Source organism: Fundulus heteroclitus, chromosome 21 (genome assembly GCF_011125445.2).
Source record: "Fundulus heteroclitus isolate FHET01 chromosome 21, MU-UCD_Fhet_4.1, whole genome shotgun sequence".
In the NCBI taxonomy this organism is placed as follows: Eukaryota; Metazoa; Chordata; class Actinopteri; order Cyprinodontiformes; family Fundulidae; genus Fundulus; species Fundulus heteroclitus.
In genome coordinates this window covers 16,163,278-16,285,363 of record NC_046381.1, presented here as the reverse complement: position 1 = coordinate 16,285,363, position 122,086 = coordinate 16,163,278, and the positions used below count along the sequence as shown (strand labels likewise).

Here is a 122,086-nt window from a genome sequence, read left to right as displayed (position 1 = left end):
CAGTGACCCTCCCCGACTGATGGTGGCTGACTAATAAACAAAACGAATCACCACTTGTTTGTCAGCGGCGAAAAAGGCCCGTGATTAGGCCGGCCCCGGACACAAAGCAGCACACTCCTCTGTTTGCGTGAAGTCTCGCATGAAAACCCGGCGCCATTGTGTGCCCGGGCCTCCTGGCCCACGTCGGGGCCTTGCTGTCACTGGGGGCTAATTGCACTGCTCTCTCTGTTCTCCTTTGTGGTGCAGCACACTTTTGCTCCTTGTTGCTTTTTGGAGAGGTTGGGTTTGGGGGGGGGGGGGGGGGGGGGTTGTAGGGGGCAAGGAGGCTGAGAATAATGAAGGAGCCAGCCAGTGTGACCAACAATGAGATGGCGGGGATTACGGTGAAGACAAAGAGAGTGTTGCAGTAATTAACACCACTGCTGGTGCGTGTGTTTGAGCTCAGAGGTGTGCGTCAGGAGCAGAGGGCACTGCTCCGTTGGCAGCTGTGTCTCCAGACCTGGAGAGACGAGGAAGTGTGTGTGTGTGTGTGTGTGTGTGTGTGTGTGTGTGTGTGTGTGTGTGGTCACCGAAAAGAACTGATGAAAGGACCAAAGAGAATAAAGACACGTTACAAAAATGAAAGACTTTTAAAGGTGGTGTTATGTGCAGCACTGATCGGGATTATTTCTGTTTTCAGTGCAAAGGCATCATATCGTAGATCTTTATGCATTCTTTTGTTTTATTTTTCAAAATCGAATTAATTGAAACAACAAGAAAAGGGTAAGGCAACACATTTCCATTGTTTTATCACCTCATGTTTTTTCTTTTCTCACCAGCTCACAGTGAACGTCGACTTTCTTTTTTTAGTTTGGTTTCTTGACGTATAAAATATTCTCCTTTCGTAAAAAAAAGCTAGACTCTGCTTGCTGATTTAGAATCCAAACTAGTAAGCTGCTTTTGGACAACTTTTTTTTCCCAGAAGGACTTCTTTGATAAATTTTGCAAAAAAAAAAAAAAAAAGATTTGGCAAACCACCCCTCATTACGGCAGCTCTTTAAGTGTTTTTTTTTTTTTTTCAATTAAGGCATTTGCCTTAATTGAACATGTTCTCATGTCCTTCTCATTTTGAAGATAAGAAAAATGGGGGTTGGGGTGGCAAACAGCAACTTTTTCATTACAAATAAAAGCCTCTAAATACTCAAACTACTATACTAACTACTATACTATGGAGTAAAAATATAAAAAATGTTTCTTTGAGGTCTATTTTACAAGAATTGATAATAATGCAAATAAATGTGACACTATTGTTTTTTTTGTTAAACAATTGTTTCTTATTTTCTTCTTAATTGAATAAGTGATATTTTTCAAGTCTGACATATGTGCACATATAAGAATCTATTTTTCATGACTGTATTGTTTTTTTTTTGCAATTTTTCTATGTGGCGCTACTGTAAAATCTCAGTTTTTGTTTTTTTTTTACTATAATTTCTCATTTTTATATGTAAAAGTGGGCATCAATCAACATGTCACTCTGATGCTGCTTAATTTTCCTGTGGAGGGACAATAAAGGAGGATTATTTGCTTTACCTGTAATTTTAAAACATGCATAACCGCACATAATAAAACATACCAGTCAGTTTATCCTTAATTCAGTAAAAAAAAAAAAAAATTAGGACAGATATACAGAGATAGAGATATATAGAGAGACAGACAGATAGATAGAGATAGACACACAGATATAGATAGATAGATAGAGAGATAGAGACATACATATATAGATAGAGAGAGACATAGATATATACAGACATGAGATATAGAGATATATAGAGATAGAGATATATATATAGAGAGATAGATAGAGATATATATCTATAGATATATATATATATATATATTATACATACATATATACATATATATATATATATATATATAAGGTTGTCAGCTGTATGGAGTGCACAGATTTTATTAAGTTTATTTATCAATTTTGCTGTAACCAAGTCATTTGATAATTTGCAACCAATTAATACATTTTTGTATCTTAACTCCCAAATAGCAGGGTTGCCTTCTCTGACAGTGTGAGGGCATTTGTTTTTTTGTTGTTAAGATTTTGCTTTTAATTTCCTAATTGTTATTATTCCCCTTATGTTTTAATTAGGCCAGGTTAAAGGGTCAGTTGTTTGTAATGCCTGAGTTTATTTCTGCCATGTTGACCTCTTTTACGGGTTACAACTTAAAAATTCAGGTCTTTTTTTGTTTTATTTTATTTTTACATTCTACAATATCTTTTTTCTTGGCTGGTCTATCTGATCCCTAACATGCAACAGTAGGCTTATTTTCCCGACTGTTTCCGGGTATAAAGTGCCTACATTTAAGTGATTAGGGACAAACTTATAGAAAATGACTGCTATGTTAATCTACAATGAAACATTCAGCTTTAAAGAAACCAAGAAACTTTCTACCTGGGTGCAAAGGCTGGTGAAAAGACACTTCATCATGATAGTGTGAAAAAGTTCATATTGTGTGTAAGTCTCAATTAAAAACCGATGATTGCGGTCGAGGAAACATCCGGAGAACGCGGCGGCTTCTTTTTTTGTTCTCTATGAAAGTTTGTTATGGAGATCCACGTGTTTTTCATAGTGAAAAATTTTTCTGAAAACTGTCCAGGCTGTCAAACCAGCGAGGCTTTCAGCTGGAGCTAATCATTTCAGCTGAAAGGCTGCCCTTCCTTTCATCCCTGATCCATCCATACTTCCCTCGGCCTGATTTTGTCCTGCCTTGTTTCCATCTTAAGGCTGATTAGCAGGAGTGGTCCTTTTACAGTGTGGTGGCGGGGTAATTAGTGGGATGAGCTCAGCAGAAGGATCCTCTTCAGGGGATGAGAAGGCACACGACCCAGCACCCTCTGGCATCTGAAGACCCGTGTGTTGTCAAAGGAAACACCAAACTCTTTGTCTTTACTCCTACTGAATAAACCCGGAAAAGGCAGCCCTCTCCTCCTATATGACCCAAAAATACCTCATGCTTGGATGTTACTTCTAGCGTTGAGAGAAACTAACAGTTTTAGGCTGCAGTGTCTTCACTCTGAACAGATGCAGGGTGAGAACCACTGTGGCCTAAGGGCCTGAAAACACACACACCTTCAATTTGCAGCTTAAGTCCTCTAAAGGGCAATTATTTCATTCATATGGAGGTAATTGTCTCCCATGAATATGAAATGTTTGTCGGTCCCTCCTTTAACGCTGTGAGGGCCATGTGGATGCCGCTGAAGGAGGACAAAGCCCTGAAGCCACGGTCCATTTCCATTTGCTTCAGAGGAACTGTTTACAGTAAACTGAGGGTCTCTACTGACTCAAAGCGCTCTGCGGTGATGGACTTGATAAACAAACTGCAACAAACTATTTGTGCCTTCAGTTATAAGTTGTTGTCCGTGAAACCCAGTCTGGGATGGTGTGCTTGCATGCTTTCATCGTTTTATTAAAGGTTTAAGGGACTAAAATTAAGCTCTTTCTTGTTTCTGGGCCTGTTTTTACTGTGAAATCTTTATTCACATCTTTATGCATCTTTATACTTGGGTGCATTTGCCTTGGTTCCCTGATCTGTTTGGAACCGATTGAAAGCCGGACCACTAATTACAGGAAAACACCCATTTCACTTTGGGTGCACGTTCAAATCACACATGTTGAAACCACAAGTTTAGCTTCACGAACAACCAGGTCATTCAATTCAATTTTATTTATATAGCGCCAATTCACAACACATGTCATCTCAAGCCACTTTACAAAGTCATATTCAATCAAATCATACAGATTGGTCATAAAGTTTCCTATCTAAGGAAATCTAACAGATTGCATCGGGTCTTGACAAGCAGCATTCACTCCTCCTGAAAGAGCGTAGAGCCACGGGGACAAAATAATTGTCGATGGCTTTGCAGCAATCCCTCATACTGAGCATGCATGAAGCGACAGTGGAGAGGAAAACTCCCCTTTAACAGGAAGGAAAAACCTCCAGCAGAACCAGGCTCAGTGTGAACTGTCATTCGCCTCGACCGACTGGGGGTTAGAGAAGACAGAGCAGAGACAAAAAGCACAGAAGCACACATTGATCCAGGAATCCTTTCTATGTTTTATGGTAATAGCGGATGATCCGCTCCCCCCCCCCCCCCTTCTCGCTGCAGCTGGTCACCGAACGGCAACCAAGCCCATTCAATGGAAAAAAAGAAAGAAAAAAACAAAACATATTTTTGCTTGCTAGTTAAAAAGGTGATGTGAAATAGCAGAAACTTTTAAAAGTGCTCTGAGAGCAGGAGTTTGGTGGGCTAAAAATGGAGGGTTTGATCTTGCTCTCCTCCTTTTAGAATCGGGGGGAGCAGCTGCTAGACTTCCTCCATTGTTTAGTCACCTTTCTTTGTGCATGAAACTAGCTGCAAAAAAAAAAAAAAACACTTCTAATGTAGCTTTGTTAAGAATCAGTCCTACAACAGCAACTCCACTAACCAGTAAGGTGGATGATATGCTGGGACGTTTCTGAAATAGGAAGACACTTTCAGATTAGCCATGACATTCAGTCTCTGGGACCAACTACTCTAGATCTACACCTAATGAAGACACCAAGAAAATACTACATAATATATTAAATTCTTAAAGTTTTTCAACCTCCTTACAGGAATCTTGGACTACCCCTTTAAATTGGTTCATTAAGAGAAAAAAATCCTGGTTCCATTTTAAGTGAATGTTTTAGGCTGTGATTTTTCTGAGCTTTCAACCGTCGACATTCAAATTATTTTCAGTAAACGAATACTGATTACAATTTTTTTTCTTAAAAAACCCACACCCCGGGGGGAGAACTTTCAGCCATCGCTGTGTCATTGTCCCTCTAATCAAAGGTGTATGCTATCAGAGTGAAAGACCCCTGCAGGGAAGGGAGCTCTTAGGCTCTTTTCTTCACAAGGCCCATATTTGTTAATGTCCCCATGATTTATTAGGAAAGGGACACTGGGTCTGCCTTTGTCATGGAGACCCCTGTGCATGAGCATGCTCACTGGGTGACCTGAGGGCCCAGAGGAGAATGAAGGAAGGAAGAAGTAGGGGGGGAGTAAAGATTTTAGCATAAGCATGAGGACCAATCTGCTAAGATTGCTCTGCCCACCAAGGGGTCTTCTACAGACTTACACTCTACCAAGGGGTCTTTATTTTGGGTTCCTTGCCCTGTTTTTCCTCACAATTACTACACCACCTTTATGTCCTGATCCACTTGTTTCATTCACATGCATCAGATGCTAAGTTTACAGCTTCAAGCCCCTCTGAACGGTTAAACTAATAAGGGGTGTAGCCCCAGCTACAGACCAGGGAGGCCGCACCAGAATGTTCACTTAGGAGGGTGAGAACGGCTAATTTAAAAGGATTCCTCTCCTGTAAGCAGATTGTGAGAAACCCCCTGTCAACGAGGGATATAGCTCAAGCGCAGAGTCCTCCTATATCTCTGAGTGCTGCTGTAAAACCATTAGCTGATTTAGCCGTGCAATTATTTCCGTATTTCTGCATATTTTCGATAACGTACAACACCAAGGGACTGCTTCTCAAAAATAAAGAGCCTAGGGGGGATTGATGTCGAGGAAGGAGCATCATCAGCAGCATCACTCTGGACTTCCAGTTACAGATGCAAACACCTCGATATCTGCCATGTTTACATTTTCCCGTATTCCATACATGGGGAGGATGTGGACGGTCAAGGCTACCGAGCCTATAGCAGTGAGGCTGAGATGTGGACGATGGGGGGGGGGATGGGGCTTCACAGCATATTCACCAGCGTAAGTCTCTTTATTCCCTTCAGTGGCACAACTGGCAGACACTCAGCTTCGTTAATGATTCCCGTAATGTCGATCGGGCTATGATGGTTAACACTGACAGGAACGGAGTGGGACGGAGGGGAGGGGGGCTTCCAAGGTCGTCAGACGTGTTGAGCGGGTTGCACATAATGAAATGAGTAGACTTTTGCTGCTCTGATGACAGCTTTGTTGTTCACGTGTATTCCGTGGGTCAAATGTTTTCATGCATCTTTCCACAAGCGTCTCAGTAGTTTGCTCCGTTCCTTTGGGCCGTTCCTCTTGACGGAACCGATGTAACCGGGCCTGGTTTGTTGGCCCACTTTACTCACACACACCCTATCAGCTCTGCTCACACGTTTTCAAAGCTGAGAGCTTTGAGATGGCCACTCCAAAACATTGGATTGAAGTTTCCTCACCTGTAACAGAAGGATGTCATCATGGGATTTCTCTAAAGCTATAAGTGGCGGTCGACTAACAGCCAGTCGGACGTACAGCGTCTGTTTTAGGCGACTTTAGCTTCTTCGATTAACTCAGAATGAAAATGTTCACATCAGAAAGATACAAAGCTATGTTAGCAGATATTACCAGTTACAGTAAAGGCACAATTAAGACAAGAAAAAAAAACACTGTACAGTTATTAGTTGTTACAAATAGCATATTTAAAAATATTAAACAAGTTTGCACCTGAAAAGCAGGGATGTAAATGTGTATTTAGATTGTTGGGAGCAGTGATGGTTATAAAGTCTAACAGCTGCTGGGAGGAAGGACCTGCGATGACGCTCCTTTGTGCATTTAGGATGCAGCGGTCTGTTACTGAAGGAGTTCTCCGGCTATGAGACAAGAGGTATATTTTCCACTAAGCTTGCAGTGGTGTGACTTTCTTCTATTACAGGTAAGGGAACAAAGGAGGTAAGTAAACTTCACACGGCCTTTCTTCAGACCATCTGAACGACCCTTTAAGCCACTTTGTCTCTGATCTGCTGTTCTGCTAAGGGTCATTATCCATTCAGAGAGCCGTTTTTTTTGCCCAAAACTTTAACTTCCTGTCAGATGGCCTAAGATGTTGCCGTAACATTTTCATGCGATGTTCTTTCCTACTATTCTCTGAAGCGTGCCAGTCCTCCCTGCAGTAAAACAAGCCCACAACATCCTGCTGCAATCTCCGTTCTTCACAGTTAGTATGGTGCTGTCAGGCTAGTTTCATCAGACCCTAAGAAATGTCTCCAAAAGCTACAAGCTTGATCCTTGTGTGTCTATGCAAACTTTAATTTTGCTTTCAATTTTATTACATTTTTTGAGCAATGACTTCTTCAGTCATATTTAATTAATTAGTATATGCATTCTGATGAGACTCGTTAGTCAGATTAAAGGCACCATTTGGAAGTGAGATTAGAACAGGTAATAAAAATATTTTTCATTAAACCCAAGATCCTGTGCTATAAATGTTTTTTAAACTTGTCTGGTGTAATATTCTAATCTCCAATATCACACTTTTATTAGCTGTCAGTGAAAAATCATCACTATCAAATCAAAGATTGAAGACAGCTGTCTAATGTGTAAATCTATCTAAATAAAGTGTTTCACTTAGTAAATTGAGTTACTGATTTAACTTTCCAACAATATTCTCATTTATTGAAAAGGACATAATTGCCTTGGCTTTCCCAATTTGTTAAAGGGTGCAACGATCTTCTGAATTAAAAAAAAAGTAAAAAAATGTTTTTACTTAAAAGTCCCCTCTCATTATTTTGATATTTAACAATTAATAATAATAATAATAATAACAATTAATAATAATAATAATAATAATAATAATAATAATAATAATAATAATAATAATAATAATAATAATAATAATAATAATTAATAAACATTTAAGCAATCCCAACTGATCTGGAAATCTTTTACAGTTAAATCTTTTAACTGTAAAACATTAAATCTTTTAAAGATCATTAAATCTTTTACAGTTTAAGTGCATATCCAGTTTAAACTCTATGGATTTAAACACAGATGGTTGGTGATGAAATCACCAAAACTTTCCATTAATAAATCCCGGTAGTTTGTTTTCGTGTCCTTATCCCCATGGCGTCTATTTCAATGTTTGGCACGGAGCGCCATCTACTGGTCAACTTTAGATAACGCCGCTGCGTGGGTTTAGACGCTAGAGGGCAGTGTTGCATCAGGTCGCCAGAAAACTATGACTATATTACTGACCTTATATCACCCTGAGTGGAGCAGCAGCTCATTTTACGGTTCTGTTTCTCGCTGCTGTTTAACACTTGATCGCGCTTTAATGAAAAGCCGTAGATCACCAAACAGTAATGATAATTCCGCTTTCATATCTGGCTCTGGTAAATAAAACAAACTGTTTAACTATCTTTAAATAGTTAAACAGTTAAACAGCCAATTAGTTTTTATGTTTGTTTACTTGAGTAAAAAATTATACAGCAGTAAAAAGTTTAATGCCATTATTATAAAAAGGCTTTGAAAAAAAAAAGACATTTTTGTTCCATGTTGCACTTATCCACAACTGCTGAAAAATGTTGCTGTTGTTTGTTTGCATTGTTCCCCTCAAAAAGCGAATGCAGAATTCAGCTTGAATAGATTCTGGGAGCACATTAACCTTTAGAAAAGCTCCTCATGTCAACTGTGAGTTTTCCATTTGGTCTCTTTTCCTCTCTGGATAAGTAGCATTTAGTTCTTAGCATAAACCTGCAGCAGGATGAGGATTCAAAGGTATTGGCTCAGCCTCAAGGTGTGAATAATATTAATAAAGCAGTAAAATATGATGAAACGTATTTTTTTATAGAAATTACACTGATGAGACATGAACACAGTTTTAAACAGATGAATTTTAAGAACCCCTTCATCCATCAGCTTAATAGCAAAGGTCATCTATGATGCCACTTAGCTAGAGATCTCACCCATAATTACACATGCAACTATTTATAGGTATAACTACAAATTAGTATTAGAAACTGGATTAGAAACTCTAATGTTGGAGGGGTTTTACCTGGAATAAATATTGCCTCAATTGCACCTTCATTTCTCCATGTCTGTTGCAACACCACCACATTGGTGATGTGGTGGTGATAGCCAGAGATGACAAACTGCTGAACAACAAAAAAAGACAAAAGCCTTGAGAGGTATCCTGACGCGTTTCACTGGTTCCTCATGACTAAGTGCTAAGAGACACCAGGTGGGACGTGAAAACATGGTACAGTATTCATCCGCTGTGAAAGATTCACATTTTATCAGAACCATGCATATTTGTACTCACTACCTTTAATTGTTATATTTTGAATAAAATCCAATGCAACAATTCACCTATTAATGAGAGACGCAGCTGCATGGCTTGTAGTTTCCTGGGAAAACCTGCAGAGAGCCTCAGCTCATGTAGGAGAATCTGTTGACAGGACGATCTGTTCGTTCAAAAACCTGGCTCACACTGATTAGTGCCAAGATTAAAGCTATTGCCAAATAGTCCCTATGTAGGGGACAAATGAAACACAAGGACTAGTACGCTCTTCTGAGATAAGACCAAAACTGATCTTTCTGACCTACATGCCAAGAGTGTTATTTAAGGGGACACCAACACCGCTAACCCCGCTAAGCAGACCATCCTCAAGACCAAACATGGTAGAGGCAGGATCATGCTGTGGGATTGTTCAACAGGAGAGTTAAAAATGGATTAATACTGGAAGAAAACTTCCAGCATTAGAAGCTGCAAAGGACTTGAGGCAGGAGCAAAGATTCACCTTCCAGCAGAGCAGCGGCTCCATAAAGCCAAAGCTACAACTGAAAGCCTTAAATTGACCCATAAACATGCCCCAATCAACGTCCAGGTCCAAATCCAACTGAGAGTCGGTGGCCGGACTGGGAAACCGCTATTCACAGATGCTCTCCATCCAATCTGCTTCAGCTTTAATATTGATTTAATATTGAAACAGTAAGTGCAGCTGAAGGTAGTAAAAGTTTTTACACACCTTTGCCAATTAATGGCTTTTCCTTATTTTTAGCACTGTCAACACCGTAGACGGATAGTGAAGAAAATAAAACTACGGAGCAAAAGAATTATGAAGCAAACAAAGGAAAGTGAAATGACTCAAAACATCTTTTATATTTTACATTCTTCAAAATAGAGCACATTTTTTTAGAACACCACTTTGTTCACTCCTTGGAAATCTCACAATAGGCCTAAATTCTCCTGAAATGGTCTTCCAAGGCTTGGAGAGGTTAGAATCATCGTCAGAAACAGAACAGCTAATATCTAGAATCCTCCAGATCTCAGAATCACTAAATTCTCCTCTGCAGTAACACAAATGTTCAGAAAACATCTTTACTATTAACTGTCTAACATGCAGGATTTAGATCCAAACAATGAGACCTGTGCACAAGCTTTATTCCTTCAAAAGAAATACTTTCAGTAGAATCAGTATCGCCTTAAGGTGCCTTGGGAACTTCCTCATTTCCAAAAAACAAAAAGAAAAAACAACTGAGATTCTCCATAGAACTTCACATTAGACGTTATGTTGTTAGAGATGCATGTTGATCAAGCTCCCACACTTTTTATGAATAAACCGCAAGCAAACAAAGTACATGCAAACAACAAAATTCATCTACCCTGTCATGGACACATTGAATGTAGATTAAATAACTAACAGTTACATAGTGATTATAAAATGTGCATTTTTTTTAGAAGGGTTTTAGTCATTTTTTAACAGTACATTTTAGTTAATGGGAAAAGTGTTTGGGTATTAATGGAATTATGGCAAATTCTGTTTCACTGGAAAATCTGGAAAACCACAAAGACATTTGCTCAAACTTTTAAGCAATTCTGTTTGGCTCTTGTTTGTTTGTAAAGGAATCACCCAAAAAAGGTTTCACTAAGTTGCGAAAATCGTTTGGTTAGTTTCATAAAGCATGAAAATGACAGGGTGGGCACGCTGTGAAATGGCCTCATAAATGCAATAAATTTAAAGGGAGTTCTCTCCCCATATCGGGGGAAATTACCCGTTTTGGTCCACTCTACCTGCACGCGGTCACTAAATGCTAAAAATCAGCCGTTACTGTGGCCTTGAAAGTCAAACGTTCAACTGTAAAACAAGAAAACTGATAAAGAATATAACAGAGAGATCATTTAGAAACATCTTCAAACGGTCTCTCACTTTTCCGCAGAGACAAGGCTCAGTCATGCAGCGGCTGTTCCACATGCCTCCTTGCAGATGCTTCAACATGAACAGGGCGCTTGTCCAGAGCTCGTGGTTCCGGTATTAGGCAGAGTACCTGCCAGTCACGGTACCAACAGATGTCCTCTCAGAGACAGTGGAACGTGTTTATGCCAGCGCGGTGCACACTGTGCCCTTCTTCTACTTCCATGATGACATCGGCATACGCTTACTGGTCGTAAATAACGACGCGCCACTCTCCGGTGTGCTTTACCTCAATCGTTCGTGGTCTCCTAGGGTTATATCTGGTGTCTTTCCACATGCTGGGGTAACTCATCAGGTGAAACAGGAACATTTAAAGCAGGGGCAGTCTAAAACACCTTCCTCCCTTTTGACGCAGACCTGAAACGTCTCGGTGTTTCATTTGAAACTCAAACCTTGAAGCCAAACTTGAAGGTTTCCATTGAGAGGTAGAAGAAATTTCTCTTTTGTTGACAACGTAGGTGGCGATAGGGGTTGTGCCTTCTGGGGGGTGATGTGGAGCAACAGGGGGGGGGGGGGGGGGGGGGGGGGGGGGGGGACAGGGCTTCGAAAAATGAAGATGCAGTAAATCTGTCTAAGATCAGACCCTGTCTAAGGGTCATGTCCGTTTCCAGGGTTGCTGATACCATCCTTCATGATTTTCTCTACCATTCACCAAGATTAATAAACAATCCCCATTGATGAGCAAGTTAGGAAGCATTCCCTGCCCTCAACGTAGGCACGGCCCTTATCTTTTGGGTCCCACATGGTTGTTTCGGACATTTCCTTGATGTTTCTTGAGGACAGTAACCTTTGGCTCTGATGGCCGGACTGATGTTCAGGAGTCTCAGCAGCTTCAAGGGAGTCGGGTGGTGCCTCTGACTCTAGCAAAGCACCGACCCCGTTTCTGGGTCTCTCTCGTTGAGCTTATTGACACACTTCTCCTTTTCATATTCTGTGTTTTTTTTCCATTTGTCCTCCTCTTTCTCAAGGTACCTTATTCTTCTGTCCAGGATCATCATCACAACATTCCCAATATCTCCTTGCTATCTCAGCTTCCTTTGATCTCATTCTTTGGGAAATACAAATCAAAATGTTCCCCTTATCTAAAAAAAAAAGTCTGTGTTGTTCACTTTTTACTACGCATCGCATATACACAATCTAATTAGTACATGTGGCCCTAAATTATGCACATGTCCTTCCTGTCATGAGGCATGCCGCCTCGTCATGGGAGGCTCACTGACAGTGTGGACAATCCCAGGGTGGACATGTTCAGCTAATTTTAGCTTTGAATGAGCACATGGTGGACCTTCAGATAGCAACATGATTCATTTAGCAAGCTGACTATGCACTTTTGAACAAATATGTTTCAGTTTTCTGAACTGTATTTATATAAACTGGTATTTAATTACGACAGAGTGGGCACGTTAAGCTTGACAAGATCTAACTACACACATATTACGATGAGAATGACAAAATATAATGGTAAATACTCTCTCCCCACTAGTATTATACATGTTATATAAGTTCATGAAAGTTGCACTATTTTGGCATTTGAGAGCCAAACCTCAGGGTTTAAAAGACATTATTCAATTATTAATGTAATTTTACCGCCTTACTGTTGCACTACTGTTATACATGTTATAATTTCACAAATGTTGCACTATTTTGGCCTTTGAGAGCCAAAAGTTTATTCAGCTATTGTCACCCATTCCAGGTAGGCAATAAAAAGTTCTACTACCCTCAGTAGTATGCAGTTCTTCATATATACACACACACACACACACACACACACACACACACACACATCAATTTCAAACAGATGGTATTGGTATGGTATTGGTATCGGCCAATACTGCACAGCCAGGTATCGAGTATCGGTATCGGGGACAAAAAATGGCATCGGCGCAACACTAATGGAAATAGATGATCAGAATGGCTCTTTTCATAGGTTGTTGTGGACAATAAAACCAGGTAAAAAAAAATACACAAGCGACAGAGCTCTGTGTGGGTCATGCCACCATGTACATCCAATGGAAAAAGAAAACCATATAAAATGAAATAAAACCTATTTTAAGTGAGTTATCATCGTACCAATGAGTAAATGTTTGGCCATTTGTAAGTAGACGTCATAGATTCATTGGACCGAGTGATTCAGCAAAGGACAGCAAAGCAGCCCAACCACAGTGAAAGATTGCCATTGTCCGCACCGAGGTTGCCTCTTGGGACCCCTGCCATGTCAGCAGGGGTCCCAGCTGTCCACATGACGAAACGTCCCCCCCCACGTGGGCCCACAACGCAAGCTGGTACATGCAGGCAGAGGCTCAGCATAATCTGTGCGTGCATAATGACGCCTCTAGAAGGACTCAGTTATTTTTTTTCTCTTTTTTATAAAGCTTTTGAGTGTGGCTGCCTATTACTTCACTCTGCTTTCCAACCAACAACCAGGTTGGGAAGTCAGCGACGAAACGACAAATTGACTTTTGTGGCTAAAACGACACAGGCTCAAGACATGAATGCGCGTTCTCGCGGGCTCTGCACCATTTGCACGCCGGCGCACGCAGCGCCGCGCCTGGTGAAAGCGGGGTTTGCTTAATTGGCTTAACGTGCATTCAGGATCCAGCTGCAAGAGAAGCGCGCGCCCTCTGTTTCCTAAAACACCTGTTTTTGTTTTGTGGATGACAAAAACGTAGTTTTAGCAGAAACATAATACTTGTTTTGATTCAGTCGTTCACTGAGTTTTATTAAAGTAACGGGCAGCAGCAGAAATAACATGCGAAGCGTAGATGTTTAAAAACAAACATCGCCGCATACACAAATACAATTATGTGCAAAGTTGTGAACCTGAAAAACACTCAAAAAGGGTTTCTTTCCTGTTTGCTTGAGCAAGAAAGTGTTCAAGGATGTGGGACTTTAGAGTAGAGCAGGGTTTTATGAGGGTGTTGAGCGTCTGCAGCTAAACCTGATGACTCTCCCAAGGCTTTGCCACTCAGGGCAAAGAGCCGTGTTGCACCTGATTAAATTCCTCACTGGATTGTGGATGTTTAGAGCCGCACCTCCTCCAGTCATCGCTGTAATCTGGTTTAATAGCCGGCTAATCGGCAAGGAACAGATCCACAGTTGGTGGTTTGTCCCATATGTCGATGTTTAGTAACCTTAGAAATACAGTGACTGAAGATAATGTCAGATTCTTACCCTTAATGCTCCGTTAATTTGTTTAAAAGCGCGGAGTCAGGTCCATTCATGAATTTGTTAAAGACGCACATTTTAAAGGTGTGACTAAACATCCCGACCCATTTGTGTTTCTATAATCGTAAACATTATTAAAAACAAGACATTCAATAAACATAAGTGTGTTTGTTTTCAACAAGTTACGCCAAAATGCGATCACGTTGCGAGGGATTTCTGCTCTGAATTACTTGTGGGAAGTTTGATGTTGGGAATTTCCGACGGTCCGTGAAGCCAGCAGCAGCAGCAGCCGCCGCTACCCACCCGCATCGGGGGCAGCCTTCCTTCATTCAGCGCGTGTCAGGCTGCGGAGCGGAACAACAGGCTACCTCCATCCTCTCGGTCCGCTGTGAGTACAACCACCCCTCCGCTGCATTCACGCCGCCCTTCATATCGACGCCGCGTTTTATGCTCGCTTATTTGTCGCCGATGAGGCTCGGCTTGAACTCGGCGTTGATTTTTTTTTTATCCTCAAAAGCGGCGTCCGAGACGTGCGCGGAGAGCCTGGTCTTTTGTTCTGTCTTTGTGTATTTTACCTAAAAAGACAACGACAAATTATTAGAAAAAATGTTATATAATTTAACACGTTGACAGTGAAGCTATTGTTTATTTATGTGTTATTTTTTTCTTTTATTTTTTAGAATATTTATACACAATGTTATAGCGATATTGATCCCGTTTCGACGTCTAGTATAAGCAGAAACACAAATTAAAGGGTTTGGATTTTATGTCTTTATAAATATACCCTTCTTCAGATGCCTTCATATTGACAAATGCTTTTTTTTTTTTTGTTCCTTTCTTTTTTTCTATATTCCCTAGGATGCTGCACAGCTATGTGTGACAAAGGAAATATTTAAGCCAGACTGCTCTCTAACAAAGAGCCCTTAAAAAGTCAACATCAACATGTGACATCATCGTTTTCTTACTGGTAACACAGTTGCAATCACCAGGACGGCTTCTACTGGACAAAACGCTCCCTCCAACATCAGCTTAAAAAAAAAAAAAAAAGGAAAAAGAAGGCGATGCTCTATTGTTATCAATCAAGAACGCATTATCAGAACTGTTAGAGCCTTCCTAGGATGTCCAAGTTCCCAAGACCTGCTTCCGGGGCGGCTTCAGAAATGTGAGATTAAGCCATGAATATAAACGGAGCGACTGAGTCTGCCTCTGTCCTGTCGGCCGGGCGGCCTTCTCTCCACCTCGCCGCGCTGCAACGCCTCCACAGCGTCCGCACACGCAGCCGTCGCTGATGGACCTGTTCCCGCGGACGCCGGGGTCCGACTCCAGCCGCGCCATGACCTCGTCCGACCGCGACGAGACGGGGAGCGACCTCTCCGAGTCGGTGGAGATCGGGGAGCTCCGGGACCAGTACGTCTCCCCGGAGAACTGCTTCAAGTCCAAAAGTTTGCCCGTCCTGAACGGGCCGTGCGAGCAGGCCGGGGCCCCCTCCACGCGGCCCGCGGAGGACGACCGGCTGGCCCTCCAGCTGAAGACCCCCGAATCCAGCCAGGCGGAGTCGCCCTCCTCGTGGACGGACTTCTCCCCCTCGGTGTCCAGCATGGTGGGGCTGAGCAGCTCCATGCCGGTGGAGGGCCACGGCCCCGCCGGCTTCCGGGGCAGAAAGCTCGGCTTCTCCCTCAGCCGCTTCATCCAGATCCCCGTCAGGAGGTGCGTCCGGGTCATCCTGAGCGACTCGCGCTGCTTCCTGTTCTGCATGTGCTACCTGACCTTCATCCAGTCCCTGATGGTGTCGGGCTACCTGAGCAGCGTCATCACCACCATCGAGAAGCGCTACAGCCTGCGCAGCTCCGAGTCGGGCCTGTTGGTCAGCTGCTTCGACATCGGCAGCCTGCTGGTGGTGGTCTTCATCTCCTACTTCGGCGGCAGGGGCCAGAGGCCGCGCTGGCTGGCCGTGGGCGGCGTGGTGATAGCCGTCGGGGCGGCGTTGTTCTCCCTGCCGCACTTCATCTCCCCGCCGTACCAGATCCAGGAGGTGAACTCCTCGGCGGGCCACGAGGGCCTCTGCCAGAGCGAGAACGGCAGCGGCCGGCAGCCGGACGCGGCCCCGTGCCCCCGGGACCAGGAGGGCAACGAGCACAGCCTGTACGTGGCGCTGTTCGTCTGCGCCCAGATACTCATCGGCATGGGCTCGACGCCGATCTACACGCTGGGACCCACCTACCTGGACGACAACGTGAAGAAGGAGAACGCCTCTCTGTACCTGGGTAAGCTGTGCTGGATGCGGTGCTACGGATTAATGCCACTTGAAATTATTGCAGCCAAAATAAGTCTCATCCATCCTGTGATCCAGTTTTTTTTTTATGTCGAATTCGAAGTGGTCGGATGGTTTGTTTTAAGGCTCTTCTGTGTGGAAAGATATGGAGTGTAGGTGTTTTCCAGGTCTGGATAAGAGTGTAAAACGTAAAAAGTGTGAAAAGTACCGACTCAGCCTTTTATTTTTTGTCTCATTGTCTACATGTAGCGTCCATTCTTCCATTTGTCCGGTCATCCGCCCGTTCCCCCCCTGGTTCTCCTGATGGACGGCCATCTTTTAAATGGTGACTACCTGTAGAATCATCTGCAGTAAAACCATAATGAACCTCTTCCGAAAGAAGGCAAAACACTGACCGTAAACCCTGGAAAACTGAGTTGGGAGATGTTTGGAATTTGGCCATGGAGGGAAAAAAAAAGAGTGTAGGAACCCTTTAAATGATTCAAATAACTGAATGTCGCTTCGACGATCTCGCGGGTCTTAGTCAACGGTACGGACTGTGCCTGTTATGTGACTGAGCTTCTTGATAACCATGCAGGCTGATTTCATTTCCATCAAAATGGATGAGATTGTTATTTTTTTCATTAGATTTAGAAGGCAACATATAAACATCTGGTTCACCAGGATGATGTAAGCATGCATGCATGCAGGCAAACGAAACGTGTTTTTTTTTCTTCTTCTTCGTCCTTCTAATCTAATCTGTGTGGCATGCGATCTCTGCACGGCCCTAAGGTGGACACAGTCACTGCTGGCCGGAGATAAACGTCATGAAGAAGAAGGAAAACCGACTTGCTTGTGAACAATGGGCCAGTGGTGTCTTCTTAAGGGTGTGTGTGTGTGCATAGTACTGATGTGATCTTAGCCAAGGTATTTGGTATGCTGGGACTTTACCGGCCTCATTGAATTAAGATTGTTGAGCTGCTCATCACATACCTCTCATAGCTCACGGAGAAGATCCTGACTGCTGAAGTAATCTCACCGTGTGTCTGTCTAGGTTTTTGTTGTGGCGTTATTGGGACATAGAGAACTCCCACAGTCTGACCAGGATCGCACCGAAATAAAATAAAATATCATTGTCGTTTTAATTCACTCTAGCCTGAATTATTTCCAGCTGTACCGTCTCTGGAAGGAGGATTACTAAACCCTTGAAATTGTCCACATTTTGCCACCTAGCAAACTCAAAACTTCAGCGTTTTTAATTTCGGTTTTATGAGGGCATTTTGCTACTTTGCTGTGTTTAGGCAATGGCCGGATTTTCCTTCACAAGAAACGATGCTCTTGTACACAAACACCTTGAAGCATGATGTTAGAAGCATCATTCTGTGGGGGTGGGGGGGGGGGTGGTGCTTCTTCACAGCTAGAAAGAGAAAACTGGTTTGGAGTAGATGGGAAGATGGATTGAACTAAACACAAGGCCATCCTGGAAGGAAACTTCACAAGCACTGTGACCCTGAACATTCAGCCAGAGATACAAGGGAATGGTCTAGTCCAGTGGTCCTCAACCTTTTTAGGGCCAGTGCCCCCCTACCCATTATCCAGGTTCCGTACTACCTCTACATCAAATAAGATGCAGGGTACTTGCACTTTGGTTCCATCCGTATACCCTTAGAGAGTAAGGGGTTTTACTCTCTAAGGGTATACCTTTAGCCAAGTGCTGTCCGAATAGTGCGGTCAGTAAGGAAGGAGGTAGGAAAAGTTGCTTGGATGCTCCCTCCCACGACGTCCCCTAACGTATCCCACAATCCTTTGCGTGATATGACGTATAAGCACAGCCACCCTCACAGAAATCAACGAAAATGTCCGGAGAGAAGAGAGCGCACTCTTTCTGGTTAATTTTCGGATTTGACTCGCGTCATCCATGTGCGTTTCCGTCACATAATGACGTCGCAGTTAAAGGCTGTCTGAAACTGGCATTGCAGTTGAAATCTCCTTTCCTCCCCACGATAGAGATCTTACTCTTGAACTCATGAAAGGTCAACGAACGGGAGCTAGAAGCTATTATTAAGGGTATTCGGATGTGGCCTTATTATTATTATTATTATTATTATTAATACGACAATGGTTGGGGTAGCATCTCTGGATGCATTCCCACAGCAGAGCCCTGCATAGTGCAACTCGAGGGCGGGTGTTTGTCAAGCTAATAACATCTAGCGCTACGTTATGTTGTTCAGGAGGTTTATTGCTGCACCGATGCATCTTCAAGAGCTCTACGGACTTTTCTGTGTTGCTCTCAAACATCCGCGACGTACAAAGTTTCAACTGGTATCGTTGTGTGTCTTTGGCGTAAACTTTACCGTCTGTGAAACGCCCACCAAAAGCATTGCAACGCCCCCCCTTTTGTAAATATTGGCCTCAAAATGCCCCCGTTGAAAACCCCTAGTTTAGTCCAAAGCATACCTGTGCTGTTCTGGCCCAGTCAAAGCCCAGACCAAAATCCTACTGACAATTATCAATGCCCTCCATCCGATAACTCCTATTTTCTGAAGGCATTGAGGTTGTAACCTGACAAAAAGCTAAATGTCTGAGGTTTTATTGACTGCTTATCAAAGGCATAGCAGTGTTACATCATTTGTCTTGTAAAATGTAAAAAAAAAAGAGGAAAAGAATCACCTAGAATGCTGCTGAAGGTAAGTGGTAACGGACTTTATGCAAACGCAGCCGTTTCATTCTGCCGCCTGCCACTCGTTTTGGGATTGTGAATAATTCTGGTGAACTCTGCTGAACAAAGTGCATCAAAATGGTTGTAGACACATTGACTGGTGTTAGGACTGGTCCCTCATCGAAGCGTCGCACGCCTCCTGCCTTTGAGACCCAGTATCGATTGGACCCGTGCGTCACGGGGGAGCCAGTGCAGCATTGCTTTTAAAACGGACACTTAGAAACAAGGAGAAAAGATCCTCAGACACAATATTTTCCTGCTTTCATCTTAGTGAATTTGCTCCAGAAGCAATGCATCAGCGTCTCCACATATACCCTCGCCCCAGACTTTCCTCCAAAGCAGCACTTTACTGCCGTGACCTTGGCGGCTGTGTGAGAGGACTCGCAGAGGGATCATCCGCTTCCTTCCAGTAAAGCAGTGTTTGGGGAAAACAGGAGATTTGTTCTCACATGGCAGAGGAGAGAGAGAGAGAGAGCAGATAGGTGAAGAAGAGATGTCCTTGGTTTGTGTTGCAGACTCTCAGATAACCATGGTAACAAGACGTCAGACATGCCATTTGCTCTCTGGTTATTTTTACCCTTTTTGTTGAGTGGTATTTTGAATCTGTCCTGGCTTGAATGGCACTGAATCTGGAGTTTTATGTACGTTTCTGTTCAGTCAAAAATTCTCAAACCCATTTCCACAGTTCCCCAAATTCACTATTTCCAGATGCAGCCTACCCATATCTGGAGGAGATTCCCCCCCCTCATACCTCATGAACGTAAAGCCCACCTCAGTCTGCAGCGGCCCAGAGGGGAGGAGCTGATCGCTTTTCTAGGACAATGCAGTTTACAGTGAGGAGGTGCTTCTGGTGTCCCTGCAGAGACCCCCCCCCCCCCCCCCCCGCTGCTATAGCGATACAGTTCCTGGCGAGATTATTCAGTATTATTTGGAATCCATCACATTTTCTTATATTAATGCTATACACAGCAATGCGTTTTGTTCAGTGGAAGGACCAGGGTGCGAGGTTTTCCAATTTTTTACAAAGGAAAATCTGAAAAGTGTGGCGTGCCTTTGTATTCAGCCCCTGTATTACACGTATTACTCCGATACGTGCAAATCAAATCCTGCGCAACCAAGTCCGCCTGTGGGTAATTCAATCTCAGTATTAAATACTCCAGACAGAGCTGGGTTATAAAAAAAACACAACCTAAGCCTTGGGGATCGCAGGGAGCCTAACAAATATGGAAGGACGCTGTCCTGGTCACATGAGGCTTAAAAAAAAAAAATTGACCTGCATGCAGATCACTACGTTCAAGTGACAGAAACTATCATTGCCACAGTGGAACATGGTGGCGGCAGCATCATGGTGCAGGAATGCTTTTTGTTTTTTAATTATAGCGGGGACAGCGAAGCAGGTCAGAGGTGATGTAAAAGCTGATCAAGCTGAATACTGGCCAAGAAAACCTCTCAGAGGTGGAGGTTCACCTTCCAGGAGGACAATGACTCTAAAAATACAGCCAGAGCTCCAATGGAATGGCGGACGCCAAAATTCTTGAGATTTGTAAACCATGTTAAACCAAGCATTATTTCCCTCCTACTTGACAATCATTGTTTTATTTGCGTTGGTATATCGCATAAAATCCCACTATCGTAATCTGGATTCTGGGCGTGACAGAATGTGGCAAACTTTTAAGGGTTAAGCCACTGAATTTTACCTAAAGCTTGTGTCAGATCAGCTGATAAAAGCGAGCCAAAGTTCCCGTCAATCTCCAGTGTCCATGCGTCGCTGCTCCAGCTTGTTCTTCCTTTCTCGTCTGCACGAACCACACGACGGCTCCTCGGCCTCGCTGATCAATAAACATTTTTCCCGATGTCCGGTCGCTGATTTATTCCAGCCTCCAGACCCGAGGTTATAAGAGGAGGTTGAAATTTACAACCGAATGATGCAGACATGCTGTTCTCGGGCGGCTTTAGTGGTCGGTCATGTGTGATTGTCGCCTTTTGTGCTTGCATGAACATTCAGATGAGGTGTCCCAGCGTGCTCACACTTTGGTCTCGCTGTTCTTTTTTTTTTTTTTTTTTGTAACCTTTCCGCGTCTGGACCTTTTAGTCTCTGCATGCAGGGCTGCACATCCTTCTGCAGGGTGAGGTTTAACGGATCCCTATTGGTTGCCTCGGCATTAAGGAGCATGCAGTGCAGGAAAACCAAGATGCAAGCATGTGCGATCGGTTCTTCCTGCATTATTAATGCCGATTAGCCACTCAGGAAGGGGCGCCGGTGCAGCCAGCGTTTAACGCAGCATGCTTATTGGAGCTGTAAGGAAGGAATTAACAAAAAAAAAAAAAAAAAAAGAGGCGGGCACCCTTTTCAGGACAGGTTTAACATCCACCCAGAGGTTCTGAGGAGCAGTTCTGTCCACTCAGATGTTGCTCAAGTGGACACAAGGGGGGGGGGGGTGCTTTATGTGGACATATTTAGAAAGAACATTTGCTCTCGGTATGTTCCCCAGAAGTGTGCGCTCCCGCATGTTGCCACTGGAGTGCTACTTTATAGTTAAACCTGTGTGCTGTCCTGTGTCGCTGCAGCCAAACCTAAATGCAGACCCCCCCACCCCCCCTCCCTTCACCTCTCTCTACTGCCGCTCTCTTTGTCCCATCCAGATGAAAGATTGCGTTCCGGTCTCGGATTTAAGGTATGGCCCCATCAAAAATCTGGCACGCTTATAGACGGCAGGCGGCTCCTGTTTCATCATTTCATCACTGTCCCTTTTGGCTTCTCCTCACGGGCGGCTTGGATATCAGCGCTCGCCTTTTTCCCAGAGCTCGCTCAGGGTTACTCAGCAGCATGCGACCTTTTATAGCCGCGCTCTGGCCACTACTGTGCGATTACTACGACTCCCCCCACGTGAACCGCTGACCTCTGCGAGGCTGATCCTGCGCCACCAGTGACAGCATGTGCTTTTAAAAACGTGTCCCTGCAGGAGGAGGAGGAGGAGGAGGAGGAGGAGAGAAAGATCAGGTTGTGTTCAGGTCTAGAGGCAGGGGAGCTCAACCATAACAAGTGTTCATTAGTTTCATTTGTCTTTTTGTCCGGTAGCTTAGTTGTTGGGACCGTATGGAACGGTTCTTTAGGAAAGCTTCTGTATTCAGGTCGACAGGAGAAAATCTGAGGCCGTTGTTTTCTGGTTCCCATTTGTGTAAAAGATTCTGGGCTTCTGATGTCTCAGCATATATTTGAAAGGATTAAAGACTAAACTTTGCATTTTACATTGTTGTGTCGATATAGTGTTGTTTTTTTATTTTTGAATAAACACCCCTAAGGTAGGCTGTTTTATTTAAAAATCACTTGTTGAGCGTTTCTGGAGATATCCAGAAACTCTTTTTAATCCAAGCATTTTTAGGTAATTTATGGTTTCTGCTGATTTCAGTACAAATTGAGGAACATAAATTAACCCAAAATTACATTTCGTCACCTTCCTAAAATAATAGCCTAAGTCATTTTATCAGGTTTTTCAGAAAACAAACAAAAGTATACAGCAATAAATTAAGTTAATTTAGGCGAATAAATCATTTTTTTGCTACCTGCTAAAAGTGGCTTTGCTGTTGACCTAGGCTTCCTTTTGCCTTTTAAGTAACTGTTGTTCATAATTAAAATGGATATTGAGGAAAAATATAGCAGAGTCCTAATTGTTCCTAATTTTTTATCTATGACGTACAATTTTTTCAAACATAATGTTTCTTAAAAATATACCACAAGAAGATAAACACGACTGTTAATTGGTCATTCTAAAAAAAACAAAAAAAAACAAAAAAACCAAGCCACCCATGGATGCTTTTATCTCTGCATGCTAAAAAGACTTCCAGTCCTTTAACCTCGTTGTGCTCATTTGCCTCCGGAGCACAAACACAACCTCCCCTCCTCTGTTGCGTCCAGCCAAGAATTGAATGTCTGTCTTTTTAATTACTGCTTGTTTATCTCTTGCTGTGGGATCGGCGTGTCCTGTGATGAGTATCAACACTGCTGCCGCCGCTATCATGCGCTGACGGAGCTGCTCCGGCTTTACGCGGATCTGACCCGTGCCGGCTCCGGCTGTCCAACGCGCTGAAGAGAATCAACTCGGACGTCTTTCCGTTCGGCTTTAGGTTCTCTTCCCGTCCACTTGTGCTTCTCATCAGCCCGTTTGTAGTCTGTCCTCCATGCCGATGCGGCCTTCAGGCTGTCGGTAGGAGTGTTATTTCTGCTGTAAGATGTAGGGGGGAGGAATCTTCCTCTGGTCCAGTGTTCGCTCCGCTGAGCAGCAGCCTGGCTACTGTTCTCCTTGACCTCAGCGCTGCTCAGATGACCTGCGAGTCTAGGAGAACCGCCGGCGACTGACGTGTTTATGCATTTCACGGAAAAACGTCAAAGGATTTGGTGAAAAAGAAGACTATGTTGTTGAGGATGTAGTTAGAACTCATTGTCCTCCTGCAGGGGTTAAGCAAATCGACGCGTTCAGTATGATTTGTAGGCGTCCTCTCACATGGATGTTGGGCTCCTGTGTCCCTGAGCGTTTCTTGGCCGCGTTGCACGCCGCGCCGAGCTTCCTAACGCGACAGAGACGGATGCCTGCGCACATTTAGTTTCGACCTAACCCTGGGGGATCATTGCTTTGCCCTTGCATGCACACATTCGCATGCATGGAAGCTGGGGGGGAAATGAGGCATTATGAGTCAAAATGTAAATGCAGTCTAAGAAGGGCTTGGGAAGGATTTGGCTCGGTTTAAGTAAGTTCAGGATTATGTAACCTGCATCGTTTTAGGGTTTTAACTTTGACTTTTTAGTTGGTTTTGTATTGGGCAAAAGCAGGAAGTGAGTGGGGCATAGATCGATTCTTCAGCTATTGTATGTTGCACTTATTTTCTTGTACATTTATAGAGTTGTTCTACCCCAGTAGCCGCGGTGGTGAATGGGGGTTATAAAAAGAACAGCCTGCTTCCTGTTCGCGGGACGGCGCGTGCACCTGCACTTTGGTTGGGTTTTAAACTGCGGGAGCTGTTTTCGGTATCTAGACGTGCTCGGTGCTTCCTTGTGCAAATCTGGTTTTCCTGCAAATACGGAGTAAGTTACTGCTCAGACACCTGTGCCTGCGCAGACACGTCGGATGAGACGTGAGACATCAACTGCAGTTTCGTTCTTACATTCGTCCTTCCAGGTGTGCGAGCTCCCTAAGCTCCAGATCAACCCACACAATTACCATCATTTGTTTGGGTGTGTTTTTTCCAATGGGTGCACAAGTAAAATGTCTGCGTTTACAGTAACTGGACGCAATATTTTCCAGTAGATTGTCATGTTTTAAGAAGGTTTCCTGCTCAATTCCCAGCTTGTGTTTTCTTGGTTCAGACGCTGATCAACACAGTGCTTGCATTTGTGTTTGACGTTTTTGTAATTGGTCAACTTGAAACCTTTCGGCTGCTCCCTTATTCAGGGGGGTAGACACAGCAAGTCATTGCAACTTTCACACAGACTTTGCTGAGATTTTGCACCGGATACCCTTTCCTGACACAAATGGGATTCAAACCCTCCACTCAGAGTGCGGACTTGGCCAGTGATATCGCTGAAGGACTTTTTGTAATTGGTCAATGATGCATAGAAATACAAAGACATGATATAAAGTTCATTTTACTAATGAAATGGTGACACTGCGTGAGTTTCTCCTTCTGTGAGCAAATAAATTCAAACATGAAATGCTGCCTGATCGAGATCCTATTCGAAACCAAAAACTTTCTCTTCGGCATGGTCCTCTAAAGAGGTCTCTGTGTTAAAAACATTTTCAGTAAGAAGTTATCTTGGTGCAAAGACTTGGACTTCATTCAGAAAAAAAACGCCTGCCTCTTGCAGGAATGTAGCAGCACATGCCAAGATTCAGTGCATACAGCGACTTCTGGGTCACGGTTCTGTGTGGGTATGATTTACAGCAAATGGAAACCACTTTATATATCAAAAGCTGGGGTTCCTTTCTCTTCTTTATAACAGAAATTCAATTTGATTTACAATATAAAGACTTATAAGAACAATATTGATAGTATTTTCTTCCAGCCTTCCACTGCAAAAAGAGAACTAAAAGTAAGTAAAACTTTCTTGAAATTAGTGTATTTGCGCTTATTTGAGCAGGTAAATAAGATGATCTGCCAATGGAATAAGATTTTATCACTTAAAATAGGAACAACTCATCTCCATCATCTTATTTTAAGTGACTATATCTAATTATCTTATTTTAGGAGTAAAAATACTAATTCCATTGGCAGATAATCTCGTTTAATTGGTCAAATCAAGGACAAAAACACTCATCTCAAGAAAATTTGACTTACTTTTAGTTGCCTTTTTGCAGTGCACCGTACACAGAATCACGGTTTCTATGCGCCTCGGTTTTAAAGTCACAGTTCAGTACATTATAATCAAGAGAAGCAAAAAAAAAAAGTTTCTTTATTCCTTTATTTTTACTTCATCAACGGTGAGCAAATAATGTTCCAATTTTCTGACAATTAGATTTTCCGAGCAGGCCAATTATGTCATTGAAATGCAGAATAAGCGAGCCATGACACTTGAAATATGATATCCTACCAAACGCCTTATTTTGATTTATGAACGCGCACACACTGATGTTGCAGTAATAAATGTGATTACCTATACAGTACAGCTCTACTTTAGATAATAGTTTAATCTGCTTGTCTTTTGTGGAGGGGCAAAATAATAAAAAGCCCCAACAACCTAAAGGCATGTTTTAAACACCTCAACTCTGACTAGCGCATTGGTCGTCTCGCTGCATGTAGCCAGGAGTGACGTCTATACTCGGCCTGTTCGGGATGAAAGCATAATCTGTGTGAATTCTGAGCCGGTGTCTCACCAAAATTTCATTATGGTTACATAATGACTATAAAGATACAGATTCTTGAAGAAGATGATGCACTCAGTCTCTAGCTGATGAAATACAGGCTCCGTACAACATAAGGAGAGAACAAAAAACCTTTTTGCTCAAGATGCGTAAATAGTTTATAAGAACAAGTAATTTTTTTGAAGTTCAACATCAGTCCAGAAAATCATTTTAAAGTTAGATATTTTTTGAACATCAGTGAAGGCCATGTAACTGCTGAAAGTACATGATTACTAAGTCCTTAAGCTGAGCTTGAATGCACCACATTTTCAACAAAACAAATTAGATTTCACTGCCTATCATACGTGTTTTTTCTGGTATACTTGGATATATAAAGTCGATGTTGGTAAAAGCACTGCAACCTTGGTTAATAATTTTCATTATTTTATTATTTTGACAACTAATCTTTTTTTCTAATACACTTCCGTGTTTACCTTAAAAGGCCGTTTATAACACAGTTTGGATGGTGCACATTTATCCAACATTTAGTTGGATTAAATGTTGTTTTATGTTTTTAAACATGCTGTCGAAGGAGCAAAGATGCTAACATTCAGCAAAAATTTGTGACTGTGTGAATAAAGCTTTTCTCCAGATAAACGAGGTGTGTGCATTGTTAGTGAGGAGAAACTCTGCTTCGAGGACGCTTTAGTGTGGAAATGATCTAATCTGACCACCAGACTAGTTTGACACGAACAGAACTGATTTTATATAATATTTAGAAGAAAATAGTCATACCATTAATAGTCGCTGGCAGCATATATGTTGTAGCCTGATAACAAACGGTTATCTATTATTTTGGACTTTTAAAATCACACCCTATATCCTTACTGCGCTGAAGGAAAATACTCCAGAGAAAACAGAAATTTTAAAGCACACCCTGAGAGAACCCTGGGAACTCTCATATGATTGGCTCAGGAACCAGGAAGTAAACACGGGCTACACTCTGAACCAAAGTAGTTCTGGACCATACCTCTATGATTGAAAGGAGAAATACTTGACTAAGACGTTGTTGATGGAGAGGACCGACTGTTTTATAGGAATTGTTATGTCCATCCCATGTGATGATTTTGGTTAATTTTGCAGTCATTTTATTACTTATTGCTCCTTTTAATGGCAATTCAAAACCTCTGAGATCACCGGGTGTGGGGACTCTAGCTGTTCCTCGTTCATTCCCCCCCCCAAGAAGTAGTAGCAGTTGTTGTGAAGTAGAATAGTCTTATGATGGCAAAGTTCTGGCTGAAGCTGAAAGGGCACAGCTTCAGCACCAAGAACCAGATTGCTGAGTCTGAAAAGCTGCAGGTGCGGGTTTGTGGCAGACTAAAGCCCAAGCTGCTCCAATGGATTCACACTTGCAGCCCACCAAGAATAATGCGGCTCTACCCCCCCGGCCCATGTCTCATTCATGCCCACTCTTCAGCTGAATGCTTATCTGCCACCCTCTCCAGCGCTGGAACATTAAATATGCACAGAAAACTCCAAAAGAATGGAGGCAGACTCTCCAGATTTCAGCACAGCACTCTGGTAGTCGGCACCTTTTGACAAAAAAGGGTGAAAAAAGGAAACACAAAGCTGTCTTCAAACATCCTTCATGCTAAGTTATGACCGACCTAGAACTCACGCTTTTCAAGAAGGAGAGGGAGGAAAAAAAAGAGCTCCACGGTGGATTCTCAGTCTCTACCTGTGGCCCTGCCTGGTCCTTAACTCTATTTCTAAGCTTTACTTGCATAGAGATATGCAAGTAAAGCTTCTTTTTTTTTCACCACGAAAAGAAGTCTTACAAAGATAGTTTAGCACAAAAACGGGTGCTTGTTCAACAGAAAGTTGGATTAGCTGGAAAGCCACTAAAGATGTTGGATTAGACAAATTAAATAAAGGGATTTACTAAATGTGGCAGTGAGTGAAAGGCTTCTAAGAGCTGTTAGGACGTGCAGCAATTTGAGGCAGTGGCGGCACAAAGGAATAAACACAATTCTTCTGTGCTCTAGCCTTGAAAGGCACTCCAGTATTGAGGCATGAGGGAAATACGGAGCCTTATTGGGCTTTCAAGGATGGTAAAAGTTGAATTAAATTCACAGTTATAAAGCATTTTCAAACGTTGCAAAGGAACTTAATCTTTTTGTGTGTTTGCTTTACAACGGGCCTTCATAAAGTAACGCTAGCTCCAAGCGTGAGGGTAGTAATTATCATTGGACATGCCAGTCTCAACCGTATATATGCAACAAAAGATGCAGTAGCTGGGTGGATTCCAAAGCAAATGAATAAATGTTTCTGTGTGCATCTTAAAATGTGGGTAAATGGGCCAGATATTTGTATATAAATTAATAAAAGAAGATCCCACCTTTAGGGAGGTTTTGTACCTGCTTTTTAACAACCAATGATCTAATGTAATAAGATATATTCATAGTCTGCTGTAAAGCAGACTATGAATATATGCAGCTACTGTTATTTTGGGTTTATGCAGGCATACTGTACTCATGAATGAGTTAGCTGTTCTGTATAGGTTCCCAACCACTACACGTAGAAATGTTTTCTATATGATTGGAAATGTATTTAATGAAAACAAGGAAGATGATGACCGTGGATTGTGACGAGTAAAATACAGCTAAATGTATTCTAGATATATTATAAATCCAATATTATAAATGCAATATGCTCTAATATTGGACCTCTCCACGGCAGCGCACACACCTCTCAGAGCCAACAATCACACCTTTCTCTGGGGGAAGCCCTGATAATGTAGGGTTTTATTTCAAGTAAATGTGATTTTTTTTTTTTTGCAAAGAATATTTATTACAGTAACACAGATAAAACAAGCCAACATTATTACGCGTAAAACAAGCTAACAGTAACATGGGTAAAATAAGTTAGCTGGTAAATTAAACGGACTCTCTGCTGCTCTTGGCTAAGAAGCCTACACATGGCTTAAGAGAATCTAAAAAGCTTGATTTGCAAACATTTATCACCAACAATAATTCAAAATCTAAGTTAAAGGCAGTTGTTCTAAAGACTCAGTCCGACAACTCGATTTTGTTTCCAGAGTATTTACTGAACTGAATTTACCTTGGGGGTTTGCCCGTCTGACACACAGATATTCAGAGGCCCAGTCACATGCAGAGTGGGCAGCTGAGCTCTGACCCGATACGCACCAGAGCACCGACTTGTTTTTTCTTCCATCTCTACGTTCCCAGTTGATTTGGAGTCTTCGCCTCGGTTCACGCTCTCACAGCCGTAGGCTCCTTTAAGTAAATTCTGGCTGATCAGATTTCTGACAGCAGCAGATTTGCCATCTTCTGCTGTCACGGCAGTTCCAGAAGCCTTGCAACAGCAAAGGAATGGGAAAAAATTTTGATTTTTGTTCTTGATGTACGACCTTTCTAATGCACAGTGGAGGAAAACTAGAGGTGGAAGGGTACCCTCGGGCAACCATGCTACGCCATTTTCTGTGTGGAGCAGCTGATTCAATGGTTTGAACGGTTAATATTCACCGTGATCAGCATATTGTTCCTCTTGGATCTACAACCAGTAAAGAAGGAAAAGTGCTTTGCTTGTGGTGTTGCTGCTGCTTCGCTGGCTGTTACCTCGGGCTTTCTTCTGCAACTGGGGAGAGGCTAAAAATAGAGAGAAACCCTTCGTTCATTTCTTGTTTTCCCCCCTAAATATTTGATTTAACAAAGTGTGTGTGGGGAACCCCTGCACGGAGAGTATCTTAGTCTGCATGAAAGATTAATGCAATGTACTGTTTGGATTTTTTTTTATGCACTGTGACTAAGATTTGAGCTGCTGTGAGAGATTTTTTTTTATGCAAACATCCTGTTCAACCACATCAAAAGGTGCATGTTTTCATAAAACATTTATTGTAGTTTCAGTTAATCATCTGCTAATAATGGTTGAAGAAAACTACCACGGTGTTCCTTTAGTGGAACCACACCTTTTATAGTTTCAGAGCTAAGAAAAAAAAAACGTAGGATTTGTCCATTCGTTTTCCATCCAGACAGCACACTGCTTGTACATATCGTGCACTTTTTGTGTCCAGATATCCAGTTGAGCTGAATTTACCGAGCCTGTTGGGAAATCGTTTTGCTTGACTTAAAAGAAAATGTTCCCCCCCCCCCCCTTCATCTCGTATTCTGCCTCTTAATTTCCATATGGTTCACTTCCCTTCCCTCCCTATGAGCATAGATGCTTTTACCCGTTATCCAGCACAGAAACCTCGCAGCTCATTTAAGGAAGACCTGTTTTCTTGTTTGCAATGCGGCATTCTCGCAGTCTGCTGGGGCGTAATCTGAACCATGTTGATGTATTTTTATTTATTTTTTTGTCATTGTACCTATTGCTCTCTGTGTGCGTGACAGGCCACAGTCCCGACGCCTGCCCTCTCTCCCCTAAACGGTAAGGTTAGGACTTGTAAGAAGACACTGCCATGTCAGCGTTTTGACGTGACAATGCCGTCTTTCATTTTCCTCTCGTCTCATGTGCGAGGAAGGGTGAGGGGAGGTCACATGGCCGCGGCTTTAGGCCCACAACGTAGGGATACACCAAGGACTCCTGCGCTCTTTCTAGCACCGCCAGCCGCATGGATCATCTATCACACAGCTGTCGCCTGCGGCTACGCTCTGCAAAGCGCCTCGGGCTTTGGGTGGAATCCTCCGGTGCAGCAAATCAGAGTCCTGAAGTTTGTGCTGCCACGTCTCATATAAGTGATGTTACTGCAGAAAAGCTCATTCGGGTTTTTGTCTCTTGTCACAGAGCTGCTGTGAAAATGGATTGATGCCCTAAAGAGGAGTGAGCAGACAATGCATGCCGCTGCTTATTGTAGGTCATAGTTTCGTGGCTTGTGTGTAACTCTTTGGAGATAATGTGATTACATCTTTTTTTATTTTTTTTATTAATTAGACAGCTCCCTCATAATACCCTGAAGATAAGTCTGAGGTCGCTGCATTGCTGTCTGCCTTCCACTTCAAGGCTTGCTTAAGCTTTGTGGGCTAATGAGCAGGTGGAGCGGCGCGTCATTCATTAAAACAAAGGCTGCGACCGAAGAGAGAGCAGGAATCAGAGCCAGCATCCAGCCTCTGCAGCACATATTGAAGGCTGGCAACAGGAGAGGTGTTTAGAAATCAAAATAAGCCCGACTGAAGTGCTTTTACCACCACAGTGCCTACAAAAGTGTTTTATCCCTTTTGAGCTTTTTTTTTTTTTTTGCATTTTGTCACAATTCATCCGCAAACCTCTATGGACTGTATATATTTCATCATTCCGAAAATTTTCAATACATACAAATCTGGCAAATGTGGTGAGTAGTTGTATTAGCTCCCCATTCACTTTGATGCCACTAAATAAAATCCCATCCAGCAACCTGCCTTCAGAAGCCACTTTAACAGCAAACAATTAATCTTAGCCCGGTTCGGGCACGGAGGACATTAATCATGGGGGCAGGATGAGGTGCAGAGAATCAAAGCTCAACGGGGAGTCTGTAAACATCATGACTATTAGTCACTGAACGTATAAATCGGACCTTCATTGAAATAATTGTTGAAATCAATCAGAAGTCCCTTTTGCATGTTAGTAGTGGGTGTAGTAGCCATAAAGTAAAAATAGAGAGTAGAAATATGGTGCTCTGCTCATTTAAGACCAAAACTAAACTTTTTAACCAACACGGCGATCGCCAAGTGTGGTGCAATACCAGCTCTGCACATCACCCTGAACACACCACCCCACAGTGAAACATGGTGTGGGCAGAGATCACAAGAAGATGGATGGAGCCAAATACAGGGTGATCCTGGGGGAGGGTGGGGCAAATTGATAGACTCCAAACACGGAGTCAGGGCTGCGATGGAATGATTTGGATCAAAGCGTTTTCATTTCAATGGAATAGTCCACACAAAGTGAATCAAACAAAGAATACGTGGCCAGATTCAAAAATTGCCGTTCAGATGCTTTCCATCCAACCTGACTGAGCTGGGTATCATTTTTCATCCACTCCACAATATTGTGATCTTTGCGTTGTTACATTGCGTATAAAATAAAAAAGGTGGTATAATTTTGCCTTTTTTATAATTCATCTTAGCACTGCAGAGCTGCTTTGTTAGGTGGGCTTCATCATCAGGTTACCTGCTTTCATTTTAAACTCTGGGTTGAGTAGTGAGGAGCACAGAAGGTCAGCAGAGGGTGACTTCATTTAGTTCTAATGCAGGTTCACATTCAAACATTTCAGCCACAGATCCTACGCTAACAGCTTAGCATCCAGTAACAAAAGAACAGGGGCTCCTGTACTGCCAAGACGGTCATACCACTTTTCAGCTTGTTCTTTTCTTTTTTATCCTTTTTTTTTTTTTGCTGTCATTCATTCAGACGAGCTCAGAGTGAGTCAGTGGCGCTCATGGCAGCAGAGCTCTTCCAGAGAGCGTAGGAGGTGAAGCCGAGACATCAGAGCAGCGCTGGTCCCTGAAGGTTGGATATAAGAGGGATGCTGCTGAGCAAGCTTTATCACTCAGTTACACAGCAGGATCAGTCACCACAGACTGCAGCTCCGCCGCCGTTTCCTCATGTTAACCCTTTTCTGATGTTCCTCACATCATGTTCTCTTTTTTTTTTTTTATTAGCTTTTCTCGCTTCATGGCGTCTTGTTTCAAATATTGCTATCTGCCTGACTAATATATTAGTCCGTCACAGTGGAAAATAGGCTTAGCGATGCACTGTAGCACCCTGTAAGCATGTCCTTCTTTTAGGGTTGTCACAATGCCAAAACTCTGTACCGACAGGCTGTGAAGAAAAGTGCCCAAAACCATTTTTGGAAGGAACCGGGTTCTTTCTGGTTGAAGCAAATAATATGATTAATCACAATAAGAAAAAAAAAGGACTTTCTTAGTTATGGCAAACGTAAGGGACAATTCAGCCTTTGTTTAGAGAAAATTATTGAAGTGTCGCATCCTTGTTTGGCAAAATGGTAGACAAGATAATACTTATTATAAGAGTTAATACCCTTTATGGATATATGCACCTTTTATTCAGTGGAGTGCTTATTTTATTAAAATTGTTTATGTTTGGAGTGCCACAACGTGCTTCAGTTGGCCTGTAAATTTACTGTTGATTAGCATCAATTTCACTACCGAGGCACAAAAGGATCCTTCTATACTGAAATAAAATACACTGCCTGGCCAAAAAAAAAAAAAAAGTCGGCACCAAAAAACAATAATATTACATTGGACCGCTGTTAGCTTTGATTACGGCACGCATTCGCTGTGGCATTGCTTCGATAAGCTGTGATGTCACAAGATTTATTTCCACCCAACGTTGCATTCATTTTTCACCAAGATCTTGCATTGATGATGTTAGAATCTGCCTGCTGCTCAAAGCCTTCTCTGCCACATCCTAAAGATTCTCAATGGGGTTAAGGTCTGGACTCTGTGGTGGCTGAACCCAGACCTGACCAACTGCAGTAACTTCAGATCACAGCACCGCCCCCACAGGCTTGTACAATAGGCATTAGGCATGATGTGTGCATCACTTCACACCCTGATGCGCCATCACTCTGGAACAGGGTAAATCTAGATTCATCAGACAATATGACCTTCCTCCATTGCTCCATAGTCCAATCTTTATGCTCCCTAGCAAATTGAAGCCATTGTTCCCAGTTAGCCTCACTGATTAGTGGTTTTCTTAAGGGTATACAACTGTTCAGTCCCAATCCTTTCAGTTCCCTTTGCATTGTGTATGTGGAAATGCTCTTACTTTCAGGATTAAACATAGCCCAGAGTTCTACTGTTGTTTTTCTTCTATTTTGATTTCGCCAAATGTTTTAAGTGATCAGCGATAACAATCATTCAGGATTTTTTTCCAGCCACATTTTTTCCTCAAAGACGATGGGTCCCCACTATCCTTCCAGCTTTTAATAATGCGTTGGTCAGTTCTTTACCCAATTTTGGTCATTTCTGCAATCTCCTTAGATGTTTTCTCTGCTTGATGCATACCAATGATTTGAGCCTTCTGAAACATATTTTCCAAGACCACGAGATGTGTCGTTTGACATGGTTGTTTAAGAAATAAGGAAAAAAAGAACTTAGATCTTAAATAAAAGTCCGCAAAAGATTTTATCAAGGTTTTCAACCATCCCATTCCTCTCACCGTTGATCGGCATGGAGACATGTCCCACAGATTGACAGATTAAATGTGTCAATGTGTGAAGCATTCACTTTAATTGCTGTAAACGGTCAATTAAACTCGTGCGTAATGCAGCGCGGTGGATGCTTTGGCGTTGTTGGAAGGAGCATTAGGAGGAAGCGTGGTTTCAGCTAGCAAAGATTTCCTGACCAGTGATGATGACTGGCCAATACGCTGCTTTAGACTCCAAGCATTACATTCTGCTATAACCTACCCAAAACTGCTAAAGTTCTGCTAATCTGGACGACATCTATGCTTTTACCTCTGATTTATTTCATTTAATAAACTGCTCTCTGGGAAATCTTTTTTCACAGTTTCTGTGCTGATCAGCTGACCCATTTTCAGTACACATTAACATTCAGGAGGGGCTTTGCATTGACCATTTATGGTTGAATGTGGGCGTGTAGCGGGCAGAACATGAAGCAATACCAGCTACGCAAAGGTTCAGGTGGTCTATAAAGGAAAAATGTATGTTGGTGTGAGTGCATGATTTTATAAATCAGATTATTATTATGCCATTTTCTTTTTGTTGCCGCATGTTCACTTTGTTTTGGATTCTATGCAAAGTTTTATAAACAAGACCCCTTTCTGGTCATTTTGCATTATATTTTCTCTGGTGATCAACTACATCTGCTACGTTTCCCTGCTCTAATCATCAGCTTCAGTGAGTCTGGCTCCACCGTAACCTGTGTCAGCTGATTAGCATTTTTCCTCTGCTGATTTGTGTTGCGGTAGAACGGAGCGTTATGTGGGGCAGAACGGCACACCTGGGAAGCACATCTATCGTGGCACCATCACTGGGCTGTCGAGTGTCTCTGTTACAGCAGCGCTGCTGCCGGAAGACGTGCCACAATTTGTCCCAATGTGAATGGGTCAATTATGTTGATTTTGACACAGATTATTAGCTTTGAGTAATGAATTTCTTTAGTATTGATTATATCAAGATATCAATTATTTTGTCACCGCTACCCTCCTTGATTCTGAACATTGTTGTCATACAGGTCCCGCTTTTGTGTGCGGGAATAATTTGCAGTGGCATAAGAGATTAATATATTTAAAATCTTAGCAATTATGTATTTTAATGCACAGATATCCTTTTCTGATTCTTATTGACGCTAAAATTACTTTTTTCACATTTTTAATCTGCCAATGCAACATTGCCAGGAACCAATGTCCTCCCCATATTGGCTGCCACCATGCTTTAGGTGTCGTCTTTGTGTAAAAGGTCCATTACCTCCAAGCGTGCAGAAAACCATAAAAAGTCTTTAATGTTTTGTCCTTCAAGAAGGTCTTTTCCGTAATTCAAGCGAGCCTGTGGGCGCCGCGTGTTTTTCATTGACGTGCACCCTCTGCTGCCATGTGATGCCCCCCCCACCCCACCCCCACCCCCGTGTGTCAGATTTTTGTGTGAGCCAGAGCTCACGCTGTTGCTGTGCCAGCACTATTCTTCAATCCGGCGGCTCTGCAGCCGACCCGCCCCTTTAGGCCTGGATGCAGCTCTCCAAACCCTACCTCAGTGATCCCAAACTATTCTCCCTGGGTGCCAAGCGGGCAGGACAGAGCAAGGCTTAAGGCACACTTTATGACCCCCTTTTGTCCTCCAGTGGGGCAGAACGTTGTTAATATGATGGATGGAGTGGCAAGACAGAGTTATGCAATCACGCCGGAGGGCATAAAACACGGCCATCTCTGGAGGAATGGAGTTTGGAGGGCAACCAAAGGACCATACGTTGTGCTTAACCTCTGCCTGGGAACACGGCTGGGCTGATGCACCTGCCGCATCTGACTCGGGGTAGAATGTGCTGAAATGATGAAGGTTTATGGCTTTTTTATCAAACGAAGCATCTAAAGGGCTACCCTCTGCTGTAAAAACATTCATCTCAATTTCTCGCTTGGGTTTTATTTAGTGTGAAATCCTGTCGGGTTTAGTGGAAGAGGCAGTTCCCAGGCTGCGGCTGCATCTCTATCCCGAGCCGAATTAACTGCGGAAATTGGCCGCAACAGAAAACTGACTGGCAATAATTTTATGCCATAAAATATAAAAGCTTTCCAGTTAGGGTCCATCTCTAGTTCTGATTGGCTAGAGGCAGAGTAAAACCCTGGACCAGTCGCCGGTCTACCGTACGGCAACACACAGCCAGGCAAAACTGTCCTCACACACTTCCTGTATGTGCATTCATACAGTAAGACAGTCAAATGTTTAATGATGGTGGATATTTTAGATAAACCATATGTAATACCAAAAAAGCCATAAAACATTATAGTTATCATGATGCCTCAAGCCTAATTGTGATCCATTTTTAGGAGTCAAAACATTTAATTCAGTTAAAATTATGCTCACCCTTTCATCCAATAATTTAAATTCAGTAGTAAAGCTCAGTCAGCTGTGTGTGTCTTCGTGTGAGTTTTTATATATATATATATATATATATATATATATATATATATATATATATATATATATATTCACACGTCCTTTAATGAGGTTTTATTCACTATGAGCCACCGAAGCCCAATTCACTTGCTTAAGTTTTGTCAGAGCTCGTTTCTAATTTCAAAGATGGAGATAATAAGAGCCGACCTATTGTTGTCCTTGCCAGCTGTAATTTATTGTTTATTGTCCCTGGGAGGTAATATCCTGTTACTATGTGAGGGCTTTCACTGCTGCAGCGTATTGAGTCTCCAGGCAGCAGGATATGAGAATCGGCCCCATGAAAGAGGTTGATAAAGATGATTCATGAAAAGTCGGGCGGAACCAGGAATGGGGAACTTCCTTTTTGGAGGGATTTGAACTAAAGGCTTCAGTTACAGGAAATATTTCATGTTATGGAAATAAATGTGGGTTTGCAAATTGCATCATTGGTGCTTATCTTCCGTTCTTTCTTTTCTCTGCGTGTTTATGCATTATGTGTAGCAGCCTAAAACAGCCTTTCTTTACCCATTGTCTTCCATTGTGCCGACTTGTATGTGATTGTCTGTTTAACGCTGATAAGTTTGTTTCTAAACAGCGTGTTGCTTATTTTACACTTTTTACTTTTCTTAACTCGCGGAAGAAGTGACCCAATTAGCTTTAATAAAGATTTGTGCTTTGTGGAAGGCCTTTCTGCAAGAGAGAGAGGAATGCATCCCGCTCTTCGATGCCCACGTCTGCTGACCAAGAGAGGTCAGGAACCCCGTGTCGGGTTAAAGATGTGAAGGTAGAATCATTCGGATGGCAGCAGAGCGATTCTGTTCCAAGCTTAAGCAAACTTGCTTGCCGGAGAAGTGTGCGCGCCTGCCCTCCTTACGTAATCCGTCTGAGAGGATGTGTTCTTTTCGTCTCAGGAGAGATTAGACATTTAAGTGCAGGGTTGGGACTCAAACGGCGGCGTCCGAGACACGTGCCCAAGCGCGCTCTCAGGAGTTTTAATGCCGCCGTCCGGGAAAGTAAACCTTTTGACGGAAAGCAGCGGAGGAACAGAACAGAAGCATGTCGTCGGGCGTTGAGCGTGACTGTGGGAGGCAAGTGGCAGGAGCCTGTGGTTTGCAGCTATTTTCTAAGTGGCAAATATAACTGCTGTGTCTGCGTGTGTGTGGGTGAAACCGAAGCATTTCGAAGCATATGTGCACACAAACAATAATCAGGACGTGCTAATCCACATTCCCAACTATCTGCCATCATGCTCCTGGTGTAAATCTAGAAGGTTTGCCTTCAGACTTCTGCAGGAAAAGGCTTTGGAGAGCACCTCTCCCTCCCTTTCCCGCTGGATGTCCGCAGGAGATTTTTCCACCTCCCCAACTCAGGTTATCTAAATTTAATGAGTTTTCCCTCTCCCCATGGCACATGACAGAGTATTTGGCTCACCTCGTTGAGGGTCCAAGACCCCCCGAGGGTTAATGTTTCACTCCATAATTGCGCTGCGGTTTCTGCAGGTATGCCCCTCAGGTTGACCTGAGCTCTCTGGAGCCTGCGGGTCAGTTGTGGCACACACTTTAAAAGCTGTGGGAAATGATCTCTGGAGGCGGTGGAGCATTCCCAGCTCTCGCAGAACAGGTGCTCAGAATAAGGAGGAGGAGGAATCGGAGTTAATGAACAACTCTCCAGAGGTTTGACCCAAACAGACACGCAGAACAGAGGGTCATGAAAGCGCGAAGGAGGAACATTTGTAGCCGTCTTAATTATGGCAGTTAATTTGGGTCTCAAAGCCCATCAGTAAATCCTTCAATATGGAGTTGTTGGGGAAAGTTTTCAGTAGAGACTCCAGCAATCAGAGATTCAGTGATTTCTGATCGCCTGTTTGTAAATCTCTGACCCTCAAATTGTAAAAAAAACATTTTTCAAGGATAAATGAAAAATTTGCCTTTGCCTCACAGCAAATTGTTAATATAAAAATATTTAGTAAAAATAACAAGACCGATTTGCACTTGAATGGCTGGAAATCCAAAAAATATTTAAAATACTGCAGGTCAGCAGTGGTTCTTGTAAGAATGGGTCCGTAGGCGAGCCCCTCCTGATCTCACACACGTGGATGCATGCATGCGTGCACAGCTCATTCTACAAACTGTAACGTTTAACAAAGTAGCTTATCAAAACTGCTGAGCAATTCTTTATAAAAAAAAAACCTAAACAGCTGATAGAGCAATACGGAGATGGAAAAATCTATCTGTAAAATATTTCAGTCCAAGTCTGGCCCAACTATAAATGCGTTTTTCACGCTTGTCTCAACGTGAACATGTCCTAATTAATTAAAAAGCAAAAGCAATGACAATGCTCCTTTTTTGCGCCGTTCAAAAATTAAGCAAAGTTGTGTTGGAAAGAACCTGTTTTCAATGCGTAACAATCCAGGTTTTCTATTTGCTAAAAAAAATAATCACGTATAGTGCAAATTTCATAAAAGCAGACACAAAATAAAACAGCACTGCTGGTCAGGCACTGACTTCAGCTTCATTAGACGGCTGCGGGTTATGGTCATATTTTATTCACATTATATAACAGAGAGAGAGAATACCAAAATCTCTTCGCAGTGATAGAGATGAGCAACCTGCTGTGGTACGCTGAATTTCCTGTTAGCTGAGATACCTCACTGTTATAGCTGCTTGAATAAAAAATCAAGATATCTCTTTCTAAAGGCTTCATTCAAAGCAGCTGCTGACCGCACGGATACTGACGTCGAAGCGAACACTGAGTCTTTCTGCCTCAGTTACGACTTCCACACTGGAGAGTCTACTGTTTTAGCACAACCTGGTGTTACTGATGTGTCCTAGTTTTAAGGCTGGTTCTACCTGGTCTCCTGTGTCTCTCTTTTAGCCATCATGTATGTTATGGGAGCTCTGGGACCTGCTGCTGGGTACCTGCTGGGAGGCGTCCTGATTGGCTTCTACGTCGACCCCAATACCGAGGTGCACATCGACCAGAATGACCCTCGCTTCGTTGGCAACTGGTAAGCATGCGCCCGCACCCATGTCTTGTGTCCACATCGATATCGATAACCTTCCCCTCTCTGATCCCATCTCGTTGTTCTCTCTAAGGTGGAGCGGCTTCCTCCTGTGTTCCATCGCCATGCTGCTGGTCATTTTCCCCATGTTTGCCTTCCCCAAAAAGCTGCCTCCACGCCACAAGAAGAGAAAGAAGAAGAAAAAGATGAGCTCTCCGGGTGACGTGTCCAGCGACGACGACGTGAAGAAGGAAAAGTCTAGTAGCAAAGGCCAGAATGTGTCCTCCTCTATGGGATTCGGAAAAGACGTCAAAGGTGAGCGAGTGTTTGTAGGATCTCCCTTATAGCAGAGGTTTACCTGCAGAGTTGGGTTACAGAACCATCTCTGGCTTTGGACATCTGACATAGCACTGTTCCCATCATCTGAAAAGGGGAAGCGTTGCTAACCTGCCAAGACATGGGAGGGTGGGCAAGGAGAACATTAATGTGAGAAGCAGCGGAAAAGCCCAATGTAGCTCTGGAGGAGCTGCAGAAATCCACAGCTCGGATGGGAGAATCTGTTGACAGGACGACAATTAGTGGCGAGCTCCACTAGTTAGGCTTATATTGAACCCTGGTGAGAGTAAAGCTATTAAATGTTTTAATTTTTTTTTTGTTGAATAGATGGAAGTGAAGATGATGGAAGTTAAGATGAGACCAGGGATGAATATTTTAGCTAGTGCTGCACCGATACCGATACCAGTATCGAACGGGGCCCCGGTCCAGCACTAAAATGGTGGTATCTGTATCGGCGAGTACCAACAAATAGGGCACCGATACCATTTTGATGTTTGTATGTTACTTGAACGCAGCCGTCTCTCTCCCGACTAGTATTATACATGTTATATAAGTTCATGAAAGTTGCTCTATTTTGGCATTTGAGAGCCAAAACTCAGGGTTTAAAAGAGATTATTCAGTTATTAATGTAATTTTACTGTCTTACTGTTGCACTACTATTATACATGTTATAATTTCACGAATGTTGCACTATTTTGGCCTTTGAGAGCCAAAACTCAGGGTTTAAAAGAGATTATTCAGTTATTAATGTAATTTTACTGTCTTACTGTTGCACTACTATTATACAAGTCATAACTTCACCAATGTTGCACTATTTTGGCCTTTGAGAGCCAAAAGTTTATTCAACTATTGTCACCCATTCCAGGTAGGCAATAAAAAATTCTACTACCGTAAGTAGTATGCAGTTCTTCATATATATACACACATCAATTTCAAACAGATGGTATCGGTATCAGCCAATACTGCACAGCCAGGTATCGGGGACAAAAAATGGCATCGGCGCAACACTAATTTTAGCCCACATGCAAAATGCTACGTGTGGGAGAAAACTAACGCAGCATATCACCCCGAACGTCCCGCCCCCACACTGAAACAAGGTGGTGGCAGCATCAGCCTGGGGGGGGTGCTTTTCTCCTGCAGGGACAGGGAGGCAGGTTAGAGTTGTTGGGAAGATGAATGGAGCTAGATGCAGGGAAACCCTGAAAGAAAACCTGTGAGAGGCTGCAAAAGACTCGAGACGGGGGTGAAGATGGAGCTTCCTCTAAACATAGTTAGATCGAGTCATCCATGAGAAATATCGGCCTAAGTAAACATCGAAGCCCAATTAAGATGAGGAATTTGTGGCAAGATTGGAGAAAACAGATTCTTTTTTTTTATAGATGATCTTCATCCAATCTGACTGAGCTTGAGGTTTTTCAGAGAAGAATGTCAGTCTTAAATGTGAGAAGCTGGTGGAGATACGCCCAAAGATTTGCTGCGAAAATTAAAGGTGGTTCTAGGAAACATTTCCTCGGAGGGTCTCGCTACAAAAGCATGGCGTGTCCCTCAGATTTTTGTTTAACTAAATAGAAAACCATGCATCATTTCCCTTCCACTGCTCAACTGCATTGTTTAATCTATCACAAAGAAATGAGCTGTGAGACGTTGATGCACAAACGGGCCATAATAACCCCATCAATATTAGGGCGTGGAGATCTCTTGTAAAGATAGTATTGACTGGATGTGCAAGAATGCGGCGGTGGTAAACATTGACTTTTGTTAAAAAACGTTGATGCTGTAGCATTATTTTCATGTCCTTGCTGAGCCAGGAAACACCCGGTTTTCCCCAGATAAGCTCCGTCCTGCTCCAGTGTTTCCCAGATTCCCTCCTGTCTCCTTTTTTTATTTATTTTTTGCTCTTGTTCTGTTTCTCTGTTCTGTAAATGAGCTCCCGGTGGACCCTGGTGCTCAGCAGTGCGCCGGCTCTGGCGTAGCTCGGCTGCGAAACGACGCTCGCTCGTGTTCGCCGTCGCCCACTCCAATTCTGTGCAAACTCAAACGTGTACTTAGCATGGCGGCTCGCTGTCAAACGAACGCCTCGGCGCACAGCTGGGGCCAGTCAAAACAGGGCTCTGTCTTGGAGATGCACCCAGCGCCGGCCAGGGGAACGCTGCGCCCCGCTCAGCTGCTGTTTTCTCTGTCTCAGCAGGATGTTCGGGGCTGCCGTGCAAACTGCGGCCCGTTTCGCAGACTCAGGCATCTTCGCTGTCTGGATCCCGCATGTATTCCAGTACAGGACGTGTCCTTCTGTTGAGGTGTGCTTTGTTTGTCTGCTGCACAAATTCAGCGTTTTTCTGCGAAAGATATTTCCTCCCCGCTCCCCTTTCTTCGCCCTTCACATCACAAGCAAACACGGGGGGGGGGGGGGGAATGCTAACGGCGAATGTTTTCTGTAACACGCATCAGAGGGACGATGGGGTTTTGATCGTGGAACGTTCCAGACCTCGATCCGCTGCTGTGGGGAAAACAGTTTTCCCCTGAAAGGTTTGGCGGCACGACAAAAAAACTCCTGCTGACACAGTGCATCATATCCACGTTTCACTAAGTGATTAATTACCTCAGGGGTTCGTTCAGAAATGCACATACACGCTTTTTAGCTGCCTTCTTAGCCCGCTCCACTGAATACTGTGTGACTAGAAGCCCGTGTTCAAGACAAAGTTTCATGTTTGCTGCTGCTGAGCATTCACAGGGAACACACGGGTTCACCTTGCTGCTGAACTGCCACATGTCTCCAGTGTAATCGGCAAACTTAAATCTAGTTGTAGTTTTCCTTAATGAAATAACAGAAATCTCAGGGTTCTGGAGAGGCATGGAAAATGAAAATGATGGACAAATGTTTGTATTTGCAGAGTTTGATCAGTAAAACATGTGTCCATCAGTCTTCTCTTGCACCCCCCTGTCTTTCTATCTATTCCTTCTTTCCTCTATTTGTCTTTGTTCTTTCCTTTCTGGTCATCTTTCTTCCTTTTCTTTGTTTCTTTCTTAGTTTCTTTCTTTGTTTGTTCGTTTGTTTCTCCTTCCTTTCCTGTCCTGGATCTGTTGTTTTTCTTCCTCATTCTTTTTCTTGATTTCTTTTCCCTCCCTTCATTCACTGCTTACTTCATTCTAACCTTCTTAGTCCATTCATGTCTTTATTCGTTCGTTCAAAAGGAAGGAAAGGAGGGCGGGAGGGAAGGAAGGAAGAAAGGAAGGAAGGAAGGAAGGATGGAGGCATTGTTCCAGTCTTCTTCCAATCCTTTCTTTCTACCTTCCTTCTTTCCTGTCTTCCATACATGTTGATGCCTACTCCAAACATAAAAAGGATCCTACTTCAACCACTTTTCTACCTTCAATTCAGAAATACTTAATTGATCCCAAAGGGATGTTAAATTTTGTAACTAATGCTGGTTTATTCAGATTGTGGTAGATGACAATCATGCAGCAGGAAAGTGCGTCCTTTCTGTAAGACTCTGTGGTAGGAGCTGCCCATGCATCATGTGCTGCCGGTATCACACCAGCTTGTGATCCCGTCACTTAGCTTTTGCGTCGTTGCAGAGCGCTGAGATCGGCGTTTCAGTGAAATCTCTTCGAAGTGGGACGCTATGAGCGAGGGCTGCTGTAGCACGATAGCCCTGGTTCTCAACACCTCTCGATGGTTGCTAATCCCTCACAATAAAAGTAGCAGTGACCTTTTTATTTAGCTTCAACTTTACTTTAAGGGGGAAGCGAGCTCAGTGGTGTTCGGGTTTACGGCGGCAGTTCAGCTTGTGGCCTTATGGGGTTACAATAAACTGTCTAAGTGCCACGCATCCGAGTTCTGCCTTTTGTGTTACACAGATGAGCCCATAAGCCAACATCAAGATAATTATGTTATTTCGTTTTTTTAAATTCAGTCAGGATCGTCCATGACCTCATCTCGTTGCATCAAAACGTAGGTTTGCATATATATATATATATATATATATATATATATATATATATATATATATATATATATATATATATATATATATATATATATATATATATATATATATATATATATATATATATATAGTCTACTGTGACTAAATCGGTGCACTGCTCCGGTGCCCATTAGTCCGCCTGTGAACTGAATTTATAAATGCAGCTAGCGACTCTGCTTATAAACACTGCTGTGTCTTTTTGTTAAAAATGTATTAGAAAAAAAATTATGTTAAATGGAATTTATTATGTTCAATAAACTCCTCAAAATATTAAAATAAAACCAACAAGACAAAAACAATACAAACTGAACAAGAGAAGTGAGAATATGCCTATAATTAAACGTCAATGAGAATAAATGTGTTTCACTATGTGGTTTTATTTACAAGTAAAACACATAGGCTGGTTGCTCAATTTAAAAAAATATGCAATAATGATCGCTTCAAGGAGAAATACAAACTTCCAAATCAGACGGATAAGCGACATTGCGTGAGCAATGAAACAAATGAGAAACAAGCGAGTTGGCATGTGTTGGCAGTTGGCAGTGAGTGTCTGATTGAGGCAGCAGCTGTTCTGGACATAGACGCGGACATCTGTCCCCAACCCCAGACAGGATTACAGCCCGGCTCCCAGGAATGAAATAATTAGCAGCACTATTTTATTCTTACCTTTGATCTGGGATCACCGAGACATGCCTTTAATATTTCCCCCACCCACTATGAGTTCAGCTGAATTAGAGCTGTGGTGATTAAATCCCAAATCAATGCACCATGCCATGCTGTTTAGCTGGTAAGCTTTCCTAATAACCTTTTAATGAAAGGGAAATTTAATCCGCCTCACATTCTTTGCGACTTTTTTTTGTCCCCTCCTGGTTTTTGTTGCTTTTGCTCTTGATCGGTTCATGACTTAAACTTCTTACAGTTCTGTCTCCCCTATAGCTTAAATTCTCTGCTCGCTCACACTCTGCAGAGTCTTCTTCTTGTTTAAATTAATTTTTATTTCGTCATAATCATTTATTAAAATATCTCCAGCCTGCATTGTCACATATAGTAGATTTCACTCAAGGAGAAGTACATTTACAAATAAAAAACACATTACATTAGTATAATAATAGATGTCCCCAAAAAAATCTACATTTTTGTGCATTTTCTTTAAAGTGTGGAAATGAAGCAAAGTATTTCATAAAAGAAGGCTGCAAGACGATGGATGGCGTGACCACCATTCTCTTTGTAACTTGTTTGGAATTACCAAACAAATGAAACAATGAAAGTTCAGCTGAGATTTGGAAAAACTAAGAAAACGATCTGCCTAACATAGTTACTCTGGTAAGCCAAGAAAAACTTTGTCTGATTTGACAAAAAGAAATACTAATTATTATACAAATCCACTTAAGTACTTGGGGGAACTAAACCTCTAATTCACATTACTTAAGTAGCAGCCAGTCACACAAGGAAGGATTCAATTGAATAGTAGCTCATGCTTAAAGCAAAAGTTAAGAAAATAAACCCCAACACGAAGCATTTTCTTCTTTCATAATCTGATACGTTGAAAGGTAAAAGGTATGGTGATGTGGCCCCGGATGTCTTCATCACAGTGATGTGACAGTTCGACCGTTGGCGGGATGAGTAATCACCAGAACATAGTCTGCACACTCCAATAAATGATTTTGCAGCAGCAGGACTAATTAGCTTCACAGACCTGCATGTTTTACATAACCGGATTATCCAGTCTCTTCCAAAACCCTGCTGCACTTTTATTGATCAAATTATCTCCGTTGCCTGTGGGGATAGCGGCACCATTTGTTAGAAGGATAAAAAAACAAACAAAAAAAAACATACTTGCATGAATATTTCACAGAAGCAGGGCTCTGTCCCAACAAATGAGATTGAGATGATATATGATCTTTTTTTTTATTTTGCTCTGTTTTGGCAGAGGTGTGTCATTCTGGACTGCTGCTTCGTGCACAGAGTCTGCTCTAAACAAACATTTTTGACAACGGTGTGTTGGTAGGTGAACAGTGACACCATATTCTTTCCATATTTATATGACGGGTTGAACGGTGCTCTGAGGTGTTCAGAGTTTGAGATTGTTCTTGTTAGAACCCAACACAGCTTTAGACTCCTCTACATCTTTCTCCCTGACTGTCCGCCGTGTTCCTTGGTCTTCATCATGCTGCTTGTACACCGATGTTCTCCAGACATCTGAGGCCTGCACAGAACAAATGGATTTATACACAAATTAAATTTCACACATGTGGACTGCTGTAAGTAATCGTCTGTCAATTGATTTTATTTGGGAACATCAGAGTGTAGCAGGCGTACCAAAGCCTGCAGCAGTCGTTTTTATATAGGTCGTACGGGCGGTTGCCCAGGGCGGCAACAGAAAGGGAGGGTAGCCGAAGCACCAGATAATAAAATATAACTTAATGTCAGTCACAAGTTTTCTTTTGCTTTTAGGCCTTTCCCAGGTGAGAGATGGTAACCTCGTGTGTTGAATAGGCATACTCTGCTTGCTGCTGATGTAGGGAAGTTTACTTTTGTTTAACTGCAGAACAGCAATGCAGATTATCCTACCCCAGCATCTCCGATCGTTTCTTTGATTGTAATTGGTTGGAGGGTGAAATGCTGACGGGCAAGAAGCCCAACTTGATGTATATATTTGTAAATCACACTTTTCAGGTTAGTTTGTATAAAAAAAATAAAAAAAAACATTGGAAACTATGTAAAATTGTCCTTCCACTTCACAAAAAAAGGTGCAATGCGTTTAACGCATGGTGACAAGTTAAGAAGTTTAAAGCATATGAATACTTTATGAATACCTAAAAATGTCCTTTTTATTTTGGGAAACTGTGTCAAATGAATGTGATGGTGTCATGCTCAGGTCAGTCTGAGTTTGTTTTCTTAGTTTTTCAAGATATCTAATGAAAACTTCTGGCATGTATGGGAAAAAAAGGCAGAAGTATGTTGTTTTTGACACGGGAGTTATTGAGAATTTATGTGTTGAAGCCCTGATTATCCTTTTGCAGTCAGCCATGAAACAAGATGTTTATCCAATCTAATGAGACATGGCTGAGTGCATCTGATGAATAAGAGAAAAATTACACAAGTTGTTTCAAAGGCTATTGTGTGCTAATTTCACTTAAGATTATGTAATTTTTTTTTACGTTGCAAAGGTAGATGTTTGTCTTCCATTTCTGCAACCTAGTCCTTATTCTTACCCAGCTGTTTTTATTGGTTTTAAGGAGAGGATGAGAATCGAGTAAACCTGCTGACTGGGCCTAATTACTCCCCGACACTAACAAGGTAGTCTTTCTTCTCTTGCACGTCACCCCCAGACCTCCCCAAAGCTGCCATGAGGATCCTCAGCAACATGACGTTTCTGTTCGTCAGCCTGTCCTACACAGCTGAGTGCGCCATCGTCACGGCCTTCATCACCTTCATTCCCAAATTTATCGAGTCACAGTTTGGCATCCCGGCCTCCAAAGCCAGCATCTACACAGGTAATCCGGCGTTCTGTTTTAGTTTGTTGTCCCTTGTTACTGTGAAAGGTTACTGGAGAGCATCAAAGTCACGACCACGCTCCACCTTTTTGCTCTGCTTTCAGTTTCAGCATCCAGTGTGTGGGGTGGGGTGGGGAGGGGAGGGGTGGGCGAGCACAAAAACTGTCCCAATCCCTCATCTGAGCTGCCGTTGCTAACGTGCAACTAATCTGGCTGCAGGATTATTACAGTAGGCAGCGATTGGAAACTTAATTATGGCTTTGAAGCACAAACAGTCAGTGGGGGCCGTGCTCGTGTGAGTCCAGGCATTCTGCTGGTTGACATATGGCTGCTTTAACACGCACACAGAGGAATGCACACAACACGATTGCCTCGTTTCATCCGACTGTTGCCAGGATACGCAGGGTAAGGGCAATTGGGTGGTGCAGTTGCCATGGCTACCCAAACGCTGCCAAGCTGCTTGAATGTTGATGCTGGGTGGAAGAGGGCACTCCTTTTGAAGCGAGTGTTGTGCTTCCGCTGAGACCCAGGTCTGAAGAGGCTCCGATGATGGAGAGAGGCTATTAATGCTGTTGTTAAGGTTTGTGATTCATGGCATTCTGTCCAATAGGAATCACAGACTTTATTAATATTAGAACAGCGTATAATCCAAACTGAAGTTTGACATTTAGAACTGAAAGCCCAATGCTCAAAGACACCAGGGAATAATATATTGCTCTATTATTGTTTAGCAAATGTTGAAAAATTATGAAGTCTTTTAACATCACTCTGTTTATATAGTTTTTTTACCTCGGTCATAATCAGTACCTGATGTGTTGATGGAGTGATTTTTGTCACGGTTGCGGCTCCAAAGTGTTATGCTCCATGATTATACAGGAATGGGAAAACGAAGACATAAAGACGGAAAGATCCAAATACAAAACGTACAAAAACAAATTAAAAATAAGACAAACGTCTCCAAAGCAACAAAGTGGAAGTTAGGCTAATCAAATCAAACCAGTAAATGAGTTAAAGGACCAATAAGTAAGAAAATGACTGTAAAATTTACCAAAATCATTCTCATTTGTCACCCAGGATGGAAGCAACAGTCCCTATAAACAATCTGTCTTCTCTACATACGTCTTAGCCATGTTTTTCTCCTTTCCTAAATTAGAGATACGATGCGGAACTACTTTGGTGCAGTGTGTGGCCCGTGTTTACTTCCTGGTTCCTGAGCCAATCATATGAGAGTTCACCGGGTTCCCAAAACAGAGCGCAGCATTTCGTATTTAATGTTGGCAAAAGAGAAGCAGCCTGCAAACATGGAAGCCAGTAAGAGAAGCAGACCAGAACAGCAGAATAAAACATCATACATCGTGTGTAAGTAAGACTTCTGTGACAATTCACAGCAGCAACAGACCGTTGAGAAAATGGCATAATAAGCTCTTGTCGGTGACAGGCTGTTGGTATGTGTTGTTCCGATTTGAAAGGTGTCATTATTATTTATTCCTCCTTTAAACTATTAGAAACCTCAATCAAAAGAATGATTAAATCCTGAAAAGGAGAAGGAACAAAAAGTCATCATTGACCAGGCCTGTTTCCTAAAAAGAGGGTTACAATCCTAGTAGCAAAAAGGGAAACGACAAATCTGCAACCTTGTACCCAGGGTTCTTATGCAGTCTTATTAGTCAGGAAAAAAAAAAACTTTTAAATTGAAATGAAAAAAACAAAACAAAATCAAGTTGTACCACATCGACAGAATGATACATGCAGGCTTGTGCCCCACAGGTGGCGCTGAAATCTGAGCTGCAGCAGTTTATTTCTGATAGTGCTCTTTGAAATAAACTTTTGTTGAGGAATTAACCGAGTTAAGAGACATGTTGATGGTTTGTTTACTGGCGATGCCTAAGTGAGGCAAAAAATAAATAATTAGTGAGTCAATCAAGCAAGATCAGGTCTAGTTGTTGAAGAAGGAAACCTTTGTAATGTGCCTTAAGATGACAGGTGTTTAATTGAATTGAATTGAAAAGTGCATAGTTAACGCAAATTTTAACATATAAACCTTTTAGTAAGTTTATTTACCTTTTTTATTTCAGTTAATGTGGAGAAACCTCAGATTAAAAGAAAAATCCACAACTTGCAGAAATTTTAGAGGACACCAGGTATTTGTAATTTATATCTTTGAGATGAAAATTTCTTATGTCAGTTTACAACACCAACTTTAACATCAGACCTAACCCCGGTTTAATTAGTGGCACTTTTTTTTCCCTTTTCATATTAAAATAGGAACCTACCAGCACTCCATCTATATGATTAAAAAGAATGACGCTTAATACATTTAGTTAAATCGTTCTTTGAGAATATTTGTCAAGGAAAAAGAAATGAGCAGTGAAAGGCAAAAAAACCCTAACAAAAACAAAACACAAAATACTGCATTAAAAGGTTTAGCCAAATGGAAGATATAGTAGTCTCTAATGCTACTCCTTAATGACACTTTTTCTCCATTATTCCAAATTTTTGGTCATCATTTATGTCAGGTTGATCAACGCAAGATCCAAGGATGAGCTCAGATAACAAATATTTTCTCATCATATTCTCTCAGCCCTGCTTTTGTGCCATAAAAAGAAAGGATCTTGACTTGTAGAAGTTGTAGAAACAGTGGCTCATAAATCTAAAAAAAAGGGACATCGTGCTAAACTGAAAACTACAATATAACACCAAACCCTAAAACTAAATCATCCTGAGTTCAATGCATTATTACTTTGTGGTAGAGTCTAGCGTGCCTGTTTGAAAATCAACCACTGCTGCGTGGTTATTAGATTACAGAAAAAGTGTTTCCCCCTACAGATTCCTTTTGTTTCTGCTTTTCTTGTTGCACTTGAATGTTTCTGATCATCAAACAAATTTCAGTAACAAAGATGACCTGAGGAGATGCAAGATGATGAGGATTTGATTTATCTACGGGAAACTGGTTCTTCAAACTAACTTGGCCCTGTGTCAAAAAGTAACTAAATCATGAGGGGAAAATATTATTTGTCCAACTGGGATTTTGGAAAGCTGAGCTAAATTTCCCTCGCCAGACCCAAGCCTGATTAATGTCTGACCTGCAGAGTCAAGAAATCACTTAAATAGCACCTTCGTGACAACTTGAAGCCGACTAAAAGATCTCAGAAGGCAACGCAGCCAGCCCAGTCTGCAGGCATTTAGGAAGAGATGAAAAACAAAGTCTTTGACATCTGTCAGTCTGGAAATGGTTACAAAACATTTCCTGGGAAAACTTCACAACTCTTATGACAATTTGATGCTGAAATCACTCCTGAGACATAAACAGAGAGAAGCATAACTCCTTAGAACGTGTGCTTCCTGCTATATACAACCTTGAATTACCACAGCATTTCAGAAAGCTTGCTTTCCCAGAATATCCTGAATAAGAGCATCCATCAGTCAGTTCATCCATGTCCTCAACCTCAGGGCTTTTTTGACTGAAAATGAAACAGATAGTTTCTCTCTCAATCTTTTTTTGTCATGTTATAATTTTCTTCATTTGTTTTCTTCTTCTGCACGTTCAAATAATTTTTCTGGTTATTAGGCCTTGGCCATCTGTGACGCAATCACTCGCACACATTTACGAGATCAGTTTTGAAAGTAAAAAAAAAAAAAAAAAAAAAAAAAAGGTCTTTCACATTAATGTGAGCAAATCTTTTAATCCAGACATAATTGTTAAATCGCTCGTGCAGTATGTTGTGCCACGGGACGCAGCATGTGGGCGTGCACGCGTCGCCGTGGATGTCTGCGTTTGCGGCGGGAATGTGTAATCCTGCGGAAAGCAGATGGTTTCAGCACAGAAACATGCGCTTACATGGTGATAACCCACCACAATCTGTTGACTGGCTGTCACTGAGCATGCTCTGTCCTCTTCTCCTTGGATGTAAGGAGGAGCCAGATGAACCACCCTCCTCCTCCTCCTCCTCTGGCTGACCCCGTCTTTGTCCCCCTGCTGAGAAAAACCCGCGGCCTCACCTGAAGTCCTGCGTGATGACACTTATTGCTCCCTGCATATCCCTAGTAGTATTGCCTTTTCTCATGCTGTCAATTTTCCTGCCTTTAGTGGATTTGAAGCCAGTTTCGCAGCATCAAATGGCTCACTGACATCCTGCAGGGTTCCGTTAAGGCCGGTTCTGGTTTATTCATAGTTTAATAGGGGCGGACATTTCCGTGTCCACAAAGCGCAGCTGTTGTTTTTGTTTTTGTCTATATGGACTTGAAAAGATGTCATGGTAGTCGTATGAGTCTGCCCCGATTAGAACCCGTAGCAAGACGCTGTTCTTCCCAGTAACTGTGCTGGTGTTGATATTCCTGCAAACCCTTCCCGCCGTCTCACCGGTTATATGCGCTCTCTGTCGTCCGTCAGGTTTAATCATCGTGCCCAGCGCCGGCGTGGGCATCGTCCTGGGAGGCTACATCATCAAGAAGCTGAAGCTCGGCGCCAGGGAGTCGGCGAAGCTGGCCATGATCTGCAGCGGGGTGTCCCTGCTCTGTTTTTCGACCCTCTTCATCGTGGGCTGCGAGAGCATCAACCTGGGAGGCATCAACATCCCCTACACCACCGGGTGAGGGAACGCTCTTCACTCCTGACACCAGCGCTCATCTGAGGCGCCTCGTAATAGCAGTCATACCCTTTGAACATGTTTAGTTTTGTTTAATGTCTCGTATACAGAGATTTTGTTGCAACCACAGCCTACCTAGCATCCATTCATACATCCATACTTCTAAATAATATATTTGAAAATAAAGGTAAAGAACTGAGACCTGGAAGGTTCGATATGTCGGCACCCTGGGAAGAGTTTAAGGGGTATGGATTAATTTGCAGTGCAAACCCTGACACCCAGTGAAGGTGCGGCTGCAGCAGCGTTTGTCAGGGTGGTTAGCTTCAGGTTCTGTGTGAAATAAAACGGCGTGAATCACGCAATCGGTGCGACGCAGGCGAAGATGAATCAGAGGATGGTGCGGGCTCGTGATGCCGCGGCTGTTCCATCATCCTCGCGCGTTATGCCGTCGTGTTGCAGCGTTAACGAATAATTAGCAACACTTGCATCTGCTCTCGTGTCCCGATGAATCACTTTGCCACCTCTATTTCTGAGCGCGCCGTCTGCGGCACGGCTGACGGGCGGTCGAGCAATGTGTCAGCCCCCACGGCAGACCGAAACACGGAGGCGCCTTCCACCCCCTGTCCTTGAATTCAACTTACACTTCGACTGTGACACAGATGTACGCTGATCTGACTTTATACTTTAAATTTCAATTTATTACCCATCACTTCCCATTATCAAGTCTTTAATAAGCTATCATGCTAAGCTAAGGACAGGTTAACATGGATGCAAGGAGCTTAAATGCATATATGTATGATATTTAGAATCAATTTAAAAAAAATATTTGTTTGTAAATCACATTTTCATAAAGAGTTTCCTTTCAATGGTTATTAATACCTTTCTCAGTAATAAATGCCAACATCTGGATTGTCTTTACAGCAACTTCCTTAAATTACTGACCAGCTTTTTGATGTTATCATTGGTGATAAGCTGCAACTCTTTGTGGTCAGAAGGCCTCCTTAGATTCTCCACCTTTAAACCCTTTAATATTTAGAACATGGATAAATGTCCCTGCCGCTCCTAAAAAGATAAATTTTTGTTAGTTTCATTTCTTAGATAAAATGCATAGTTAGTGAAGTAATATGATCACATTAAGGGTTAACATTTGCTGAGAATTGTGGGGGTAATTAAAACATCCCAGCAGGTGCTGAGATGTTTGGGAACATGGAGCCTACATGAACCACGTGATGGTGTGTCGGCGAGAGAGAGGCTCGCTGGGCTCCAGGGAGGATGGCATCACTAAATAGCTTGAAAACCTTCGTTTTTGTGAATGGTTTCAAGCAATTCTAATATATTTTCATCTGACCATACTTCTGTTAAGTCTTTTACCTCCTCTTCACTCCAAATCTGACCACGAGCCATTTCTCCTCCCACTACTGACCACAGCCATAGGTTTTTGGTTGCATTTACCCATAATGCCCTGTGCTGCGGCCCACTTCCTGCTTTTGAAGTGGCCTCTGTTTCCACTTGGCTCCCCCATATGCATTTGAACCGCTCCAGAATTCCCTTCTACCGAGCTAAGACCAAGAATTTGAGGCGGGCCGAGTCCGTTTCTATTTTGGTCTGCATCATAGTTTGATTCACACCTCCCCAAACAAACCGAAGCAGAGTCAGATTAAAGCGGGCTAAACGGGGGCTGGTGTGAACGCACCCCAAGTAAGGACTCTGGCTGGGCAACTCTAAAACGTTAACATGACTTCCAGTCAGAAGAAACGTGTTGGTAAAATAATTGAATTACTTATTAATATGTTCTGATTAAGCTGTCAAAAAGTTGCCTCAAGCAAAGGTTTTCAGTGGCGAAATGCAGCCGTCGCTCTCACGTTTTCAACATACTTCTTGACATCCTGAATTTCTCAACGTGACGTGAAGCATCACACGGCATACCAATGTTTTACATCACTTCTCGAGAAAAACCTGCAAATGACTACATGCCTGTTGAGTCTTGTCCAAACATAGCTAAGATGGCCAGACTTCTGGGAAATTCTACCTTTATTAAAAGTTATTCAAAGTGAGTGTTAGCCTCTGAGGCAGTTCGAATCCTATAATAGATACATTTAAGAGGGTCTTTTTTTGGGTTTTTTTGCGTGCGAGCTCATATTTACAGAAGCTGTCAGAGAGCCTCATTATTCGGAGCGCTGGTCAGGAGTCGTGAGCAGAACAGATGGGAGCAAACTTGCTCTTTGTTTCTGAGCGGTAGTCCAGACATGGCTCTGCTTCACCGACAGGCTGATGAAAAATGACAGAGCCAGCGGGCATGTAGGGTTACATAACGTTCTTACACAGTTGTTTTCACTCGGTGTACAGTGTCCACACCAGTGGCACATGCTTATGTGTTAGAGTTGCACTCTATTAAAAGCAGCAGCAGACTAAACGTCTGCTGATGAGACCTTAGGTGCAGGTAGACCCGTTCCTTTCCTTTCCCTTCTTTCCTCCCTGCCTGCTACGCCTCAAAAACTGAATTAAAAATAAGTAACACTTTCTTGAAATTAGTGTATTTTTCCTTGATTTGAGCAGGTAAATAAGATTATCTGCCAATGGAATGAATATTTTGACCCCTAAAATAAGATAATTAGATATGTTGCTCTGCTCTTATTCCATTTGCAGTTAGTTGTTTTTGTAGATATTTATGACTTAGATACCTAATACTAGTAGTTTATACAGACTTGTTTACACTCAACGACTCTATAGTGGGTTACATTTTTGTTGGATACATTTTTAGTTGGTTGCTGTTTTTTTTTTTTTTTTTTGCCTTTCTGTCTCCAGTGTTAAGCCAAGAAGCTCGTCTCTCTCTTCTACATTTACCTACTTTTTAAATTTACATATTACTTCTTGGATTAATTACTTACTTTTTTCAATTTATTGTTTTTATGTTTTTCAATGATTGTTTCTACTTTTTGTTTTGCTTTGGATGTATTTTTCAACTTTTTATCTCTTTTTATGTAGCTCCATTTCTCCGTACGGTTTTAGTGGTTATAGGAGATGCTTTTTTTAATTAGTTACTTTTTAGTTTTTTTTATATTAACTATCAATTTTTAATATTTTATGTTATTGTTAAAGATTTAATTTGTTTATACTTAACACTTAGGTTGTTTTACATAATTAATTTTTGTTTTGTTTTACCTTTTACATACTTAACAGATAGTTTATCCATTCTTTTGAGGATTGAAAAAGAAAATGCATATTTAATAGGCAGCAACACAGTTTTTATTCTTCATTTGAGTAATTTGGTCTTTCTTCTTATTATATTTCCCATAATTTCTCTAAAATTCTGTTAATAATTACAAAATATGGACTATAGCATCATAGAAAATGTCAGAAACATTGATTTTTCATGTGATAAGATCAGGAATGTTTGTGTTTTATTCCCGTTCTCACTAGCTGTTGTGTTTTTAAAGTCCGTCCTCGCCGGTTCCGCAGCGTTCAGCACAAAGCTTACAAGAGAAAACCCAGTCCTCGCATCGCTGCGTCTGGTTTAGACTAAACCAACGTCCGGTGTCACTCAGGGAAACTGTTCCCACGCTGCCCAAAGAGCTGGACAATATGTGTCGTCTCCCTGATCCCCTCTTAGCTCCTCAACCATATAACAAGCTTGGAAAGGGGGAACTCTGGTCATTTGCAAATCCTGTATGTTCCACGGCAGACTAAAAAGGATTAAATAGAGCTATTTAGATGTAGTATGTTCAGCCTTCCTGTTCTCTGTTGAAAGTCTCGTTCTCTCTTAACCCTGAACAAACTTCCAGATATATTACAGAAACTAGTTGTTTTAAACAGCTGTCATTTGAAACATACCACTTATACTAAAAATATAAATGGAATAAACTCACCGTATATAATGCAGTAGTTTTATAGCCATGCCGACTAGTAAGCTCTTATCCATTAGAATCACAATTACCCAAAATAATGACACACAGTAATGCAGGTTGGACGGCCACCTGGGGTGAAGTAGCTTGACAGAGGGGATATGGAAATGTGGCAGGATTAGAAGCTGGAATCAAACCCACAGCTTTCTAATTGGAGCACTCTTCCCATTGATCCAAAACAGGCCACCGCATGCCTTCTCTCGCTCTGCAGCAGCATCCATCCTGGTAGTGCTCTGTAAAGGTGTTCGCTGATCAGAGTTTTGAGTTTGAGATCAGCACCGATAAGAGCCAGTTTCTCGATTCATAATATAATATAGATGTTTAAGAAATGGTCACCCGTATAACTAAAGGTTTTTGGTTGTCACTGACACGGTCCGTGAGGAAGTGCACACCTGGATTTGAGCGTGCACCGGCTACAGCGGGGAAAATAAGTCTTTGATGCGCTGCTGATTTTATCAAGTTTTCCCTCTTCCAAACAATTGAGAGGTCATTCATTTTCACTGTAGGTCACTTCAACTGTAACAGACAGAATCATGAAAAAAAAACTAAATGTATGCATTTTATTGCATGAAATATATATAGGTCTAATTATCTAATTGCTGCACTTTATCTTTCATTTTAATTTCAACTTAGGCTTTTATCATTAATCTTTACTTAGCTCCAGTCTTTCATTCTTTTGTTTTGCAAATGTGTATTTTAGATTAATCTCATTTAACCTTTATAAGTCGCTTCTTATCCGTTTGTCTATTGTCTGTATTGTTTGTGAGATGGTTGCTACTAGTATTAATTGCTGCAAACGAATTGCCCTTCGGGGACCTAATAAAGTATATAGCTATATATAATATAGTACAATCAGAAACAACTAGGATGTTAAGCATGAATAAATGATGATCAGGATTTGGATGACATTGCATTGTTTAGGGCAACATTGTGGAGAGGTTGAAGCCTGATTAAGTCTGTGGACAGATGACTTTTATTCAGGTAATGAGTTAGAAACGGTGCGGCTACGCCAGGTAAGGAGTGGAGGATAAGAAGACTTAATAACAATGAACTAACAGGTCTGCTAGAGCCAGAACTATTTAGATATCATACAACGTGATTTTTACGTTTTAAGATTCTCTAATACTGAAAACTACAGACCTCTCCTTTTCTCTCAGTGAGAAAACCTGCACCATCTGCGGTGTACCACACGCTTATTTTCCACCACCGTAGGTGTGGTGTGCCAGGATTACTGTAAGCGTCAGCATGATTTGTCGCTCTCGTTTGTCTCCGCAGGCCCACCCTGACCATGACCCACCGAAACCTGACCGGCAGCTGCAACGTAAACTGTGGCTGCAGGATCCACGAGTACGCTCCGGTCTGCGGCTCCGACGGCATCACCTACTTCAACCCCTGCCTGGCTGGGTGCAACGCCGTCGGCAACGACAGCACCGGGGTGAGGGCTTCCGCATCAAATGTCTAGAAAGGAAAACAGATCGCTGAAGTGCTACCGTTCTATAAAACGGGTCGATGTTGTTGTCTGACTACAGGTGAAGAACTACACGGACTGTGGCTGCGTTCAGAGCCGGCAGGTCATCACCCCGTCCTCCGGCGGCCAGGTCAACCAGCTCCAGCTGGTCATCGTCAAGACGTACCTGAACGAGAACGGCTACGCCGTGTCGGGGAAGTGCGACCGCACCTGCAACACGCTCATCCCCTTCCTCATCTTCCTCTTCATCGTCACGCTCATCACCGCGTGTGCCCAGCCCTCCGTCATCATCGTGACGCTCAGGTGAGACGGCGTCTCTAGCCCGACGGTGGTCTGCTCACCTGGGATAAATCGTCCTGCCTTCACATCCCGCTGCTCTTTTCTTGCAGGTCTGTTGATGAACAGGAGAGGCCTTTTGCTCTCGGGATGCAGTTCGTCCTGCTCCGAACGCTCGGTATGTAGCCATGACCTTTATTTTCCACCTCACACAAAAAGTGCTTTCGCTATACAAAAGACAGGGTGCATCTTTTAAGGAAAATTATGCATTTTTCCACTTATTAGGCTGCAGGAAGTCGTTAATACATGGTTTTCAGCGTACCTTCAGTCTATAGCTGGCTGTAAGCCTGCAGTGTCAGAGAGCAGGAACGCAGCTTTGTACTAAACGTAGTACTGAAAGTAGAAAAGCCCTCAGGGTGAGGGAGTTCTGCCGCTGCACGTCTTTCAGCTTTGTATCACCATGTGATCATAAAACTGCCACATTATGTCCCATAAGCCTCTGCACGATATGAACACTGGTCGCCCCGGGGGGGTGGAAGGGGTGGAGACCTGTGATCATTTCACTGCATATATACACAAATGTCTATCATTCTGGAAACTGTGCTGTTGAAATTCATAATGTGCAGGTTCAAGGACTTTATTATTTTTATTGAACATCAGCCTTGCGAGACAGTTTAGATGAATTATCGGCGTTAACGGTGACGTGTTCTGGCACTAAGCCTGTAGTTGACCTTGTTTTTTTGCTGACCTACGGCGCCTGCCACGTTTATTTGCACAACTGCTGAAGCTGCGTCATTAATTCATCTGAAAATGAATTCATATTACATTGCAGCAGCATTATTTCACTTCGAAGGCACTTTTTGAGAGATCCAGCATGGAGAACATTGAGTCATTGGAGAAAAATGTTGAGAATGGAAAAAAATGTTTTTCACATAAATCAGTCACTGCTGCTATGAACCCCGGTAAAGGATCTTTTTCCGTAGCATTTCACGAGGTTGGAGCGTAGAGAGAGGATGTTCGACCATTCCTCTTTCTCTATCTACATCATTCAGGGTCCTCTCTTTCCTTTCCTCAGCTCATCCCACAGCTTTTCTGCAGGATTTAGGACTGAGATAGCTTCTGAAGAAGCTTTATTTTACTCTGAACCACGTTGGTGTTGATTCGGCCATATATATTGGATTGTTTTCCAACTGAAAGACCCACTGATAAGCCATTTCCAGTTTTTATTTTTTTTTATTTTTTTTATAAATCTGGTATTTTAAAGAGTGTATGAAGCCATGTTCTCCAACAATGCTTCCAGGGTCTTTGGAGGAAAAAATAGGCCCACAGCATCACAGGTTCTCCACTGTACTTTACAGTCAGAATTTGGTGCTTTTTAACATTTTCATCCTCTGTAATCACAACAGACCCACCTGGAGTGTTGTCTGCCAAATCACATCTGACCAAAGCACACGGTTCCAGTTAAAGTCGCATGTTTGCTCTTATGTTATGGCTTAAAAGGCTTTTTTTAATGACATGACTCTTAAAGAAACGGTTGAAATGTAGATGGCGTCTAGTGGTTGTAAGTGAGGCTTTTGGTGACCCTTAAAGTCAAATTTTATGCTGCAGTTCACCTGTAAGCCAGTGGAGTGAAAAAATAAATCCACCTCTGTGACGGGTCAGAGTTATACTCCAGCCAAACAGCAAGTCGTTGATTACTAATTAGAAGTCCTTAGTTACTGTGAAACTAAAATCTAAACTGATTTGACACTTGTATTTTCTTTTTACAGGGACTGGAAAAATGTACACAAATTCAATATTGGAAGGTTTTCTTATTTTTTATAACGCTGCAGCAGTAGCAGATCTATTTAACCCTCTGCATCCTTACCAGGAGGGCCAGTAAGTTTGACCGATGACTCGAGGCAAGCTAAATGGTGCCACCGTGTGGTAAACATAGAGTACTGCTTCACATTAAAGTCGGTAACTTTATTGAGGGGCTGTAGGATATCAGAATAATTGGCATGCTATTAACGGCAGCAGCCTCAGGCAACTGTCTAACCATGTTTTGTCTCTCTTGGATGGGCTGTACTGAAATTAAATCTGCCCCCCTGGGTGCAAATAAAGCCTTCAATTCAATTGCGATGCCGATATCAATTATGCTTACCTAACTTTTGTCTTTCATTACCATTATGTAATGTCACCTCCACTTTTCTGTGAGTATTAGCATCTCAACCAGTGAAAATCAGGTTACAGGCAGTTGGAGTCAATCCATCTGGCCAGATGTGGGCCAGCTGGTGTGAATTTGCCGTACAGGGCCATAAAGTGAATTTAATTTTGATCAGCGCTGCTTAATTGTCGCACAGATGTTCGGTTGACTGAATGTATTACGACAGATTCTAAACCGTATATCATTTTCTTGATGGAAACCAAAATTGTTTGTCCGTCTGTATCCAAGTTTAGATAAACCTTCCCTCCTTAACCTCCGCCTCTCTCCTTCCTCAGCCTACATCCCCACGCCCATCTACTTCGGCGCCGTCATCGACACCACCTGCATGCTGTGGCAGCAGGACTGCGGCGTGCACGGCTCCTGCTGGGAGTACGACGTCACCTCGCTGCGCTTCGTCTACTTCGGCCTGGCCGCCAGCCTCAAGTTCGTCGGCTTCATCTTCATCTTCCTCACCTGGTACTCGATCAAGCACAAAGAGGCGCAGGCTGAGCGCTGGCGCCAGCACCTGCCTCCCCTGGGCACGGTCAGCGACCTGGTCTGCCACGCCGGCGGCCGGAAGAGCCACGCCCGCACCCGCTCCTGCCCCGTGTTCATCGCGCCTCGGCCCGACGCGCCGGCGGCGCTGCTGCTGGACCGCGGCCACAGCAGCCTGAGCTGCCCGGGCAACGGCCTCAAAGCAATACCTCCTGCCGTCTTGCTGCCGCCGCACCACCACCACCGAGGCTCGGCCCACGTCTGATGGGGCAAAGGGAGGGAGGTTTGTTCGTCGTGACACGTGCCTTCCTGTTTGTGTCTCCGCACAACACGGCGTCTGCTTTACTCCGGACCGACAAGTGTGCCCACCGTACCTAAAGGGCTGGTCATCGATTCATGGGGAACTGAGCATATCATCATCAGCTGCAGCCACACTGGATGGACGATGGAAGAACATTAAACTGGTGCTACTGTTAACGGACAGGGCATTATAACGTCTGTACAGGCAGAAGAGTCATCAGCACTGCGTCTAAAGCACAACCGACACTCTGTACTATGCAAAAAAAAATAATAATAATCTACATCCTGCGCATTTCCTCTCAATCCTCCTTCACGCAAACTAGGTGTTCTTTTTATTAACTCATTTTCCAGAGATGTTTCACCTGGATTTGAGTCTGTGTCGTCTAGGAGGTTCACACATTTAAGGTTATAAGAGAATTAGGATTTATACCTTTGTTCACAAACTGTCCCCCCCCCCCCACCCTTTACAGTGCCTCTCAGGCTGCTACGGCCAGTCCGGTACACAGACCTGGCTGTCAGGGTTAATGTTGGCCACCGAAGATCGCTTTCGCCCAACTTAACCTTGTAGCTTAAAGCAGTTAAAAACCAATACAAGTTAAATTAAGCTGAAAAACTAAATGAAATGGGGAAGGAAAAAAAAGAATAATGTCTGAAAATGTGCTGAAACTACTGTAAATCCTAAAGATGTGAAAGCAGGTTTGGAAAAAGTGGCGTCATCTTTGGCTTTCTATTTATAAAAAGCTCCTCCATTCCAGTGCTCATTAGATGTACATAGTTGTTATTTAGCTGTCTAGACTTTTAAAGATTTAGCGCAGCAGAGCATGACCATTCAGAGGGGGATTAAAAAAAATGTAATTGTTTGGTGCCATCTAGTGGACAGAAAGATTTTTGTACGGAGCCAGTGAATATTGACGTTTTCCGATCTTCTGTATGTTTGAGAAATTATGGCTGGGGGAAAAAAAATAAATGTTCAAAATTAAACATTTCTCTAAACCGAGCTGTCCCATTTTACAAAGATTTTATTTGAAGACAACAAAGTGATTGGATGTTTATTTTGCAGAAAAATTGCCCAGGTTTTATTTTAGTCCTGTTCTGCTAGTTGGGTTCAAGCTCGCCCAGGGTCGTGTTTCACACCTCGTCACGACAGACTTTGTTGTTGGGTTTTATGGAGTGAAGCAACGCAGAGCACTGCACAATGTAAGGATAATTCAGACCGCTTTACTCTGATACCCCGAAATAAAATGCAACCACATGTGTAACTTGATCCCAGTACACATCCAGCTGCTCTGAAGAGGTTTGTAGTCCCGTTTAGTTAGCCCCTCATGGGACTAGGGGGTGTGCAAAATAATCGTCATGACGATGCATCGCAATTCTAATTTTTGCGATCTACTGCATCGATTTTTGACGCCAAGTATCGATTATTAATTTAAAAAAATGAATAAATAAAATTGCATGAATGGTTGGCGAACATCAGCCAAAAACAAGTGGAATACAACTTCACTGGTTTAAAGGACCACTGAGGCCATGTAAACGGCACTGATTATCCTTATTTTGTTATTTTAAGTTTTATAAATCCTAAGCACTTTTTGTCAGTGTGTCCACTCCAGTAATAGTAATATTTGTTTTCATGGCAACACCTCCAAAAGTCGTTTCAATAAATGCAGCTATGTATGAATTCAGTTTCTTTCAGTTATGTATCAATTGAAGACACTATCCAGATCATACACAGCCAGTCAGCCACAGGTAATGGCTGTATTTCTTTCTAACAGTGTTCAGTGAAAATATCACAATGCATTGCGATGCATCGCAATAATTCAAGTATCGTGATATAATCGGATCGTGGCATGTGAATCATGATTCGAATCGGGACTTCTTTGGCAAAACCCACCCCTACATGGGACACTACAAATGTATAAGAAGGTGCTTTGATCAGAAGAGAATAGGGAAAATTAAGTTCTTGACAGGCAAAAGCCAAATGTTTGGAGTAAAACTAACTCTGCACATATCCCTGAAGAGAAAATGCCTATGGTGAAACATGGAGGTGGCAGCGTTAGGCTGTGGGGCTGTTCATCTTCAGCAGGGACAGGAAAGCTGTTCAGAGTTGATTCAGATCTTAAATATACGGCGAGAGCTGCCATAGGATAGTTCAAAGAAAATTCAGGAGTTTAAATGGCCCAGTCAACGTCCAGACCTGAATCTGTGGCCAGCCTCGACAACTGCTGTTCATAGATGCTCTGTCCAAACTTTAGAATGAGCTCAGGCTCTGTTAAAGACTGGCCAGTGATTTTAACCTTTTCTTAAACCCATGCATTCTGTTCCTTTACAATTATGTGCTCCTTTGTGTTGCTCTATTGCATAAAATCCAAATAAAGTATCTGAACTATTCAAAAGATGCCAGGAATAACTTTAAAACTCGGTTCATGATCTATCAAAAAAAAAAAAAAAAGTAAAAGCATTGGGGTTCTTTCTAGCCACAACAAAAGCCAATTATTTAATTTTGAAAACCAGACAATGTTTTCCTTTTAATTTTTAAACATTTTCTCCCTTTTTTTTTTCCTCCGAAACAAAAATCAGGATTTGTCTGGAGCTAACGGTCTGGGTGGGCGTATTGTGTCAGGTTAAAAACCACCGAGGCTCAGTTTAGTGTTATTGTTGCGCAAATTCCTTAAACTTATTCCTACATGATCATTGTGTAAATAATGAACGCAAACAATGCATATTATAGAGCTCACTTATAGCTAGAAATGTATCGGTGAACTAATCCATGACATTGTACTTAAAAGTTAGACGAAGCCAAAAAAAAACAAAAAAAACATTGAAAAGTATTATTCAAATAAGGACTCAACATTATAAGCTCGGTTTTACATGTCAGTAATAGCTGGTAAGCTACATCTGAGGATTTTCTACTCTTCTTCAAACCTCCAAATTTGAGCATCGTTAAATTTTTTTTCCAGCCAAGAAGAGTAGAATAATCCCGCAGCGACGCTACTCAGATCAACGTTTGCATCGACGTCTGACCCACCAGTGTCCTGCTCTCTGGATAAACATCTGGACTAACTGCACACGAGGCTTCATGCCGACCCTGGCGTTTGGCTTTAATCCATGGTTCCCTCTTCAGCCTTTCGGACCTGGAACTTTCTGGACAATAAAAACCCCTGAAGCTGTATTCTGAAAGTTGCTCTTTGCTCCTCAGCAGCAGAAGTCTAATTGATGTTTGTGAACGCTTGGTTTACAGCTGCCTTCGATACTTGATCAGTCATTAAACCTGAGAATAAAAAGAACATCAGTTTTGTTTGGAGTTATTATAACGATCAGCTTATGGACAAAGCAAAGAGGCGGAGCTTCAAGTTAAAGCAGTTTATTTCAGCAACAGCGTCTTGGCTTTCCTGAAACCACAGTTGAGCAAAAAAGGTAAAAGAAGGCAAGAACTGACTTTTTGTGGAATAGGGTTCAAACTGAAACATCTTTGACATTATTCAGTGGGTTTGCATTATTTTGACCAAAATATACAGTCATAAATGAAAAAAAAAAAACAGTTTAAATGTTGCCATTTGCACACATAACGCCGCCTCCACATTTATTACCGCCCCTGGTAAAGCTGTGCAAAAGGATTTAAAACAAACTTGTCTTTTATTGCAGTAGCATAATCTCAAACTGGAAAATTGAGAAAAATCAAACCTTTAATTTGAATACATTTATATATATATATAAAAAAAAAAAAAAAAACTAGATTCTAGCCAAAAATGTGAATTAAACTTAAGCTTTTGTTTATTCAAGCTTAACTTTCTAACTTTTAGTAAGACCACAAAGTGGGAAAGACAAGAAAACATGGCATTTAAGTAAAACAGTTGCAAGTCAGCAAATGCCTGCAGGAAAAGAGCTGCTTAGCATAAACTTGACCACATCAACAAAGTAACAATTTGAAACGAGTGTTAATGGCTAGATGAGATGAGATCATGTCGCTGTGAGAAAAGCGAAGCAAACGTTGGGGTCACAGCTAGTCTCCATGGAAAAGCTCCAGGAAGAAGTCATGTCTGAACTGTTACAAACGGAAAATTGTTGAATTTCCTAAATCCTACAGGGATTTTAACTCTGATCAGATGAGACTACATTTAAGCTTTTCAACAAACCATCTCGGTGTGTTTGGATAATCCAATTATTCAATATGTAGGGAAACTCCCTCATCACCACTGTTCAGCACAGTAACAGATCCATGATGCTGTGGGCCCGTTTCTCGTCCAAAGGCCCTGGCAACCTTGTTCGACGGCACGGCGTCAATAAACCTGACACTCTGGGACATTTTAAACAAATTCAGGTGTTAAATGAAAAGATGCTACAGTTGCATTATTTTTCTAACAATTTTTGACTTGAGATTCTGCTACTGCCATTAAATATTGATCCATTTTAATGTGTAATTTTACCTTTTTACCCAGGGGCGCAGGTTAATGTAGAGGGGGGGCGCTTTAACTGTGGATGATCAGAGAACTTCGTCACGCCTCACGTTAGTGATTACCGACTTCTCTGAAACAGCATCAGTCAACATTTCTCACACCCGGGTCATCATGTCAGCATTTTGTTCGGGGTTTGATTAATCAGATTCACAACAAAATAAATGCTTGAATTATCCGAGTGCAAACTGCAGAGGGGAAAACTGATCGCTGGCACAGAGGAACAGCAGAACCTTGCTGTTTTTGTCTGTGTCGTTTACTCCAGCCTGGTAATTGGCATCGCATGAAGAAATCGTCTAAAAGAAATGCTTTCATGATTGTCTAAACTGAAATTACTGCCACGCCGAAGGAGAAAAAACACTAACATCAAACATCTAAGTCAAGTATCCACCTTTTGTTGCCGTCGTCCAATTTTAGTTTCATTTCATGAGTTCTGAGGTCATAATGTAAATAAATGTATATCTATTGATGAGAGGAGCCACGATGTGGGCAAACAAAGTTGCCGGGGAGGCCTGTGATGAGGCTGAAGACCGCAGAGTAACTCTGTAATTACCTATTCAGCTGCTCAGATGGTTTCACCACCCACTGTCTTTTATAGAAAAAAAACAACAACACATTAAATATCCATGAACAATGTTCAGCCTTCCTGCGTGGAAATAATCATCTTTAATGCCAACTTCACTTTGGCTGCATTAAGGCTTATATATATTTATCATACACACATTTATTAGTAACACTGTTAGCTAATAAATGTTGGCACCAGTAAAAAAATAAGAACTTTATGACTCCTTGGATAAATCTGACTTGACTGAGGGCTACTCGGTGTTCCTACAGCGCAGCTCATCTCCTAACTAGCGCCTTTAGCGGGTCTCTGGAAGGGTTTACCGGACCACCCGTCTGCTTCAGAGGGTCTTATTGGAGGAATCGGTCGCAAAGCCGCTGCCCTCAAAGTCCAAGCTGAGGGGCAGGAGGGCCTGGGGCGGGGCTTTTAGGACCACCCCGACAGTCTGAGCAGTTCTAGTCTGTGTGGCGGAGGTGGGGGCTGGGCTCCCTGTGGCGCTGCTCTGTACCTTTGGCCTCAGAGTCTGTGGGGAGAGAGGAAGATAGCCTTGAGCCTGGAAAATGTCCACCTCGTCTTCAGGGTCCAGGCTGGGGCCCGGAACATGCCGGCTAGGGTCCAGCGGGGCGTGGAGGCTGTTGTGCGTACGCATGAGGTTGTCGTAGCGCGTCTCCAGCTCGGTCGGTCCGTTCCCACTGAACATGTCTTCCTCCAGCTCCTCCAGCTGCCGCGCCCACGCGTCGCTCGGCGTGAGCTCGGCTCTGCGCGGACCCGCCGATGACAAAGCGGACTCCTCGAGTCCGTTGGAAACGCCGTCAGGAAGGTCGTTTACCACAGAGTCCAGTTTCTGTTCGGGTTTTGAAGGTGCTGGTGGCTTTCTGCTGGGATCGGGGGTGGCGAGTCGAGTCTCTGAAGCCGGAGCCGGCCAGACGTCGCTGGTGGAGGCCAGCTCTTCTCCGCTGGCCTCTTCGAGGCCTCCACCCCCGGCCCCAGAGCCCAGCTCTGGCAGGGTGGAGTCGTCAAGCTTTTGGGTATGGTTGAATTGGTTCAAAACGTGTCGCAGTGCAAACATTTTATCAACATCCTTCTGGAAGTTGGCCCAGTTGTCTGGGCTGGGTCTGTAGTCAGGCCTACATTCATACAGGCTTTCGTTTATGCTATACAAATCCTCCAGTTCCTGCCAGTTCACCTCCTCGTCTGTCAGGTTGGGCAGCTTAACCCTGTCGTCCTTCCCATACTGGCTGTGTGCTGCCGAGAGAGGGAGAAAAAGGAGACTTTCAGGGACCAGGAGTAGAAAAGAGGAGGCGCTCTGCTCCGGGTTCTTTCAGACAACATGCAGTCGTGCCCGGCTTCAGCTTCTGACCACAGCAGAGGTTTGTGGCGCCAAGCGACAACCAAGCTCACTTCAACACAGCACAAGATCGAGGCGGCAGTCACACTGAGCTCAAGCCACAAACGGTGCAAACATGCTGCTCTTTTAGCTCATTTGAGTTTGAAAAGCTGAGAAAAGCGATATTTCATAAACCATCGCAGACAAAGATTCTAAGCTCCACAGTAAATACAGCGCTTCACCCCCCCTCCCCTCCCCTAGCTTATATATTTATATATTGTAACAAATTTTCCATTTGCTACAACTATAAAAACTTCAGCGTACCTCATTGGGATTCAGTGTTTGCACAAAGTAGCATTTAATTGTTATCTGTAAAGAAAAGGATGAACGCCTTTCAATAGATTTTACAAAGTAAAAATTTCAATGTTTAATACTAGTTAGTATCCAGCTTCATTATCTCTGACGCCTCTAATTAAGAGTCTTCAGATGTTACCAATGTCAGTATGAGTACATCAGTTCCCCCAAATATGCCATCCCCATGGTGAAAAACGGTGGTGGCAGCATCATGCTGTGGGAGAAATGACGCTAAATATACAACCAGAGCTACAATGCAAGGCTTAGACCAAAACATTATCATGTAAATCCTAAATCCACTTTATATCCTGTTATAAGACATGAAAACTTGTTTACATCCAACTTGAAAAAGAACGGGCAAAAAGGATCTAGGTGTGGAAAGCTGGTAAAAACACGCTACACCAGACTTCCAGCAAGACAGCTAATCCTTCAAAATATTGACTCTTATGAACGCCACAGGTTTAAGGTCTTTATAGAGAAACCACCCCCCCCCCTACTGCCTTTCACTTCTGTATGCACCACTTAGTCTTGGTTTATCACATAAAATCCCAATAAAACACACTGAAGTCCTAGATCGTAACAGGAAAGAGTAGGAAAAGGTTTAAGAGGCATTAATATTGCCACCTGAGGCAACGTAAGGCACTGAATATTCTGACATATAGTTAAAAACAGGCCGGCATGAATGAGATACAAAGCAAGGATACCTGGAATAAAATAAACAGTGAAAAAGGCAACAAGAAAATAAGCTGATGAACAGTGTATTCCCAGAAAAAAAGGGATACAGTTAAAAAAACAAAGCCATCAAAGACAAAAGGCAAAGAAATTTGCTGCAGAAGCAAACGGTAACTGTAAATAGCAAATAAAGCAACAGCAAACAGATGGTTGTGTACAACTTAAAGAGGAAAATGTGCATCAGTGGCCCTTTAAGATAGCCGTCTCGGTGTAAGTGGCTTTTCCCGTAACTACCGCAGGAGGAAATGGTTCTGGCGTGAACTGAGGGACTCACAGAAAGACGAGGCTCGGCCTCCTCTTTGACCACTTTCGGTGCTGCTGTCGCCTGGTAAGCAGGTTTTCAGAGGGGGGTCAAAATGCAAACACGTTTCAGTCCTACATCCAGCATATGGCTCTGAGTGAACATGAATCACTGCTGTGTTTGGGTTGTGACGTTACTAGAGATGCACTGAGCAGAACGGCGTGACCGATTCTCCATCTCCTGTTTTATAGCGATTTCAACGATTTTTGCCAACTGTTATTTCTCCTGAAGAAGTATATTATAAGGGAAGAGCAATAAATGAGCACAGACTCGACATTTAAAAATGCATTTAGCATTGCCCATTAGCAATTAGTATAATTAGTGCATCTAGCAATAGTTAAAGAAAGATCTTTGTCGTTATGCTCCAGAGCCTGGTCACCAACACGATGCCCCCAAAGACAACAGGTGGCGTCCACGAGCCTGTTCTAAAAATGGCACGACCCACCAGGGAGTTGCACTCAAAGTTTTACTTTATTGATATTGTGAACATTATATTTGCAAAAGTATTTGCTCGTCTGCCCTAATCTGAAAACCAGAACGTCGTCCCATTCTTAATCCGTGGTCTTTAATGTAATAGCGGCCCACCCTTTGCTGCTCTGACAGCTTTTACTCTTCCGAGATGGCATTCCACAAGGTTTAGGAATGTGTTTATTGCCTCTGTGTGTGATCAGACGCAGATGTTGGACAACAAGGCCTGCACTGCGGTGTCTGCTCCGATTCATCCCAAAGCTGTTCTATCGGGCTGAGTTCAGGACTGTGCATGCCGGCCAGTAAATCTCTTCCACGCAAAACTCTCTCGTCCATGTCGTCGTGGATCTGGATTTGTGCACCGTTGTTGTGTCATCAAGTTAAAACGGGAGGGTGCCGTCCCCACACGGTTGCCACAGCAAAATGTCTTGGTATGTTAAGGGCATTAAGAGGTCCTTATGCTGGAAGTACCCAGATTCGTCCATTGGATTGCCAGACAGAAGCATGATTCATCCAGTCTCTAAGAAGCCTAGTGTTGGCATGCTGTACAGCAGTGCAGCGTGTTGCATATTACTTGGTCATGTAAGGCTTAGCTGTAGCTGCATATTCATGTAAATATTCATAAAGCTCTCAACAACACTGTTCTCAAGCTAATTTTAAACACCACACGAAGCTTGTAAGTCTACTGACACTGTAGAAAGCAGGTGACCTCTGCGCCTCACACGGCATCCGTCGAGCCTACTCTGTGATTTTACATGGCCTAAAACTGTGACGCTAGGTTGCTGTTATTCCCAACAGTTCCCACACATTTGCTATTTATGTATTTTATTAAAAGAAACACGCATTCATTCATGCGGGAAGAGAGAGAGCAAGACCTCCAGAAGATAACGGACAGTGTTGAATATTGAAGGAAACTTTTTCAGCCCCAACCCAAAATAGGTAAAAAATGTAAGTTTTATCGCTTTTTCTGTTTTAATGCATTAAAAGTCGTTCTGAAGATTACCCAAGTAAGTTTTATAACATATATGGGTTCATTTATAAACAACCCAATGGTTTCTAACAACTATAATGATTCAACATTGCCACACTTGATTTTTAACAATAATGAATGGCTTTTAGTTCGACTCGTACCCACAGTCAACTTTTAACTAGCTATGAACCTCATATGACGACAATTATATCAAGCCATTAATTGTAAAGACAAGCTTCAGCTGCATTAACTTTTCTACTTCTTTTTAGGAGATTATTAATAGCTCATCATACTTCTGACCGCAGGTGCAGACCAAACACCAGGGGGTGCTGTTGTCACATTTAGAAGGCCTGTATTTCCTGGACAAAAAAGTGCAAGGCTGTTCTTTTAACCCCCTGCAATACCTCCACGGCCCACTCCAATATTTGAAAAGCCCTATCCTAGGGAAACAGCAGTCAGCTGCAGCGCCAAATGTGGAAACAACGCTTGCGAGAACAGAAGTTCACTTGGGTTCAACTCTCCTGCCGGGAGTTCTCGTGATAACCATCTCAGGAAGTGCCTCGTAAACAATAGTTATATTCAGCTGTACGAGCACTAACCTCGTTTTCCCTCACTACTGATGCCAGTGAAGCTCTACCATGCACTTTTAACCCGTGTCACCGGTTATAGCGTAATGTTCACATTTCTGAGCGAACACACAGGAAGTTATTACAATGTGGCATCTGACTTCCTGTTTGGCTCGTGTAATTCCCTGGCACTTGAGACAGAAACCGCTGTGGCGTTCAGTAAAAATCAGAACCTTGTGAAATTTTTCACAGCGTCGCGTGGCCTCGGTAACCGGACCCGCACAACACGTGGCTGATGTGAGTGTGACACATTCATCTTAATGACCTTGGGTTCCTTGCGGCGCCCACACCGTAGTAGAGGTGAGCCATCCTCACTCGGTAGTAACTTCCACACAGAAGAGTTTTGTGTCTGTGCTACATGGTACAGTTTACGCAAGGTGCATTCGGTGTTCAGAAAAACGTTGGATTGTCGAGTTTCAGACTCGCTGGCAAAACCTGGGTGAAAAATCGCCCTGCTTCTGCTCAACAGTGCATCTCTAGATGTTACGCTAGCAAAGAATGGGATGATGCTTTGCTGATGTGGATATAGGTGGCATTACATGAAAAGTGAAAGGTTGGAAGAATAGTTTCACATTTTGGGCGATACACTGGTCGGATTTTCTAGTGATTGATAATCCTTCTCAAATCTGATCCTTTGTGGCACGTGTAAAAACACAAAGAGGAAAGCAGCATAAATCATCCCCAGTGCACATTTCCCAAAATGTCCTCCTATTCCCAGCTCCTAATGTATTGATGTATGAGGTGATGAGACAGTGACATGCACTCTACAGCTTTAGGTGTTTATATGGCCATGCTATCCTGTGATGAAAAGCTCTTTATATCTTATACCTGGAAGCGAATGTGTCAAAATATGGGGCAGAGATGATCGTACATGTCTCAAGTGGCTGCGGATCGACATTAAGCAGCAAATGAAGGTAAAGACAGACTGTGTGCGCAGAGGAAGAGAGTTTGAAGCTCTGTTACGATTTGTTAGCCTGTTCCCAGCATGCAGCCATGGATGAAGCATCAGCACCCCACAGATGGATGTATTAGTGGGAATGAGGCGCATTCGGCCCATGCAGGGGTTAAAGGGGGGGAATAAAGTCGCTGAAGAGGAACAAAACTTGTTGGGTACCTGTGTGGCTCATAGCTTCCTCCATCTTTACCTCCTGATTGGAAAAAAAATAACAGTAATCGATGTTAATGTCTTGATTCAAAGGGATGTAGGAGGGAAACAGATCAGTCACACTGAGGCTTTTCTTCATGCACCGCCGCTAAACGCTAGGGAGAAATGCAAACGCTGGAGAACTAAGTGGAGAAAAGGAGAATTAGATATGAAAGAAGAAAACATGGAAAGAAGGTAGAAACTGATTTGGGACAAACTGAATTTTAACAGTGGAAAACAAACAACTTTTCCCCTGAAGATAAAAGACACAGCCGGGGGGATTTTCAGAGTCAAGTCACGTTTTAGTCATATGCTGCCTTGTTCATTTCCTTTAGCAATTAAGTCTTAATCATGTGTTTCACCAACAAAACTGTCTGCAGATGTGACACCGGTCACTTTACTGGTTTATAGAGCAGGCGGTTTATTTAAGAAATGGCAGCCAGGTGAAGTGAGAGTCTTCAGGCTATTTGCGACACGTGCTGGCGTGTCTTTCAGAACCTCAGCATGCCAATAGTGAAACACAATAAAACGGTTTTTGGAGCACAGTTTGGCCGCTTTGTGACTCCTCTCTGCAGCTGCTAATTACAGACATGAAGGCTTTACCCTCAGGTCAGAAACATCGTAAGGCGGTTCATGCCACACACAAACACCGCAGGCCTGCGTCATTCTGACATTACTTAGTATAGACCTCCACCACAGACATGTCAGTTACTGTGATTACAGCGTACCTATACTAAAATCATTAACACTTGAGTCAGGAGGGAAGAACACAGCCAGAATGGACAACTGCAACACAGCTTTAGACTACTGACAGACTATCATTGCGTATCGTCAGGGGAGAAAAGTAAGTTCCAGCAGGAAAGATCCAGGACTGTAAGAGAAGTGTTTATAGTGACTTAAGCGTCGAAAACATAAATCTCTGATGATTTTGTGACCTTCACCTGAAATTTCAGCACCCACCCTTGAGTAGATCGTTTTCACACGCATGCAGCATGCAGGTATGTGCAAACACACACCACCCAAACGGAAACAGACCCACAGCAGACGACTGAAAACCTCTTAAACAGCCATTAACCAATACAGCGTTGCATAACAGCTGCCAATGCAGCTCTCCTGTAAGTCAGATCTGTTATTACTGGTGGGATAACAGCTACCCCTACACCGCCTGTATGAGTCTATTTATCTCAGAATCTCTGCATGCACGCAACGACATCATACAGGACATGTGAACAGAACAGAGAGCCGTGTCCTTACCCGTATCCAACCCTTTAGGTCGAGGGTTGCACTGCTTGTACCCTTGGCAACTCCTCATCTCCATGAGTTGAGCGTGGAGTGTGTTCAGGACGTCCCGATCCACAGCGTACACCGCGTTGGTCAGCTGCAAATACAATAAAACATACAAAAGTATTTAACATTGGATTTACAAGCCCATCTACACTTTTTGGAGCTTGTTATAAAATCATGCCCAATTTCAAACTTAATTGCCATGGAACATTATAAACTGTATTGGCCCGGTGACTGAACCTAAAAAGGCTGTCCTTCATGCACGAGGCTGCAGAGGATCGCACACTGCAGCTGCTTTTGATATCATGCTACTACAGTCACTGAGGACCTGAGCTCTCGCTAAGATGTAGTGCACATCGTTTGCCATCTTGTGCCTGATTGCACATGTTAAACGATGTTTATAGCAAACAGAATAGTGTGGTGAAGACTGAGCACATGTAAGAGGCTTATGTTCTGACAAAAGACAGAAACTGACTACTTTTTGCACTTGTTTGTTTGCACACAGCAGACTTAATTGAGATTTGAGTTAATAATTTTTAAGTCCGTATACCCACGTGGGCTTCTGTTTTCAGTTCCTTTTTAAATGAAGCAACTGCTTGTTAAGCATAACTGGCTTCTAATGCACTACTACTAATTAGGGGTATGCGCAAAATCATTTGGGAAAATTACTGAATTTGCATTTATACAGAGTGCAACTTGAGGTATGACATAAATTTCAGCTTTTTTTATATCTGCATTCTGCAGCAGGCCAATCTCACAAAGAGTATGCAGAATAATGCAGTATTTTGATTTCAATACAGAGAAAACTACATAATCTCTGTGTGTAGGTGAAAAATATAGGAAGCGGTTATCAGCCAAATGGGTTGGAAAATATCTGCATATTGGATATCAACCAAAACCCAAATAGTCTCTTCCCTAAAGGACAATGAAACTTCAAAACCTACAGTTAAATCCCTAAAGTTAAACAGTTTTCATGGTAGATTAGGCCAAGGAAAAAGGCTAAATCAAGATGGTACTATCTAAAAATACTATATAAAATAGTTTGTTTAACAGTCACCACAGGGATAAAGACGCAGGATATCAGAGGCAGAGCTGCACCCACCTGGTACGGGTCACTGTTGAGATCGAAGTATTCCAGGAAGCCGGTGGAAAACTCGCAGAAGAGCGTGTTATGGGTCTCGTTGATGGTTCTCAGGCACCAGTAGGTGTTGTTGTTGGAGCTGGTGCAGGCACAGAATGCACCCACTGCAAGATAATCAACACCATCTTTCTACTCAGGCTGGTAAGCTTCACCAGAACACTTCAAAAGGTTGGGGCGTGGAACGAGTTTTAAAGCTATAACAGTGGTGTTTATACACACATGTCCAGAAGGGAGCCGTCTGCCAGTGGTCGTTGTTGTGTGTAAAGCAAGTGAGGCCTGGCAGGCTGCAGTCGTCTCCCTTCCTCTGTCGCTTCTTCTCCTTCCTTTCCTTCTTCCTGCGCCGGATGTCGTTATACAGCTGGGCCTTCCCGTCCAGGTCGTGCGTCGTCTCCCTGTTAAACCATGACACAGCGTTTCAAACGATGACTCCACCACGGCTCCGACTCGGACCCGTTCCGGTGCCAGTAACCACAGCGGCGGAGGCTGCAGAGGAGGCTTCCAGGAAGGCACCACACGTGCTGGCGCTACGACAGCCGGTTTACGGTTATGTTTAATCTCTGTTTGGCCGATTCTGTCCGGGCCGTCCTCCCAGCCAAGCGTCCTCTCATACTCCCCTGCTTTACACAAAACAGACACTGCTGGAGACAGCTGCTTTGCATCGGCGTAATAACGATGCCAGAGGTTCACGGTGGAAGCTGATCGCTGTGTTTGAAGGACAGACTGATTTCTCCTCCTCCGTTAAATCATTTCACTTTTCCATGCAACCCAATCCCTTCCAGGCACACACACACACACACACACACGCACACACAAGTCGATCCATGAGAAACATGTGCTTTGTCATTTCAACTCCATTCAGGAACGAAACAATTAGTAAACTTAACGGACCGCACGGTGGTTCTGGAACAGGAGAGTCCCTTTTATGCGAACAATTAAAAACAGCAAAAACACAGAAACAAACCCATTTCAACCCAGGTTTATAGGCCGCTTCGTCTAGCGTGTGTTCACATTTAACTGGCAAAACCAATGACAGAAACTCACTTGAATGGATGGAGCTGATCGTTCCTGCCATTCAGTCGTTCTCCCTTATTTCTGAGGCCTTTGTTGTAGTAGCTGGATTTAAAAGCAAGGGGAGAGGAGTAAGGACGGCAGCAAAAGTGCTCTCAGATGGATACAAACATTAGGACTAAATTAAACCATTAATAACTTTTCTATACAAGTTGAGAAAAAGAATATAGTTTAAGCCAAAAACATCAACCTCTTTCCACAGTCGCAGTCGTCTGGTCGCCGCCTCTTCAGATGGCCTCTGACTTCTCGAAGGTTCTTGATTTTGTCTTGAAGGGCTTCAATCTAAGAGAGAAAATATGTAGCCAGTAATCTTAGTTTTAGTGTCCATCATTGCAAGTCTGTGACTTCTAAAAGACATGCAAACCAGACAGTTTACCTCCTGATCAACGTAGCTCTTATGATCTTTCCAGGCTTTGGAGGACTGGTAGATTTCCCTCTCACAGTGAACGCTGTCGTTCATCAGGATGTAACACCTAAAAAAGGTTCAGAATAACGTAGGAAATATGCTAAGAAAACACAGAACCAGGCACACCAATGTGAAATACCTTCATATTATATAAAAAAAAAAAAGAGCTTACTTGTGGGTGACTTTCACAGAGTTTGGGTATCCCACTGCGTTGGTGTCGTCCGCCAGCATCTCCTCCGAACCGTCGTCAGAGCCCAGGTCATACTCTGGCTCCTCTGAGTTGTAGTGGCGCTTTGAAATGCCGCGGCGGCGGATGCCGGACTGGTCATCTGCTTGCAGGTCGATGTCGTATATCTGGCCCTCAAACTCTACAGACAGCGATCGAGCAGGCCGGGTGTGAACGAAACGGGGCCGGAAACCTGACAGCAGCCAAGGAATTGGGAGTTAAGCAGCTGTGTTTGCAGAACCCAGCTTTAGCAGTATTTTGAAAGAGTTTATGTTGCTTCTAAGGAGACATATTTTCTTGTCTTGTTTGAAAAAGATGTCAGTTGAACAGAAAGCAGTAGTCCTTTTTTGGCATGGGGCAACACGGCTTTCTGCCCAGGGAGTGGATGTAGGCGTGAAGGGGGGCTTAGAGTTGCAAGGCAACAAAAAAGTCTGTCAAATGTGCAATAAATGGCTTTCCTGCAGCCTATTCGTACGTCTGGTTAATGGGAACGCTTTGTCCTGTGTTTGTCTGTGATGGATTTGGGACATTGTCCAGGATGCACCACCAACATCGTCCAGTGACGGCAGGAGACAGGCAGAAAGTCTTGGACAAAGTAATTTAACAGAAGGCGTTTAAACTCCTGGGGGGGAGAACAATCACTCAAGTCTATGTTATAAGACCAGAAGATGTCCATTTAAATGATTAAGTTGCCTAGAACAAATTGCTGACACCGGATTTTATTGTTGACCTGTCTAATAGAACCACCGGGAAGCCGTCAGGACTGTATCTAGTCCATTATCTTTACATAGAGTAAAGAGCATTTTCACCATTTTGACCACATTTGGTCAGCTCTAGCTGATGATAGATGATTTTTTTAAAAATCATTTTGCATAGTTTACACAATGTTCTGCACACATGGTGCTGTAATACTCGCACATCGGCAACATTTCAAATGGAAAAAACAAACAAAAGTAACACTAGAGGGCACTATATCTCTCAAATTCAAAGTAGGGTAGGCAACTATAAGCCTTGGCTTCAGCCTACTTCTTTTTTGGTAAATGGTTGGTTTATAGAATTGTGTTTCATCTTGTTTCCTTTTTTTTTGTTGGGAAATGTTATAAATTTACCAAAATAAATAAATCAAATCATTCAAATCAAAGTCCTGGCAGAGCACACACACTAAAGTACAAACCAGACCGGTTAGGGATGTTCGCTTCTTATGAGCCTCTGACTCATTTTTAGAGCATAAATAAGCATTTTAACAAAGAGAAAAACAGGTCCAGACTTTCTTTTCCAGAAGTACTGAAACAACCACCAATGGCGGCATTACGAGCGTAACCAAAAAGATTTATCTCAACCAAAACAACAAAACGTCCTAAATGTGTGGCTCTTTATGGTTAACGTGTTTTATTTCACTCACGCTGTCCTCCTGAAGAGGAGCGTCTCTGGGAACGCCGGTCCGCTCTGGATGGTTTGTACAGAGGGTCCTCACAGTCGCACACCCTCTCTCTGTTGTCGTAACTGCTGGGGGGCCTCAGGCTGCGGACCCTCTTCCTGGACCCTTCCTTGGAACCACCTTTACACTTCTGGATCCTCCACTTCCCTGTGATCTCCTCCACGCAGTGCCATTTCTGCCAACGTCCAAAGCAAAAACGGCCCATTGAGAACATTTTGTCTACTTTTTTTGAAATTAATGTCAGATCTTTAAACATTCTGCGTAGATGTCCCCCCCCCCCCCCTCCCCTCCCCCGGCATCTCCAGTCTCAGCCTGTGGATGAGATTGGCATCCTTGTGCCGTAACAAAGATAAACCAAAAACCACTGCATGAAATGAATTAGGCCCGTCTGGTGTCTGTGAAACAAAGAGGAAAGCCCAATCACCCTCACACCAGCCATGTTCGTGCGTCACTAACTTAATTGTGTAAATAAACTCCCCCACGTTTGGCTGCATAAGCTGCACCTTTCTTAACACGCATTCCAGCAGGAAATAAAGCCTTCAAGGCTGATTTGCTGAGAGCGCTGCGGTAAATCTGGACCCAGACGTCTGTGGCGTGTGGTGCGGAGGATCGCCGCTTAGTGTGGGAACCAGGGGTCCGAACAAAGACACGTCAGGCAGATCGGGTTTCTGCAGGAGGACCTTATGGGTCCTTCGGCAGAAATCCGCCTTTCTTTTACTCGCACCACCATGAGCGCTTTCACCACGACGACTCAGCGCAACCTCTGCGTGTTTAGCATCGCTGTTGCATCAGCGGCAGATGATGTGAGACGAGGGAGGACGAGAGCGGTTAGGAGGAGTCGGATTTGCCGACAGAGTTACAGCGACTGCTTGGCTTAAAGTGAATGTTGTTTTACAACCATCTGGGTTTGCGATTCAAGATTTAGTCCACAAGATGCTTCCCCCCCCCGTTTTATTTTGTTTGGAACAGAAAGAATGATAATGCAACCTGCAGCGCGTCAGCAAAGCAGTGACTCAGACTTGTCATGAACCCCCACAACGCACAGCAACGCTGAGAAAGGTTTATTACAAACAGCTGACCCGCTGCACCCACGCGCTCCCGAGCGCCGCTGAAACCGCTCCAATCGCTGCCTTTATTAAGTGATTGCTACATGCACACGTTTATGCGGTCATAAAGCGGATCTGGTTCAGATTAGTTGGACCCACAGAGAGCCTGCCCGTCCTTTTAACGCTACCTGAAATTTGTAGCAATTTGTATTTCTCCGGCCTGTCTGCTCCAGGGCCACTTACTGTACCATCTGGCTGTTTGGTCTGCCAGAAAATTAATGGCCGCAAGATGAAAAGCAAGTACACACAAATTAATGGACCGCAAAACGGCGCAAAAGAGACCAATTATGAAGCAAATGATGCACTTGTAAATGGCAGCTTCAGCAGTGGCCCACAGATATTCTTCAGCAGGCAGGGTGAAGGCCACTTAAAGATCTCTGCAGGGCAACAGGGCAGCTCAGAAACTGTTATCTATGGGGAAGTTGCTGCAAAAAAAAACCAAAAAAAAATTGGTTTATTGTCTCTGATTTACCTGTCCCGGCTGCTCGCAAGGCGTCTGGAGTTCGGCCAGCTGGCAGGTTTCTCTGACCTTCTTGTGCTTTGGAAGGCTGTTGGTGTGTTGAGTGTTCGCCGAGTCATCCTTCTTCCTCAGGATTTTACTGCAAGGGGAAAACAGAAAAGGCGAAGATCTATGAGCCCCGTCCGGGGTTCTCTGCACATTTAACATTTTCAAATTCCACACACGTCCGGGGCTCAAACGACAGCAACCGTTGAACCTTAGAGTACAAAACCTCTACCTGTTTGGGGTTTGTTATCTGTATGTTCAACACTGAAGCTGGTGTTTTAAAACCCTTTAACTGCTGAAGTTGTCAAATCTAGACTGAACTATGCTGCACTGAGTACAGGGACCTTATTTTCTCTGATAGATTAATTCTGCAAAAGTAAAACACCAGCTTTCAATGCTGTCGTTGGCATTTAAAGGCCACCTCGTTGAAAAATCACGGTGCTTAAAAGTTAAAATATTACATTAAAAGTGTACGGCTGAAACATTGTCCTTTTGAATTACTTTCCAGCTGTTAGATGACTGATCTGAAAGCCACTGGCATTTATTTGGTAAACTCTTATTTTGCCACAACTTTGGTAATTGTGGTAATTTAAGAATTAAGAAATTCCTTTAACCATCAACCGCTGCAAAAATTTGAGCAGTGCCAACAAATACACCGTCTTAACCACCCTTGACTGATGACCGACCCGTCAGAAACTCAATACAACACAAAGATTTTCTACCAGTCATTCAACGCGTCAAGCGCTCACAGGCCGTGCTGACAACAACACTCTTTGATGCCCAAGTTCATTTACTGAAGAACGAAGATTTGAAGTTAGTCAATTTCAGCACCAATGAGGTGCTGAAATTGAAGAAGATTAGGCTAGAGCATGGGTCACCAGCATGGTGTCTGTGGGCCCCCCAAGGACAATATGTGGTGCCCTCAAGCCAGTTCAGAACATATCATAACCCATAACATAAATGTTATTTTATGTAGTTGCTCTAGATTTTTGATCATACTTGTATTTACATAGATTTAAAATGATAAAAGCATCAAAAACATATTATACTCCATAAAGTTGTAAGGTGAGCCCCGACTCTTCTAGTTCAAAGGTCAGTACAGGTAGCCCTTCGTAGGACACAAAACCGATGCAGTAGCTCTCGACTTCCAAAAGGATGGTGACACCCTGGGATAGAGGAAGCAGAGAGAGATGTTGGCTCTTTCAAGCTGCTACAAAGAAGCAAACTGTGCTGGAACTGACAGTAGATACCAGAAAGGCTGAATAGACTAATGAACCATAATATATAGAACAGAAGGAGGAAGAAAGTTTGGAAAAACTGTTTTCCATAAGGCATTTGTTTTGCGTACAGACCTGGAGATGAGAAAAGCTATTTAAATGCTGTCTGCTGTAAAACTAATTGCCAGATAACTGACCTCTTTTGATAACGAAGACACCGTGAACTTCGTGATACTTCGTAAAATCTGTTGGGTCTGTATGTGCCTGAGAGTCTAGACTCGGGGATTAGCTCGAACTAAATCCAGGCTGTTATACAGCAGCTTAGTATAAAGTTCAGCCTCAGTCATCTCCAATGCAAATAGCACCAATTTCTGTAATTCAAACCTTCTACCAAAATACTCTTAGCAGCCTGACAGCAATGACAAGAACCCGTTTCCGAAAACGTTACAGCCAGATCCTTGTTCCCTTTCTCCCGACACGGCAGGGAGGGAAGAGCCAGCTTTCCCACGCGGGCTTGGCTTTCGACTCTTGACTGGAGTCTGGGATGATTAGAGAGCAAACAGTTGTTGATGTCACTCCCTGACAACTGCTTTATGCAGATGATGGGATCGCAGTCAGCTCCAGCTGTCTGCGGTGGTACTGTAAGGTCATGTGAGGGAGTGGAATCACAGAGCGCGTCACATGACCAGAGAGTCACAGACTCTCAGCGCGCTGCCGTGGAGCGAGGTTAATCTCAGCCTTCGGCTACAAGTGGTTCCAACATACAGCCTTAGCAAACAGCGGTGATTAATGGAGCGGCTCAAAAAGGCTAAAGGTCACCGCAGCGCTCTACGTACACCGCCTCCATGTGGGTCAACACAACTAAGCGGAGAGTGACGAACACTCTTCAGTAGATTTAGGCAAATGTTGGCAACACAGCAAGTTAGGAGGAGACAAGAGGCCAAATGTAGCAATTTGAAATAAAGGAAATAAGGTCTGAGGAGAAAATGCTCCTGTGGGTTCGTGGAATATCTTAAACAAGATTACGCGCTTCCACTATAATCTGTCTTCTACCGGATTAATCCTATTCTTTTCACCAGTTTCCCCTAATCCTCATGCAGTGGAAGTCGACAAGCCCCCCCATCCATCCATCATCTGATATCTAAGATCCGGTCGCAGCGGCAACAGGTCCAGGAGGGAAACCCGGATATCCCGCTCCCCAGCGACATCCTCCAGCTCACTCTGAGGGACCCCAAGGCGTTCCCAGGCCAAATGGGATATGTAGTCCCTCCAGCGAGCTCTGGGTCTACTCCAGGGTCTCCTCCCAGTGAAATCTCCAAAGGAAGGCACCCAAACCACCTCTGCTAGCTCTTTTTCATGCGGATAAGCAGCGGCTCTACTTTGAGCTCACCCCAAATAGCAGAGCTCCTCACCCGATAAGCTGGTGACCTATCCAGGATGAACCGCTGCAGATAGGCATCAGCATTCTGTAGTAGCAATGTGAGAAAATGCTAAAAGACAATTCAAGGGTTATGGAAACTTGCGCAGAACACTGTGATTTTCGTGGAAACAATCCGATGTACTATTACACCCCAGCAGCTTGAACTGTCGCGATTGACCAGAAATAGCTTAACCCTGCAACTCTGAACACTTCATTCTCCTCCATGTTGTTGCCTTCCACACAGATTGTGGTCGGGAAATGGCTCGGCGATAAATAGCGGAGAGAAGCAGATGTATTGCATGAACAGGGAACATCCACGGAGCCCTTTTATTTAAATATACTGTTAGTTTTATGTGACACACGATGTGCTTGTGGTGTGGACATGGGGGGGGGGGGTTGATCAAGAGAGCCCAGCTTACCCTCGCTCCACCAGGAATGTATCTCTCCAGACTTTGGGTTTCCGGTTGGGTTTGAATCTGTTAAAAAGAAAATCGGACAAAGTTTATGGACTGCTTTTGGGAACAGTTCATGCCATTCAGACACAAAGCTCGCAAAGACTACGGAAGCTAATCACAACAGACTCTTGGAAGGTTAAAGCGCTTGAGTTTTTCTGCATCTCTTAAAGCATTTTTTTAGTGCAGTTAAATAAACAATAGATGCTTTGTACCGGACAGCTATTTTGCACTCAAGCTGCGCGCTGTTAGGAGAGTGGTTTTTGTGGAGAAACACATGACTGAGGTTGCAAACAAATTCTGAAGAAACCTTTTTAAAGTGGGACCACGGCGACTAACCCTCCAAAGTGCCGGTTTCGAGCTCAGCCGGAGCTAATGCAATTATTCGTGCGGTAAAAATGTACATTTACTTGCCGGTGTCCGGTAAAGAGACGGGTTGCATGTACCACACAAACGCGGCAGGGGATGAGGGATATGCACAAACCTGTTGCCAGTCCGCTCCTGTTCCAGCAACTTAAGGATGGACTTTCCGTCCATATCTGGGGGGGTGTCGAGTCCAGCGATGTGAAGAATGGTGGGAGCTAGGTCGATGTTCAGCACCATATGAGGGTTTCTGAAGAGGTACGTGCACACAGTTCAACACACTGCAGCTGAAACAAAAAGATCTTGAGCTTTTACAAAAAGTTGGCCGGTACTCACACTGCCCCTGGATCCACGTTTGGTCCTCTCAGGAAGAACGGCACCCGGATGTCAAAATCGTAAGGCATCGATTTCCCCTTGACTAACCCGAACTGACCAATGTGGTAGCCGTGGTCTGCTGTATAGATGATGTAGGTGTTATCCAGCTCTCCGGTTTCCTCCAGCATGTCGTAGACCTGCAAGAAGGGGGACGGTGAGAGGAGGAACTAAGTCCCCCCCCACTAAGTTTTAAGAATCATACGTACCTTCTGCACGGAGTCATCCACAGAGAGAAGCGTCTGCAACCTTTTCCGATGCAGGAAGTTGGTGAACTCCATGTGGATTGGTTTCATGGGGCCCGTGTACTGCATGATCCAATGTTTGTCCATATTTGGGGCGTAGTTATAGCTGGGGGTGCTGGAGGGACACACGGTAAAGAAAAACATAAAAAAAAAATACTGGACTAGAGGAGCCAACTATCACCTCGCGTTGAAATATGAAGACCTGTCTGAGCAGCTGTCTGCATGCACGCTGGAAGAGAGGATTTAGTGATGCCACGGACACCTGTCTGCTGCTTTTCACAAACTCCTGCTCGGCAACAGGTGCCACAGTCGTCCACTGTGTTGCAACCGCGTCGGTCGCCGCGCTGTTTGTTGACGGAAATGTCTTCGCGCTTTCGCAGCCTTGGCTGGTTTTTTTTTTCCACACCCCTCTACGAACATCTCTCCTCTCACATAGAGACGAGAGTCTCCTTGCTCGACTGCGCTCTTGGCACAGGTGGGTCATTGGAGGGCTGGCACATGCTTATGAAAATAGTAGGACCCAAAGTCAAGTTTGCAACAAGTTCTGGAGCAAGAACTACACAAGTAACGGTCATTTGAAGGGGCGTTGTGCGACAGGATGGAGTAAACAGTAAAAAAAAAACATAGAATCGCTCCGGTTCGTTAAAGAAAAGCTGCTAATTTGTTTGTGGGATTAAGCATGAAATTAAGAGGGAGGATAAATACTGCTGCACAGGATTGTTCCTGCAAGGTGTCTAGAATGGAGCATGCAGCCAGCTGCATAAAAAGCCCTAGAATACAGTCGGCACTGTTGGATTCCTTCCTTCTGGTTTAGCGTGGTTTCACCTTTGAAGTAGCGGTCCTGAATATCAAAACTCTGATACTTAATGAAGCTCCGCTACGAGAGCCCCTGTGCTCTCACTGACTGAGCTGCTTTCTGTCCTCGGCTCCTTAGCCCTGCTTTGTGAGAGGGGTGAACTCTTCACCCACTTAGCAGGCAGTATAATAAGCCCCACAAAGAGGCTTGTCTCTGGGCAATGGGCCACCAAGGTATGGGGCCCTGAGCACCAGGGAACCAGGAATGCAGAGGTCAATGGAATGAAGTCAGTGTGCAGGAGAGGTCACACCTGCCACCAAAGCACACACATACAGTGCCCCGCAAAAGTATTCACACCCTTTTAGGTTATTCACATTTTGTCTGATTCCAACCACAAAGCTTTGGGGCTTTATGTGATAGACCAGCACAAATCAGTGCATAACTTTGCAGTTGAATGAAAATGAAATTGAATTTACTTTACTTTTATTTTATTAATATAGTGTTTAACATCAATTTGTTTTCAGCTCTAAATAAAACCCCTTGCAACAAATTGCCGTCAGAAATCACTTAATAAATACAGTCCAAAGAGTATAAACACACAGTGCCCACAGTGAAACATGGCGGTGCCACCATGCTGTGGGGATGCTGTTCTTATAACAGAGCAGAAAAAAAGAGCAACACTGGGAGAAAATCTCTTAGAGGCCGTGAAAGCCTTGAGAATGTGGTAGAATAGTCTAGTCCAAGTCAAGATATGTTCACTAATTTTATTCTACATATAATTTTCTTCCACTTTATATCTAGGCACAATTTTGCGTTTGTCTATCACATGAAATCTCAATGAAATACAGTAAGCTTCATGGTCATAAAGTGACTAAAAACGATAAAGTGGTATAAATACTTTCATAAGGCCCTGCAGGTCTATTTTGCAAAAAAAAGAAAAAGAAAAAAAACTCGGACGCGTAAAGGTAGGTTGCTTCTTAGTAAAGCAATTTGTTCATCTGTCATTAGAGTTACTGTCCCTCCCTGCTATCACAAGACATGCAATTCAGCAACCGCATTACACGTCTAATATCTAAATGGGTCTCAACTTGGCTACATCTAACAAACCAGGCAAAAACACCTTGAAGTGAGGAATGTTAATAACATTAACACTGAACCCTCCACTGCTATTGCTGCTGTCAGAAGTACAGACGCTTCTTTGATTTACGAGGCTGCTCCCCCTTTCCTGCCACGCAGTCTGTTCCCAACCCCGAGAGCAAAGCCCGTTGGCTGGATCACGCATCTGCTGCGAACATTAAATACCTTCGCATTTGTTGAGGGCATGATCCCTTCGAGGCAAACCAAACTGGAACGGCGTAAAAAAAACATAAAATCATTGTTTTTGTTCAAGAGAATTCCCAAGAATGGAAAAAAAAAAGTGATTTGCCTCAACGAACACCCACCCGTGCAAACCACCTGTGGTCTCCATAGTAACCTCGCCACATACACGACACCTACACACCGTCACTGGGACAACCCTTTCAGCCACCCGTGGGCCCCCGAGCACCACCCCATCGCACCGAGGCACCCGCTAAAAATAAATTAATATTGTCACACGGGGTGTTTCCAAAGCACACAATGCATTCCTTGCATCCCAGGAGTTACGGCAGGAACGACTGATTGATATGGACAAGGTCAGGAAGTTCTTTGGGGATAAAAGTGAACGGGAAGCTGGGGGTTAGACGACGAGATGTCAGAGGGTAGAAATATGGAGGGAGAGGTAAACAGAGAGACGGAGAGAGATATATCTGTGGCTAGATAGACAAATGCGGGTAACGTAGGAAGACTGAAAGGGAGAGGAAGGCACACAGAGTACACGAAGAAAAGGAAAGGAAGTGGTGATATTGTGTAGGAAATTTAGAGGGCCCACCATGAGAAAGTAGGCCACAGGGCCACTGGGACAGGAGTCATAGCACAGCCCAGACAAAAAGGGATGAGATGCTGGCTTGGCATAAGCAAAAATCCCTCACTGGTATGTCCCCCCACCCGGTGTTCTCCGGCGATAAATCATTTCGATTTCACGCCTTCTCTACCGCCGCTTGTTAGAGCTTCAAAGCAACCTGTCATCCCGGTAGATTGAGGGCTTGCCTACTGTCATCATGTCAGACACACCTCATCATATAAAAGCCCCACTAGGTGATAAAGAGAAAACGCAGAGATCCAATTAGCAAAGCATGATGGGTCAAACATCATGGAATCCCGTCTACGTCTGCAGTTAGCTCCCATAAAATTTGTATCCTTCACATAATAGTAGCTTTTTTTTTCAGTGCTTTGAAAATAAATATTTACCTCCATTTTTGTACGTCCCATCCACAAACCCCTGTTTGTTACATGAAAACTTGATTAAATAGCCAAAAGAACACCAAACAACAGTCCATAGCAGAATAAGCTGCTTTGCATTGGCAAGTCTTCATGGGTTCAACCCATATTCACCTTCTCCTTAACAAATGTGGCATAAATTAAAGCGAAATAAACAATCTTTTCAACAGTATATTGGATTTATTGCCAAAAAGCATGTTTACAACAAAGAAATATCAAACAAATGTCCTTATTATTTGTGCTAACCACCTGTAGCTGGAATCAGAAATAGTCAACCACCCAAGGAATTTTTATTTTTTCTCATCCACAGAACTTATCCTACTTTGAATTACATTTGAGAGATGAGAGAGCCATAAATTCAACAGTTATTGCATTACAAAGTATTTAAAAGTAATGGTTTATTTTTGCAAGACAGCTATATCATAATCATATATCCCCTCTAATGGTCCGTACCTGACAGTTTTCATGACAGGAGCTGAAACACAATAAGGCCATTAGGAACCCAATTATGATATTTATTTGATTTTAGCTGTTAAGTTAAAATTTGATTTAAGTGCCCTGGATCAAATAAATATTAAATCAGAAAAGGGGCGGAGCCTGCAGGCAGATACCTTTTTCAACGGTTACTCAGAGTGTTTATTATTTCCTCTTGGGCATGACCTTTTTCTGCACGTGTGGAAAGTCTAATAGTGAGAGAGTCGGGACAAAGTGAGAGCCGTAACAAAAAAAATGGTAAAAAACAAAAAACAGAGGCAAACCAACATTGTGGTTTCATACACTGAAAACAATAGAGCAAAACTAGGCCATGGCATCATTGCTTCTCAACATTTCTGTTAGCCGAGCCTGTTTGCCAAGAGTTTAAAAGAAATAACATTTTGAGCAGACAGGAGGTGCCAGCGCATTCGACTGCTTTGCAGAAAATCCGTTTGGACTAACCAAATAACATCGGAGGTTGCCACAGAGATTTCATACTTCGACAAAAGCAATAGTTTCTTTGTACCCTGTGAGTTGCGGCTAAGGGTCTTGCCTCAGAGGAGATCAAAATCTGTTAAACCAGCATTGTAGGAGACAGCGGTCTGGTGACCGAATTGCATGATGGGTATGTGCCAAGAGTCTGATAAATGTGAGCGTCACTGCATAGTCAAATGGTAACAAATAACAAACGGCAAATGTTGTAACTGGTTTATAGTTTATCATCTGAGAGCCAACGTTACTTACATGTGATGTGAAGCATTCGGAAAGTGCTCGGCATACTGCGGGGCCGAGTCTTCTGGACCATGAGGGGCAGCATGGCTGATGACCATCATCACGGGGCGGTGGGGATAAATCTTCTTGGACATGCGGAAAAAGCTGATGCTGTCATTGGTGATCAGATCTGTGAAATAATCCTTCAAAAAGAAGAACAAAACGAGTGAAGTTACCAGGTGCAACAAGGGCAAAATGCAATTTTATTTATTTTTTTATTTAAAATGCATCATCTAGAAAACAGCGGGGGGATTGAAGCAAAAACGCTAAACAGCACAAGCTTTTATAAATCTCATTTGCAGTTCAATCACAGTGACATGTTGCTTTTCCTGGTCCAGTCATTTTCAAATAAATTAAGAGGAGCCAGTAGGGATATGAAGTGGGGCCATTGAGTGCAGCACAGCACCAATCTGTCGAGTCAACAGCTGGCAGCCTGCCTGTGTGTGTAAATGACTGAGTGTGTGAGCTAGAGTCTGTGCGAGCATGTGTACACTGTATATGGGCTGCTGCCTCATCAGTGAATCTCTGCGCTATCAAATGTGACACCACTTGACGGTGAGCAAAGCTCGGTGCTTTCAGATGGTATGTTGTTATGACAGCTACCGCCCTCCACTCCAATCTGGGCTTTTCATTCTGTTTCTATCACTTCAGTTGTTTCTGGCCCGTCCAGTTTACTCCTCCCTGCTGCGCCTAAATGTTTACCTTTAATACTGGAAGTTAAATTCTGAGACAGAAATAAAAAAAATAAATAAAAAGGGTTTCTCTTCCTTACTCATGTCAAAATCCCATACTTTTGTAGAAACAAATGCAAACATTCACAAAGAATTATAAGAAATATTTCTGCATAAGTCACTTATAGAAAATGGATGGATGGATTAACAGATGAGTGTATGGACTGGTGGACAAATAGGATTCTCTCCTTTTCTGGACTGCAAAGGAAAATTTGCTCAACGTGACATATACCACAATTCCTTACCAATCTCCAATATTTCAGGAGCAAAGATCACCAGAGCTCGACGGACAGAATGAAAATGGTCATGAAGAGCCCTTAACTCCTAACCCTCGCAATGTTAAATCGTCACAAGAACAAGTCCAAAGCCTGCCATCTTACTAAAACCTTTGTTCCAGTTAGGGCGGAGTCCGGTCCTATTTTCACCTCTGTTGTTGGCTACGCCCTGAGCTGAAATAAAAATAGGATTAGCAGAGTTTCCAATTGACAACCTGCAGTTTTGTCCTGCTGCTGTTGTTGCCCGACCCAGAGCAAATGGAAAGGACTACACGGCTTAGAACAAAGAATAAGGGAGATTTCCCTGAAATGTCAGAGGAGCGATCGGCTGATTCATCTCCTCTTTATTATTAGTTTTATTTTATAGCCAGTCCAGTTTTAAAAGCCTTGGCAGCCACGCATGCCCGTTTAAGAATGATGATTACGTGTGCATGGCAAAAGCACCGCCCTTGCCTTTCAACACCGCCAGAAACGAGAATCTGAGCCCTTGGTGCTAAAGGGCTCTGGCAGGTCAACAGGAAGTGAGGGTGTCATGGGGGAAGCCTGGCCAAGAGCAATAAAATAGTCGCACGGGTGTTGATTATCCCTCTTCCCATTTGGGGCTGGCAGTCAAGTAGTAGGAATTTGTTAGCGGGACTCCTCTGTAAGAACCAGGACAATCATCGCGGGAGGGTGTTATTGCATTGAATTTACAAGATTTGCACAGGAGGGTTTCCGAGCAAAAATGGCGTGAGCACTCATGAGATCAGCCTGCCACATCTGGCTTGGAAAGCCTGTCTGTTTTTACGGCTGTTGTTCCAATGTCATGAAATCCGAATAAAAGAAGTCCACGGACAAAGCAAACATTCCCTTTAGAACAGCTTAACTTAAATGAACTCCTTTTTCCCCCCACAGACAGTAAGTCAGATGGGGTCTAAATGATTGAAAGTACCCAGGATGAACGGGCGGTGAGTCACACTGCAGCCGAGCCGTCCCGTTTGGACTCCCTCGGTGCTCAAAAAAGAGCAGCGTTGCCAGGCGGCGGCGGGCGAGAGCACTAAACAGCAAATATGAAGTCCATTTGTTTCGAAAACCACAGCCTGATGATGCCATGTAAACACGCTGCTCTCTGCTTTACACCTAGGTCCAAAGTTAGCTGAGGAATGGCAGTTCAAACACTGACTTGCTCATCTTTTTTCTTTTTTTTTGTTTATCCAGAACTGTACAACCCGAGAAGACACTGGCACGGATCTGTGAAAACAAACTCACAGCTCCAGAAACATTTGGGGGGGGGGGGAATGATTGCAGGAGGCTGTTGTTTTAGTGTAGACATAATCCCCCTTGTGAACCCAACACTGCTAAGTTGAAATTTCCCTTAATATTTTACCCTGCTGTTTTCCTGTAAAGCCCTTTAGTAAAACTGTAAAAAAGCGTGACAAAGGGAGGGAACGGAGAAAGAGCCGACAAAAATAGATTAACCAACTACTAAGCAAAGGTGTACTTATTGCTAGCCACAATGTCTTTTCATGAAGCTGCATGCATGTCACACTGTCTAGGCATTAAGGATAGGCGCATCATATTAAAGGCATGATTTTCCGTACAGAACTCCCTTTAGTCTGAAACACTACATAATATTGACTGAAGCTCTTCCCTGCCTGTACTTATGAGAGTAAAACCTAACATTTGCCAAGCAAAGCCTTTATTTTAAGTGGTAGAGGGAAAAGAAATTGGTGTGAGATTATGAGAACGCATACCTTGGCATAGTCAGCGCCGTGTTTCTCCTTGAAACCGTTCCGGCAGACGGTGTAATTATAGAAGCGGGAATTTTTGACCAATCCGACCCATTCGCGCCACCCAGGTGGGATGTAGCTGCCGTTGTACTCGTTGAGGTATTTCCCGAAGAAGGCTGCGGAGAGAGCAGAGGAGCTTTAAACGCAGTCTTTGACCATGAGTTCATGTTTTCAGTTTCTTTGTGTTATTTTATTGGTTTTCTGTGTCTCTTCATCCGTGTCTATGCCTGTCATGAAGTGGGTCTATTTTCTTCTTTAAAGCCAGACTTTATACAACAAGGCTAAACCCCAAGTTGTGCTGGAGACAACGGGAAGCCGATAAGCTGCCTGCATCATCCCCGTCCCGTCACTCACATGAGTTGCTCAGTGTGTCCCCATCTGATTCAAAGTATCCAATCCCAGTTAAGGCCTTCTTAAACAATCAAGGCCAAACCTGGCTCCTGATATGAGTTTTCTGTGTCATTTTATGTCATTTGCAGCCCCAGTGACACATGCAGCAGAAATGTACTCAGCCAGATTTTAAAAATTATGGCCTATTTTCACCTGGACAGATGCTAAACCATATGAAAGGCAGCACACAAGTTGTTGTTCACAGAAATTTAGCTATACCCTAAAAATCTAGGGGGTTGTTTACAATTCCCAACAGTTTCACAAGACTACAAAACATACTCTTTTATTTATCCCCCCCCCACAAAGCATACATAAAAGGCTAATTATGGCAATCCCCAATTTACTTTAACTGAGATATAGAACTTATATGTACATATAAGGCTATTGTTTGATGAAATTGTTGTAACTGCACATTTTACCAAAAAGGAATATTCATACATTTAAAAAAAGGCAAAGCCCACAAGCAAAAAAAACTGTATTTTAATTTTTCACTATAGACTACATGTATTGATTGAGCAACAAACTTTACATCAATACTTTGTCCAAACAAAGAGATAAATATTATGCCTAACATCAACACATGGCACTGTTGGAGTTAATTATAGCTCGTCTTGTTTTTTTACATCTGTGGGCTAGTTGTATAAAAAAGTCCACACACATGCACACTGGTTTTCTAAAGGTTAAAACTGATCAACATAACATGTCACAACTACGCTCCTATTGATTTTATTCGGGACCTTTTGCAACATGCAGGAAGACAAACGCAGGGATGCACATTCTGAAAGCTGGCCATGGGCAATAGCCCTGGGCTCCGTGAGAAGGAGAAAGGAGGAGGGTAAAGAGCACTGAGGTTCAAAAACACAGAAGAGCCGGACAGTTCACAAACACTTCGGGGCGATGTGCGCGTGTGTATGGGGGCAGATATTTTAGCCGGCTCGAGCAGGTCTCTTAATAGCTCTTTGCGCGATAGCCAGGAAAATGGGTTCTGTCTAAGACAATAGTAATTAACGTTTACGACGTTCAAAGCAACGAAGAATAAAAACAACCAAAAATACAACCAAAAGTCAAGCTGATCCAAACGATAAATGCACCAACCTGTCCTGTAGCCAGTGTTGTTGAGGTAGACCGCAAAGGAGCGCGGCTCATGCTGCGCTTGCCAAGACGGGGAGGAACAGTTCTCATTGTTGGTATAGGTGTTGTGATTGTGGACGTACTTTCCCGTCAGCATGGAGGAGCGCGACGGGCAGCACATCGGCGTGGTGACAAAGGCGTTGATAAAACTGGTGCCACCGTCTTCCATTATCTTTCTGGTTTTATTCATCACCTGCAGAGAGCCTGAGAGGAAAAAAACAAAAGAAGATATTTTTCACTTATTTCCTTATGTATATGATTATAGTTCAATTTACTTTTATAGAACTGGATTAATTTCTGCCTCAGTTTCTCAGAGTAAGAGTAATTGAAATTCAGCAGCTGAAAAACCAGATGGTCTTTCCCTCCTGGTTTATGGTCCGTGTTTAATATTTAATCTAAAGAAGTCCATATAAATCTGGAGGCAAACAGCCGGAAAAACAAAGGCAATTAAGACAGAAAAATACTGCGACACAGTACATTGGCAACTTAATGGGGAATTCTGTATGCAAACTTGCAGGCGTTTCTTACCCAACTCGACATCCTGGTCGTCGGTCATGATGAGGATGATGTTGGGCCGGATATTTCGGCGGTCCCGCTGCATGCGACCCCGAAGCCCCTGAGCCCTGGTGGTGGTGAAGGCCTGGCTGCCTGGAGTCCAGTCCAGAGACAGCAGGACCAGCCAGGAGAGCCAGTGAATCAGCATGGTGTAAAAGAGAACTGAGCAGCTGGATGACTGCAAGGGAGGATCACTCGAGAGATGGGAGGGAGGAGAGGACCAGCGAGGGCATTCACTCACACCTTGGTGGATGTAGAGGGCCTAGTTGACTGAGAGAAAACAGAGAGAAAAACATGTTAAGACGAGACATGATGAAGTAACATGAATTATTCGAAAGTAGGGGAGCAATGACCAGAGTTTTGATCATTGTACAAATCAAACCATATAGTTTAGCCATAAACAGAGAAGCTATATTCAATTACTGGACAATTTGCTGTTGCAGGTCCGAAAAATACTTAAACGATTCCAGTAAGCACGCCAACAACCTTGACTTGTAATGTATTTGAGCTGTGACGATCCAGACAAAACAAGACCCATCTAAGAGAATCCCATTGAGTCCGATTTCTCTCCTTCTTAAAATATCCTTCAACTTTCTTCTCCCTCCTCAGACAACCTCACACGGGGAAACTCTTTATCCCAACTGCGGAGCTGTTGTTCAGCTAAATGCGGAGAGATTACATGATTGGCTGCCCGCACTCAAACACCCACATCTGCTCTTCACTGCGAGCCAATCAGGGCCCACCTTCCACCTGTCACTCAACGGTCAGACTCACCAACCCTCCGCAACCCCCAACTCCCAAACCACCACCACCACCTCTCCTGGAGAGTCAAGCATGACAGACTTCAAGTGGGGGGAGGAAGTTCTGGCACAGGAGGTGGAGTAAACGGTTCCACCACATTAACTCCAGCGGCTTTGTCGCCAATCACAGATGACCACTGAGTCATCAAAACATGCTGCTGCTCGGTTCTCAAAAAGACATGCTGGACCACAGCCAATTACGTGTATTCTGCATTAAATAGCCAAAATCATTGGAATAGGAAGCTCAAGGTCCAACGGCAGGGTAAAATAAAAACAGTAGAGAATATGGAATTAAATAACATCAGGAAAAAAAGTACTGTAAACACACGTGTGAAGATTATACCAATTAGCAGGTGACTTTCAGGGATGGTCATACGTTTGAAAGAATGGCTTGTGGCTGTGAAATGAACCATGGCCTGGTGATAATGAGTTCTCCATTACTGCTTGATGAAAAATGCCTGAGGGATGGCGGTCCTGCTGAGCGGTACCATACTGCCCCCCCACCTATTATGAGTTAATAGCCTGAAAACAAATGGCAGGTTCGTGACACCTGGACCTTCACAGGGAGGCTCTGCCCTTATTCTTATTTCTACTATCACTCTATCCAAATTATAATATAATTAATGGGTTATTATGGAAGAGACAAGAGCTAAAACGTCAGTCTGTTGCTTTTAATGCCACGAACACAGTTTATTCTGAATCGTAGAATTTCATCAAAAGCATCCTGTCACAAAAAATACGCTCAACTGAAGTTATCATTACTATACAAAGGTGTACTGGCGCATCACAACAAAATTAGATCCTTGTGGAAAAAAGTTTATTTCAATAATTCAATTGAAAAAGTAAAACTCATGTAGATTAATCATACATATCCATATACTAGGCTTCCAGGGTTTAGTTTATTATTATTATTGCTGCTGCTTACATCTAGTCGGAGTCAGGGCTTAGACACACACACACACACACACACACACACACACACACACACACACACACACACACACACACACACACACACACACACACACACACACACACACAAACACACACACACACACACACACACTACAATTCTCATGTTCCTTAAAGTGACTTGACTACATCAAAACAGGCCAGTGGACAGGTACTAGATTAAGAGTAAGTGAAAGACAGCAACGATTTTAAAAACATGGCTAAATAATTCCTGGAATTTACAACAACGTTTACAACAGTCTAGTTCCAAAGAAACAAAATACAGTAAAGGTATGAGGGATAGCACAAGGCTGGCTGCTCTGACAGGTTAAACCCACATGTTGAGAAAAACACCCTATGCCAAGTGATGTATCAGACAGATGTTCTTCCCAAAAGACACCTATCGTGTCATCTAAAAAAGAAAAAAAAAAACAACAACGACATAAGTGAGAAAAGTCATTTTCAATGAGCTAGATCTGGTGTTTATCTTTCACTTCTCTCGTCAGATCTCAGACATGATAAGCCGAGTTTAAACAGTGCATTACTGTTCTGATCTCTGTTTCAGATGAGCTGTGTCTGAGCGAGCCAGTTATCGTGACAGCTCTGTGCAAACATTGGCGCCATTTGGCCAAACACCCCACCTCCCCCAAAGTGCAGGGTGGTGGAGCGGACAGAACCTTGCACAAACTACTCCATAAACATATGCAGACACTAAAATGATACCCACACACCAGCTTTTCTCCCACAAAAACAATATCCCTTGCTGTTTGGGTCCAAGTCCTCCTACATTATACGGGAAAGCTTCCCAGAAACAATAGACACAACTCATCTCTGGAGAAAATTCAAGGCTCTATTTTGGTCAGGCTGTGGAAGATTGGAAATCAGCTGCAAGCCGGTCAGCCAGCCAGTGTAATCTTAGCGCCCCACACCAATTCTGCTGGTTGGAATCACCAACACTGCATTCTTGCCCTTCAAAACAGATTAATTGTGCTGTCTGATCCAAACCTTGAGCTGTCTATGAGGTTAACTACAGTGTAATCAATATCTAAAGTGGTTAATTGATGGAGATACTAATGCTAATTTAGTGCAACAAAAAGATATTGAGGCTAAAGGATCTCCTCATTTTTACATATGATAAAATTCTACGTATGTTTTCATGAAAAAGGAAAAGAAAGGGTCATGATGCAAATATTGTCCAGCTCAGGTACAAGGCCTGGACAAACAATTAGTGATAAGCAGCCAAAGTCCAAAGAAACTTTGATGATCTTCAGAAAGCCTGGTGAACTGTTAGACACAATTTGTGTGAATGACTTCAATTAAGTCGCACTCCTTGAAAACAAACGAACAAAATCAGGATTTTGCAAAACTGTATGCGTAGTATTAAGGCTGCCACATACTCTGTGAGAACAGGAGAAATGTGTTCCCGCTCCCCAGCAAATGACGTCATTTTGTTCTCGTACCCCTGCATTCTCGCTGCTTGTTCGATATGTCTGGACAGAAATTGTTTCTGAAATGGTCGAACATGCCGTTTCCCCCATCACTAATCCAAGGGGTGCAGGCCGCCCTCCCCACTGCAGTACCACACGCTCCCAGTGTTTGTAGTCTTTCCAAAAGCACCAGAGAACACTTTCTAGGAGTTCGGAAGCTGGGCTTCTTGTGAAGTATGAATAGACAGAGACAAAACTAACTTTTTTTCATGTTCTTGCCACCCCGACGACAAAATATTTAGCTTTACACAGTTATTGCCTGCATACGTCCAAATGGGACAACAAGCAGCAGGTAAGGAAGTTAATTTAGCTTTGAGCATTACTTTGTGTATTCATGACCAAGAGGCACTGCAACAACTGTAAATAGAAATACAAATTTGGTTTATAAATGTTAATCAACAGTTTTTAATTCTTCTTAATGTGGCTGCCTCTAACTTCCTTTGATCTATAGTGTATCATATGTTGCTATACCCCTAAAACACATGAGAAAACTCAATTTCATGAGCTTTTCATTTAGAATGAGTCAAGAGTTTACATCATCTACTACTGAACAGACAAGGAGTCTTTATTCCTGGAGAGTGCCAGAAGACTAGGGTAGCACACTGTTTCTGCTTCCTTTTTGTTTTAGAGGATTAGCAGTAATTACCCTCTAAATTAGGCTCGTACTCTACTCTTCATAGCTAGACTATGAGAGGACAGATGGGAGGAACACAATGGTCAGGGGTTCAAAGGACTGAAACAACAAGGCCACTATGGTGTTTGCAGGCACACAGCTGCCAGATGCTTAAAAGATGTGCAATTTTCAGATTACTGACCATCAACACCAGGAGTTTTAGCACACCTCAACACCCAACTGATCATTTCTTTCATAAAAGATGCATTTATTTCATACTTTACTGGAGGGAAATAAAACTCAGACTTTTTCTGTTGTGGGAATATGGAGTTCTGCTCAGTAATTTGCTATGAATAGGCAGACAGATGCACTTTCTCACACTTACAGATGAACATAATAAAGCTGTGGCTTGTATAACCATGCTGGGCAGCCATACTTGTCTGGCTGGCAGTTGTGCCCTCCACTCAGGGCCTCAAACCACACACTCCGCTGCGCCCTGACCCTCTTCCGACCCCAGCGGTGATACGGCTTTGATGGTGGCTTGTTTAACCTAACCTCAGCAACCAGAGGCTAGCCACACACACGGGTTAAAAAGGGGAAAATAAATGGAAGGGGTTCAGTATAGAGGTAGAACGTCTTGTAAAGGTCTGTATGGGATAGGTCTATATTTTCTTACAGAAATGGCAAACAGGTGACGTCTGGCTTAGGTCTGGTGCAGGCAGCAGGGACAGGCTGGACATTTATCAGCTGTCAATGAAAAACAGCAGAGGAAACATGAAAGACTTCAAGTATAACAGTACTGAACAACTGGCACGCATCATGTTTGTCCACTAGCATTTAATATATCCATCCACAGAAGAGGATCCAGCTCAAATGGAGAGCTTTTGAAAGGGTTAAGGGTTCACGTTCTCTAAACAAGATGCAGGTCAAACTCAAAACAGATGTTCTTATACAGTTAACCAGTCATTTCTTAGAATGGTCTGTTATTAGGCCCTTAATAGGCTACTTTAAAGCATTTCATTTCCATTCTTAAATTTCTTTACTCATTCCAATTAATGGCGAAACAAGCAGTAAAACGTGCCTAATAATAGAATTTTGATTCTATGGTGTGCAGCGATAAGTGGAACTGTAGATCAAACAGAAACTCAAACATCCGATCTATTCTGACCAGTGAACATGTTCCACCTGGCACTATGCAACAGTTATGACACTCTTTGGTGTAGGAGTCCCAACTGAAAAGTTTGCCATTTACAGAATCAGTGGGGCGTTTAAAAATTCAGCCACTGGAAGAACAGAGATTAAAAAAGAAAAATGTATTTTCAACATGTTGAGATATGTCAGCACTTCATCCAGGAGGTGAGAGAGTGCAAAACTTTGGCAGATAACAAGAAGGCTAAACTAATTACAGCTAAGTTGCACTGTTTGTTTTTTTTTTTTTTTTACTTTTAAGTTCTGTTTGGAAATCTTGGCAGTCTTTTAGGAATCTCAGTTATTTAAAATGTCAATTTAGCAATCATTTCATCTTCATGACCTATCCTGGGGTAACCCGCCACTCGGGCGTAAACAAGTGATGGATGGATTTTGTCTTCGTCTTAAAATATCACTGCTGCTCTCTCACACAGTGTAACATCACCACTGCTTATAATATAAATAATTAGTTACAATTATTTATATTACAGGAAAACTAGAAAAAAAATGTTGCCCCCCGTTTACTCCTTAAAGAGAAACCGAGACATTTCCTAGAATAAAAATAGTCAGGTCAAAGCTTTACAAAAAAAATGGGGATTGGAAATCTCCCACGAATCTCTGATAGGTGCACATTTTTGAGAAAAAAAAAGACTACCATTAGCCTTGCTATACTTTAAAGCATCTCATATTTCCACTAACTCTTGTCAACTCTGTCTGCCCTGTCCACTCAGTGGTTAAAAAGGAGCTGAATACAAGCCTAACGGCATAGTTTAAATTCTACTGGCTGTTCAGTGATAATAAGCTGTGGAACGAACAACAATACAGGTCATTCAGTGTGTCATACCAGAGGGGAGGAAGGCAGAAAAAAAAAGAAATATGTAGTAGCAATAGAGATGCAAGTGGAGCTTAGAAATACTGCAGATGAGATTAAGCCAAGGAACGTTTTTAGTTTTGCTTCAAAGTTGCAAGATTTTGGTCCAGTTTTGAAAGCCCCTGTTCCAAGAAGAAAAATTAGGCGTTAAATTAATATAGAGGTTTGTCCAAATATTTCTCTAATCTGATGGAATTCAGCTGGTCTACTGCCACGAGGGCTCATGGGGGCATTTTACACTGAGGAGGGCCTGTGTCAGGACCCGCTGTGCCCCACAAGCCAAGGGTAGCACATTGTGCCCACCAAGACCTGTCTGTTAGTCACACGGACGACTGACTGAAGGGAAGCTCTGTGTCTCTGCGCACTCATTTGGCTGCAGGAAGGTACTGGGAAAAAAAAAACTCAAACCTTGCTGTTTTCAGACTCTTAACGCCACTGATTTGTTTGACCAAAACAGATTTATGACAAAAATTCCAGTCGGTAAAAGAAGTTCAAGATGCCTCCCTGCCTCCCATTCTGGTCCCAACAGGTTCATGTTAATCTATGCGTACATCCGTGTGAAAATGGGCTCTTCACGTGACATCATCATCGTGAGCCTGTACTCCAAGCTGCGTGCGACATGAGCACGGTCTGACAAAGTAAGGTGGTTCTTCCCGCGGATTTCAATCGCACTAGTGTGTGAGTAGTTTGCATATTTTATCCTGCTTTTTCTGCCTTTACAATGATAGCGCCGCCGAAAACTCTTTTCTTCGACAGGCAACGTCCTAACGATGTAAACCCATAGAATTTAGATGTTGGAGCCTTCCACTGACTGGTGTGTGGTGGGTTTGTGGTGCAATGGAGGCCATTTTAATGAAGAAGAATGGCTTCAATTCAGTGAAATGTGAACCTGTGGCGAGTGCATTCACAGCCACAAGTCCCCATGTTTTTTTTTTTTTCTTTCCCCAGTCCCAGTAAGAAACTCTTTGTAGTGCCAAAGCTGCCATGCTTCCCCATCAATATCATGACTGCTTCTTTATGTGTAATTAACTGAATCCCAGTTTAAAATACTTCAAAGTAGGACTGACAGGTACTGCAACAGGGGGCCTGTTTGGAAATCATAAGAGGTTTTAGGTACTGTAAGAAGGACGTGATTAAAAAACACAACGGGTCCTTACAGAAATGAAAAGGAGTTGTATTTATTTGCATGTGGGTGTGTGCTCTGGGCATGTAGGTGGTGTGTATTTAAACTGAACCACAGGCACAAGCTTGGTTTAGATCTTTCTGTCAAAGCAAGGTTATGCTGGGAAGAATGAATGATGGAGTTTAGTGTCATTGAGCAACGCTGGAATCATTCAAATACGCCCAGTCTGTTCAAGACTTTGATGGAAAGCTGGAAATGTACGGTCACAACCCAAGTTGGCAATAGGAACGAATGCACATGAACAAGGAATGATGAGAGAAGTTGTTACACGTCTGTAAAAACCCAAAGCTCACATAACACTACAGAATAGACGAACACAGCTTGCACATAGACGAAAGGTTTAATTTCATTGGTGAAAAAGCAGAGCTACATAGTGACGATAAGGGAATAAGGCAAGGGCGGGAAGATGAGGAAGCAAAACAACGAAAGGGAAACCCTCCCTTTGATAAAGAGAAATGGAAACATGAAATCACAATGAGGTGATTAACCGCAGTCACATGACACGAGCGGAAAGCAAGCCATCATGTTAAATAGAAACAGAACCTCAGGTTAAAAATCAGATAATCAAATTAATTATACGCCTCTACAAACTTTGTTAAAGTTGACATTTCTTTCAAAAACCCCATCAGTTTGAGAGAAAGCCACAGAAAATGAAGTGAGACCAAGCAGAATGTAGTCATGGGTGGCTTTCTTGTCCGTTTGACAGATCAAACACACCCCAAATAAATTACTCTCCGTACCACAATAGAAAACTGCAGCAAATTGCTTCAATGGGTTTCTACTGAGGTAATTGTCAAGAATAAAGAAACTAAGTCAGCTCACCAAGTCTGAAGGATGTTTTTATTTTGTTCACTGCATTCTGACAGTAGCTGTACAACTATACTTGTTTTACTTGTAAGATAATACATTTTATTTCTAATGGACTTTAGATTTAAGACAAACTTCAAAGTGCTACAGGTAAGATCATCAAAGCAAAAATAAAAAAATAGTGCAGCAACATTACTGTCCGTGGTTAAAACTCATAGTTTGTGCTAAAAAGAAATGTTTTAGTCCATTTTTTGAAAATCCCCCAAATCCACTCTAGTCTCATTTCTTTCTAAGGCCTTCCTCTTCTTCTCATAAACTGGTACGCGGTTTGCTTCTTGCAACTTTCAGCCATGTTCAAAGTATACGATGAGAGCAGCGGAGCTGCAGTGAACAGCTAACATTGAAGCTAACTGGATACATAAACACCAGAAGTGTGCATGTGCAGCCAGCAAGTGGAAACTAGCAAATAACGTGCATGCACACTGGTGTTACGTGAGCGCGTCAGAATGATTGACACGTGGGACAACCAAGACCAGTTGGTCCCCAGGAACTCAAAGCTGAAAAAGATCATCCACTGTATCTTTAAGTCCTTCCAACAGTTCATCAGGTAAAAAGAAGCACCATTGTGTTTTTTCTGCGTGTATTTGTAATCTGGCAAGGTGTTATTAATCTGCTGTGTGCCCACTACCCCACAAGTTTTCACAAACAACAATGGTATAATAAGTTTTATTATAATATTAAGTACATCACAAATGCACTTATCAGGCATTGATATATTTTGATGTCAAATATTGTACTGTACAATCAGATATCTATAACTACAGACAACAGAGTCTGAGCAGAGTGTTTTTTTTTCTTTCCCAGAAGCAGCTTTTCACCTGTGAATTTTCTGAACATCCATTTCATGTTTTCCTTTTTTGGATTTTTTTAAATGATCTTATTAAATCACATTGTTGTCATTTATTAATCCTGTTTCCTTGTTGATTGACATTGTTGGACTGGACAGAACATCTGTGGGGGGCAAAAAAAGCATATAAAGTAAGAAGAAAGGCATTAACAGATCCAATAAGGGATGGGTGAGGTCTCAGCATCAAGATAAACTACAGTTTTAAAAATAGACAGTTTTAAAACTGCAAAAATAATTTCCTGTCCAATTGTTACCTGTGTTTTAAAATCCTTGTAATTTGATTCTAGTGAAAGTCGCAGAGTAACCAGAGTTTGGACTGGCTATATGGAGAACGGAGTATCGCCCCTCCTCCACATGATGCTTGGAGCCTCCGTTTAGCCAACTAAAAGGAGGGTCTTACACTTTCCCCTTGCTTACAAGACAGAGAAATTGGTCTATTTGTATACATTTCTATTAACAATATTAATAGCTATGACGCAGAAACTAAAGATGCTCCCACCACCGCTGTTACTGCTGCTTATAAACAAGAGTGGCATGTTTGTTTCACAGCCAACTGGAATCTCATTACCTGAGCTGATAACTCGAATAAATAACCATCCAATATCTCTTTGTTATACTCCCATTGTTACTCTACAAAGAGTAGAATGGTAAGGTATTTTATCCTGTGCAAAAGTCACTTAAAAAAGTCACTTAAAAACGACAAGTTTAGAGGATGTTTATATTTTTGCTTGGGTTCGTTATCGAAATAATGTTTTAAAATAATAATCAATATTCTATAATAAAGTGCAGAACTGCAGTTGAACTTGATAAGCCACCTTAGATTTAATAAGCATTTTCTTAAACAGCCACGCACATTCCAAATCCTAAAACCTTCAGTCAGAAAGCTGCTGATAAGTGGAGAACTGCTGCTGGCACATGAAACTGAACACCCCTAAAATGTGGAGCATGTGCGGGCCTATTCTACAGGAACCATAGACAAACATAGACCATGGGAACCCAGCTCTACATGACCCTGGATGCCATCGACAAACTTCTGCACGACTGCATCGCACAAACGTGATACCACTCATAAAAAAAGTATATTTGTCTAATTGCACCTGTGCCTCTACGCCGCTCCCTGCTGCCCATGCCTTTGGGCACGCGTGCACGAGTAAATTTGGATACGATGAACTCTCCAGTCTGTTGCAGCAGTCACTCAAACAGGCAGCAGAAAATTATCTGTCAGACTTGAGCGCAGACAGACACATAACCTGTAATTTGTACACCAGGAGCTTAGCTTTCCATTGCCTCTGGCTTTGTGTGTGGCTTTGCGAAGCACGCGGTATCATTTGTAATTCAATTAACTTCATTCTGCTCAGCTAAAATTTCACGTCATTGCATAACATTAAACCCAAAGAACAGCATATGCGTTAATCCTAAAGAGTCCAAGAAGCATCAGACTGGAAGCTTAAGCATAAAAGTGGTTTCAATAAAGAAATGTAGTTCATGCACCATCCAAGCGCGTTCAAAAGAAACCAGTCAGTGCCAGCTTAACTTGCAACGGGCAGCTTGACGAAAGTAAAGATAAGGCGTAATCCAGTGCTACACTTACTCACTGTAAACAATGCCGCTTTTAAAAAATGTAACCGCTCTACGTCAACTTGGCGAGATCTTATTGATCCAGTGAGCACAAACAAGACCAGAGGCTAAGCGAAGCACATGGCTGAGTCCACACTTATCAACAGTTGTGCATGTACACACACTCGGCGCAGGAGGGAAAGTGCTGGCTGAGGCTGAATGCGTTCGCCTGCTCCAGGGGGAGAGTGGAAGAAAGGGAGCAGGGGAGCTGAAACAAACACATGCTGGCTTCTATTAGTCAGGTTCTGGAGCAGAATGGAGGGGTAAAGAAACATTCACCGCTTCTTTACTGCTCCCCCCCCCCACACACACACACACACACATACAAGCACACCCCCCTCATCTCCATCCATTCTCATCCCTCCTACAATCATACCCCATTATCTCTCTTCTGGAAAGGCGGTGGATGAAAGGGACACCCTAACTCTCCATACACTCACACCAGAGGCCCCCCCCCCTCCCCGCTGCAACGGCACTTCTACCTCCAAACTCACGCTGACGGCTTCTGACGGCTGCTTAATTGTACGTGATACAGGCCAGGTTGTTGTTTTTTTCTTCTTTCAAATCTAAAACAGATTGCCTCTCTCTGGGGAGGGGATTATTGGACAAGAGACATGAGGAAGCAAAGACGACCCAGCCCTCTGGGAGGTGGAGGACAGAGGGAGTAGGCAAGTGGAAAAGGGTGTGCGTGTGCATGGCTTTTTCCTAGGTTTCTCTTTATACGTGTCAAAAGGAGATTTAGCCCCTTTTTAATGCTTTTCAAATCCAAGCATGTTTGCGTGTGTGCACATGGCTCACCTGAGATTATCCCTTCCCCTCCAATTAAAACTCTTACCTTCTTCACCTCCTTAATTACACCTCCCTTTCTTTTCTCTTGTCTTCTTTATCTCAACCCTCTTACACTTCCCCCTCCTGACCTAGCTTTCTCCAGCTCTAGACAAATACTTCCCCTTTCACTCAAACAGCACTGACTAAAACACCACAAAAAAAGCCCATCGATAAATCTAAAATGTCTTACCAATTAAGAGACAGTTTGGGGTTATTTCAGTTACGAAAAAAACTAGCAGCTAAGCCACAATAAATAGGTTTTGACTCTTTTTAGAGTGTGCTCAGAGTCGGATCAGGGTCTGGAGGAGTAGGATTCTCTCCAAAGATGGGCTGGATGCAATGTTTGCTTGCCCTGACCTTTCTCGCTCAAATGACAGACTGAACAAACACACTGGGGTATTATTGTGAGCTCCCAAATACCTCAATACCCCTACTGTGCGTCTGCGCACATCCAGCTATGCGTGGCTTGGGTATCGCCCTCGAACGTCAAGGGCGATTTGAGTTTGAAGGCCGTTGTGCGGCGGAAACTCGAAAGCAATGTTTGATCAGTAAGATCAACAAGGAAACTGAGAAAGTGTCTGACTCATCTAAACATAGTCTTTCTTGATCCCAAATAAATACGAGCATGCCAAGTGCTCTCTGCTTAAATACTGGTCATTTGCAGTGATAGGATGCTGCAATCTACACCACTGCTACCATGCAATCAGGCTAAGACGAGGAACACTATCATTATGATGGAGAAATAAGTGTCAGAAGAAAGGGTGGTTGAGGAAATCTTAACATTCTGGCATAAAGGAGAACATGCAAAAATAAAGCTCTGTTGAACCATTTTAGGTCTTGTTAAAATCACTTTTTAAAGCAACAATGTCTAATTATTAGTCAGTGTCATTGGTATGTTGATCTAAACACATTGCGGATGATACTCTGGATCAAACAAATTTCTCAAATTCTGGCTCAATTTATCTCCATTTCAAAAGGGGAAATATCATGCAAAGTCCACCTTAGCCCTCAAATGCATTTTGTTGAACACCTGTAGTCTACAGGAATGCAGAAATTGTTGAATATAGTCTCTCTAGGTGTTGCGTAGATACCTTTATCTTCTGTTTTGGGTCAAAATTTTCGATCTGTTCAGTTTTCTGTGTTCTCTGTTATGTTTTTTTTTAACTATAACATCACAGTATTTGCTAAAACAAGGTAAACAATGGACTTCTGGCTAACCAATTTTGCAAATCCGTCATTTATATTTCTTGTTGCAATTTCGTAGTCCAAGCTGGAGGATGCCAAAACTACAACCCACACAATTCATTAGCACCCCCATGGATTAAACATGTTCCTGGGTTCATTCATTTTTATTAAAACTGTGAAAATTGCTACAAAACAAAGAGCCTTTTGTGGTATTTTTTAGAAAGTGCCACTGAGATCTATCCAAAAGAAGGCTGGAGTTCAGTTAAGGTTGAAGATCATAGTCTAAAATTGTTTTAAATAATGAGGTCTGCGTTGTTAAATCAAAGCTGTCCATTTATCTATCACCATATACTACCACCATTTTGTTAAGTGGATTTTTTGCCCAGATGCATAAAGTGGAGGATGGCCTGGATGCAGTGGCTTTCTTACATTCTGGATCCTGTTATTTCCATTTCAAAATTAGTCACACCTGACTCATGAACAACAGTAGGTCATCTGCAACCCATTCTATTGTATAAACTTTATCAGAAAACAAGCTTTATTGTAAGACAGAAGTCTACACTAGATCTATGAAAATTCAAATGCGATATTTGTCAGTGTAAGATCAACTTGAGAAGGTAAAATCTGGCATGACTACAAAGTTTGTATATCAGTTAAGGATAACAACGAATGCCTTTAATCTTGTCAATCTGTTGTTGAAATGTGGGCAATTCAGAAAACGGGGCTTCCACATGCTTTCAAATTTGCAATATTAGTCAGTGTATTTTTACTGTATCATTAAGTATATCATAATAAATACATCTTGTCTTTCTCAAATGTATCCAAAATGGACTCATGCAAATCCATCTGCATACTGTTATACTTCATTGCAACAAAAAAAGCACGTCGGCCTAATAGTTTTAGAATTTGAATGTTAGATTTGTCAAATTAAAGTAAAAAGTAGTAGCATTATTTAGTACAAAGTTTTGAGTCCAGTTAAGGATGCCTTTATTGTGTTCATTAGATGAAGACGATTGTGCAATCCATGCAGGTTTTTAAACAAAAAGAGAATTGATCACTTTTATTACAACTAGGCAATTTAGTGTGTTTGTCAAAAGAAACTTTTTTCTGACGTAAGGCATTTGATCACCCTTCACAACCCTTCAGATTTCTTGTTTGAAGAAAGAAAAGTCATCTGCAAATAGTTTGATTGTATTGCTACAAAACACATCTTTGCCAAACTAATTTAGAAGACAAATGTAAAAGTTCCCATTTTAACGTCTATTTGAGCAGTGAAAATGAAGAATAAGTGAAAAGGCTGGAAGTTCAGATAATGATGAGAATGAATGCCTTCAATCTGGTTCATCAGATGATGGGGTCTTTTTGTTTGCATCTGGGAAATCCTAATTCACCGTGACCGCCGTTTAAAGGACATATGCACACTGTTGATTGTGGAAACAGTTAAAACTGCGTACACCGCCAACCCTTCTCCTTCCATTGCTCTCAAGTCACTCAGCATCCTTATCAGAAGAACAAATTACTCCACTTATTACCTTCACACGCACATTGACCCACACACATACGCGCACACGCATACATTCCTAAGCAGATCCCAACGTTGGCAGAGCTGCTACTGGAACAACGTTTGTCTTGGCAAGTACCTTTCCCTCCTCAGAATCTAATTATTTGCAGCAGCTGCTTGTGCCTCTTGTTTGTAGCACAGAAGAGCTAAAAACTCTTTAAAGGATCTCTCTCCTGCTCTCCTCTGAGCTGGCAGGAAGCTCCGTGTTTTGAAACCCCCCCGAAGGAGCTTCACCGCGCCCTGGGAAGCCTAATCAGAAATCAAATCCAAACACTGCCGGGTGAAACCCGAGTAAGGTGTTGGATTTGTCAATGAGTATTGGCATGATGGACATTTTGGGGTGAAAAAAAAAAAAAGGGCACTACGTTTTCCACACTTGTCTTTCAGTAACGTGCAATGACAGTGCCAAAGCATTGAAATGTAAGCCAATGGTTGTACAGTTAACTGTGCCTGATACAAGCCACCGACTCTGGAAGAAGCTCCACCATAATTTTACCACTTAGGAAATCTAGGTCAGGGGATAAATGCTCTGGGCTTTTGTGGACCGGTAACTGATCAAAACAGTCAAGAACAGAGAGAGACTTTTTACTTGATCTATAAAATCTTTACGACACACAAAACGTACAATTCACGCCATAAACTTAGATCATACTTAGAACAGAATATACTCAGGTAACATCTGTATTTTGCCTCTCAGGTTCGTAAAGGAAAAAAATATTTACATATAAATCAGAAATTGGAAAGCTTTGGCAACATTTGCCTTTAGGATGTGAGAAATATTTCCCTTTTCCATCTAAATAATCTGTCTATTTAGGCTATACATTGCCAAACTTAGTCTTAAACTATGAGGACATCCTATGGTGAGACTTCTAAATACTCCCAAGTATCAACCAGCAAGTGTAGCTGCGGCTCGTTTACCAAGATAAACACACAGTCGCACACAACAGCAGCTTTCACCCATACAACACCCCGCGCCTCTCTGGTCTCTCACATCTGCACAATCTCCATTTACAAAACACCTCATGCACGGTGCCTTGAGCTGGGTATAAATACTATACATCATATTCCCACTTCACTGGCAGGTCCCCCTTTTCACTTGACTTGACTTAAATAGCCAACATGAGTAGTGCATTCCCCCAACTTTCTGCCTCTCTGCACACCTTTGACAGTCTCTCCGGAAAAAAGCTCTTCAGCAACTCATCCATTTAGCCTCTGCTGACACGATCTGCCAAAAGTGCACTTGGAATAAGATTTCTTTTTAAAAGGAACTTTTCTGGGCTGAAGAGAAGGGATATGGAAGGGGCATACCGAGTTTTGGGGGAAACTATACTGAATGCACTGCTTTTTGAAAGAAGTTGAGCCCATCTTTGATACCTTTTGTTGCATATGATGGTTGTGCATTATGGAGAGAGAAAAAAGCACAATTCAATAATAATTAGAACTGCACCAATGACCCTTCTCCTGGACGATATCAATTACCGGGTTTCTTTCAAACCTGACCTGTCGATTCAGATTTTTCTCTCACTAATGTCTGTAATGCTTGAGAGAAAAGGTGCAATGCAGGGTTCCTTGGCAGAATCCAGGAAAATGTGAGGGAATTTCAAGATTACCCCCATTTATGAGTCAAAGCATATTTCTCAGATTTCTACTGAACTCAAAATGAGTACAACACAGTACATGTCACTGATCTGCGCGCTTACAGACTGAAAATGTAGGATGTTGCTGGTATTGAGATATTATAGGATCTCACCTGCCGATAGCTGACCGGAGCCCATCAAGCGACCGATTCCAATGTCTTGGCAGATGGAGAGGTGCACCTCGAAGTATAATTGTTGAATATACTAAATGTGTGTTCCTTGCTCCCCTCTCTTTCTATCCCATCACAGCATCCTCTTTACCAGAGATTCAAGATTTGGGACCATGTGATTGGATGAGCAAGGATCATTATTGATATTTTGACTACTAAACTCTTATTTTATGGCATCACTCCCAACATATGATATGCAATGGTGTAAAGAGTGCGACAGTACTTTCAGACCTATCAAACTACTCCAATCAAACACAGAGGACTCCACTTTTCTAGGTGAGGAACGTTGGACCACATTTCCAAAAGCTATCATTCAGTTTTTAGTCCTTATATGCTTTCAGAAAACAGGAATAAATTAACAGGTGAATGCTTTTGCGATGATGGAGGGGGGAAAAAATGACATTAATGGAATGTGGTGCCCTCTAATCCCTTGAGACAGAGGAATTTGCGACGGAGGGAATTCCTGTCATTCAGGGGGAAAACAGTGAAAACCTGCACACACACACACGTACACACACACACGGGCTGCGGTACAGGCAACACAGACTGACTGCAGAAACAGCGCAGCTCACTGCCACTACAAATCCCTTTTCACGGACTCACACTCCAGAGATGTACTGTGCTGCTATCAGTGCTTTTTATTTTATTTTTGTGCGTGCAAATGCTTTACAAAAGAGAGGACAATTTCTAATAATAATAAAAAAAAAAAACATATATGAAGACAGTGTTAGATAAAGTGGGGAAAGTTGTACCTGGAAGGCAGGAGGCACCGAGTCCTTTCTGAGACTTCTCCTCGCGTTCTTCACCGGACCTTCCCTCTCCTCTCCTCTCATTGAGGAGTTCGTCTCCTGGACGCCGGAGGGTTTTTTTTTTTAGCTTCAAGCGTGGAGGCGCGCGGGGTGTTGGGGAGAAGAGGGGGGGACCACACAGCTCCTGGAAGACAACCTCTCTCCTCTAATCCTCGCTCCGATGTGATGACACTCTCTAACCTCGACCATCTGTTGAAACACGTCCCGGAGAAGGCAGCACCACGCTTGTGTCAGGAGCCCCGCTCCCCCTGCCCAATCACAATCCAGCTGCTGGGTGGCTCCTCGCTGCCAGGAGGCAGGGACAAGGACACGGGACAGCGCAGAGGGGGGAGACACACACACACACACACACACACACACACACACACACACACACACACACACACCACCCCCACTTCTGGACACTTTGAACTGAGAGCAAGAACCCCCCCCCCCCCCCCCCCAAGTCATAGTAACCCGAGAGGCACCGTAGACCAAGAAGAGTGAGAGGACTGGAAATGGGAGGAGAGCAAGAGTTACAGGAAGAAAAAAAGAAAACAGAAAAGAAACAGGACACATTCAAATGCAAACAGAAGAGGAAGAAAATGATGCATAAACTATTTGCTCTGTCTACATCATCATGATGAAAATCTCAGAGCAGAGAACACGCACACAAAACTGTTTTCCCCCCTTCAGTGAATCAACCTTTCCACCTCCCGCCCCCTCTCTCAGCGACAACAGGGCATGTGGTCCTGAGAATAAAAGTTACAAATGCTATAAAAACCTCTATTGGCTCCATGGTGGGAACTCTGTTGGCACTAAACTGTTACATCTGCAGGCACAGGAGCCCTCACACCTTAGTGCGATAAATTCTCACAGTCCCCCAGGCTGCATTCCTGCCCTTCACCACCTTTTGCCTTAGGTTAGAGAGAAGGGCCAGAGGAGGAGACAATGCAATGACTGAGTTAAAGAAAAGGCTGAGATAGGGGAAGGAAATGATCAGTGAAAAGCAATCAGCACTCTGAGAAATTACTTCCAGCACCAGCATTGCTGCATTCATTCAACATAACTCATTTTTATAAGCTATTGTGCGAAAACAAAAGGGAAGGCGTGAGGTGAGAAAAGCTGTGGCCTTAATCATTTAGCAGAACCACTGTGCCACTCACCGATCCATTAAAAGAGGATTACCAGAACCTGACGATATTCAGGAGCGACTTCAAAGCCAAGCCCTAATGAGGTAATTCCCCTCTGATAAGAGACAGCATCAGCAGTGAGTTAATCAGAGGTGTCACACACACACACACACACACACACACACACACACACACACACACACACACACACACACACACACACACACACACACGGCCTTTTTAAGTGGTTCGTTTCCATTCTATAAACACAATGGCCTCTGTTTCAAGTTGTTCTTTGATAAATACTGAAAAGGAAGAAATCAGAGATTTTACTGATAGCAAGTCATAAGTGACTGTTTTATAGATGCACTGATCAGAGCAATGTGGCCAATTTCCAATCTTTGAGCTGCCGATGCCACTTTTAGCCAATTCAGACTTGTATTGAAGAACTCCAAGTTCTGAATTGTGAATATTCATGAATTATGGTGTCATAATTATTACAATATTAGTATGTTTATTATTGCAGCACTTAGATTTGGCAGGGACTCATATTTCCAGTGCGAGGTAATCAAACTCTACATACAGCTGATTCTTTGGATGCAAATTTTATTTGTTCAAATCGGCCAACCCATACCAGCACCAAAATCTACCCATAGCACTCATTTTCAGCATGATAACATCATTAATCCTTCATTATAACATTGCTAGAGGCATTGTATGGTGAAATAATGAAACTAGGGAAATATGCATGGACTGGGTGGCTGTAAACAAATAGACCTTTGAGGGTCTATTTGTCATTTGTTAAACTATAGACCTGTTCTCGGCCTCCCTTGGTTCTTTTATCTGGTAATGTAGTGTTTCTATTGTAGACTTCTGTAGTAATAAAAAGACTCTTCAAACTGTAACTATATTTTACCAAATTTAATTTAAAAGAGAGGAATGTTTAAAGATTCAGTACTGGGTTCTCATAACAACACAACCCGTACCTGAGAACCCCGTTTGTTCTCACAAACAGACATTAAATGCCAAGCATGTGTCCACCCATTGAGGGGCGTGCACAGTATGATATCAGCGTTCCGTTCATCACATTGGTGGAGAAGATTATGCAGTAATGCAGACTTCCTTGCTGACACATATCACCCGTAGCAGTCATTCTGTCCAGTCTGAGTGTGTCAGACACTTTGCCTTCAGAGTCCATTTATCTGTAATTTCCATGGCAACCAGCGTTGCAGTCAAGTCTTTGTAATTTCATAATCTCTTACACATTTCTCCTGACTTAAAGACAAAGAACACAATCTCTCTAGGAAAAACATTTGTTTCATTTGACAGAGATGGTCAAGAGGCTTTTTTCCTTTTTTTTATTAATTTCAATTTCTGCAATTTCCTAAAGAGTTTTTAAAAGGAAAAACAACGTCCATCTTGACTTAATGAATGACAATTGTGTTCGCCACATTGGTACATTCTGCTCTGGGCCCAAAACCCAACACAAAAACACAAACTTAATCAGTACTGCCAACCCACACATGACAGGGTTTAGTGACACAATGACAGAAATTGTCACTATCTCAGGGAATTTCAAACAAGTTCATAGACACTTTTTGTCCCTTCAAAATGTTAGGAAAAGGCCCAAAACACTGTAATTAAACAATTATGCTGCAGGGAACAGTTTAACTTCTGCTGTCCACAGAAGCATTGCCCTTTTTTTATTTACATTGCACACACCTCTGATGGATCTGGAGGTGAGTACCACGCTGCTCTACGGGAAGGGAACAGGAGAAGCAGAGAAACGGCTACATCCACAAGGGGATGTATACTGTATCCACACAGAAAAGTTGGAACTTATAGTGTAACTCATCCCAAAAATCAACTTTATTTATCCAGCTAAACTGTATAAACTGGGCCTAAGGGTGCTACTTTAATGTTATTATGCATTTTATTTTTATTTTTTTACATTTGTACGTTAACTTGTGTAGTGTTGCAATATTTGTCTTAAAACCATCTCAGTGCTGCCCTCTTAGGGTTGAACGTGGGTATTGCAGTTGACGGTCATAACCATATTTCTGCGTTTGGGTATAAAAACATCTCAGTCAGACACAAACACCCACCTCGTCTGAAATGAGTCAGATTCAATAGTTGGAATCAGGGGTGGAGAGTGAAAAATCCTCCACCACAAAAGCCTGATCTATGGCAAAACTAACAGATGTCGCTTTCCCTCGTCCTAACCGCAGCACTGCAACCCCCACCACTAATTCCAACTCTTGGAACCGCTCACTTTGGTGGCATTTTTCTAAACGTGTCTGAAGGGGGGTTATGGCTTTATATCGGGGTGAGATACACTTCAAAGATGAAGCCGCACCAAGGCGGATGAGAATTATAGGCATTGTAATACCTAGGCCACACCAGTGAGTGGCACTGTAACGTTGCCACAGAAGTAAAGAAGGAAGAAGAGCAAAAACAACAATCGCAGGAGACAGAAAAGAGGTGTTTATGTGAATTGACAACAAGGAGGTCTTCACAAAGACAATAGAGGAGCAAATTGTGTTAGTGTAAAATATACAATAAACTGAATAGTGTTTGAAACACAACCGCAACTCTGGAGTCTGCCATTGTTGCTTGTTTTAGTTCATGCATGTTAAAACAAGCATGCGCAAACACGCTAGTTTGTAGCCGGTTAGGCTGATAGGGGCTTCCAGACGAAGCGGCCTCGGAGGGTGCATTCAAACTTTCCCCCTCTGGGAGCCGGTTTCAGATGTCGTTTGGATGAGACCCCATATCTGACTAAAAGGTTTGTTGGATACAGTAGCATGTAGAGCATATACTGCACCGAAACAATAAAGCTTGAAGCGCGCAGAAACTTGAATTTTTTTTATTTTTTTTTTACATGCCTGGTAATGATGACTTAGACATTCATATTTTGGAAATATTCTTGTTCAAATTTGTTTGAATTTAGAGGTTCAACTGTATAGATATTAGTTTTTCGCGTAATGGATGAACTGTAACTGCCCTTAATACCCAAACCTGTTTTCTAGCACTTTAGATCCTGAAACTAACAAAGTGGTGGAGACATTTTGTAATCAGAAGGTAAGAAAGGTGTGTTAATATGTCTTCACTGCAATTTTCATTAATGGCATCATGTGATACATTTTCATGCACATATCTTTGCCATAATATGCTCAGCTTCCCTAAAATCTATTGAATCATTTCGCTCCTTCATCAATTCAACCAACAGCCCCCAAAGGCAATCAAGGTCCAGTGACAGATGGCCCTTTTACTGTTTATTCCCGACTCTCTCAGGTCCAAGTAACCAAACTACAAATATACAAACACCCGCCGAAGTCCAGCTCTCTATAATAATGTTTATCTGAATAAACAGATAAAACACCTTTCTGTTATCTTACTTTTTTTGCACTTCCTCTGACATCATTACATAACAACTTTATGACACAGAAGAGAGTTAATTTGAGTCTTTTCCCTGAAGTAAACCAACTTCCACACTGAAAAGCATTATTCCTCTCAAGCTGAAACTGCTGATTTCAGGCACGGCCCATTTTCTCTGTCTGAGAGACACCATTGGATTATGATCCTTAACAGTTATTTACTTTAACGTTTATATCTAATTTACATGATATTCCAGATTAAACACACGCGCGCGCACACACACACACACACACACACACACACACACACACACACACACACCAACACTACCCTTTAAAACTTTTGATTAGTCATAAAGGAAAGCCCATGTTATGTAGTTATATTCCTAGAATCACACATGTGGATCGGTTTTATAGCTTTACTTGAAAATAAGACATAAAAAAGCACAAAGATACAGTCCTTCTTTAAAGTGGATGCTCAGAGCTACATTCCCCTGAGGCGGACATTAAACTAAACAAGACCACATGAAACTTTCACCAGCTTGTACTGATGTTAGAAACAGAGGCAGCAGTGAGAATGAGTTAGGCCCTCAGGGAAAAAAAAAAGTGCTCAAATTAGATTAGCTAAATTCACAAAGACCGTCCCCTCTGCCCCTCCTGCACGGCTACACACAGCCTAACCCACACCTCCAACCCCAAGCCCCCATTCTCACGGCCGAGAGGTTTCTAAAAGGGCCTCCAGGCCGGCCAGGGGCGACCGAGATCTGCGTTCCCTTTACTGGATTAAAGATTGCAGGCCCAATGAGGGTGAGGGGCACATCTGTAAACATCTTTAAAACCACACAGAGAGGGGGAAAAAAAAGGAGGTTCTGTTTAAGCGACGAAAACGTCCAAAAAAAAAAAAAAACCCTCTTCATGGCTTTTCAAGATTTTATTAGTCATCGGCATTCTGATTTATGCAAACACACGTCATCCTTTTGCTGGTTCAGTCTCCTTTTTCTATTTTTAGATTCACCAATGGGCACAAAAGCTAAAGCAGAAGGTGGCCTGTAAAATTGGACCTTATGAATGACCTGCAGGGGTTCAGCACTACCCCCATCCAGCCTCCGCTCTGCATGCTCACTCCAAAGAGCCCGCCACGTGGTTACGCAACATCTGACATAGGTTGCTATTGAACTGAATGATTTCCTATTATTTTATAGTTCTTCTTTTCTCTAATTTAGGAGCTCATTTGTTTCTCTTTTGCTGTGCTATTAAACTGATTCCAGGCTTCCTCTGACCCCAGTCTCAACACCCTCCCGCTTCCCTCCAGCAGACATCGCTTGGGCTTGCAGGTGCAGGCAGAGGCCAGTGTTGGGGGGCTCCTCGGTTCACTAGCCCCATTCTCCATGGCTGAATGAGATACATAGGGCTGTCATAGCTGTGATTTCGCTGTTGTGCCAGTACTGCCTGCCAGAGCTGAGGCTTCGGGATGCCGCCTCAACAAAAGTTCAGCATTTGAGTGCCAAGCCCCGTAATCAGTCACTGTGTGGCAGCAGTTTGAGTTTTTAGATTCAAGATGACTGGCAGAGTGTTGGGGATAAAGAGGAGGAGAGGGAAAAAAAGGAAAAGGGAGGAAAGGAGGTATGGCCAAAATATACAATGAAAGGTAAAAACCAAATGTGATAAACATAGAAAATGTGTAAAATAGGAAGGACACAGGTTTAGATGCACCTGAGCACAGACAAGATCCTTAAACCTCACTTACACTGTGATACACACCACAGTGTTTTGCAAAAATATTCACACCCCTGAATCTTTTTTCACGTTTGCAATATTACAATCACAACCCTTTTTTTGTTGTTGGGACTTTATTTAATAGATCAACACAAAACAGTGCACAGTTGTGGAACGATAATTGTCTACATTTTCTAACAAATAAATCTCTGAATAGTATGGGATGCGTTTGCGTCACCTCATCCTGATACCCTTAAATAAAACCTAGTGAAGCCTTCAAAAGTTGCCTTATTAGAACACAGAGTCTGTCTGTGAGCAGTCTTGAAGTATTAATTGCTCCAACTATGAAAGTGATGGTAAACCCAAATTTTATAAAATTAGTCAGAGTAAGAGCTCCACTAAAACAAATACTCTAAAAATGAAATCTATGCATTGTCATTACTACACAGGTTACACACAGCAGTGGACCTGCAACAGTGAACAGCCCATCTTAATCATTCAATCATATTTTCAAATATATTTATTAATACTCTGACAGAAAAAACAGTCAAAACTGTTCAACTAGCAACGGTAACACAACTATACAGTGATTGAGATTTGCATATATCAACCACTGGAGTTTACCATTAAGATGATAAACGATTTCTTATTACAATCATTTTTAGTAGCCAATAACAAAAACCTACCAAGCTTGAAGTCCCCTTGGACGATTCCCACAAGCCATGCAGGTAACAAATTAAGATAAGAAACTCCGTTATTGTAAGAAAATGGGGAATTTCGGGCGTGACAGTTGGAAAAAGACTGTAACACACTAAATCAGTAGTGAAAACCAGCTAATCTAAGTTCTATTCAGGTAAAAAAAAAAAAGAACTATTGAAGTTAAATATTCACGTTAAATAGGAGAAGCATGTGCAAATGGACATGAGCATCTGAGGGACAGTGTAAATAATTTATGATCAGATCAGAACCTGTTCAACCATTAGCATGTTGTAAATAGTTATTGAGGTTGTTGTGAGCAGCAAAGGCTAACAACAGCTGAGATTAAGTACCTGCAGAAGCGCTCCTTAGAGCATGTGGGATGCAGCAGTCTGTCACCAAATGAGCTCTTCAGCTCTGTAACAGCTCCATGCATGGGGTTTTACACATTGTCCATCAGTGATGTTATTTTCCCTTTGTCTCCCACCACCTGCATTGTGCACAGGGGACATCCTGGGACAGAGCTGGCCCTGCCAATGAGCTTATCCAGCTGCTTCCTCTCAACTACAGATAAGCTGCTGCTCCAAACAGTCCACACTATAGAAGATGGCTGATGCCACCACAGGTGGTCTTCAGGATCGCCCCTTGCACTCAAAAAGACCTCAGTCTCTACAGCAGGTAGAGTCTGCTCTGACCCTTCCTGTAAAGAGCATCAGTTCTGTGACTCCTGTCCAGTTTATTGTTCAGGAGAACATCCAGGTACTAGTAAGAGTCCACCATCTCGACATTGGTTCCCTGGATATTTAGTAGTATCAACGGGGAGGGTCTGTGCCTGCAAAAGTCCACCACCAGCTCCTTTGTTTTCTCTGCATTTAACCTGAAGTGCTGGGAGATAATGCAATATTGACTGGGACAGGTATTGATGCACTCCTGATCACTCCCGCTTGTCCCTCAGGAGATGTGATTGGACTGAGTATAAAGCACTCACGGTGCTCCCAGGTTCCTCCTGGTGGGTCAGAGCTCAGTGTAGCAAGTAGATGATGGCATCATCCACCCTGATAGGTAAACTGCCATGGATCCAGTGAAAACCTCACCAGGGGGGAAAGATGGTTGAGGAACAGCCTGTCAAGGGTGTGTGATGTTTATGCTACCGGCCTGTAGCTCTTGACGTCTTTGAGGTATGCGGTCGTAGGCACTTGTACCACACGAGAGGACAAACTGGACATGTGGAAGAGGGTGCTCTGGTCAGATAAGACAAAACTTTATTTTTTTTTTGCACCATGCTAAGTTTAAAACGCTCCAAAACTCAGGTAAGAAGAACATTTCAATTAGAAGCAGAGTAACAATAAAATGCACTAAGTACTTAAGATCAGAAAAAGATTATCATTATTCTTCAATATTCTTTCCTTTTTCCCCCCCTCCAAACATGCACAATGTCTGATGAAAGGTGAAACATAATCGACCACCAACAAAGCAGTTTAGAGGAGGATTAGGACCTTCTAAGACTTTTTGCAAAGTTATGAACTGATAACAAGCAATCCTATCGCTCCCAAGACCTGTTTATTCACGAGATGACCAACAAGATTTAGGACAGCCTTAAGGTTCAGTAAAAGGCTGGGAACAATGGTACAATACATATTTGAGATAAATGCAGAGAACAGATACTGATCACAAATCCAGGAGATGAAAGGCATTCTAACATTATGAGACTGATATTCATGTAATGACCATGTCCCACGGGAAAAGCCTAAAGGAACATTACAAAAAGTACATCACTTTGTGGGTGGGGGAGAAAAAAAACAGAAAAAAAAAAGATTTTTGTGAGAAAATGTGTCATAGTTATCCATATCATTGTTTTACTAATTTGCAAATAATATGCTAATTATTGCAGCTGTCTTTTTCAAACACACTCCGGCTTCATTTCATTGTCCAAAAGTAAACAGAAAAAAAACCAACAAAAAAACAAAAAGAAAATATTACTCTAAGGTCATTCAGGTACACGTTCATAGACCAAGAAATCTAAGAAGTTAGAAAAAAAGCAAAAAATACAAATCAGGTCATTCTGAAAAGTGTAAACATCCAGCTAAAGGTTACTTTTGAATTAGCTGAAAGTCAGTGAGTGGTTGTAATATAGTCTGAAAACAGGAACTTTCAACAAACGGTAGCCTACTCTTTTTGTTTTTTGTCTCTCTAAAGCAGCAATATTCAAAACACCAAATAAAACATATTATAATGGTTATCATATACAGTTTAAAAGTAATTTCATTCTAAAGCAGTAGTGTTGACTATAAGAAATGTTATCACTGTAATTATTTAAACTGGTTGTCATCCATGTTATATCTGGCACTTTTAGGGTGCATTCACACCAGCTCTGTTTAGTCTCCTTTAATCTGACTCTGACTCATTTGCACAGAAAGTTAGGCTTGTTTGGGGAGGTGTGAACATGCAATCGATCATTCGGCTCAGTTGAACTTAACCCTGGAGCGGTTCTAATACATATGGGAGTGCCAAGAGGACTAGAGGCTGCTCCAAGAGCAGAAACCACACTACAGCTTGGTGAAAAGGTTTGGTTTGTTTGACAAAGTGTAGCGTGAAAGCAAACTGCACCAGCTAAAAATGAGCAATTTGGTCCCCAATCAAACCGAGTCTACTCGACTATTGGGTGTGAAAACGACCTAATTTGAGTGTGGCCGCAGTAACAGATTAATAAAGCTGTTTGTGTTGAACAAGTCAGGTCTGAAAGAGGCTGTTGCCATTTTATATCCTTTTTAAGTCAGAATATATGGACCACAGGTTTTAGCAAAGACTTTATTAAAACAAATGTTTGTATTTTTTTATGTGAAGATTCATCACATTTAGTCACATCCATCATTGAGTCAGGTTCCCAAACGAAGTACAAACACCGAGATATACTTATAACTTTTTGAAAGATGACCTTAGCACTATTAAATCTCCTACTGTCATCAGAGGGATAAAGTATTAAACAACCACAATGTCTTTAAAAAGGTTAAGTTAGGCTTGTTCTTTATTCTATTTTGGGATCAGCACAGCTGCTTTTAACAATGGAACAAAAGTGTGCCCTGCTTACGCAGCTGATCTGGTCATTTATAGGACACGATTAATACATCTGGATCTTAGGCTAGAGAACAAGGATTTATTTTCACCTCTCAGAATACAGTCTCCCCTTAATAAAAGTTCAGCAAGTTCAGCAGTGATAATGCAAAAAAAACCAAAAAAAAAAACCCCACAGTGGAAAAGCAAATCATTCCCCCCTCTCAAAGAGTTCCCCCTGCAGCTACAAATCAACTCTCTCCACCACCAAACAATAATGCATTGAATAATCATTTTCTCTGCTCAAGCCTGTACTTCACAGTCTCCAGGCGGTCTCTGGAAAAAAAACAATGAGAAAAGCTGCTTTAAAAGTGTTTGTTTACACTGATACTCTCTGTGAAACAAGAGCCAAAACATTGTTGACCTATCAAAACTTTGACCCCAGGAAGACTTCAGGAGAAAAACAGCAGCAATTGTTGCCATGAAGCCAGAGTCCAGCTCCTTGCTGTCGCAGAGAGGCTTGTGGAGGTCTCATCCTCAACGGGGTTTTGCCCCGTTTCCGGAAGCCTAACTTTCTAATCCTCTCAGGCGAGATGGTGAAAGGCAGGAACAAGAAGAAAAAGAAGGGGGGCATTCAGTGGGACGGAAGGGGCTATGTAAACTACTACATCTTAAATGCCTGGTTGGAAATAATCCTATAAAGCATGCCGCCGGTAGCCTGTTGAGAGGGAATATGAGGATTTGCGTTGAGCAGATTGGCTGTTCGGTTGTCTCCTTAGAGGCCTCAAATCACCCCGGGCCATAATGAAGGCAAAACCTGTCAGCAGCATACTGAGGCAACCTTACAAAAACCCCTAGTTAAAAAAAATTAATACATAATAGCCATTACACAAATTTAGTAGTATTCAGCACACAGGTCACTTCCATTCGAATACAAAGCATGTTTTCCTTGGGCTGTAATGTGAAACACGGGGATGCGGCCTTGGCTTTCAACTGGGTGTTTCTTGGTTTTCCTGAATGGGGGTTGGGGGCCTTTGAGGATTTTTGTGATTTGAGATTCGCACGCGGGTGGGACGAGAAGCCTTTTAATCTGTACCCTGGACTCAGCTTCCTCTCACTAGGAGAAAAATCAAGGAACATGAATGGGTTCAACCACAGGGATGTTTATGACCCAACCGAAGGGCCACACAGCGGTGCAGATCATTTGTATAAGAGTAGACAAGACCGCCGCCATTCCCTTAACTAAGCTTTCTCTCCTAGCTTCTTTTACCTCCCTGGGGCTTTACCTCATGAACCAAGCTCTTTAACAATCATTTGTTTTTTCTTCTTTTTTTGCTGATTTATGTCAACATTCATTCATCACTGCTGTGAGGACAGTTCTTACGTTTTCCAATGATTGCAGGACCCAGAAGGCCAGCGTTTAGAAGGAAAGACCAAAAGAGTCAGGTCTCAAACAGGTGCAAATTCCAGTAATACCTGTGCACACTTGGACACTATTGTGTCTGTAAAACTTGGCCAAGCAGTGCATTGAAGGTGAAACCAAGCAGAGAGGTCTGACAGGTACACCTGCTTTCATTCGCCAGGATAAATTATTTTCATATTGTTTGAACTTAGGGTTTGGAGTGTGGGAAAGTGCAGGGTAGGCAAACATCGTCTGGGGGGACTTCATACAAATTATGACACAGTCAGTGGTTGTGATATTTTGCTGAGTCTGCAGACGGTACAGTCTTGGACAAAAGTCACCAGAAAACCTGATTTTAGCGAAATTTGCTGCTCCAGAAAGTTTTGTCAGTGGTTTCTGTTATACTGGAGTCTAACAAACATTTGACATATTTTAAAGGCTTTCATTGAGAACAACATCAAGTTTACTTCTGTGGATGAGGGGCAACTTCCATTCATGGAGGGTCTCAGGATGCTTTACCATCAGCATCATGCTGGATTTTAAAGTTTCTTCTCCAAGCAGCCAGGTCTCCAGGTGTGAAAAAATAAACAAAAAAGTCTTAAGACTGCTTTATTAGGAAAAACTTTATTTTGGCCCCTTTCAATGCAATCCTGGAATCTGTTGCCATTCTTGAGTAAGCTCTGTACAGGTGGCAAAATTATGCTATAGCTGAATTATCTGTTGAAGATGTGTTTTCTTAGGTGTCCTCTAAAATTCTAGGCAAATACATAAATGATTCCAATAATCAGTGTCCTTGCCTTTGAAACGCATCTGATGCAATGATGACCGTAAGAAAACACGTTGCAATATATTTTTTGAGGCTACCATAACTGATAAACGATACCTTGAAGCACCACTTGTCTTTTAAAAGAACACATTTTGTTCTTCCTTGGGTCCTCTTCAAAAATATCTCTTGAACTCAGTATGACATTAAAAAGATGCTAGCAAACCAGTTTATGGCAGAACTAAAACAAGTCAAACACTATATTTTGTTTGGTTATTTAATCGTTTGCATTTCGTGTGATTACTCTTTGTAGCAACTAACAATCAATGCAAAATGCCACCATAAAAGACTAAATCATGACATTTGTGAAAGGCGTCGTCTTTCAGTCTCCAAGCTTTCGGCCAAAACACGACCTGAGCTAATTCCATAATTAAATTCCTAGTCAGAGGCTGTGTGGGTGGGTGAGCATTCATTTAGAGAAAACTCACAGTAATCATGTCAAAGAGCATAATTTTGTTTGGTGCTCGGGAGCTGTCAGGAAGCAGGCAAGTCAGAAAACCTAAAAGTGGACAGAAGAAGAATAACGTTTTTTGCTTTGTGCAGCTCAGCAGCTGCATAGAGCAAAATGTAGACAAAGCTTTAAAGAAAAGGTTTTTAGATCTCTGCAAACATGTCTGGGGTCCTTCGCTTGACTTTGTGACTGTACTGTTTGACAGATAATTAATGCTTTGTTGAAGGGTTTAGAAAGGCTCCCTTAACCAAAAGCCAAAATGGCTTTCACACGGTGAGAGAGTGAGCACATACACATGGTTGAATATGCATGAGAGGAGTGAAGGGGCTGATCCATTCAGTGCTCTTTAGCTGGCCTTGTCCTATTTTGACAAGCAGAAGACATGCAGCGCTGGTCTCATTTATTAGCACCTCTGGTACAGATGTGGAAAAAGCCTTAAAAAAATATACATTTTTCTTTGCAGCAGCATAGACACAGACAAGCTTCTAAAGGATATTTATACAGTTTAGAGGGTGAAGATGTGCAAAATAAAAGTATGAGTTAGAGGTGTCCCGATTCCAGTTTTTTTTCCAGACCGAGTAAGAGTACTTCAGTTTAGATACTCGCCGATTCCAAGTACCGATACTGAGTACTTAATACATTGGTACTTTTAGATCACAAATAACTTATCATTGACCACTGAAAATGACTGACCATAAAGGGAGATGAATTTGATTACAGCTTCAGTTATCTTCTCTCCTTTTTCTTTTGAAGGGTCAGCAAACAACCTCTTG

The 122,086-nt window shown here is 42.6% G+C and overlaps 2 protein-coding genes across 5 annotated transcripts; one reads left to right on the top strand and one right to left on the bottom strand.

Annotated features, from left to right (window-relative positions):
* The first annotated feature begins 14,434 nt into the window (after positions 1-14,434).
* LOC105921578 (solute carrier organic anion transporter family member 5A1) lies at positions 14,435-61,643 on the top strand. Its single transcript, XM_021313475.2, has 10 exons — positions 14,435-14,572; positions 15,043-16,448; positions 39,492-39,624; positions 39,713-39,933; positions 47,270-47,434; positions 51,825-52,023; positions 57,198-57,357; positions 57,452-57,693; positions 57,780-57,844; positions 60,148-61,643. The coding sequence occupies exons 2-10, from the start codon at positions 15,473-15,475 to the stop codon at positions 60,609-60,611; spliced, it is 2,625 nt and encodes an 874-aa protein (XP_021169150.2). The 5' UTR covers positions 14,435-14,572; positions 15,043-15,472; the 3' UTR covers positions 60,612-61,643.
* A 2,345-nt stretch (positions 61,644-63,988) lies between these two features.
* On the bottom strand, positions 63,989-108,903 carry sulf1 (sulfatase 1). 4 transcript variants are annotated; one of them, XM_036125263.1, is made up of 21 exons: positions 108,629-108,903; positions 92,045-92,341; positions 91,481-91,720; positions 89,960-90,111; positions 87,194-87,363; positions 82,786-82,936; positions 82,541-82,716; positions 82,326-82,454; positions 81,809-81,865; positions 78,720-78,846; positions 77,106-77,316; positions 75,650-75,896; positions 75,448-75,544; positions 75,262-75,353; positions 75,045-75,116; positions 74,223-74,395; positions 73,965-74,107; positions 72,833-72,956; positions 71,549-71,582; positions 68,344-68,394; positions 66,812-66,901 (listed from the first exon to the last, which is right to left on the bottom strand). In XM_036125263.1, exons 2-21 carry the CDS (start codon positions 92,217-92,219, stop codon positions 66,868-66,870), a joined length of 2,655 nt encoding a protein of 884 aa, XP_035981156.1. In that variant the 5' UTR covers positions 92,220-92,341; positions 108,629-108,903; the 3' UTR covers positions 66,812-66,867. The 4 variants fall into 4 exon arrangements, with proteins under 4 accessions (XP_012712857.2, XP_035981155.1, XP_035981156.1 ...); XM_012857406.3 differs by lacking the exon at positions 68,344-68,394 and having other exon boundaries at positions 108,629-108,902; XM_012857403.3 differs by lacking the exons at positions 68,344-68,394; positions 71,549-71,582 and having other exon boundaries at positions 63,989-66,901; positions 108,629-108,902.
* Positions 108,904-122,086: the final 13,183 nt, after the last annotated feature.

Bases quoted from the DNA above. Each gene is read 5' to 3' on its own strand.
- LOC105921578 (XM_021313475.2), top strand. From the start codon at position 15,473: ATGGACCTGTTCCCGCGGACGCCGGGGTCCGACTCCAGCCGCGCCATG. The intron at 57,358-57,451 runs GTGAGGGCTTCC...GTCTGACTACAG, and splicing joins TCGGCAACGACAGCACCGGG to GTGAAGAACTACACGGACTG. The intron at 57,845-60,147 runs GTATGTAGCCAT...CTCCTTCCTCAG, and splicing joins CGTCCTGCTCCGAACGCTCG to CCTACATCCCCACGCCCATC.
- sulf1 (XM_012857403.3), bottom strand. From the start codon at position 92,219: ATGCTGATTCACTGGCTCTCCTGGCTGGTCCTGCTGTCTCTGGACTGG. The intron at 77,317-78,719 runs GTAAATCAGAGA...GGACGTTGGCAG, and splicing joins CTTGCGAGCAGCCGGGACAG to AAATGGCACTGCGTGGAGGA. The intron at 74,108-74,222 runs GTGTGTATAAAC...ATTATCTTGCAG, and splicing joins GACGGCTCCCTTCTGGACAT to TGGGTGCATTCTGTGCCTGC.